Genomic DNA, 144,179 nt, shown 5'->3' on the forward strand with positions numbered 1-144,179 from the left:
TGAGATTTATGTTTAGCTATTAAGCTATTTAGGAATTTAGAATACAGTTCGGGTTAACGTCAAGGTGTAGGTTTATTGCTCTGGTCATCTAGCTCTAGGTTTATTTTGCCGTGAGATATTTTGAAAGCTAGGTTTCCATGTAGAGCCAAATAAGGGTTTGCCTTACGTAGTGCCGGAGAGTCCTTGGTGACAGAAAATAGTGAAAAGCCGTCCAAAGATTGTATCACTTATCGGCACTCGGCAGGCCTAACCCAACACACAAATGATTGGATGTACGGATTTATTTTTTGAGGGTAGGGTAACAGATTCGTAGGAAACGTCACCCTCTATAATTGATAGATGGACAGGCAGGCAAGCAGGAAGACATGAGTCAGACAGACAGAAGAACAGACATGCAGGCATTTCTTCCCAGGAGTTGTCACATGTGGACAAACCAGTCTATAAAACTTGGTTGAGACAACCTACTGAACAATTTAAAAACAATGAATAAAATAAATTGCCTGGACAGCTATTTTATAGACACTGTCATTATTTTTATTTAGAAAATAATGTTGACTTTGCTTTTCTTAACATGAAAAAAAAATTCTACAGAGTCGTTGAAAAAATGTTTAGGTTTAGGTTAATGGTAAGATATTTAGTATAATTTATGTAGTTGCGGGTTTAAGCTTAGGTTTGAGTTAGCCTTAAAAATTATGTTAGCTTTATGTTCGGGTTGAATATAATACTGTACGTATAAAATTACATTATCATGTTTAGGTTATAATGATCGTAAAAATTACGATTTCGTTTAAGTTAAGTTTTTTTAAAAGGTTTATAGAAAAAAAGTCTACTAATGTCTACTAAACAATACTCTAAACAACACACGTAACTACAGCCACAAGAACCGAAGTTTTATTTGCAGTCGGATTACAAGCTGCAATTATTATATCGACATTACAATCTAGTTTGTTATTTCTAGATCTGTACGCGTTTTTTTTTTTTGCTTTATTTTAATGAGATTTTTAATATTTTAATAACATCTATTGCATCTTCTTTGCTTATTTCAATTCAACATAACTTATTCCTTTTTTTTTGTAAAAATAAATTACTGTGCTTTGACAAATGTGTAGCTGCGCAATATGTAAGTAAGAGTACCAGCGTTTTTACATATAAGTTATTTCTGATAGTATGTGTAGTCTGTTCACCAGTATAAATAACATGTAACAATTAGGTCTATTACAACAATGACCCGCCTGTCAGACCTAAATAACTCACAATGATCGTATTCGTTGCATGTCACATCAATAATGTAGGCTTATCCAAGACAGAAGGGAATGATTTCTTTTTGCTTTTTATCATAAGTATAAAGCAAGAGACTAACACATAATTGTCATGTTTGTAATAGGAGTCCCTTTTAGCATTTAAACCAATATTATGTTGATAAAACTAAAAAAGAAGAAAAATGAATAGATACAATGTGTTTTTATGTTTCACATTGTGTAGTACATGCCATTTTTTCTCTCAGTTTTAAAAGTTTTTTGGTATTATAAGATTTTATTAAGGTAATTGATAGCTTATAGTTTAATCGACATCTTTGTGTTTTTTTAATAACAAAGCAAATTGGATTCTGATTTTGAACTGTTTTGATCGCTTTGTAGCAATTTTTAGTTCATTTAAAAGAGAATTTTTTCGATATCTTAGGATATTCCAATGCACATGTTATAGTGTTCCAAAACTTGTAGTGTTAAATATAATTGTTACTTTATTAATAGGTTTTCCCAGTAGTATAGTATTTTAATTTTGTTAATATTTACAAAAAAAATCACATCACATCAAATATCGTATGTTATATTTAATGAGAGTTGGAGTCGAATTACCGGCTACCACTCTTTAAAAAAGCATTGAAACGTTAAAATACGTTTAAGTTTAGTTATTTGTTTAATTTTAGATTTAGGATAACTTTTAGATTTAAGTTAAGGTTTTAGTTTATGTTAAAAAGGATTTAGTTTATTGAATTTATTTTAAGGAAATTATGTCAAGGAATTCAAAAATTAAGTAGTAAGAATAATGTTAAGTTATTAACCTTAAGGAATTTAAATTAAGATTAAGGTTCTAGTTAACGTCAATGTGTAGGAGTATTTGGCTTAGGTTTGAGTTGAGCATTAAAATTATGTTGTTTTATGTTCGGGTTTATGTAATGCTGAATGAAAAAATAAAGTTTAGGTTAACTTTTTTTTCAGGATTTTTTAAAAAGTAATTAACAAAATATTGCAGATTGTCCTTTTATTTTCTCTTTTAAGTGCTGGAAAAGAGTTGGACAAAAATCTAACATTATGAGTTATGCATGTTTACATTGTCTATGTCTCTTTACATTTTCATATACAGGTTAAGAACTTCAAGTTCTTAAAGATTTACATTACGGGATTTATTTTAAGGAATTTAGAATATAATATTTAGTTGGTAGATAGTAAAAAAAAATTAAAAATAGGTAGATTATATAAAGGGGTAGAAGATGTCCGAAATATATAAAAGTTGACGTCGGACATTAGGTTTTAGGTAGTGTTTCTATTCTTGCAACACTTACACGTGTAAGCATTATTCAGGTAACTTTATTTCTAATTATAGTAAGAGGTGTAACGCAAACCAAACGGCGCAGAGCTTGCTTCGATATTAAGACGTGGTCTTTAGTTTAAACCCCTCCCCCCTCACATTATATAGCAGGATGCTGTAGAAGCATTAGTACACTGTAAACATTCAGCAAGAAAGTGGATAAGTGATTACTTTTGTTAGACCATGGCTGCAGTTATTTTGACAACTGTCATTTCTTGTTAAAAAAGTAGTGTTTAATATATGTTTAATAGACGCATAGCCGTGGGGCGTCCCATTAAAACAATGATATTTGTGTTTGGCATTGAGCTTATAATGTTGACACTTAAAAAAAAAAAAAATCTCAAAAGATCAGAAATGAAATATTCAGTTCATGATATTTAGAATGTAGTTTTATTAAATGTGTGGCATTTAATGCTGTTTGATTATTTTTGCACATAGCGTAATATAGCGTAAGCCTACATGTTTAAATATTTGTAAAATGCATTTTCATTGAAAAATGCAAGTAAAATGCAAGCTAAAATCATGAAAATTGGAAATAGTTACCAGTATGTGCGTGCATATCATCCCATGTGATATTTTTGTGAAAGTAAGTTTTTATTGGTAAGGAGTTAATGAATTTATATTAAAGCATTTAAGTAAAACAGTTTCGGTTAAGTGATTTAGTATAAGGGATTTAGATTAAGGATATGCGTCAGGTTAAACTTAATGTGTAGTTGTAGTTGTAGTTTTAGGCGAAATTTGGTTTTATAGTTAGTGATAGGTTTAACCTTAGGTTTGAGTTTAACATTTTAATTATATAAGTTGTATGCTCCGGGTTTTGGTTATAACGCTCGTGAAAATTACGTTTAGTTTTAAGCTATTTTTTTTAACGTGGAATGCGATTTTAATTGGTAATTACTTCTTTTATAATGTATCTGGTTACTTACACAATGAAGCGAAATAAGTAATTATTCATGTTTTGTAAAAAAAAATGACTGCGCAATATCTAAGCAAGAGAACCAGCGTTTTTACAAAAAGGTTATTTATGATATTTTGTGTAGACTGTTAGGTCTATTTCAATAAAGATCCGACAGTCAAACACAAATAAGACAAAATGTTCGTATGCGTTGCATCTCACATACATTCATTTATAGGCCTATAGCCTACAATTTGGAGGCAAGTTATGTGTTTTTATATTTGCTTTTTGTCATGAGTGTAAAGTATGAGACAAACGCAGAACAATCTTCTCTGAAATAGGAGCATACAAGATAGCATTTTGTTTAATCTGCATCTCTGATTAAATATTACTATTGTTTTAATATAAGGGTTATTAAATGCAATATGGTAATTATGTGAATACTAATAAAAAGTAACAATATCAAAAAGTCAATGTTTGGAATATAATTTGTTATAGTTAATAAAATGTGGGGTTTATTTACCGAAAACCATTTTTTAAAAAAAGCATATTTGCGTAGAGATACGTCATAGTTTAGGTAAGGGTTTAAGATTAGATTTAGGATTACTTTTAGATTTAAGTTAAGTTAAAGGTTTTTGTTAAGGGATTCAGTTTAATGGATTTAGTTTAATGGATTTAAGGAATTTATGTTAAGTAATTAAATAATTTAGATATATAGATTTATGTTAAGGTATTTAGCTTAAGGAATATTTTTATTAAGGTTGCGTTTCAGGTTAACGTCAAGATATATGTGTAGTTGTAGGTTTTAGCTTAATTTTGAGTTAAGCGTTACAATTATGTTAGATTTATGTTCGAGTTAATGTAATACTGAACATAAAACAAAACGTTTAATTTTAGGTTAATGTTTTTCAAAAGGCAACAAGAAGACTAAATGAAACATAATTTAGTGAATGGAAATGGCCAAAGCTGTTTTTTAACCTAGTTATATTGGTTTTTTTATTTAAAAAAAAATGTAATAAATAATAATTGCTTAGAAAAATCAGGGAAAGCATTGGATGAAAGTTTAACATTTTGAGGTTTATATCGTGTTTGCATCGATAGGAAGGGGTGGTCATTTGTTTAGGGCCCTCATCTTTCCCATTATAACACATGCTGCTGTAGAAGTATGTGTCCATCAGATCATAGGACAAGAAAGCAGAAAACTGATTACTTTGTTGTGTTCTGATTTAGGTTAAAACGATCGTTTAGCATGTTGCCATTGTCTATGTCTCTTTATATTTTCATATTTAGGTTAAAGACATAAAGTTAAGGAATTAAGGTTGAGGAATTTATTTTAAGAGATTTATGTTAATATATGTACGGTAAGAAATTTACGTTCAGTGCTTTAGGTCAATGTATTGAGGTTATTGATGTAAGTTGAAGGCGGCGAATAACATTCTCATTTTACGATTTAGATCTATTTATGTTCGGATAGGTTACAAAAAGCAAAAAAAGAAAAAAAAACCTAAAGATCAGACCTATAGGCAACTAAACCCCAAGAATATAAATTAGTAGTATAATGTTATGTACAGTTGGATTACGAACAGGAATAATTATTTTAAGTTTGCTTTTACAATGTAAACATCGTGCATGGAGTTGTTTATTTAATTATTGTCTTTGATTTGTTGTACTTTTGATTTAAGTTTTTACATAAGATGCATTTTGTTTTCGCAGTTTTTCGGTTTACATTTGTTTGTGTATTCTAGTTGGGTGGTCTTTACCAGGAATACTTTTAAGTTAGGTCAAAGCTTATTTATGTTTTGACCGCAGTATTGCTATGTAATATCCTCCGAGAAGAACTATTTTTATTTCCTTCACGTATACACGTACAATGCCGCTTGTGGTCAATAAAGACATTTCTAAATTTTTCTATTGCCATTTAGGTTATATGTTATTTTAGTTTTCAATTTTCCTATTAAAAAAAAGAAGTTCACATTGTCACATAGTATATGAGTTTTGGTTAAGAAATTTAGGTTAAGCAATTTAAGTACGGGGTTTATGTTAAGGCGTCTATGTTAAAGAGTTAAGTTTAAGGGTTTTACCTCAAGGAATTCAGGTGTAGGGATTTATTTTTAGGAGTTTATGTTAAGAGATTTATGTTAACATATGTAGTATTATGTTCCTTTTATATAATTCTTTACATTCCTTTTGGTCTCCTCATTTTGTTCATAATATAATGTGTAGTCTGCTTAACAGATTTTGTTTATTAAAAGAAAGTTTTTTAACTATTAACATTCCTTATGCTTGGGTGGATTGTCTTATTTTAACCTGCTTGTTTTTTTTCCTTGGTTTTTCCTGTTTTGTGAAATCCTTCTTGTTTTATGACAGAATAATCGCCATGTATCGCCCTTTAAAAACCACAATTTATGATTCAATTTATATAGCATATGCTGTTTTGATGGTGGTTGGTGTAATCACTTTAGAAGTATCTGTCGTTTTAAACGTCAGTTTTTTTCGTGGAGAATTATCAGCTACCAATTTGAGTATTATCAACTTAAGCATGTACACAATAGTTCCATTTTTTTAAATTTTAATTCTTACAATAATTTTTACAATTAAACTTATTATTTACAAAAAAAACAAAACAAATCAATTACTTTATAACCCTTCTTTAGAACGCCCGGGGGAAAAAGTGGATAGGAGTTTAACTTTCTTTGTTTTATTTGTGGCTATCGCTTTTGTTGCTTTACACATCCTTTTGCTTATCTGCCTGTTAATTAAGCATTCCATGTCGTCTGTTTCTATAGATTTAGATACATTTTTTACATAGTCGTACATATGTATCAAAGTCATCTATGTTTTGAATATTTTTTTCCTTTATGTCTGTATAAAACAATTTCGAACAAAGCTTTGTAATTTGATGTTGTGTTGTTTAAAGTATATTTTTCAGCATTAAGTTTAATGAAAAACCATTGTTAATCCACTGAAGTTCTAAATATTTTTAAACTTCAATTGTTTAGAGATTAAAGAATTTATGTTAAGTAATTAAATAATTTAGGTATTTAGATGTACGTTAAGGTATTTAGCTTAAAGAAATTTTTATTAAGGTTGATTTTCAGGTTAACGTCAAGATATATGTGTAGTTGTAGGTTTTAGCTTAATTTTGAGTTAAGCATCACAATTATGTTAGATTTATGTTCGAGTAATACTGAACATAAAACATAAAGATTAGTTTTAGGTTAATGTTTTTCAAAAGGCAACAAGAAGACTAAATGAAACATAATTTAGTGAATGGAAATGGCCAAAGCTGTTTTTTAACCTAGTTATATAGGTTTTGTTATTTTAAAAAAAAGTTTTTTTAATAAATAATAATTCTACAGTTTTCCCCATTTTGCTTCGAAAAACCAGAGAAAGCATTGGATACAAGTTTAACATTTTGAGGTTTATATCGTGTTTGCATCGATAGGAAGGGGTGGTCATTTGTTTAGAACCCTCATCTTTCCCATTATATAAGATGCTGCTGTAGAATTATGTGTCCATCAGAACTTAGGACAAGAAAGCAGAAAACTAATTACTTTGTTATGTTCTGATATAGGTTATAACGATCGTTTAGCATGTTGCCATTGTCTATGTCTCTTTACATTTTAATATTTAGGTTAAAGAACATAAAGTTAAGGGATTAAGGTTAAGGAATTTATTATAAGAGATTTATGTTAAGATATTTAGGATAAGGAATTTACGTTCAGTTCTTTAGGTCAATGTATTAAGGTTATTGATGTGAGTCGAAGGCGGGGAATAACATTCGATACACCAATATAGCCGAGCAACTTTAAAGATTCATTCAACAATTAACAGTCTCAGTTTTTTTGGCTAGTAAAGTTTAGAGCATTATACAAATTAGGGTTATGACAAAATTGGATGTTAAGGTAATGTTAAGCGTGGTTTAGTTTGTTTCATTTCTCTAGTACCAGAAACAACATCCGGCGAGATGATTATTTTGCAAACTAAATATCGATGATAATATTTGGACATTTTAAGTTTAAATTCAATGAAAAGGTTATATTTCCAAAAGGAATTATTTCAATATATGTAGTCTTTGACTTGTGAATATTATTATACACCATCTGATTTTTAAAAGCTTTTAATACTACAATGATGCCTTGGACACCAGAAGGACCTAGTCAATGTAATATATTTATGGTAATTATTTCTATACCTGATACTTGTATTTCAGTATTTCAATTTTTTATACCATTTTGTTACCTGGCCGGAATTAGATAATTTAGATTGAGGAATTTATCTTAAGGGATTTAGATTAAGGTTAAGGTTGAGGTTAACGTTAATGTGTAGGTGTAGGTGTAGTTATTGGTTTGAGCTTAGGTTTGAGTTTAGAAAATGAATTTTTTTAAGCTTTAGGATCAGGTTCATAAACCTGAACCATACTGTCAAAATTTGTTATAGTTTATTTATGTTTTGATAGTTGCATAGCAATGTAATGTCCTTTTAGAAGTGATATTTTTATTTCCTTCACGTATACACGTTCACTGCAGCTTGTGGTCAATAAAGAGATTTTAAAAACATTTCTATTGCCATTCAGATAATATATTATTTCAGTTTATTTTCCAGATTTTCCAATTGAAAAAATAAAATTATACATTTTCATATGGTATATGAATTTTGGTTATGGAATTTAGGTTAAGTGATTTAGGTTGCGGGGTTTATGTTTTCGGCATATTTTTAGTATAATCGTTTTTGTTAAGGAGTTTAATTTAAAGGGTGTACGTCAAGGAATTCAGGTTAAGGAATTTATGTCATGGCATTTATGTTAAGGCATTAAATTTTAGGAGTTTAGGTTCATGGATATAATTCAAGGGATTTATGTTAACGAATTTAGGTTAAGGTATTTTGGTTTTAAGATCTGATTATGTATGTAATTATTTACTTTCCGTGTTGTCTTATTATTTTAACGTGATATTTCATTTTAACATAATTATTTTTTTAAATTCATATATCCTATTTGTTCATCACAACACTATCAGACTTTATAACATTTTCTTAAATTCTTTTTAAAAAAGAAAAAACTATTGTTATTACACTTTTTCAGTTTTTAAATCAAATTTTAATTGTTTATCCCATCTGTAATAACGGATCCGTTTTCTGATTTGAATTCATCATAATAACTAATTTCTCATCTTTTGTTAAAATAAATTACCTGTGCTTTGACTGGTGTGTAGCTGCGCAATATATAAGTAATAGAACCGACGTTTTAATATTAAAGTTATATCTGATATTATGTGTAGTCTGTTCACCAGTATAAATCAGCTACATATAACAGTCCGGTCTATAACAATAATGACCCGCGGGTCAGGCACAAATAACTCATAATGATCTTATTCGTTGCATGTCAAATCAATTATGTAGGCCTATCCAAGTTGGAGGGGAGTGATGTATTTTTTACTTTTATCATGAGTATAAAGCAAGAGACTAACACATAATCGCCATCTATAGAAAAGTAGTCCATTTTAACATTTTAACCAATATTATGTTCAGAAAACTAAAAAGGAAGAAAAATTATTTGAAACAATGTGTTATTTATTTTTCACATTGCGTAGTACATGCCAACTTTTCATCAGTTTTAAAAGTATTATGGCATTATACGATTTTACTAAGGATAGCATTTAGTTTAATCCACCTCTTTGTTTGGTTAATATCAAGAAAAATTGGATTATGATTTAGAATTGTTTTGATCGCTGTTTGGCAATATGCAGACCAATAAACAGAAGAATTTTCGATACCTTAAGGCATTTCAATGCACTTGTTATAGTGTTCCAACACTTGTAGTGTTAAATATAACTGTAACTAGTGCATTCGGCTTACCAAATGCAATATTGTAATTATGTTTATACCTACCAAAAAAAACAATAACAAAAAGCCAATGTCTAGAATATATTTTGTTATAAGTAATGAAACAAGGAGTCGAATTACAGGCTTCTCTTTACAAAAAAAGCATTGATGCGTTGGTATACGTTTTAGTTTATTAAGGGTTTAAATTTAGATTTAGGACAACTTTTAGATTTAAGATAAAGTTTTCATTTATGTTCAAGGATTTAGTTTATGGATTTATTTTAAAGGAATAATGTCAAAGAATTAAACAATTAATTAGTGAGATTTATGTTAATTATTTAGCTTAAGGAATTTTGATTACGGTTCGGGTTAACGTCAAGGTGTAGGTTTATCACTCTGGTCATCTAGTTCTAGGTTTATTTTGCCGTGAGATATTTTAAAAGCTCGGTTTCCATGCAGAACCAAATAAGGGTTTGCCTTACGTAGTGCCGGAGAGTCCTTGGTGATAGAAAATAGTGAAAAGCCGTCCAAAGATTGTATCACTTATCGGCACTCGGCAAGCCTAACCCAACACACAAATGATTGGATGTACGGATTTATTTTTTAGTGTAGGGTAACAGATTCGTAGGAAACGTCACCCTCTATATTTATAGATGGACAGGCAGGCAAGCAGGAAGTCATGAGACAGACAGACAGAAAAACAGACATGCAGGCATTTCTTCCCAGGAGTTGTCATATATGGACATACCAGTCTATAAAAATTGGTTGAGACAACCTACTGAACAATTTAAAAACAATGAATAAAATAAATTCCCAGGACAGCTATTTTATAGACAATGTCATTATTTTTATTTAGAAAATAATGTTGACTTTGCTTTTTTTTAACATAAAAAAAAATCCACAGAGTCGTTGAAAAAAAACAACAAAAAACATCTTTCTTGGGGTATTTCCTACTGCTGGATTGATACTCATTATCACGATAGTGTGGGCTATCTACCGTTGTAAAGGTATGTCAAGAAAAGAAATGTTGATAATTTAAATATAGTAGCATTCTTGTAAACTTTTCCGTAAAACACAATTCAATTTCATCTCTTTAATTAAAATTGATCTTTGCTTTTCTTAACATAAAAACAATTCCACAGAGTCGATGAAAAAAAAAATTCCACATAAATATAAAAAAAACAACTTATTCATATAAGGGTATTTCCTACGGCTGGATTGACACTCATCATTGGGGTAGTGTGGGCCATTTACCGTTGTAAAGGTTTATCAACAAAAGAAATGTTGATAACTTAAGTATATTAGCATTCCGTAAACGAGAATTCAATTTCATCTCTCTAATTAAAATTGGTATTTGGAAATTAAAATTAATAATATAACAACTTTCCTCGGTGCTTATTCTTGAAAGGTTACAAAATGAGGCAAGAAATAACGCCAGTTTTTCAAGTAAGATGCCGACATAGCCCTAGAGCACGAAGAAGAACGAGAAGGCAGCTCAAGAGGGAGGACCTGGAGGGTCCAACAAGATTTATGGCTCCAGAGCCATGTACTACGAAGTAAATAACCAAAAACAAACACCTTGATAAATAAACCCAAAAAACTTTTATCAAGGGAATGTTCATAAACTCGTGGAATTTAGTTTAATATTAGTTTTTGGTTAATGTTAAGATATTTAGTTTAATTGATTTATGTAGTAGCTGGTTAAAGCTTAGGTTTGAGTTAGCAGTAAAAATTGTTAGCTTAATGTTCGGGTTGAATATAATACTGAATGTATGAAATTACTTTTCTCCTGTTTAGGTTATGATGATCGTAAAAATTACGATTTCATTTTGTCAAAGTTTTTTTTTAAAGGTGTATAGAACAAAGTTTAATAATGTCTACTAAACAATACACCAAACAACACACGTAACATCAGCCACAAATTTTTATTTTGTATTGAGCATGTTTCTATTGTCTATGTTCTAAAAAAAAGTTTTTGGATTTAGGACTTAAGGTTAAGAGATTATTTTTAGGGATTTATGTTAAGATATTTATGTTATGTGTTTTATGCTAAGGAGTTGGATTCAAATATTAATGTTAAAGGATTCAAGCTTAGGATTTATGGTTAACAGATTTATGTTTAGGGATTTCGGTTATATGAATTTATGTTCATGTATTTGGTTAAATGATTTATGGGTATTTGTTTAAAGGATCTATGTTGCAGGATTTAGGTTGTATTGTTATTATTTCAACAAACATGTAGTGTTATCTAATGCAGAGAGTATTAAAAAAACATAAATCGAAGTTTGTGAGACACATCACAAAAGAAATAATTTAAGTCTTAAATTATTCCTTCTTTGTGTCCTTTTTTGTTATTTTATGTAATATTTAACTCGGTTTCCACAGCATTTTTCACATGCTCAGAAACGTCACATTATATGTTAGTTTAAGCCAGGAAATAACATTTGATACACCACATCAAAGGCGTAGCTAGGGAAGGGCGGGTGGAGCGGCCGCCTCGGGCGCCGACCTTGATGTTGCGTCAAACGCAGACAAAATATGATTAAAAAGCTAATTATGAGCAGCATTACTGAATTAAAGTTTAGTATAGTATCAAACGAAGATTTTTGTGTAGGTTAAGGCTCAGTTGTTTTGGCTATTAAAGTTTAGACTATTTTAAAAATTAAGGTAATGAAAAAACTGGATGTTAAGGTAATGTTAAGCGTGGTTTAGTTAGGTTTCATTTCTCAGTACCATGAACTAAATCAAGAAGGCTGATTATGCAAACCACATATCAGTTATAATATTTCTATATACTACTTCATAATAAGGTTGTATTTCCTAAAGGAATTATTACAATAGGTGTTGTCTACGAATGGTGAATAATATTATGTATCATATGATTTTTAATTGCCTTTAATACTACCATAATGCCGTTGACACCAGTCGAGGTAATGTATTAGTTGTAACCGTTTTAATGTTTAATAACTAATGACACATGTTTTGTAAAAATAAATTACTGTGTATTGACAATTTTGTAGCTGTGGAATATATAAGAAAGATTCTTTCTGATATTATGTGTAGTCTATTTACCAGTTAAAAGCTGCTACAAGTAACAGCCAGGCCTATTACATAAAGACTCGCCGGTCAGACACTAATAAGGCACATTGACCGTATACGTTGCATGTCACATCAATTGTGTATGCCTATCCAAGAAAGAGGGAAGTGGTGTTTATTTTTGTTTTTTTATCATGGGTAGGAGGCAACAGACTAACACAAAATCGCCATCTCTGGAAAGGGAGTCCTTTTTAGCTTTTTAACCAATATTATGTTCAGAAAACTAAAAAGGAAGAAAAATTATTTGAAACAATGTGTTATTTATTGTTCACATTGTGTAGCACATGCCATTGTTTCATCAGTTTTAAAAGTATTATGGCATTATAAGGTTTTACTAAGGATAGCATTTGGTTTAATCGACCTCTTTGTTTGGTTATAACAAGAAAAGTTGGATTATGATTTAGAATTGTTTTGATCGCTGTATCGCAATGTACCGTCCGTTGAAAAATACAATTTTTGATATCTTAAGATATTTCAACGCACTTGTTATATTGTTCCAACACTTGTAGTGTTAAATAAAATTGAAAGTAGTGCATTTGGCTTACCAAATGCCATATTGTAATTATGTTAATACTTACAACAACAACAAAAAAAAAATGGCGAAAAAGCGAACGGCAAAAAAATATTTTGTTATAGATAATGAAACGTGGTGTCGAATCACTGGCAAACATTCTTTAAAAAAGTAATGTAGCGTTGAAGCACGTGTTAGTTTAGTTAAGTGTTTAAGTTAAGATTTAGGAAAACGTTTTTGATTTGAGTTAAAGTTTTCGTTTATGTTAATAAGGATTTAGTTTAATGGATTTATTTTAAGGAATTTATGTCAAGGAATTAATAAATAAATCAGTGAGATTTATGTTAAGGTATATAGGTTAAGGATATTAGATTAAGATTAAGATTCAGGTTAACGTCAAGGTGTACGTGTAGTTGTAAGTTTAAGCTTAGGTCTCAATCTATATTTAACCCAGTAATTTAGGTTGTTTATTTTTAAATGTATAAAAAAATAATTAATCTGGCAGTTTGTCCTTCGATTTTCTCTTTTAAGACCTGGAAAAGAAATGGATAAGAGCCTAACTTTGTTTGTTATGCATGTTGACATTGTCTATGTCTCTTTACATTTTAATATTACGGTTAAGAACTTCAAGTTAAGAGAATTAGGTTATGGGATTTATTTTAAGGAGTTTAGGATAATATAGGATAATATATTTAGTTAAAGGATTTAAGTTAAGGAATTTAGTTTAATGTTTTTAGGTTCAGCAATTTAGAGTAAGGGATTTAGGCTTCATGATGTTATTATGTATATAATATTAAACTCTTTGTTATGGTTAACAGATTTATGTTAAGTGATTTCGATTAGATGAATTTATGTTAATGCATTTGGTTAAATAATGTATGGGTATTTGGTTAAGGGATCTATGTTGCAGGATTTAGGTTGTATTGTTATTATTTCAACAAACATGTAGTGTGATCTGATGTATAGATTATTTTAAATAAAAACATAAACCGAAGTCCGGGAGTAATTTCTATTCTAGATAATATCTTCTTAATCTCCTTATTTGTTATCTAAAATAATATAAAACTCAGTTTCCACAACATTCTTTTATCTGCTAAGCAACTGCACATTTGATGTTAGTTTAAGCCCGAAAATAACATTCGATACATCACAGAGGTGTAGCTAGGGGAGGGCTGGTGGAGCGGCCGACCGGGGCGCCGACCTTGATGGGGCGTCAAACGGAGAAAAAATATGATTAAAAAGCTTATTATAAGCAGCATTACTGAATGATAGAACGGATGCTTTAAGTAGCTTTTGGCTAAAAACGTTTCGAGTAATATTAAAATGTGTGTAATGATAAACGTATATGTTAAGGTGATATTAGGTGTGGTTAAGGATATATTTTATTTAGCTTTAATGAAACAACACCACAGAAGAAAAATATCAAGCGCGCTACATATCAATGATAATATTTGATACATACTATATCAAATTGCAGAATAGTTTGTATGTCCCAAAACTACACATACATAATATATCCATCGAATTAGTTTATGACTCGTGAATAATATTATGTGATGTCAGATTTTCAAAGGCTGTGAAGATTAAATTGTTGTTTGGACAACTGAACATCGTAGCCTAATGAATTTATTCTTCATAGAAAGGTCTGTTTGTGAATGTTTTATTTTTATATTTCAATTTTTAACATCAGATGCATATTTTTCAACATTGCTTTCGTATAGATGCATTTGTTGTACCAATTTACTTTTTTTTTTCATAGGTCTTTCTTGTTACGTAAAAGAGTCAATATGCTATTTGAAAAAATCAAATCGATTGTAACACATATGGTTACCAGCCAAGGGGCGATAAGTATTTAAGTTGTAATGTGGGACCGCAGCCCTGTCGATGTAGTTTTTTTGCATGCTCTGCTGTGAGCGATTTTACCTGTGTCTCATGTCATGTGACATGGGATTATGGGTAGTTCGTGCCTAGCCATGTCAGTCAACCCAAGGCTGCTGTCTGTGGACACGGAGGGTGACGGTACCTAGAGGCAGATTATGACAATGTAGACCTAATGAAGGTAATATTATGTTTTATATTACTGTACTACTCCTACTAGTGTTGCATGTTGCAGACTAGGGGTGAAGTATCTTCGTTAGAGTACTTTTCTGTATTATTCTTGCTAGTGCCGCATGTTGCGCACTAGTTAGGTGTGTAGTATTTATTTAAGTAGTTCTTATTGTGCTACTTATTGGAGTAACATATTTTATTGCACCCGTGTATCTTTGTAGCCTACACGTGGTATTATCATTGATGTAACTTTTTGTTTACATTTGTTTTAGGGCTACAGTTTCATTATTCATTATTCATCTCTAATCGTCGTTTACTACTGTTGTTCTACATCGCCGTTTATGGCTCGATGTAATGTGAATAAAGTCAATTAGTGGACAACACCGTCGCTTCAATTTGTCCTAAATCTCAGGGTCAGCCCGTTTAACCACAACACCTCAGTGGGTAACAAGCATCCCCTCTGAGTGAGTGTTACTTTGCCCACAGGGCCGGTAAATATCAAGTTCCCCCCCCCCCCCACCCCCACTCCAGCCCCTCGTACAGTCTGTAAGAAACACAATTGAGTAGAATTTGTTAATTTAAAAAATATTGTCGTCCATTAACGAGGTCACGGGGTTGGTTGTCTAACAAGAGTGGAATGTTGTGCAATAACTATCTGAATTATATCCAAATAGAAAGTGGAACAGTTAATTTTTGTTGAAACATACAGTGCACATTTATTATGTCCATTTTTCAGGAAAGAATGTTTCGCGAGTTAATGTTCATATATAAGTGTATAGCTATTTTAATTTATTATTAGTATAAATATAACTCAGCTTTTTGCTGAATACCGATTAACAAATATTAAATGCCTGAAAACTAATATTAAAACCGAATCTGTCAATAGAAGCATCTACAAATATCAAATCTAATGTTATCATAGGCGTAGCGACGGGAGGACGGGGGTATATATGTCCCCGTGCGCCGACCCTAGGGGCGCCAAAATGGGTTGGAAAAAAAATCAAAAGCTCATTTTAGCTGCAGTTTTGAATTATACATATAAAAAAAAATATATGGGGGGCGCCTAATTGAAAGTTTGTCCCAGGGCGCCGAGAGGGTTCGCTACGCCTCTGAATGGTATGTAGTTATACAAACATTTACCCTGCTAAATTAAAGTTAAAAAATATATTTTCCTTTTGTTAAAATGTTATGAGTGGGATTGAGTGATAGTCTTGTGATATTAAAAAACATATAGGAATTATTTCACGGTTTTTGGTGAAATACTTGATCAGAATATACATTAAAAAATAAAATTACTTACTATATATGGGTTAAAGCATGTTAAAACAAAAAAATCGAGCCATATATTGCTTGACTTGATAAGATGCTAGAAGAATGGGGTCTTGTGTCGATGCTATTCTGACATACATTACCTTCTCTTGATATACTGTCAAATTGTTCATTGATTTAATGAAATGCTGCCGTGTTCTTTGTCTTGATAATACGCTGCATTAATGTTCCTTTTCTTTATGATATGCTGCCATATTTTGTCTTCTCTTGATGCTATGCTGATATAATATTCTTTGGATGATATTCTGCCATAAAGATCCTTGTCTTAATGCTCTTGATGTCCTGGTTATAATGTTCTGACATGTTGTCATAATGTTATTTGTCTTAATGATATGCTGCCATAAAGTTTTTTTTGTCTTGAAGATATGCTGCAGTATTGTACTTTATTTTGACGATATGCTGCCATAATTTGTCTTCTCTTGATGCTATGCTGCTAAAATGTTCTTTGGTTGATATTCTGCCATGTAGATCCTTGTCTTGATGCTCTTCTTGATGTCCTCGTCATAATGTTCTGACATGTTGCCATAATATTCCGATTCACTGCAATAATGTTATACCATGCCGCCATGATGTTTATATCTTGCCTTGTCTTGTTATGCTACTGGCAAATTTTTGTTGACTTTTGTTTATATGCTGCTGGAAATATTCCTTTATTTACTGAGATGTTAGCATTGTTATCCTTGACTCACTGAGTTATTGTCGTAATATTCATTACCTTGATGAGTTCTAGTGGTGACCTGTTGTAGTGGTAATCAGTTCCAATGGTGACCTGTTGTAGTGGTGACCAGTTGTAGTGGTGACCTGTTGTAGTGGTGATCAATTCTAGTGGTGATCAGTTCTAGCGGTGATCAGTTCTAGTGGTGATCAGTTGTAGTGGTGATCAGTTCTAGTGGTGATCAGTTGTAGTGGTGATCAGTTCTAGTGGTGATCAGTTGTAGTGGTGATCAGTTGTAGTCGTGACCAGTTCTAGTGGTGATCAGTTCTAGTGGTGATCAGTTCTAGTGGTGATCAGTTCTAGTGGTGACCTGTTCTAGTGGTGATCAGTTCTAGTGGTGACCTGTTCTAGTGGTGATCAGTTGTAGTGGTGATCAGTTCTAGTGGTGATCAGTTCTAGTGGTGATCAGTTGTAGTGGTGATCAGTTCTAGTGGTGATCAGTTGTAGTGGTGATCAGTTCTAGTAGTGATCAGTTGTAGTGGTGACCAGTTCTAGTGGTGATCAGTTCTAGTGGTGATCAGTTCTAGTGGTGACCAGTTCTAGTGGTGACCAGTTCTATTAGTGATCAGTTCTAGTGCCGACCAGTTCTAGTGGTGATCAGTTCTAGTGGTGATCAGTTCTAGTGGTGATCAGTACTAAGAGTGATCAGTTTTTAGTGATGCCCCGTTGTAGTGGTGATAAATTGAAGTAGTGATCAGTTCAAAGGGCGGTCACTTCTAGCGATGCCCATTTGTATTGTTGACCAATTGAAGTGATTACATTTTCTAGTGGTATTCAGTTATGTTGATTCTCTACTCTAGCGTTGCCCAGTTGTAGTGGTGATCAGTACTAGTGATGATAATTCTAGTGGTGATCAGTTCAAATGATGATCAGGTCTAGTATTCCCAAGTGTGTGATCAGACAGCTTCTCCTGATGTAAGCTGTAAGTAGAAACATATGTAAGTATCAACTACTGTATCTAAGATTAGCTTACTTAAAACGTTTCTTTTATCGTTACACACACCTTGTATGTGTGTACCGATAAAAGAAACGTTTTGCACATATTTACACACGCACTCAAACACACACACACGCACGCACACACACACACACACACACACACATATATATATATATATATATATATATATATATATATATATATATATATATATATATATATATATATATATATATATATATATATACATATGTGTGTGTGAGAGGCGGTGTGTGATTGTGTGTGTGTGTGTGTGTATGTGTGTGTAAATATGTGTGTGTATACAAGTAAATATAGTATTAATATAGTATTGTATCTGACATGAAACATTGTTATTGAATAACAGTTAAAACAAAGCAGTAGAGTTCAAGTTATGTATCAGTCACGTTTCCTGATAAACTTAGTTCGGCAATTGGCGGCCATTAAAAGGTTTACAATTTCAGCTCCATCTTTTTAATGTGTCTGGTTAAGGTCAGCCTGACCCATCAAAGATCAGTTTACATTTCCATTATGTATTTTTTTTTAAGTGTAGGATACAATCAATCTCTTTCGTCTTTGACCGTCTGTCTCAGTTTCCGGTTTGGGTTTTTAATTAAAGAACATGTTTCTCAACACGTCATGAGTAAGCGAGTAAAGGAAGGGAGATAACTGGGGAAACCTTTAACAGGATACAGCCCCCTTCAAGTGCGATCTTTTTTACCTGGCGATCCTTACAACAAAGAAATGTTTCACAGACTTAAAAAAAATAATTAAAACCAGACTTTCGCGAACTGGATGAACTATCGTGGCCTAATTTGACGTCTCACTAGCTACAGTATCCTCAAAGTAGTAAAAACCCATAAAAAAAGCATTAATGTTGGTAATTGTACATATTGTCGCCTATAATTTATTCTACAGACCAAAACCCAGTATATAGTATCAGCTTTCTAGAAGTCTCCACCCCTCCCCACAAATCTTCATTATAGATATTACCATACTTCTTAAAATACATAAATTAAAAAAATACCCCTTAAGAAAAACATCAAAACACCATGTAACAATATTTATGTATATACATATATATATATATATATATATATATATATATATATATATATATATATATATATATATATATATATATATATATATATATATATATACATATATATATATATATATATATATATATATATATATATATATATGTGTGTGTGTGTGTGTGTGTGTGTGTTTGTACATTGTAAAAAAACATTTTACAGAAAACTAAATGATTTATAAATGTCTGAATATATTTCAAAATCTGTAAGTTTGGCTGAACAAATTTAGCCCTGTTTTCTTAACTGATGCACACGTCCGTATGTTATTGTAAACACCAAGGCCAAATAACACTAAAAAACAAACAAAGCAGTGTTCTATAGAATGGATCTTAACCTTCACCCTTCCCTAACCTATGGAACAGACTAATTAACCACCCCCTTTAACACTACGAGTTAAATTATACGCGCACGATCTATTACCGTAAGACAGGTTACAACTCCTTCTGTTATATAATACACGCACGATCCGATATCCCCAACACGTGATCTTCTCTACGCATGCGGCCATGAGAGCTAGGGAAGAGGAGGTAATTAGGTCGTTGTGACCCACAGAATGCGATAAACGATTCTGATGCCAAACAAAGAAGATAAAAGAATATTTACTAGATAAACATATGTTTTAAGTTTAAACAAGCCTTTTTAAATATCGAGTGAATTAAACAAATGTGTTACTTTACAAAGGGTTGATCGTGTATTTTAACGCGGATGATCATATTTACCAATAATATCAATTTAAGAAACCTTTACTGAAACACATTTTAACAAATATTTACTTTAAAATACATTACGTTTTAAATAGAATCAAGATTGTGAAGGGATTCAAAGAAAATAGGTGCGATAACTTTCTAGTTACATTTGTTGTAATATTAAAAATATATCAAAAGTCGATTTAGTTCAATTTTTTCGACTACTGTTGAATACACGATAGTTGTTTTTTTTTCTGGTGTGAACAAGAATAAAGAATTGCTTTCTGAATAAAATTACATTCTCCATTTAACGATATTCGAAGAAGTCGGCGATCGGGAAGTCGCAAGCATTGCACGGCTGTGAGGCTGGGTTTGGTGCTAATAGCGAAGCGAAGGGGGGGGGGGGTGGAGACATATGTCTCCGGGCGCCGACCTTAGGGGGAGCCAAAATAGGTTGGAAAAATAAATCGAAATCTTGAGGGGGGGGGGTGCAAATCGAAATCTTGATGGGGGTGCAAATCGAAATCTTGATGGGGGTGCAAATCGAAAAGTTTGTGCCCGGCGCCGGGAAGGGTCGCTACGCCTCTGCTTGGTGCCCAAGCAGCTGTCAGCTGTCCGAATAATCTATATCTATTCCCACCTATCCTCAGTGTTTTTATTATGTTTAAAGTTGTGTTTCTTTTCAGTATTTAATTTGTTATGGGTTTTGAAAAAAAAAATTATAATACGTGTGTATGGAACTCGAGAGCCGCCACTTCACATCAAAAGAGCCGCATGCGGCTCGCGAGCCGCAGGTTGCCGACCCCTGACCTAACTTTTACTGACTTAAAAATAGAGAATGTCCCTATTGTGTAGGGATCCAAAATTTGGACTTTACTTTTTTTTTTACTATGGCTAAGAAATAAGGTTATCCTACTTTAATAAATTAATTTTGTTGTATGTTTAATGCTTGAACTCTTTGTATAACAACAAAAGTTAAATTACTTTGAAAGAGATTTACGTCAATGTTGAAATTTTCTATTTGAAAAAAAATTATATGTTTAATGACTACTAATTTTATCCCTTTATAATAGTTTTTGTTTTTCAGTGAGTAATGTAATTTGTTGTGTGTTGGTATTTGTAATTTTATTAAAGTTATTTCCCTTGAATTCTATATGTATTAATATATATACAAAAAATTGTGAATAGACACAAATGTGTTAACATTTGGAAAGGTTAAAAATTGTATTTTAACTTATCCTTCCGTGCAATTAACTAGTGATTTCACGTTTCGTTGTTAAATATTCAGTTTTATTCTCACGTACCTTAAGGGGGTCGTCCATAAATGACGTCACACTCGTAGGGGGGTCCGTAATTTTGTGACAGTGTGTGATGAGGGGGAGAGGTGAGGGGGGATTCAGATGGTGAAACGTCACACTTTTGAGTTATAAAAAATAACAATGTTAGAAAACGAGTTTTAGCCGTTATTTCGCGTTTTAGAAAACGGTTTTAGTAAATCGTAATAGAAATTGTTTAAAATACTCTATTGTTGACAGTTGTTGGAAAAATATCGATGTTTTAAGAAAAATCCAAGTGCAATCTTGAGGGGGTTTGTAGGTTAAGGTGTGACGTCATTTTAATTTTTTTTTGGGGGGGGGGGATCTGGCTTTTTGTGACGATGTGTGATGAATGGGAGGGGGGTAAAAATCGTCAAAAAATAGCGTGACGTCATTTAACCTAAGGGTTCAGTTTTTTTTTTTTTGTAATTGATTATTTCAAATTAATCCTGGAAAAAAAAATGGATCTTACAACGATGTATACTAAGCACAGACATGTGTATGGTTAAACCAGGGAATTTTAAGAGCGTATTGTACTTTTTTTTTCAAAGACTCGCACCGTGTTTTGTTTTTAAAGATGGAGGAAAGGGAGGAAATAAAATCGACGAAACTGCCCGGGGCGTGTTGGAGTTACGTTCCCTGATATTTTAATTTTGTGGTTTCGTCATTGTGGGTCGCATGGGCATGCATCACGTGATGTGATGATGTGTTACATGGTGTGAAGTTAACTGACAGTGACATTGTCAATGACAAATACATGACTTTATCAGGCACTTATCACAAGACAATTAATCGACCAAGGTATAGGCCCTTATTGGCTGATTGTAAATTATTTAAGATAAATTGATAGATTATATATTGGCTAGATACTTTGATGATATTATTGTAAAATGGGTAGAAGCAGAGGCGTAGCGAGGGGGGGGACATATGTCCCCGGGCGCCGACCTTAGGGGCGCGAAAATGGGTTGGAAAAATAAATTGAAAGCTTGAGTGGGGGTGTGTAAATCAAAAGTTCGAGGAAGGGGGGGGGGTGCAAATAGAAAGTTTGTCCCCGGGCGCCGGGAAGGGTCGCTACGCCTCTGGGTAGAAGAGAAGCTACGGCCGTGATAGAGTGTTTTAAGATGCAACATGCGCAGTTTTGTAAGTATCAAAATTAAAACATTGAAAATAAGATAATTAATTTTATTTTTAGTTTAAGTTTTATTTTCGCCAAAGGATCTAGTTATAGTAACGGCTGGTGCTTAAATAGTAGGCTTTGACTCTTCAGCGTAACTATCGGACAACCATAACATAATATTTTTTAGACATATATGGGTTAGGATAGTATAAGACACTATTAGTCAGGTTTTTGTGTACATGCATACTATGGAGATTGTGGCAAACTTACATTAGGTAAGACTAACTTTAGCCTAACATAATATTTTATAGACATACACAGGTTAGGATACAATAAGTCAGCTGTTTATTTTTTACATCCATACTAGAAAGATTGCGGCATGCTATTAAGTTACATAAGGTAAGGCTTCATCATTATCTTTTCCTTTAAGTGCCCTAACTAATACGGCACATGAAGTAGAATTTATTTTTCCAATAAATTCAGCATAGAAAGAGATAATGCGGTGAATGCTATGCTCAGCCGGCTTAGTTTTACATAATGTAAATCTGGTACCCAATATAGCTGAGTTGACTCATGCCGAAAACGCAATCCGAACTCAAGAGTTTTCGGGTTAGTAATTGTGCGCTCTACCATTCAACCACACCGTTCCATGGTGACAATGAATAAACGCCTTTAACAATTGTTAGCTTTTAGAACTATTATATGGTTCAGTATGTTTGAAATATACTCCTTTAAAAAACTGTTTATATATATATATATATATATATATATATATATATATATATATATATATATATATATATATATATATATATATATATATATATATATATATATATATAAACATTGAAAGTGAAAACACTCACCTCCGACTGTTTAACATCAGGGGATCTTTGTATCTGATTTCTGATTCGGCGGTATGTTCTGCTTGCAGTCCAAGTTAAAGTGCTCAATCAGTAGACTTTTCTTCTCAAAGGATTGGCGAAAATATTTAACACATCTTTTTTTGGATTTGCTAGCCAGAAACTTTGTAATCAAAATATGTTTATACACGTTTGATGTAATGTTTGTTATTTGAAAACGTCTTATATTTTGATGTCTCCTGTTTGGTATCGCTAGCTTCACGAAAAGAAAGTACTAACATTACTTCAACAGAAATGTCTATACCGTCTTATATTTTTTCAAATAATATAGCAAACTTTCACGAAGACATTTTCGAAGTATATTTCATCTTTCTAGAACGAATTTGGAAGAAATATTTCCAATTCACCTCAATGGTTAAAGTCTGATAGATCTAGTATTCAACATAAAGATGAGCACTGTTCCGAGGTGTCTTGGAGATAAATGCACGTGCATCCAGCCTGCAAGCCAGACGTCATGTGACCACGCGCAGTGCAGACGAGCAGCCAACCACGCTCTGAGTTCTCATTGGTCAGGTTCGCTCACGTGGTACAAAGGCAGCTGCACATTGTTTTTCCCAACATTATTTGTTTTATTTTTTTTAAACTGCTTAGACTGATTGATACGTCGCTCTCACGTAATTGTGGTGCGATAATTATCTCGTGAGTCAGCTAAGTATGAATGTCTGGTGTGCGAATGCGCATGCGTACAAATGCACATGTGTGCATATTAATGTATTTGTGAGTCACATGCTAGAGATTCATATTATATAAACATAAAATGCTCTGAAGAACTTAATGATGGTGAAGTAGAGTTGACCTTTTTAACTGACCTGAAATTTTAACGTAACGTTATTTCTCCAGTCGATTTACTTGATTTCGTTCATGTAACAACAATATAAAGCTGGGTTGACTCAGGTAGAACACGAACCCGGAAGATGATTTAACCGTTGATTTAAAATTGCTCCTGCGTAAATTCTTGATTGCACGTAACAATAATATAATCCAATGATGGCTTGGGGTGGACGTTTTTTTCCCCCTCAGTTACCAGAACGAGACAGCCATGTAAATGATCAGAGCTGGTGTTAATAATTTGAACCGAGTTAATTTCCGGAGAAGGCGCAGCTGTTATAAAAATGCTGTGAGTGGGCTCTGATTGGGTGAACATGGGGAGGACTGCGGGGCGCTATTCTATTTCTCATTGGCAATATTTCCGTGTCGGTCACAGATCAAAGATCGATAAACAATCTTATGAGTATTTTTTGGGGCGGGGGTGGGGGTGGAAAGGGGGGGGGGCTAATACAGAGGCGTAGCGTCCACTCCCGGCGCCCAGGGACAAACTTTCGATTTGGCGCCCCCTCACATATGAATTTTTTATATTTATAATTTAAAATAGCAGCTAAAATGAGCTTATTTTAGCGCCCCTAGGCTAATATAAGGGATTGAGTTATCTCCATACTGTGTATTTATACTACTTGCTATAGTCTCTAGAAAATCTCAAGTTCTGATCCCGGGCCTCGGGCAGATGAGGCTCGTTAGCTGGGGACAGCCACTCTTCTAGGGGAGACAACTCCAAAATCAAACATCTGCTGCCTTGTAGTTTGTTCTAGGTTGGATAAAGGCTATGGAAGCAAATCCAAAAAAAGAAAAGCAGGCTGAAATCGGAGTCAGTGGCGCATAACCAGTTGACACGTATCCCTAATTGTGATGGAAGCGTGGTCGAGTCGGCAAAAAGCTCATTATTGATAAATTCGAAAAAGTCTCGAGTTCAAACCCTCTGGCAGATAAGGCTCGATCCCTTCTAACACTAAAAATTAAGAACGAAGTAGAAGAAGTCAGTAGACCATCCTTTTGTCCACCCAACTCTGATGGGTACCTAACTCACTTTAGGGAAAGTAAAGGCGACTGGGCATATTGCTAACCACCCTATCACTTCATATGCCGAGGTCGCAGAAACAAGTGAACTCTAATACACTTGCCCTATAGACCGTCGGGTTTGAATAGGGAACTGTACTTTTTAAAGCGGCTGGGCTGAACACAATATCGAGGTGACTGAAAAACAACGAATTTTCTATCATCTGCCGAATGTGCCTTGAGCACGGACTTGGTAAATTATGATAATGGTTGTAATGAAAGTGGCATAGGGGTCATCCATAAATGATGTCAAGCTTTTTTGATGATTTTTACCTCACCCCCTCCCCTCCGTCACACGTCGTCACTAAAACCCAGACCCCCCCCCCTAAAATGACGTCACACCTCAGCTTACAATCCCCCTCAAAATTGCAGTTGATTTTTTTTTTTTAAATCGATATTTTTTCAAAAACCTTTCGGAACTCTGTCAAAATAGAGTATTTTAATCAATTGTTATTACAATTTATTAAAACAGTTTTCTAAAACGCAAAATAACTTCTAAAATTCGTTTTCTAAGATTGCTTTTTTTAAAATACAAAAGTATGAAGTCGCACCATGTTAACCCCCCCCCCCTATCTCCCCCTCATCACACACCGTCACAAAATTACAGACCCCCCACTCCCCCCTACGAGTGTGACGTCATTTATGGTCGACCCCATAGACACATTTTTACTTTCTCGTATATACGAAGTAGGCCTATAGAGAAAGTCTTGTAATCGTGCAAAAAGAAATCAAGATTTTTGCAAATCTCGACGTTTTACACCTCACTGATACGGAAAAACAGAATTTTGCAATCTTGTCCGAATGTCTGTGTGTCTGTGTGTGTGTGTCTGTGTGTGTGTGTAAACACGATAACTTGAGTACCATTACAGCAAGGTTGATGAAATTTCATATATAAGTATTTTATTAAAATCATATATCCCTATAAAATTTTGAGCGATTTCCGATAACCGGAAGTGGTACTTTTTCTACTTTGAATTTTTCAAAAGCCTATAAGTTGCGTACTATTTCAGATAGATATATGAAATTTCACATGTAAGTAAAAGATCTAATTTTCTACCTTCTGTCCAATTTTGAGTAATTTCCGTTGACCGGAAGTACTAATTTACGCTATTTCTGATTTCTCAAAAAAACGCAAGTAAATTTATAAAGTACTAATAATATTGTGCACTATTATGAACATCTTTATTTGGCGTTCGCTTGGTGAGCAATTCTTTTTTCTATAAGATTCTATTCTATTTTAAAAAGTTTAAGTATTTAAAATGGATTAAAAATCATAACTATATCCCGAGTTCCCATCCCCTGTTGTTTTATTTAAGAATATTCGAGAAAGTTTAGGGAAGATCACTCCCGGTTTATTAAGATGGCACTTGAAATGTTAAGGGGAGACAATCGTGCAACGGGATCTATAAAAAATAAAGCTCCGGTGCTTTCCGTTATTTTTTTTTATAAGTTTTATTAGTGAAGTACTTCGATTAATTATTTTTAGGATAACATTAATTATCCTAACTTATGGAGAGTGAGTGTTTGCTATTGGTTTTGGGTGTTGGTACTCGGTTAAAATTAGAAAAACTAAAATACTAAAATGTTATTAATTTAGATCGTTATTTATATGTGGTACAGGTGGTTTTGTTTAAAGTTTTAATTACTAAAACAAATCAAAACGCTTTTTTCAAAAATCAAGGGACATAACTACAGAAAAACTCAGCTGATTTGTGGTTGGCTACAATTTGTTTATTACGTTTACATCACGTAAGCTTTTCCCACACTTTCTCCTTGACCCGGTAATTAATTAGTCACCCTAACCTGTGAACCTTGACCGATAAAACCGTTTCGGCTTAGGACATTAAGACATGGTAAAAATGTGTGAATTTTTTTTTTAAAATTCGGTTTCTAATAGATATTTCATTAAAACAGTTAGTATAGAGTATATATGCAATATATAGAGTATAATATATATAAATATATTTATATATATATATATATCTTTATATATATCTTTATATATATATATATATATATATATATATATATATATATATATATATATATATATATATATAAATATATATCACATTTTACAAAATGTATGAGGATGTTAAAATGTTAACATTAAAAGTTGAAACAACATACGCTAACCCGTAGGACATTTACCAAATAAATCATGCGTTTTTTGTATATAATTTTAAGCAGTCTGTCAATTTCTAACACCGCTGGGTTTTCCCCACACTTTATTTAAAATGCAAAATCCGTTATTTATAAGCAGTTGTCTCGTTTTCGAATTTTTAATAACTTGTTGGCATTGATAAAAATGTTAGAGCATGTTAAGATTTAAAGTTTTTCTTATATTTCCATATTTCTATTGTTTTACTTTCGACTTTTTTTCATGCTTATAACAACATAAAAAATTGCTTATTACACCTAGCCATCCATTGGTCAGATGAAATAAAGTTTAAGGTTTATTACCTCGGCTTATAAAAAAGGTAGTGTGGTCAGCACTATGACCAGCCGCCTTTAATTTCACCAACGTAAATCTGGTACCCATCGAAGTTGGGTGGACTCAGGAACGTTTTACAGACATAAGCCCAAACCGATATCCGAACTGAAACATACCTTCCACACCTTCCCATTACAATTACAACATTTATCCTCTATTCTTAATACGATAACGTACAAACTTGGAATAGACACTTTTTAAACACAAGTTACCGACAAATGTATCCACAAAGTAGCCTATATATTACAATTTACTTACATTACTTGTTATTGCGACTTTACAAGTAACTTTAATTCTACACAAACCATTAAAGTCTAACATTACAATTGTACTAAATTTTAAGATGCCAATAATAAGCGTAATCTACATTTAACTCATAACTTAGTTCTATAATATCATAAATTATAACACAGTCAGCATTTAGCAGTAACACCATTTTATTTCTAAGCCAAACCTCATTCTCATTTAAACACATCTTAACTATCAAAAGAAAAAGAAAAACAAATAAAAACTCGCGATAACTATCTTTTCATATGCCAAGGTCACAGAAACAGGAGAACTCTACTTCATTTGCCCCAAGGACTATCAGGTTTAAAAAGGGAACTTTAAAATTCAATTTCTATCCGAAATCGTATGTTTAAGAAAACGTCTAATTTATCGTTTTTAGCAAAACATCAATTTAAGAACAACACATACTACATGTGAATGATGAGTTGTACTTGTACAAAATGGTCATCAATCATTGCCTAAGACAGGAGTTATTGCATCGCGAAAACAAAAATAATAACTTGTTGTTTTGTATTTTTAAAACATTATTTGTCCTTATTTACCTCTATTTTTTTAAACCTAATTTGTCGTTACTTACCCCTATTTTTTTAAAACCTAATTTGTCCTTATTTACCTCTATTTTTTAAACCGAATTTGTCCTTATTTACCTCTATTTTTTTAAACCTATTTTGTCGTTACTTACCCCTATTTTTTTAAAACCTAATTTGTCCTTATTTACCTCTGTTTTTTAAACCGAATGCGTCCTTATTCACCTCTATTTTTTAAACCTAATTTGTCCTTATTTACCTCTATTTTTTAAACATTATTTGTCCTTATTTACCTCTGTTTTTTTTAAAGTTATCTGAGTGACCTCGGCTTAATGAGAAAAGACAAAAAACAGATCAAGACCAACCCCCAACACAGGCTACGCCCTTGTTGTAACTCGTCCAGCAGCTTGATTGTCTCCCTTCCCAGGGGACACAACCGCAACTTTACCTCCCTTTTACAAATCACACAGTTAATTGAGCGGGCTGTGATAGGGCGTTGACTTGAAAAGGATATTGTTTTTGTTTTTTTCCAAAGGTATAAAAATGAAATCTTCCTGAACAAAAGGAAAATCCAAGTTTCATTTTTATTTAAGCCAATAGTAAGCCCGTTCGAATTGTCTACCTTTTACTTCAAGGAATTCGTTTCAAATTTCTTTAAAGTTTTACTTCCTGGGAAAATATGCAAGTTAATATAAAACACAAAAAGGACACCTAAGTAAGTTCTACAGTATTACACAGTCAAACTTCGTCAGCTTTACAGGTAAGAATTACCCTTGAATCATATTAGCATTTAAATTGTATTCACTGAAATTATGCTATGTGACATAACAATATCAGATCAGGTAACTTAATTAGAAAACAAAATGCAATGTTGCCGTTGAGAATATGACGATCCATGGGGCAGAGGAAGTAGAGTTCACCTTATTCCACCACCTGAGCATATGGATGGATAAAGTAGTAAACATTATGCCCAACTGACTTTACTTTTATTAACAGGTGTTAGGTACTTAATATAGCTGGATAGACTCTAGCCTGGGTTCGAGTAGAACTCGAGAATGTCAGTTTAGCAGGTGTTTGCTCTACCGTCCTACCACGCCGTCCGATAACACAATTACAGAAAAAAATGTTTTGCTTTATGTTACAGTGCTTATTATTTTAATTTTTAATTTTTTTTTCCGTGCTATTTTTTTTCCGGAAAAGATTACGTTAAACTTTTTTTTTCCCAGTACACAAATTGTTTGTTATAGCTTTAACATAGACAAACGCCACATAGCTTCTTCCAGCACTAGTTGTAGGCTAATGTTTTGACATAATCTCGCTCATATACTCACTAACATACATACGGATAGGATTTCTTCGTACATTATCATAATAGACAAATATACATTCATGTAGGGGAAACTCTTTTTAACTAGACATAGCAGGTGAAGTAGAATTCCTCATTTTTTCTGCACAAGATTATGAATTAATTCTGTAGTCTAAGCTATAACGTTACTTTTCACCGCATGACTCTGATACACTCTTGAGATGTGTGGAAGATATACGGAATCGTAAGCCGGAACTAAACTTGACATGAGCTGGTAAATAATTACGGAACCGACGAATACGGAACTTGACTCGACATAAAAGTTAAAACAAATAATTCTAAAATAAGATTCTTCTTTCGTAATTAACAATCCATATGGTAGTTGAAGTAGAGTTCATGTGTTTATTATACTCGGCGTATAATATTTCCGTGTGGTCATCACTAAGCCCAGCCGCCTGTTCTCTCCCTAACGTGAGTCAGGCACCCAGCAGAGTTGTGTGGTCTCAGGGAAGTCCTGCTTTCTCGAATCTGGACCAACATTCTTGCCCGAGACCTTAGTCTATCACTCTATCACCCAACCACGCCACACCATAACCTTACAAAACATATAACCACAAACCCCCGTATCAATTTACACCAGATACCGTCGAATACTTGCATTGGCTTACTTTTGACTTATTCCTTTGTGCCCTTGAGGAGCAAAGGGCTGCAACCACACCTCTCCAGCGGTCTCTCTTTATTTGCGCCCATGTAAGCCCGGCAGCTCTTGCCACTTTTTCTACTGTTTTTCAATGATTTCCTTTGTCTGCCTTCTTTCCTCTTCCCCCTGGGGATTCCAGTGTAGCGCTTTTTTTTCGGGATATAATCGAATACTTACATTAATATATACATTTATTTCTTACACGGTTTTAAATATACATAGACAGACAAGTACACAGGCGTGGTCGAGTCGGTAAAGCTCATTGTTGCTGTACCGAAAAGTCCTGAGTTCGATCACCCTGGAAAATAAGGCTCAATAGCTAGGGACAACCATGCATCAAGGAGAGACAAATAAAAAATCAAAGACCTGCTGCATTGTAGTTTGTTCGTTACTAGACAAAAGCTATGGAAACAAATCTAGATAGTAAAGCAGGCTGTAATCTGAGTCAAAAGCATATATGGCGCATAAGAATTTGAAACGTATTAATCACTTTCAATACTAGAAAAAGAACGAAGAAGGAGAAAAAAAAGAACAACAATTGATTATGTATTTGCCTACATCTGTATATGTTCATTTAGATCTCCGATGTTTTTTTCACTATACATTTTTTCAGTTTTTATTTGGTGCTGATTTTTTAAAACTCATTTTTAACATGTTAATACTTGTTATGAATCATGTTTATGCAAACTATTTGCTCCATAGTAATCTCTGTATTATAAAACAAATTATATTTTCTGGTGGACAAGCTGACATTTTTAATAAAGGGGTTACCTATTTACCTTACGAATGACAACCACATTTATCTTAGTGCTGTTTCAATTGTTATTTCTTTTAAAATTTATAAAATTTATAAAATGGCCCCTCTATTCTAAATTGCATATAAATATATATATATATATATATATATATATATATATATATATATATCTATATCTATATATATATATATATATATATATATATATATATATATATATATATATATATATATATATAAATCAAATAATAACCTAGAAAAAAAAGTCGACAATAGTACAGCGATATATTGTTTAAAAAACGTCCATACTATTATTACAACTAAATGACGTCATCAGTTATTGCGTAGATCAAACGAAAGGGCCCAAGGGCCTGTGATGTCAATGACACGACTAATTAATGCAGCAAATTAAAGTGACACCGAGAAATTGATGTGGGTATAATATACCCCCGCATGACAATAATCTGTGAATGTTTTTTTTTCTATTGAGGAAGGGTGTGTGTGTGGGGGGAGGGGGAGGGTGGATATGAATTAACGCAAAGTACATAAGGTTTTTTGATACTAATGCAAGTATATTAGCAATAATGGGGGGAGGGGGGGGGGGCATGAAAACAATTTATTAATAATAAATGTAAAAAAAACATTAATCCATCGACCTAATTTACCGATAATTAAACATTGCCTGCTGTACGAGTTTGCTGTGAGCTGATATTATATAATTGATGTTTTTTAAAGTACTTTATGTTGCCGTTGTTGTAAGAAATAAAACAATGTTTTACTTTAAACAGTACTGAATTAGTGATTTTTTAGATGTACAATTATTGTACACGTATTTAAATTTTACCCCAATTCATCCCCTCCCCACCCATACACTTTTCATCTAAACATCCTCCCTTCCATTCAATGGATCTATGACAGAGCCTCCCTTTCCTCCCCCCCCCCCCCCAAATCAATGTTCCTTTCAGACGTGTTTTTATACTTCCAGGGCGAGGACTGGTTAAAACTATAAAAATTTGTATACAAATTCTCTTGCTTTTTAGTGAGGGGGAGGGGGGAGGTAAGATATTGACGTTTTCCGAAGAAATGACTATGAGAAACACCACCCCTGATCTGGAACCTTCCTCTCTCTTTCATTTTATTCTTGTAGTCTTTTAGATGCACACCTCAGCCGCCCACCCTGCACCCAGTGTTTCTTCCAGACTTTTTTCTCCGGGGGTGCACTTGAAATTTCCGAAGGGGGGGATGGTAGACTTTCTTCGGGGGGGGGGGGGGGGGCGGACACTGTTAAAAGTATATATGTTCAATATAAATTCTTTTTCGTTCTACGAGGGGGACAGTAAACTTTCTGGCTGGAAGAAACTCTGCTCTACTTCCCTCTCATCTGAACCTCCCCCTCCCTCCTAAGGTCTACGCCTCTGCCCCTCCCTCCCTCATCAGCACCCCAACCACGTTCAGATGTTCATCACCCCCAATGTATGTCAACAAATTTATTTACCTAATGTTCATCACGTGATATGCTAATGAGCTGTTTCACGCGGTACGCTGGGAACACACGGGAACAGGTTCATTAATCTCTGTAGTGAAATTAAAGGGAACTTGTTTACGGTAAAAAAAAAAAAAAAAAAAAAAAACATTTTTTTTTTCCTTTTTTCTGAAGAGCGTAGTTTGATGTTTATGAGTGACGTTAATGTATTCCATTACAAAAGACAGCAGACAGATACCGTGTTGTCAGTATTCGCGGGGACAGATACGGGCATAGGAAGACAGACAGGAGATGGCCCGGGAGGTGAAGTGGGGGGAGGGGGCTGTGACGTCGAAGGTCACCGGTGTCGCTCTCATGTGTCTAAGGTCTTGTCACAAGACTGCTAGGGACTGTCATGGAAATAACCCCCACCATTTTAAAGAAGTATAGAGTCTGTCAGTGTCGTTAAACGTTGGGTCGCATTTTCATAAAATATAAGAACCGCTTCTATTTTGGATTTTTTTTTTAAATTCCTTATTAAAATCCCTTGTTCCGATCTAAAAATAACTTCTTCATTCGGTCGTTTCTCACGCTTTTTAACTAATAATAAACATAGCAACACGCTATGACGTCAAGCGGCTTAGGAAAGTGTCGTGTGTGTAGCACATTCGCGATGGAGGTAACAACATCAACAACAGAGGAAACGCCTGTGTTGACGCGTGTTAGATCGGTGTGTAGTGTGTAGTTCAGCCTGGTTGGTGCGGTGTGTCAAATTATCTGGGAGTTCGTCTCAAAACTATAAAGTATGTAATTAACTTTTGTAACAAATTTAGAAATTACAGGCTGTATTTTAAATATTTTTCTCTTATTTATTTTTTATAGATCTACTTCTAATAGTAGTTTATTAAAACTTTAAATATTTACCTTTCAATTTAATATTTTTTCACTCCTTAAACACATTAGTACATTTTTACTGAAGGCTAATTTATTTAATCTTAATTACTATTAAAACTTCCTAGTTAATTAATTAAGCCTAAGCCTAAAGTATCAGAGAATATACCAAATGGAAGTTACTGAAAAATAAATAGCTCATCGTTTAATTATATTGTACATATAGTTGCTAATTTGAAGGACCTAAAACTAAACCTGACCACAACATTGTTTACAATGTGTTTTTCTCATTTCCGGAGTGAATGCTATAAATAACATTTCGGACTTTCCCTGTCTTTGTTTACTGTCCTGTCATTTCGTGTACTTTTCAATAGTAATGAAGAACAGTAGAAAAATGTCAAATACTATTTTTAATTAGTGGGTTTATTTTCTAGGGAAATGAAATACAACATTATTTTGGGTGAATGATCATCATCTTTTCCCGTTTGTGCCTAAGACACATGGGACAGTTGAAGTAGAGTTCACCTGTTTGAATTGCATACAATTGGATAAGGTGGTCAACATTATGCTCAGCGGCCTTTGTTTCGCTAACGCGAGTTAGGTACCCATCAGAGCTGTGTGGATGTAGGGACGTTCTATTGATTTGAACACGGATTAAAACTCGAGACTTTTGAATTATCAGTCTAGTTCTCTACCGCTAGGTCACGGTCAGTGGCGTAGCGAGGGGGGCGGGAGGGGTACATATGTCCCCAGGCGCCGACCCTAGGGGCGCCAAAATGGGTTGGAAAAAAATTAAAAGCTCATTTTAGCTGCAGTTTTGCATTATAAATACAAAAAAAAAAATATCTGGGGTTGGGGGGGGGGGGGGGGGAGGCGCCAAATTGAAAGTATGTCCCGGGGAGGGGGCGCCAAATTGAAAGTTTGTCACCGGCGGGCGCCGGGAAATCGCAACGCCTCTGGCCATGGTTGTGGGATGATAGTTTTATGAAATTATTCTTCAATGTTATTATACAGTACGCTCATAATCCATTACTATATATACCTTAATGCTCATATATAAAGCATTATCGTATCGAACATTTGCTCAAACATAATTTCGGTAAGGTCCACTCCACTGTTAATGTTAGAGTTATTGTTGCAGAGCAGATTAACGTTGAGGTGCATGCCATGTCTTTAACTGCTGGTATGACCCTGTCAGAGTTTCTTGAGTTTCTTTCAGGCATCTTTTCGGAAAGGAGGGGAGGTGGTGCCAACCCTCTTCCCAAAGAAAAAAGTCTGAATGAATGCCTTGTTAATTGTCTTCGGTTAGGTAACGGTAAGAGACTGCTAACTAAAATGGAATCGCACTATCATGATTAAAATTCTTATTTTCTATAATTTCAGGAATAAAAACATGAGTCTACTGAGGTGCGTCATTCTGGTTGCTATGGTAACAGAATTTGAAGTCAAAGTTGTTTCCTTTCCGTGGCGCATGAACAAAGGCCATCTGACCCACAGTGAGTTATACATGTCTTGAATTGTCTACCCTGTTTTCGTCTAAATGAACTCTAGTATTGGAAAAAAGCTGTTTTGTATTGTTTACTCTGTTTTCCTCTAAATGAATTTTTAGTATTGAAAAATAATCTGTTGTGTATAGTCTACTGTTTTTAGTCTAATCTGTTTTCGTCTAAATTTAATTTAGTATTGAAAAATAAGCTGTCGTGTATTGTCTACTCTGTTCCGTCTAAAAGAACTTTAGTATAGAAAAATAAGATGTTTATGATAAGGAAAGCATCTGAGGTTTTTTTTTTTTCCTACGATGTCACACTGTCAGTCAAAAAGAACAGCGTTTCTGGGTTATAAATTATGGTTTTTTTTTTAAATAAAGAGAGCTTATATTGCTTTGCATGCATACAATTTCAATTCTTAAAAATGTATTTTAAAATTCATTTTTTTTTTGTTATCTTATGTCTTATATTAACTTTCTTGTTCAATTACTGTAAAAATAATTTCAAAAGTTGATGGTAATGAAAAGAAAGATCGTACTCCATCTATACAGTGTTTTTTATTGATTATCCTGGCTTTTCAATCATATAAATAATTTAGTAATCATTGTAGCGTTGTTGGCTGACGCCGATTTTATTATGTTTGTGAATATAGTTTAGCCTGACTCTGAATCTGAATAGCTTTCTACTTTTCAAGCACAATTAAATTATATAGGTACGATTTAAATAACTACACAGCTTAACCGTATATTAAAGGTATATTAAACTACAAAATAAAATTTAAAACGCAAATGATATACCATAATTAACGGTGAATATTATAACCTTTACCTCGGTAAAAATCAACAAGGCTACTAGATCAGAATGGCATTCTAAAATATTCCATCTCAACCCAGTACACCATCCACCTTTATCAACTAGAATCACCAAGCATACACTTTTGTCAAAATTATTGAAAAAAAAAGCCCTATCAAAATAAAATATTTTTTCTTCAATACATCGCTTGCTTTCATCAGAATGCTTAGAGACGTAATTGCACGTCGGTCTATTTTTAACCGCACAATTTATTTAAAGTACCGCATTTCCTCAAGCGGTTAATTATTTCGGAAAGCTGAAAACAATCCGTTTGTCAGTATAGATGTGCCGTTGTCGCTACATGTCTAAGTCAAAACTGCGTATTTAATGTTGAAATTACTAGAAATTACTAGAACAGTTAAAAAATATTCTTAGTAACTCGATAGTTACATTTCAATTTACAGAATTTTGGAAGGTCGAACTAATTTAAAAAAAAAAAAAAAACTATTCCCCCCCCCCCCTCCTTATATCAACCACATAAACACACTTCCACACATCACTCCATATTGTTACACTTTAATTTATAGGCTCCGTAGATGCTGAGCTAATACAAAAGACCCCACCAAATTGACAGACACCCTCCTTCACACACATATACAGTTCTATTTATAGATTCCATAGTTGTTAGTTAATTGAAGAGACCTACGACCCCAACCATACAGATAGATAGACACCCCCACCCTCATACAAACATTGATACGATTCTATCGAGGTAATTGAAGAGACCCTCACCAAACCCACAGGCACACCCACACACCACGCCACACTGATACAGTTCTAATTATAGACTCCCGTTTTGTTGAGCTCATCGAATAGACCCAAGACCCCCATAGACACCCACACTCTACTCACACATACTCATACGCTTCTATTTATAGACTCCGTGGACATCGAGATAATCGAAGAGACCCACGACCCTTACGACCCCCACAACCCCCCCCCCCCCCCGCACACACACACTCTACCCACTCAAACTCATAAGCTTCTATATATAGACTTCGTGGACATCGAAGTAATCGAAGAAACCCACAACACCCGCGACCCCCACAAACCCCCCACACCGCAATCTACACACATATTCACACGCTTCTATTTATAGACTCCGTGGACATCGAGGTAATCGAAGAGACCCTCGACCCCCATAGACAAGCCCTCACTCTACACACTCACACACACACACACACACACATATATATATATATATATATATATATATATATATATATATATATATATATATATATATACACTTCTATTTATAGATTCTGTGGACATCGAGGTAATCGAAGAGACCCACGACCCCCACGACCCCCGCGACCCCCGCGACCCCCACAGAAACCGGCGCAGCACAGATCCCAGCCCCACCCTACCAGCACTACTGCATGTCCGGCTAAACCTCGGCGACCGGCACATCTCCCTGCGGGTGAGACGGAGCACCCCCAGCCGGTCGAGCCGGAGAGCCGTATCCGATTTCCCGGTGTTCGTCATTGTGGACGGGGAGATACGTCAGAAGGAGTTGACCCTTGACCCGGTGAGTATGGTAGAGTTTTTGTTTGTCGAGGGTTGTATTATCTGGTATAGTAGAGTTATCGTTTGTCGAGGGTTGTATCATCTGGTATGGTAGAGTTATCGTTTGTCGAGGGTTGTATTATCTGGTATGGTAGAGTTATCGTTTGTCGAGGGTTGTATTATCTGGTATGGTAGAGTTATCGTTTGTAGTAGGTTGTATGTACCTGGTATGGGACGGCGTGATAGAGAGCTAGACTGCTAACCCGAGAGTCTCAAGTTCGAATCCGGGTTCATATAAGTGGAACGTGCCTGAGTCCACCCAGCTCTGATGGGTACTTAACATACATTAGGGAAACAAAGGTGGCTGGGCATAGTGCTGACCACACTATCCCTTCATATGCCGAGATAATTGAATCAGATGAACTCTACTTCATCTGCCTCATCTGTCTCGGGAAGTATGTACCTGGTGGGATGATGTGGTCGAGTGGTATAGCTGAATAATGTGGTATAGTAATTTATTCCTAAGTGTCGGGTTGGCTCACATCTATTGGGTTTGCGTGGCCGGGTTGTAGCTTTAATGAGTACGAGCCGACCCGCGGCGTATCATACGCCGCTATTTAGTTGTTTTATTTTCTACTTTTCAGTAATTTATAATTTGTGAATTCGACAGTACCAATGCTGCCATTTGCTTTAAAACACTAACCGACCCTACACCCCCCCCCCACCCCGTGAAAGCAGCCTCCTCTTAGTTACCTCCTGTAAGTTTAAAATCGTTTCAAACTAAATTATCTGCCCCTAATAGCCGTCACTAAACCCGGCTCCACGATTTGTAAACATTTAACTTAGCGTGACCACAACTCACCAGACCTGGTGGGGGTGGGGTGGGGTGGTAGTGTTAGTGATAGAGAGAAAGAGAGGGGGCTGTAAGGAGGCGCTTGCAGCTTGTTTTCTAACGTCTCCCAGAAGAGAATTATATATATAGATGGTATACTTATCTAATGGTTTGGGACACGGGTTGGTTCAGATCTAGGTGGTCTGTGTGGTCGAATGGTAGAGCTAATAACAGCCAACTTAAATCCCCGTCTTCGACGCGATTCTTTATTACTATTCTTATCATACTCAAATCAATTGAACTAAAGCCTGTTGGGTATAAGAGTCATCACATAATAGCTATGGTAGATGAATTACAAAAGGACTTTTTTTTTCATTTTATTTTAGCTACATTAACCCAACTCTCTTCTGCTTAGTTTAGCATTTCCAGGTCTTAAATAATATGACATTTTTTGATATGACAAAAACTCATCTGTATTAGTCTGCTCTGTCATGCAAAAATATAGACTTCCTGTTTCTTACTGTATGTAATATATATATATATATATATATATATATATATATATATATATATATATATATATATATATATATATATGTATATATATATATATATATATATATATATATATATATATATATATATATATATATATGTATATATATATATATATACATATATATATATATATATATATATATATATATATATATATATATATATATATATATATATATATATATATATATATAAAGTATTTATGTATGTATGTATGTATTTCTTATTTGACATATTTTCCCAGCTAAGCCGTTTACAAACACTTATTTTTTAAGCGCAGTAAAAACAAGCTTCTATTTATATTTTATCCGATGCTTAAGGCGAAATAAAGGAAAACAACCTCTCGCGACAAATGCTAAATACAGGATTTAATTGTTTTTGTTTTAAATGGTGCACAAACAAAACCATAACTTTTTTTTTTTAAAGCTGACAAAATATTTTTGTCTTTAGCTACCTTTGCTTATAGCCTAGTCACTAGGGAAACCCTAAAAAGTAGGTCATTGCTAGTCGTGACGTCATTAATACATTTCTATTTTTATCTTTTAAAATGGTGGGAAAATTAGGGTTTTTCCTTATTAATTTTTTATACATGCATCCTCAACTGGACGTTAGTTAAAGCATGAGAGATTAGTTATGGTCCAGGAAATTAGCATTTGTTATTTAAAAGTGTAAGGTTGGCGAATGTACATTTTTAAATATAAATACAAATGTACTAGAATATATCTGTCAACATATCATTCGGTTTTTATAAGTCCAATGTTTCTTTCAGACTTTGTTCTCCCGGGGGGGGGGGGGGCACTTGATATTTTTTGGGAGGTGGATTACATTTTCCGGGGGTGGGGGGCACTGATAAAATTATATATTTTCTATTTAAATTCCATTTCGTTCGGCGAGGGGTGGGGATAGACTTTCTTCGGGGTGGGCTCAGTCCCACGTCCCCCCCCCCCTCACAAAAAAAGAGATACCTGGAAGAAACTCTGTATAAGACTTAAGAAGAAACCCGTATCTGTTAAGTATATTGTTCCCGTGTCTTAGAGCTTTGAACACATTTCATTAGACGAAAACGTTTGAAATCTACCCTTCAAACGACTCTACACCACTGTATTTTAATCTTGACCTAAACATCTACACATAGAACTAAGTAAATTCTCTAATATGTCAAACGTCATGTAAAAAGATAAATTTCTACTTAATATACTCTATCTACCATCACGTCTGTTTTTTTAAAGATTAATATTAATTTGAGTTCGAATCAGGGATCTAGTCAGTAGACCGTCCCTGAGTCCACCCAGTTCTGATGGCTACATAACTCACGTTAGGGAAAGTAAAGGCTGTTAGGCATAGTACTGAATACGCTATCTATCCCTTCATATGCCGAGGTCACAGAAACAGGTGAACTCTACTTCAATCGCCCCATAGATCGTCTGATTTGGAAGGGGAACTTTACGTTTAAGAAATATATTCATTTAAAAAAAAATACGATTACAGGTGTAGTATGAAATTATATTTTTATATTATTACAAATGTTTTACAAATGTACTATTTAAAAAAAATATAATAACAGGTGTATTATGAAAACACATCTATCGATTAACGCACTTAAAGTAAAGTAAAATAAAATCCTCATTCCGTAAATGGCGGACTCATGATGTAGGTGAAGCAGACTTCATCCGTTTCTGTAACCTCGCCATATGAGGGGGTAGTGTGATCAGTACTATGATGCCCAGCCATATTTACTTTCCCTAAGGTGAGGCAGGTACCGATTAGCGCTGGGTCGACTCAAAGAGGTACGTACGAGTTAGAAGACGTACACTCTACCATTCGACAACGCCCTTTACATACATATATATTTGTTTCAAATGTTACTAATGACCGTTTGATGTTTACAACTTTTAGAGGTCATTAAGGGCTCATTAATTAGTTCTTGAGTAGTTTACACTGAGTAGTTTCGCCTTCACCTTGAGTTTCAGTGACCTTCATTCCACATCATCAAGGTCAAGATTCACATTAAATTAGATAGTTTATTATATTTTTTTGTATATATTTTTTTTTTAATTTTTCACATTAATTACAGTAAGAGCAGGGCATTGCCCACATTAATTAAACATATTTATAAAGGTGAAGGTCAGCTCAGCGATGTTTTTTTAATGTTAGGTGTACAGTTAACTATGAGAAACTGTTTAAAGTTAGCTTCAAATAACTAAACACTCATTATATGATTTCAACAAAATTCAATAACCCAATACAGTCAACAGCCTATACTACGCATAACAAGTTGACAAGTGTACTTAAATGTGTTGGAAGGAATCCCTTCTAACAATATAATTAAGAACGCAGAAGAAGAAGAAGAACACAATTTTCACCTTGTTTAGCCCCATCACTTAATGGTCATTATTTGTTACGAGAAAAATGGCCCGTTGAGGAAGGATACACCGGGCGCTAGGTTGATAGTGCTGTCTCTTTTCTCTAAACAAAAACCACCCCCCCCACACACACCACCCCCACCCCCACCCACACCCCCACCCACACCACCCCAACCCCCCACCCCCCCCCCCACACACCACCCCCCCCACACACCACCCCCCCACCCCCACCCCTACACACACCACCCCACACACACACCACCCCCCACCCCCCACCCCCCCCCCCCAAAAAAAAACATGTCTACCGTCCCATTCAACGAAATATAATTATATACTTTTTCCAGTGTCCGCCCCCTCCCCGAAAATTCTACCCCCGCCCCCGAAAATTTCAAGTACCCCCACCCCTCTCCGGGGAGGAAAAAGTCTAAATTAAAACCACCCCCCCCCACTCAACCCCCCCCCCCCACCCCCACCCCCCTCAGACGTTCTTACGCGGGGGTGGGGCTTCGCCCCTACCCGAAGAATTGTATCCAAGAAACTCTTCACGCAAACCATTTAGATTAGACAACATTTCCTTTTTTTCAATGTTTCAATGACGTCATTACATTACTGTGTGCACTCTCTGGTTTGAGATTATGTTCTACTCTACGCTAAATGTGTCGACGTCATATTTCGTTTTTCGAATTACTGTGCAGGTTTTTAAATTCCTTGTGTTTTCTCTAGAGCGTTCTTGTCAGACAGATAGATAGATAGAGAGACAGCGAAACTATTATTATAGACGAGAAAAATGGCCCGTTGAGGAAGGATACACCGGGCGCTAGGTTGATAGTGATGTCTCTTTTCTCTAAACTAAAACCAACCCATCCCCCACACACACCTACCCCCAACCCCCAACCCCACCCCCCAGCCCCACCCACCCACCCCCACCCCCACCCCCCAAAAAAACATGTCTACCGTCCCATTCAACGAAATATAATTATATACTTTTTCCAGTGTCCGCCCCCTCCCCGAAAATTCTACCCCCGCCCCCGAAAATTTCAAGTACCCCCACCCCTCTCCGGGGAGGAAAAAGTCTAAAAGAAACACTGGTGTTGCGCTTAGCCACTACGCGAAGAATTGCATTAAAGAAATTGCGAGAAAACCACTTTTTAGATTAGACACATTAATTAGGCGGTAATTTTATTATAGAGTATCGATGAGGAAACCACCCCACCCCACCCCCCCCACACACACACCACCCCCACCCCCACCCCCACCCCCCCCACTCCCAAAAAAATCATGTCTACCGTCCCATTCAACGAAATATAATTATATACTTTTTCCAGTGTCCGCCCCCCTCCCCGAAAATTCTACCCCCGCCCCCGAAAATTTCAATTACCCCCACCCCTCTCCGGGGAGGAAAAAGTCTGAAAGAAACACTGGTGTCGCGCTTAGCCACTACCCGAAGAATTGCATTAAAGAAATTGCAAGAAAACCACTTTTTAGATTAGACACATTAATTAGGCGGAAATTTTTTATAGAGTATCGATGAGGAAACCACCCCACCCCACCCCCCCCCCACACACACACCACCCCCACCCCCCACCCCCACCCCCCACTCCCAAAAAAATCATGTCTACCGTCCCATTCAACGAAATATAATTATATACTTTTTCCAGTGTCCGCCCCCCTCCCCGAAAATTCTACCCCCGCCCCCGAAAATTTCAATTACCCCCACCCCTCTCCGGGGAGGAAAAAGTCTGCAAGAAACACTGGTGTCGCGCTTAGCCACTACCCGAAGAATTGCATTAAAGAAATTGCAAGAAAACCACTTTTTAGATTAGACACATTAATTAGGCGGTAATTTTATTATAGAGTATCGATGAGGAAACCACCCCACCCCACCCCCCCCCCACACACACACCACCCCCACCCCCACCCCCACCCCCCACTCCCAAAAAAATCATGTCTACCGTCCCATTCAACGAAATATAATTATATACTTTTTCCAGTGTCCGCCCCCCTCCCCGAAAATTCTACCCCCGCCCCCGAAAATTTCAATTACCCCCACCCCTCTCCGGGGAGGAAAAAGTCTGAAAGAAACACTGGTGTCGCGCTTAGCCACTACCCGAAGAATTGCATTAAAGAAATTGCAAGAAAACCACTTTTTAGATTAGACACATTAATTAGGCGGTAATTTTATTATAGAGTATCGATGAAGAAATTTCTTTTGAGTTGGGGGGGGGGGGGCTCAGACGTTCTTACGCGGGGGGTGGGGCTTCGCCCCTACCCGAAGAATTATATGCAAGAAACTCTTCACGCAAACCATTTAGATTAGACAAAATTTCCTTTTTTTCAATGTTTACGCGAGAATCAATGACGTCATATTACTGTGTGCACTCTCTGGTTTGAGATTATGTTCTACTCTATGCAAAATGTGTCGACGTCATATTTCGTTTTTCGAATTACTGTGCATGTTTTTATTTTGCTTGTGTTTTCTCTAGAGCGTTCTTGTCAGACAGAGCGTTCTTGTCAGACAGAGCGTTCTTGTCAGATAGACAGACAGCGAAACTATTATTATAGATAATAAGCCAAATATATCTTTACAATAAAACCAATAAGGCGTATCGCTCTACATACAATTACTACTTATAGCAAATCTTAACATTTTTTGAGTCCGTTTTGTTTTTGAAAAATATAAATAATCTGCTAGTTAGTATGTCTTGAGTTTCTTCTTGCATGGTCACTTATCTGTAGATTTTCTATATGCTTTGCTGACCCCTCCCCCCCCCCCCCCACTCCTCACGTGTAATTTAATATTTAATGATTCATGTTTTTAATGACAATATCAGATATTGTATCATTTTTAACTTCCATAATTATTTCTTTTTTGTTGTTTTTAACAATTTAAAATATAAATGTAATACTATTTTCTTTGCAGACAGTAGATTTTTACAGTAATGAGACGACAGGTAGCTCGTTTGTAGTTCGTAAATCAAGCAATCGATCACAGTTCATCATGGTACGTCTGATCTTGTTACTGTTTCTTGAAGTGTATTTACTTTATTCTGATGTAATCATAGCTTGTCAAGTATTCGCTCATTTATTCTCATTTCTTTTAATTGTGTCTGTTTTTAACACGTTTTTTAAAACGTTTTTCTTAACTCAGCTTCGCGTTTGTTTGTTTGGATGTTTGTTGTTAAAATTGACATCGAAAATTAGCCCACTTCTGATTGCTCTAGAGACCTGAAATTTGGCATGCATGCTACTTTCGCCTAACAATTTCAGATGCAATCATAAAAACTAGCAATTAGTGACCGTAATTAGCTTAATTTAATTACGCCCCAAGGACCATAAAATTGAGGACATGATTTCTAAAGATACCGACAAGACTGCAGTCCTATTGACAGAGTTACTTCGGCCCCAATCGATGTGAGCGCGCTGGCCGTGATCGTATAGTGGTTAGTACTTCGCGTTGTGGCCGCGACAACCCAGGTTCGAATCCTGGTCGCTCAAGATTTTTAGTCCGTGTATTTATAAACACTTTTTTAAAAACCACGTTTTTCATGTGTAGCAACGGACTAAAAAGGAGAAAATAAAATACTTAAAAAAAAACTTTTTAAAAAACCACGTTTTTCTTGTGGACTAAAAAGTAGAAAATAACTATTTACATACATTTGATGACAAAAAACGTGGGTCGGGCAGATGGGTCGGGAAATTTGATGGTGAACGTACCCACGTTTTTTGTCATCAAATGTATGTAAATAGTTATTTTCTACTTTTTAGTCCACAAGAAAAACGTGGTTTTTTAAAAAGTTTTTTTTTAAGTATTTTATATTAACTCAGCTTCGCGTGTGTTTGTTTGTTGTTAAAATTGACATCGAAAATTAGCCCACTTCTGATTGCTCTATAGATCTGAAATTTGGCATGCAGACTACTTTCGCCTAACAATTTCAGATGCAATCATAAAAACTAGCAATTAGAGACCGTAATTAGCTTAATTTAATTACGCCCTAAGGACCATAAAATTGAGGACATGATTTCTAAAGATACCGACAAGACTGAAGGCCTATTGACACAGTTACTTCGGCCCCAATCGATGTGAGCGCGCTGGCCGTGATCGCATAGTGGTTAGTACTTCGCGTTGTGGCCGCGACAACCCAGGTTCGAATCCTGGTCGCTCAAGATTTTTAGTCCGTGTATTTATAAACACTTAGTCAAGTCATACTTAATCAAGTCATTGGATAAAGTAGAAAATAAACTATATAAAAAACTTTTTTTTAAAAACCACGTTTTTCATGTGTAGCAACGGACTAAAAAGGAGAAAATATAATACTTAAAAAAAACTTTTTAAAAAACCACGTTTTTCTTGTGGACTAAAAAGTAGAAAATAACTATTTACATACATTTGATGACAAAAAACTTGGGTCGGGCAGATGGGTCGGGAAATTTGATGGTGAACGTACCCACGTTTTTTGTCATCAAATGTATGTAAATAGTTATTTTCTACTTTTTAGTCCACAAGAAAAACGTGGTTTTTTTAAAAGTTTTTTTTTAAGTATTTTATTACAATCGTATTGATTCGCAATGTATTGTAATAATAGTTCATTTGATTCATAAGAGGAAAACAAAATCTAGCTGAAAATGTTCATATTTATAAAACACTCAATCTTAATATACCTGATTAAGAAAAAAAATTATTGCTTCTATAAAGAAAAGACTAGGTTAAGAGCTATATATACAAATAGTGATGTGTAGGCATTTTACATGGTTTAGGTGAAGTCATATTCGAACCAGTAGTCAGGGCATAGGCTACATGTTATAGGGTAACCTTGTGCCCCTTGGGTTATATTAGCTGCACTCATCCTTCTTGACCACGCCTCTAGATGGGGGGGGGGGGGGTAATTTTATGAAATTCAAACACAGGTGACTATTTTCACTTACCCGTTATGGTTAGTTTTATGTTATGAGATTAAGGTTAGGATTAGACTGAATGTTATGCTTATTTTAATGCCTTTTATTATTACGAGGAACTACCCTAAGACAATCGTAAGCTATATACTCATATGATGTGCATTCATTTCTCAAGAAATTAAGTAAATAATTCGTCATTACATTGTAAGCCGTCACTGGTACATTGTCTACATACTGCATACCTATGTTCCATAGTAGAGTGCAGCAGCTGATTTATACGATGCAAAAACTAAAGGTCAACCCATTAACCTAAATCCGAAATTTATTTGCTTACTTAGTTGAATACCAACACTTTCACAAAACATTAAATGCTGCGTCTACTTATTCATCATCTTTTTTCCATCCCTAAGACAAATAAAGCAGATAAAGTAGTCTTCTTGCTACATGTTACAATTAGATTTTAGCCCAAATTCTGTAGTATATGACGTAAATAAGTCGCGGATTTAAATTTGGTCTAAGTTTCGCATTACCAGGCGACTTTAACTGCCTCATTAGCCATGTCCTTGTAACTTTTATGGTCGCATCCGCTAAACGTTTATGAGCCCGCAGATTAAGGGAACAATCTTTGTAGTGTATTTAACAATTCATGCGTCAACGCGGAGTCGTCATGCGTCAACGTGGAGTCATAGACGCGTCATCTTTACATTCAGAGAAGTTTATGAAGGGGATATGTTTTTATTGCTGGTGTAGAATTTTATAACGCTAGGCACGTTTGTACAGCACTAAGGTAGAAAGACATAATCATTGAAACGACCATAAACATGTGATATATTGTCTATATTCATAGTTAACATAATGTATACATACATGCATATTGCAATAGCGTTGTTAATTAGTAGAGCGCGATTATCAATCAGACCTGTTTGATTCTTCTTTAGTTCTTTTTTAACTTTCCGGGGTTTAAAAATCAATGATTATTAAAGCTTGAATGCCGTAATACAAACGCCTAATGGTTGTGTAAAGTTAATAACGTTCTCGATTGTATAAGTATATATCTTCAACACCTCACAATCCTGTTGCTTGGTACAAAATACTGGATAAGTTACTTAACTCGCCTTATACAACTTCTCCCTATAACTAAACAAAAAATAAATAATTGAAGAAGTCCCTAAACTGGCAATATAGAAAGGAAAACACGGTGCAACCTACTCAACTGGCCGCGCAGATAGCAAACCTGGACGAATCCCTAAACTGGTCTCATAGAGAGAAAAACTAGACAAACCCCTAAACTGGCCACATTGATACGAAAACTGGAAACATCCCAAAACTGGCCATATAGAGTGGAAAACTGGACATCCCTAAACTGGCCACAAAAGCAGGACCATTGGACACATCCCTAAATTGGCCATTGAATGAAAAACTGGACAAATCCCTAATTTATCCTATGGATTTGTCCAAATAGACTGGGACACTGGACATGTCCCTCAACTGACCACAATAGAGCACTAGGCTAGCTCACTAGGCTAGCTCACTAGGCTAGCTCGTAGGCTTGATCACTAGGATAACCACCTAGACTGGAGTACATACATGACATCTAGAGAATGAACGAGGTGCACTATAGATGCAGATGTCTCCTGTGTCGCATGATGTAAATGTTTGTCTTGAGAAAAAAAGACGTTTATTACTTCTTTCTGTAATAAAATTATAATAAATCTGCGCTTTCTTATATAATTTGTTCTCAATGAATAACACGCTCTTAAATGAATATTCAAATTCATAAACTGCTTATGTATTTTGTTACCTTTTCTTAAAAGAGCTAATTTGAATTGCAGGCTTCCGTAATAACTAAAAAAAGTACCTTTTGAATGTTACAGTCTATATGGCATTTGACGTAGATTTCACCTATTTTGAGTGAACTGGCATATGTAGGGAGAATGTGGTCAGCCCAATGCCCAGCCAGCTATACTTAGTTAGATACCCATCATAGATGAGTGGACTCAGTGACGTCCTACGGTCTAAAACCCGTGCCTTAAAAGTTAACTGTCATAATCAATGTGTTTCAGTTTTCATTTAGGTCGACACGCGTTGTGTGAATTCATAATATCCGTTACAGACTAGCATGCATATACGGCATTTGAAGTAGTGTTTAGTGTCTATGAGTTGGGCGTTTTGTAGGGATTGGGCGTTCAACGCTATGCTAGGCCACCTTTACTATCCTCCGCTTCAGTTAGTTACCTATATTGTTAGGTGGACTACTGCACGTATCTTACTTGTGAGCACATAAACCAACTCGAGTGTGTGTTCTCTTCGGAGCCTAGCATAAAATTGTCACTGTTTAAATTTAGTTCTCAGGTGGGGTGCCAGTTCGGTAGGGTAGACGCGGTCGGGTCGGTAATGCACATGATAGCTACACCGCAAAGTCCAAAGTTCGAACCCCTGGGCAGATGAGGCTCGATAGCTGTGGACAGCCACCTATCTAGGAGAGACAACCCACAAATCAAACAACTGCTTCCTTGTAGTTGGTTATTTGTTTGACAAAGGCTATGGAAGCAAAGTCAAGAAGAAAAACAGACTGAAATCGCAAGCAGTGTCCTATAAGCCGCATAACACATTGATATGTAATATTTAATTGTGTTGGAGGAAATCCCTTCCAACATTACAGTTAAGAACTAAGAACCAGAAAACAAGCCAGTTCGACAATTTGTGTGTGTGTGTGTGTTGACAAAGCGCACCAGCTCACCTTCGTTTTTCTAGAACTTTTTTTATTTCGTTTGGCGTCCTAGCCACAAGGCGCTTTACTGCGGTCATTAATTATAATTAGGTAGAAAGGCATCTACAGCACCGTGTGCCGTGGGTAAAGAGTTAAAAAGTTGTTAACATTTTTTCAGGATTAAGTGCGTTGGGAAACATAGGATTTAATGTTAGGAAATTGTTTCAGGGTTTTAAATTTGAATTTTGAAAAAATGTTATGCTTGGATATTTTAATTTTTAATTGTTTTTTTTTCTGAATTTAAAAAGTTAATGAACCTATTTTTATATTTGTTATTGTTTTTTAAATTTAAATTTTTCAAGTCACATTAATTAAGTCATAAATATGACGCAAGTAGTAATTCCATGTACAGTTTTTAAACAAAATGTTTTCAACCAGTTTTAAATGAGGTTAATCCAGTCCGTCTTTTTATATTTTATCATGTTTTATCTTGACTGTTTAAGGCAACATCTTCAACTTAATAAAATTGGGGACGGAGCAGTGGCGTAGCTACCGTAAAGCTAGCGTAATCAAGGCATAGGGGCCCAAGGCAAATAGGGGCCCTTTTTCGAAAGTTTTAGGGGGGGAGGGTGCAAATCGAAAGTCTGAGGGGGGGGGGGGGGTGGGTGCAAATCGAAAGTGTGAGGAGGGGTGCAAATCGAAAGTCTGAGGGGGTGGGGGTGCAAATCGAAAGTTTGAGGAGGGGTGCAAATCGAAAGTCTGAGGGTGTGTGGGGGGGGGGGTGCAAATCGAAAGTTTGTCCCCAGTCGCCGGAAGGGTCGCTAGGCCTCTGAGGGGCCCACTAACACTTTTTGCATAGGGGCCCTAAAATCCTGGGACGGAATGGTCTAGCGGTAAAGGGCTGGACTGCTAACCCGTAAGTCTCGAGTTCAAAACCGGGTTCAAGTCAGTAGACCGTCCCTGAGTACACCCAACTCGGAAGGGTACCTTACTCACGATAGGACAAGTAAAGGCGGCTGGGCATAGTGCTTACTTCATATGCCGAGGTTACAGAAACAAGTGAACTCTACTTCAATTGCCATAGACCGTCAGGTTTTGAAAAGGGAACTTTACTTTTTTACTTCCTCGTATATACGGAGTATAGAGAAAGTATTGTAATCGTGCACAAAAATCACTTGAAATTTTAACAATTTTCACCGTATTACACACCTCAGTCCTTCATCACATCCGAAGTATAGAGGATTTTTTTTAATCGGGCAAAAATTATCAATCCAGATTTATCAAAATTAAGAGAATTTATGCGTAATCCAGTCTGAAAAACTGGGCTTTGCGATTCTGTCCGTATGTCTGTGTGTCTGTGTGTCCGTGTGTAAACACGATAACTTGAGTACCGTTACAGCTAGGTTGATGAAATTTCATATATAAGTATTTTATCAAAATCGTAGATCCGTATCAACTTTTGAGCGATTTCCGATAACCGGAAGTGGTACTTTTTCTACTTTGAATTTTTCAAAAGCCTATAACTTGAATACTATTTCAGATAGATAAATGAAATTTCACATGTAAGTAAAAGATCTAATTCTCTACCTTCTGTTAAATTTTGAGTAATTTCCGTTGACCGGAAGTACTAATTTACGCTATTTCCGATTTCTCAAAAAACTAATGTAAATTTTTAAAGTACTAATAATATTGCGCACTATTATGCACTTTTTTATTTGGCGTTCACTTGGTGTGCAATTCTTTTGTCTACGAGATTTTATTCTATTTTTAAAACTTTAAGTATTTAAAAAGGAATACAAATCATGTCTGTAGCCCGAGTTCCCATCCCCTGCTATTCTATATAAGAATATTCTAGAAAGTTTAGGGGAGATCACTCTCGGTTTATTTATTTTGATTACGACTGATTAATTAACCTCTCCCAGGAAGGATTTTTCTACGACGGTCTGGATCAGCTCCACCTGACACGTGACCCACTGGGTGGCATCCACCAGATCCACAAGATCCCCCGGGAGCTCAACTTTCAGGACGATTACGTCAACGTTATCCCCGCTGAAGGTGACGTCATTTTGTTTCGTTAAGATGGGGAGTTGTTTGACTTTTTATATTGAGTTTACGCATAACAGAGTTCAAATTAGCGCTTGTTTCACTATACCACGTACAATTTAACCTGTGTATTATCTATTTTATGAAACGGCGTGGCCTAGCGGTAGAGTGCTAGACTGCTAACTCGGAAGTCTCGAGCTCGCAGCAATAGAACGTTCTTGAGCTCTTCCGTCTCTGATGTGTACCTAATTCATGTTAGGGAAATAAAAGGCGGCTCGGCATAGTACTGATCTCTCTATCATTCATATGTCGAGGACACATACATAGGTGAACTCTATTTCACTTGCCTCATGTAACGTCAAGAACTTTACTTTTTTTACTATTAACTATTTAGTCATACACGACTTAATGCAAAATATTAAAGCATTTTAAAAAGATCAATTCACTCTGTGTTAATACAATACATAATGTGAACACCGACAAACGCGTAATTTTAACGTTTTATAATAACACATTCGAAGACTTCTTGTTCTTCTTCGTTCTTAATTTTATTTTTAGGAAGGGATCCCCTCCAACACAATTAAGTATACGTGTCAACTGGTTATGCGGCATTAACTCCGATTTCAGCCTGCTTTTCTTTTTGGAACAAACTACAAGGCAGCAGTTGTTTGATTTTGAAGAGTGGCTGTCCCAAACTAACCTGCCCGAGGGTTCGAACTCGAGACTTTTCGGTTTAGCAGCCATGAGCTTTACCGACTCGACCACGTCGACGATTTTCCTCAATAATATTTGTTACAAAAATCACAAATGATAAACGTCTACCTTTTTTTGAGCTATGATGCCAATAGATTAATTTATAACCAACCTTAACGCTGAACCGATACTACATCTAACATATTTATATTGGCAAAAGATAATTAAACATTAAGTCAAATCACTAATCAGCAGGCAAGACTGATAAACGGTTTTAAAAATGTGTTTGTCCCAACAGGCATAACGTCACCGCCGTATACACACACGAAGAAGACGCTCACGCGTGCACGACGTCACATACAGGCTCGCCGTGAGCACGAAATACGGCTGTTTATGGTGTCAGACAGCAAGGATTATCTCAAGTAAGTCAGACACAAGTCGTACTCACGACAGCAAGGATTATCTCAAGTAAGTCAAACACAAGTCGTACTCACGACAGCAAGGATTATCTCAAGTAAGTCAGGCACAAGTCGTACTCACGACAGCAAGGATTATCTCAAGTAAGTCAAACACAAATCGTACTCACGACAGCAAGGATTATCTCAAGTAAGTCAAACACAAATCGTACTCACGACAGCAAGGATTATCTCAAGTAAGTCAGGCAAAAGTCGTACTCACGACAGCAAGGATTATCTCAAGTAAGTCAGACACAAGTCGTACTCACGACAGCAAGGATTATCTCAAGTAAGTCAGACACAAGTCGTACTCACGACAGCAAGGATTATCTCAAGTAAGTCAGACAGGACTATGTTAGGGAGAAAGGAATATTTTTTTTTTAATGCTGGTATTATAAAATGACTAAGTATGAATGGCATAGCGGCAGAGCGATAGACTGTTAATTCGCAAGTCTCGAGTTCGAATCCGGGTTCAAGTCAGTGGAGCGTCCCTGAGTCCACCCATCTCTTATGGGTACCTAACACACGTTAGGGACAGTAAAGATGGCCGGGCATAGAGCTAACCACATTATCCCATTATATGCCGATGTAAAGAAACATTTAAATTAATTCATCGGCTCAATGGATAACAAGATCTCAAGAGGAATCTTTACTTTTTAAAAAAAATATTAACGAGAAATATACAGTATGCACACAACTAAATAAAAACCAGTGTAATCTATATATTGAATGTTTGATCGCGTAATACGTTAATGCATTGGAGGAAACCCCTAACTACATTAAAAAGAACAAGAAAAGTTGGATTAATTTAAAAAAAATAATAATTTAGAAGTAATGTTTGATCACTTTTAGAAATAATTTAGACATAAATAAACCTAAACATAGAATAAACCGACCATTCAGGTTTAATGAAATAAAGGTTAGTTCTAAATATAGATGTTAGATAGAACTAACAAATACTCTGTTACAGCTGGCTACAGTACTACAAGAACAATTCGACACTAACAGAGATAGAGATGCACCTGTATTACGCATTCGTGGCTAACTCTGTGAGTCTAATCACCTTAACAATGACTATTCGAATACACATGTACATATTTTAAAAAAAATTAATATCAACAATACACCTATAATTTTTGTTTTAATGCCTATTTACACAACTAATGTAAATATGTTTTTAAATGTTTTGAAAATATTTTTAAAATTTTTTAACATCCACTATTTACCTGTTATTTATTTTTTTAAATCATATTTACAGAACGCATGTAAATATGTTTTTAAATATGTTTTACAATGTCTAATTTTAGATGAACATCCGCTACAGCAGTGTCAATCTTGTTGACCCAACCTTCAGTCTCTCTATCGTCATCACTGGCCTTCTGATTGTCAATGTAAGTTTTTAGTAGACACCGCATGTACCTGTCTAAATATACATATCGAAGTCATCTTTTTTTTCTTCTATTTTTGATTAGTGTGTTAACTTCCCCTTTGGAACCTAAAACTCCTTAGAGAAAAAGAAGTAGAGTTCGTATGTTTTTGTTTTGCTTAAACATATTAAAGTATTGTGTGTGTAGCACTTTGCCCAGCAGGGTTTACTTCCTTTACTGAAGTCATGTACACAAGCGAGCTGGGGTTGATTCAGGGTCGTATGCAGACTCCGGATCAAGATCCAAACTCGTGACTTTTGAGTTAGAAGTCGAACGCTTTAACACCCAACCATGCCAGTGATAATGCGTTTGAAAAATAGTTTAAAATCTAAATAAACCAAATAAAGTAAGCACAGTAAAGAATCATCTTAAGACCTATCGATCCATTGGGCTGATGAAGTAGAGATCATATATTTCTTGAAATCGGAATATGAAGGGAAGGTGTGGTCAGCAATTTGCTCAGCCGCCTTAACAATGTAGACTCAGGTACTTTCTACTCACTTGGACCCCGATTCGAACTCGAGAGTTTCGTGTTAGCGCCCTAGCGCTCTACCGCTTAGGCAACGCCGTCCTGTAAATTAATTTAATGAAGTTTAGACATTGTTTTCCTTACATAAATATACACTTATAAAATAAAATAAAAATAAAATTTAAAAATAATCTTAAAACAAACATACTTTGATCTCTTATCAGCCATCATCTAGCTACGTTAATGTTTTTAACCAACATCTGTTGACCTTATAGTCCCAGTCGGTCAGCTCCTGGACTGAGGTCAACACAAGATTCCCCGGGTCACATTTTGTTGACGGCAACATGGCGCTAGAGTCGTTTGGGATGTGGGTCAAGAAGGCCAACCCCACCCTGCCTCTTAGCGATCACTGGATGCTCTTTACAGGGTAGGTTCTAGGGGGGAGGTTGTCAGGGCAGGTTGTCAGGGGGAGGTTGTCAGGGGTAGGTTGTCAGGGTTGGTTGTCAGAGGAGGTTGTCAGGGAAGGTTGTCAGAGTAGGTTGTCAGGGTAGGTTGTCAGGGGTAGGTTGTCAGGATAGGTTGTCAGGGGTAGGTTTTCAGGGGTAGGCTGTTATTGGAGGTTGTCATTGTACATGGTCATGGAAGGTTGTCCGGAGAAGTTGTTTAGGGGAGGTTGTCATGGATACGTACATGATAGGTTAAAAAATAACTTATAAGGTGCGTTTACAGGCAGGTTTACATTGTTGTTCTACGGCGTATCACATATTAGATTTACTTTATTGAAAGTGTGTATTATAATACGATATATATATATATATATATATATATATATATATATATATATATATATATATATATATATATATATACATACATACATACATATACACACATATATATATATATATATATATATATATATATATATATATATATATATATATATATATATATATATATATATATATATATATATATATATATACTAAAAGTCAAGTTTGTTTACATGTTTGAATATTTATTTTTTTGTTTGTTTGTTTGTTTGGCTGATTGACTATTGCGCATGGTTGCACTCATCGTGGAGAGCTGTAAAATAGTATGTAGGTAGAGAACAATTTTTGTTTTCAGACAGACTGTTAATCACACATTTATTTAAAGACGTTAATTAATTTATTGATTTATTCATACGTAGAGTAACCCTATTTTTTTAAAAAGATTAGAACGACCACTACACTCGGCGGGACCGTGACATCACAGTTTTTTGTTTACTCTTTAGTACAATAAAATGGCGGCGTCTATCGAAGAAAATTGTGTTCCCATTCAAAAGTTTAACGCGTTCTAAATCTAATTTTCTGTCGGTCATAACTTTAACAATACGTCCGTTTGCTGTATTTATTACGTTCCAACACTTATATCAATTTTCAACTGTCTTTTTTCATTTAGTTTTACAATAAATTTCTCTAGATCTAAAGATCAGCTGTCGAAGGAAAGTTATGAATCTAGCCTAGATCTAGATCTAGCATAGATCTAGGTCACTAGACTCAATGTAAATTCTAGATCTAGACTTAATGTAAATTCTACATCTAGAATCTGTTTCAGGCCTTAATACATCTAGAATCTATTTCAGGCCTTAATTATTTTATATAAATCTTTGTTTGGCTAATTTAAGATAAAATTTAATTTGAAAGTTACTACTACTAGACTTAGATCTAGATCTATGCGCGTAAATCAAGTTGCATAAGGAGACTCAAAGTATAGAATAAAAATTCATTTGTGACGTCACGAGTAAATAGCTAAGTTGGTAGTGAAGTCGGCTCTCATGCGGGTGGCACAGGTTCTAGACCAATATGTCAATGATATTTTTTTTTCATTTTTTTTTTTTAGATGTGAATGATAAAGTTGCCTATCTGAACTTGGCAGGATACAGGGCAGGTGAAGGGGGGGGGGGGGGTTCAAATGGAAAAGTTTGTCCCCGGGCGCCGGGAAGGGTCGCTATGCCTCTGAGTGACAGACGTGATGTTTTTTGATGGATGACCCCCGAAACCCACAGTTATCCAACGGATGACGGGTATTCTAGTATATATATATATATATATATATATATATATATATATATATATACTTGGGAGGTTTCGATTTCGCTGGATGTAGGCTCATTTTAAAATAAAGGTTTACATAGCAGGTGTTTTTATTTGACTTGCGATGTATCATAACGATTTATAATTTAATTCAGGTATTTTTTATTGTTAAAAATTCCATTCTTTTTAGAGGGATTAAAATTAATCAACAAAAAAAACAACATTAAATGGTGAAAAATGTCACTCTTGTAGTCTAGTGTAGAACTAATTCACTTGAAAATATTTTTACAGTTATGACATCTTTAGCGGTACCAATTGGAAAGTGATGGGTAAATATTTTTATAATGTTGTTTACTCTGTTTATTTTTCTTATATGCTCAAATTATATTCTCTGGAAGGTTGGTCCAGCTTATAAATGGGCCTGAAAACACAGCTACCTTTAAATTCCAAAATATACAAAACAAAACTATTGATTTGATAAATTAAAAGCTAGTCAGATTTAGGTTATAGATTCTACTTTGAAAACTGTAATGTGTTACTTATTTTAAAACTGACGGTCAATTGAACAGAACAAATAGAGTTTATGTCACGTGTGTCATGGATCCATCAGAACTGGTTTAACGAGTGAACGTCATACGTACTTTAGCTTGCGATTCGAACTCGAGACTTTCTGATTAGCAGGCATGCGCTCTACCAGCCGACCACTCCGCCCCAAAATATCGTTACACGTGTTGCATGTTATCCCCCAGGTATAGCCAAGCTGGGCGGGATGTGTTCCACGTCATCCATCTCCATCATTGAACAGGACAATTCTGGAAGTGTTGGTGCCACAGCAGCCCACGAACTGGGTCACAGGTAACCATAGTAACTGTTACCACAAGTAACCACAGTAATTGTTACCACAGGTAACCATACTATTTGTGATGACATGTAACTATGGTAATTGCTACCACAGGAAATGGTAGTAACTGTTTACCACAACTAACCTTAGTAACTGCTACATGTATTCTTCTTCCTCGTTCAAAATTGAAATATTGGAGTCGATATCCTCCAACACAGTAAAGTGTTACATATCGAACTGCATTTTGCCATATTATAGGGCTGGTAAGTAGGTCACCAACCAGTTCTACGGCTCAATAAAACCTGCATGAGCCATAGAACTGGTTGTTGACCTACTTACCAGCCCTATACCGCCTTGAGATTTCAGTCTGCTTTTCTTTCTGTATCAACTCTCATAGCCTATGTCCAATTACAAACAAGACTGCTGTTGTTTATTATTAGTGATTTTTCTACTATATGGGTTGCTGTTTACAGCTGGTTTTAGAATTTTTGCCCGATTAAAATAAGTCCCTATAAACTGTCAAAATTTCATGTGATTTTTGTGCACGATTACGAAATTTTATACTCTGTATACGAGAAAGTAAAAATAAAGAAAAATTATAATGGATTAAAATCATGCAGATCTATATATCCCGAGTTGCGATCACCGAAATGCTATTTAAGAATATTCGATAAAGTTGATGGTACATCTCAGCTTTATTTTTCTTTTAGTAATTACCACTCATTTATTGATTTATTACCCTATGTAGGAATTGAAACATAGTCTTTTAGACTCATTATGCTCCTCTCCATGGAAATCTTTGGAATTTTTTTTTTTTTTAAATTTTTAAAAATTTTATTTTCAAATAGTTAGCAGACGTGAGGAAGTGGACATGAGTGAACAATTAAGAAATCGAACGAATAATTTTTAAAACTAAAATGCTTATAAAATCAAATATAGTTATCGTAATTTATAATTTCATGTGACACAAAAACAATATTTGCTTGTTTTAAATATTTATCACAACATTGTTTAAGCACATTATTACTGTATTAAATAAATGTAAAGTGCTTCAACCGTAATAGTTTTAAGGGAAAAAACGTATATTATAGAAAAACATATAACATTAAGCGTATTACTTCGCTTGGTTATTTTAAAACTTTTCTTTTTAATCTCTCTAAATTCCATAAGAACAATAGTAAAGCATAATAGTCCTTGCGAACCTTACACTTTTATTTTATCTCATAACTTTTATTAGAAACTTAAACAGGAATTCTGTACCAATGTACTATAATAGATCATAATTTATGAAATAAATGCGAGTATCTAAATATCTATTGAAATATCTTTCCATTCATTCCAACCCCCTCCCAGCCTAGGTGCGATCCACGACGGGGAAGAAAAAGACTGTCTGGACGAAGACAATTACGTCATGTCTAAGAAACTTACGCCCCCAGTCGACGAGAAAAGCGCGTCACGGCCTTGGTTGTTCTCAGTGTGTTCGGTGCGGGCTTTCAAGAGGTTTCTTTCCAAGTGAGTGTTTAGTGGTATGCTGTGGTGGTGGTGTGTTTAGTGGTGTGCTGCGGTGGTGGTGTGTTTAGTGGTATGCTGTGGCGGTGATGGGCGTCTAGATGGGTAGCCAGTGCCAAAGATTGTTGTAGGCATCTCATCGGAGTAGTGCCCTCCTCCTCCCCCCCCCCGAAGCACGTCCATCGTCACTCCCAGCCATGGCCGGTGCTACTAAGGCGTCGCCTAGGGCCCATCCCAAGGTGGGGGGGGGGGGGGGAGCGCAAAAAGGTTTAATCACTATTATAAAAAGTATGTAATAGTTAATAATTTTGATTATCTTTTATAAACTATAGATGGTAATATAGAAAGGAGTAGCGATCAATTTCGGCGCCCTGGACGAACTATCAATTTTGCGCCCCTACCCCCAAATTAGGCCCATATAGGCCCATATGTGTTCGCGTTGGTGAAAATGCACCCCCACCTCCTTAATTTGGAAACGTCAGTGCGCTTTTGACGAGTCACTATGCCTTTTTATTTTGGTGTCACATAATTGAAGTAGAAAACGATTAAATTAGTTCGAACATTTCAAACGGTTATCTTATTTTAATGTTGATTTACTGATCGCTCCAGCGCATGACGTTCCAAAACAAATGCAATTTTGGGTTTTAATAGGGCTTGTAAATCTCGTTTTCTCTGACTTTGAATTAGAAATATGTTCTGGTGTATAGAGTTTTGTAATGACGGGGTATTCAAAGTATTGTACTTGTTTGGTAAGTTTTGATGGATCGTTTAGATTTGGGAGTAACGATAGAATGCTATTGCTGTTATGGCTTCGTAGGTATGAAATATCGGTTCTTAAAGTGTTAAAGCATCGTATTTTTTATTTGGCTGTTGTTGTGTAGCTGAAGGTCTAGTAGAATCTGATTGATAGTAAAAAAATGCGAATGTAGATGTTGAAGTATCGTCGTTCTGGAGTTCGGGAGTATCGAGTCTTGTGGTATCGAGTGTATTAAATCGTAGCGTGTAGTAGTAGGTCCAGTGAAATCGTTGTTGATTTGGAGTATCGTTTGTAGAGCTTGGTGAAGTTAAGCGAGTTGGTGTCGTAGCTCGGGAGCATCGAGTCTAGTTATGTTTAAGTATCGAAGTTTTATATGTGTTGCGAATGTAGTAGAGTATATCGAGTAGTCGAGTTTATTGTAAGTTAGATGATTTCAATTCACGACGGAACACACTACAAAGAAAGGTAGGCGTCCTCTAGCTAAAAAAATTCATCAGTTTTTTAGAAATCTATATCACCACTCTTAAAGTATTAATATATAATATTAAATAGGGTGGAATATATAACTAACAGTAAACTTTGTTTTTTCAAATACTATTTTTGCAGTAGTTAATCAATAATTATTTCAGTATCCTAAAAAGTTACCCGTATTTGATTTTTTTGAAAAGCGTCCCTCAACTTAGGGGATCCAAAATTTTTGGTAAAATCAGTAATATACGCACACAATTAAATTTGTCATCAAAATTGACTACAACTATGTTATAATAAAGCTACCGTATTTAGACTTTCAAACACAACCTACAGTTAAGTAGTCAATGAGTAAAATATATTCTTTTTACATAGCTACATAGTTAATATAAAAGATTTCATGTAATTTTTACCTAATAAAACTTAGAATGTTTTATTGTGTTTTTCAAGAATGTCTTAGTTACACTTAGTTAATTTATTAGCTTTTATTGTGAAAGTTATTTCCCTTGTATAAGATTTTGGTATTTGAATTTACGAATGGGAGATAATTCGTTGCTTAACTTTACATTCATTTCAAATTCCTGCACCTAAGGTTGACCGCTTACTTATAAATACAACTTTAAGTTATTATTTGCTATTGTAAAAATTATATAGAGCAGAAGTTCTAAAGAAAATAGTTTGGTAGGTTTATTTTCATTATCACGTTGAAAAACAAATACACAAACTTTTGCGATTGAAGGATGCAAGTAAAATTTGATTTTTGATGTCTACTTATAACGTGTATGCAATTTATAATAAATTAATATGTCGTTTTTAATTAATTGTTTTCTAATACATATCTTTTAGTAATAAATTTGTGTGAAAGAGGGTGTTTTAATAAGTTTTGCCTAGGGCTCTAAATAGCTTTGCGAGCGGTAAAAGGTCTTAATTAGTGTCCAATATGACAAGTGTTGATTGTCTAAATAAGTACACTAGGAAGATCGCTACGTCTGATCATATTTTTAACTTTTGCATTAACATTTTTTGCTTCTTTCGTTGTTTTATGCATACTGTTACGCTTACTTTAAGTATTGTCTACATTTGATGATTACCTTGTATGGTATTTTAGCCTAGAATGCACGAGAAAAAATTCCCGGGGGTTGTCCGTGTTGTCCACCAGTCTACACCCAGGTCAGGTGTTTTCTGCAGACGTTCAGTGCCAACTGGCAATAGGAAACAGGTCATACTTCTCTAGGGTAAGATATTTTGGTCACACCATTTGGAATATTCGTATCTTAAAGAATGTTGCATTTACATTTTATTAAAGACCTAACATACATAGACAAACACTTATCTAGACGACGACCAACTAAAAGTACACTAATCTATGCTAATCTAGAGGTATGCTACATTTCGACTAATCTAGACATGCCTATTCCATACATGTACTAATCTAGACAATCGCTAATCTAAACATACACTAATCTATACCTACAATGATCTTAAGGTACACTAATATATACATATACTAATCTAGACCTACACTAATCCAGACCTACACTAATCCAGACCAAGACTAATCCAGACCTACATAATCCAGACCTACACTATACCAGACCTACACTATACCAGACCTACACTATACCAGACCTACACTATACCAGACCTACACTATACCAGACCTACACTATACCAGACCTACACTATACCAGACCTACACTATATCAGACCTACACTATACCAGACCTACACTATACCTGACCTACACTAATCCAGACCTACACTTATCCAGACCTACACTAATCCAGACCTACTCTAATCCAGACCTACACTAATCCAGACCTACACGAATCTAGACCTACACTAATCCAGACCTGCACTAATCCAGACCTACACTAATCCAGACCTACACTAATCCAGACCTACACTAATCCATACACTAATCCAGACCTACACTAATCCAGACCTACACTAATCCAGACCTACAGTAATCCAGACCTACACTAATCCAGACCTACACTAATCCAGACCTACACTAATCCAGACCTGCACTAATCCAGACCTACACTAATCCAGACCTACACTAATCCAGACCTACACTAATCCATACACTAATCCAGACCTACACTAATCCAGACCTACACTAATCCAGACCTACAGTAATCCAGACCTACAATAATCCAGACCTACACTAATCCAGACCTACACTAATCCAGACCTACACTAATCCATACACTAGTCCAGACCTACAATAATCCAGACCTACACTAATCCAGACCTACAGTAATCCAAACCTACACTAATCCAGACCTACACTATACCAGACCTACACTACTAGACCTACACTAATCCATACACTAGTCCAGACCTACACTAATCCAGACCTACACTAATCCAGACCTACAGTAATCCAAACCTACACTAATCCAGACCTACACTATACCAGACCTACACTAATCCAGACCTACACCACAAGACCTACACCACAAGACCTACAAAGACCTCATGTTTCTGTCCCCCACAGAGCATGCAGCTCCGGGACGGTGACTACTCCAGTCTATGTCGCCGGATGTTCTGTACGGTGCCAGATATGTTGGGCTACTTCCAGCCTACTTTTGCTATGGAGAGGACATCCTGTGGGGATAGAAAGGTGGGTTTGTTGTGTGGGGTGTGAATGTGAGTGTGTGTATGTGTGTATGTGTGGGGGAGGTTGTGTGTTGGTGGTGGGTGTGTATTTATGGCGTGGGGTGTCGACTTGTGTGTGAGGGGGAATGTGTGTGTATTTGTAGTTTAGGTTGTGTATTTATAGTATGGGTGTGTATTTGTGAAGTGTGCGTTTGTGTGTTTTCAATTCTACTTCTGCGTAAAAATAAAAAATTCTACACTTTAAAAAAAAATCCGTTAAAATAAAATCTAATTTAAAAAATCACTATGTTTGTTATTGAAGTAACTACAATAAAACCAAAATTATATGTGTAGTTATTTCTTTGCATACCCTTTCGAAACATTAATAATTACTTCGTGCGTAACGTAGTTGCGCTATTTGTAAGTTATATTTTACTGTACTTAACCCTACACTTCAATATTTCTCTACAGTGGTGCCAACGTGGGGTCTGTGAATACAATGCGGATGCCCCAGAGACAGAAGGTAGCTACTGTTTTCTTACCCACTACATGTGTAATACGTATATCGTTAAAAATATGGGACGGTGTGGTCTAGCGGTATAGAGCTAGACAGCAAACCTAAGAGTCTCGAGTTCGAATCCGGGTTCAAGTCCCCGAGTCCACTAAAGGCGGTTAGGCATTGTACTGACCACACTGTATCTCAACATACTCCGAGGTCTCTTCATCTGCACCAAATAAAGATATGCGAATTGTAAATTAAAACAAACGGCAATAATATCTGGTTGGATTGTTTGATCGTTTTGCATTGTCATGACTGCTATTGTGTTATCGGCTTTGTAAGAGGGAAAAGCGCATTTTTGCTAACCCAAAATGTCCCGAGTTGGAACCCCCGGGTAGATGAGGCTGATATCAACAGTGGATGAAAACTACAAAATCAGACAGCAGTTCCGTCTCTTTGTTGATGGTACTATCAACAAGGCTACGAACACAGTCACACCAAATACCTAATTGAATGCTATGTCCAAAAACAGCGAACTAACTTTTATGCCCTATCTCTCTATCTCTTGGTCTTTATCTCTCTCTCTCTCTCTCTCTCTCCATCTCTCTTCCTCCCTCCTTCTCTCTCTCACTCTCTTTTACACCAACGAGAATCTTAAGTTAAAATATTTAACTTCACAATAGGAATTTCCATTTATATCTGTTCGATAACATAATATTATTTTACTTCGGTTCGTATTATGTGTAAGCAAACTTGAACAGTGCGTAATTAACTATATCGAGCCGACCCGCGGCGTATCATACGCCGCTATTTAGTTGTTTTATTTTCTAGTTTTCAGTAATTCATAATTTGTGAATTCGACAGTACCAACGCTACCACTGAAAATATTTACTTTAACACACTATCAGTAGACAATACCCCCCAACCCCTCCTTTCCCCAACCCCTACCCCCCACGTCAAAGTAAACTCCTCTTAGTTACCTTCCCTAAGTTTAAAATCGTTTCAAACAAAATTATCTGCCCCTAATAGCCGTCACTAAACCCGGCTCTACGATTGTAAACATTTAACGTGAACCACAGCTCACAAGATCATGTAGGGGTGGGGGGTAGTAGGGAGCGCGCTTACAGCTTGGTTTTTTTCTAACGTCTCCAAGAAGAGCATTATATAATAGATAAGATAAGCCGCTTAAAATAAAACAATAGATGATCTATCGCAGTGGTTCTTAACCTGGGTTCAAAAGAAACCCAGGGGTTCGGTGTGTCAGTCTCAGGGGTTTGGCTGAGGTCAAGAAACTCACCCGACTTAAACTATTCTCGATCGGGTATTATCAGTACTGACGATAGATAATTTTAAAAAAAGAGGTTTGTATGTATGTTATATTTAGTTATACAAAAGTTTGAAGACAAGTCCGATAACCCTAGGCTTAACGTATAGATCGCCTATGACTAACCTACCTTCATAGACAAGGTAATGTCCGATGTATGTTATAGTTAGTCTTTTAAACTTTGAAGACACTTCCGATAACCCTAGTCTTTACGCGCATATATTTGTAAATAGATAGCTTTGACAAAACTATATTCATAGACAATGTAATATCTGATATTTGTTATATTTAGAAATAAAACCTTTGAAGACAAGTCCGAAAACCCTAGTCTTCACGCGTATATATTTGTAAAAAGATGACTTGTGAGTAAACAATTCATAGACAATGTAATGTCCGATATATGCTATAGTTAGTTATAAAACTTTGAAGACTAGTCCGATAACTCTAGTCTTTACGCGAAGATATTTGTTATATTTAGTTATAAACCTTTGTAGACAAGTCCGATAACTCTAGTCTTTACGTGCATTTGTTATATCTAGTTATAAACCTTTGTAGACAAGTCCGATAACTCTAGTCTTTACGCGCATATATTTGTAAATAGATGACTGCCCACAGGGTGACGACCCCACTGCCCCATGCCTGGAGAAGGACTGCCCCTACTACACGCCCCGCACCATCAGGATCTTCTGCTGCCACACATGTAGGAACACAGCCTCGATGTGGCTGACTAGCAAGGCGGCGGAGGTCCCTATCGTCAGGAAAGTATGTTCGTCGTTTATAATTGTTTTAATAACTTAATTAAATAGAATTTGTATTTTCGTGGGATGGCGTGGTAGGGTGGTAGATTATATGACTGCTAACCCGAAAGTCTCGAGTTCGAATATTGGGTTCGTGTCAGTAGAACATACCTGAGTCCATCCAGGTCTGACGTTTGGGAAAATAACACGGCTGAGTGTAGTGCTGACCACACTATCCCTTCATATGCCGATGCAACTAAAACAGGTGAATTTTATTTCACCTGTCAGATGGACCGTCAGGTTCGACAGGGTACTTAATTACTTTATTAATATTGTAATTTCAGGAACTTTTTTTGTAATTATTAGTGTTGTAACACTGATGTATGTGCCCTTAATGTATTGTTTCTGTGCACAGTATACATAAATATTTTTTTATAATTTTAATTTCGTGATATTTTTTTTTCAAATTTGTATTGTTTCATGCTGTTTTCTATATTTTTTTAAAAGCTCTCTTAATCAATTTAAGAAAATAAGATATAGGCCCTACTGACTCATTATTCAATTGACTATTGTTGCATATTTCACTATCACGCTCATTTATCTTATGAATGTTATACTTCACTTTGAGACTCATGTATCTAATAACAGTAAAAGCAGAGCTTTCTTCCAGGCATCTCTTCGGGGGGGGGGGGGGTTTGGGGAAACGGGTGGGGGTTTTACCCCCCCCCCCCCCCCGAACGAAATGGAATTTATATAGAAAATATATACTTTTAACAGTAATCGCCCCCCCCCCCCGGAAATTTTAGTCCGCCCCCTCGATAATTCCAAGTGCCCCCCCCCCCCTCGGAGAAAAAAGCATGGAAGAACACTGAGTAAAAGTTGTTATATGGTACACTTTCTGACTCAATTATCTAATATTGTTTATTTCACTACCAGATCCGTTTATCTAATGACTCTTGTATATTTCACTTTCTAATCAATTTATTAGTGACAGTAAGATGTTGTGTGTTTAACTTTCTGACTCATTTATCTAATGACAGTTGTATATTTTGTCAACTAGATTCAGGCAGATCCACGTCAGCCAACCAGGCAAGGATCCACAACATCCACCATCAGAGGTCTGACGTTACCTGGCGCAACAGTTACCGTGAAAACAGCCACCACAATACCCCCTTCATCACAGCAAGCAATGCAAGAAAACAACAGACAAAAACCAACTGATCCAATTACTACACAAACACCGTTGTCTACAGGCGGGATTGGTCTAGCTACCCCAACCACCGAGCCCTATACAAATCAGCCATCAACATCTGCAGCACTTACTCCGGTGCAGACAAACACGGCAGATAATGCCACGGTGGATCGGTCTACTGTGACCGCTGCCTCGAATACTGGTACCACTCCACAGTATGACGCCGCTCAGAATTTGAGAACCACTCCACAAGAACTAAATAATTCTAATACTAATTACATTCAACAAACGACATCAAATATACCCACATCAACCGGTATGTTGTTAATGTTCTAAACTGACTTTGTTTGTGCGTGGTCGAATGGTAGAGCATAGACTGATAAACCTGAAGTTTAAGTTCCAATACGGGATTAAAGTGCAAAAAAAAACGCTCCAAGTTCACCCAGTTTATATGGGTACCTGACTATGTTAGGGAAGTAAAGCCGGCTGATAGTATTGCTGATCACACTATTCCTTCATATGCCGATGTCACGTAACTCTTCTTCACTTGCCCCATGAACCGTCAGGTTCGTAAGGGAACTTTTTACTCTGGTTGTATATAGAAACACCATCAATGTATAGCATTGAGAGTATACTAACTTTTTCGCACTAAAATATAGGCTACGTACTTTAAACTATACTATCATCGTCATTTTGTGTTAGTTCTCAAGCCAAAGCAGATAAAGTTAATTGCATCTGTTTCAAATGTGTATGTGTACAAAGGGATTGTGTGGTCAGTACTTTGGCCCCGAATTAAATCATAACTTACTTTAATTTGTCTCAAAGATAAGAACGATTTAATTCAAAACATTACAGATAGAGATAGAGATGGGAATTTGAAACATTTAATTTTTTTTATTTTCAGATTCAAACTCCTCCAGTTTGGACATGGCTTCCAGCTTTAACATTGAGAATGTAACGTTACCGAACTCAATTTCAGAACACAATGTATCGGAGTCTAATCCTTCTTCAAACGGTGTTAAACTGGTATCGCAGCAATCTGTTGTATCTTCAGATAAACACAATCAGTCTGTACCTAATGCTAGTATCATTAGACCATTCGACACTGCTAGTAGTATCAATCAAATTTATGATGGTAGTTCTAACAGTATCACCAAGAGCTCAAATGATACAACGAACATATCTCAACAACAAGTGTTTAGATCAACTCGCCCAGCGGGTTATGATGTTGATTTAAAAAATATATCACTTGTTTCTCCCCAAGAAATTAATATTCGATCAGATAAAGATCAGTCTGGAGCTACATCGAATCAAACAAAACAATCAGATACTTTGCAACAAAACTCACAACCAAATACAGTTAGACCTGCAACAGTTGTATCGTACAGGGAGGTAACAAACAATGAACTAAAGCCTACGGTAGTCAAGAACATATCGGAGACTACTCTTGAAGTTCAGAATGCTGTACCCCGTCAAGGTGGTTCTGTTTTAACATCGATACTTCTAAAACAAGTACAGTTGAACACAACTACACTTCTATCAAAACAAATACATAACGAAAGAAAATTTCCGGATTCTTCCGTTGCTTCAAACGAGCAGAGAAACGCAAACCAGCCGTATACAGTCTTAACGTTAGAAGGCTTACAGACTAACTCCCAACTTCAGGAAAGTGATTTATTCATGCCCACCAAAAGCAGATACACTCTCGCTCAACTTGGCAATAGGATTCATGGCTTCGAGGCTGTAGAGAACAGTCACCAAGACAACAACAACAACAACATCAGCAGGCTAGACTTGAACCCTACATCATCGTCTCGACTCACCAACCCCACGCAACCGGATGTCGTCCTCAGCACAAAAGACAACTACTCACCACTAATATCCGGGCTAAAAGCATTTTTTCCTACCGATATGGAGATAAGGAATGCTTTAACTAATGACCAGTTCTACCGATCTACGAATGAACAAACGTATTCAGCAAATCGTGATCAAGCTTACGGACAAGCGTATCTTTCAACGAGTGACCAACTATACAATTCAGCCAGCGATGGGTTACAGCAAGTTAACGATAAATCAATGAACAGTGTTCAACGTTACCCGACTTCACAATTTCAAACGGAATCGGCTTGGTTTAGTTCATTACCTAATCAGAAACCAACAAGTCTTCAAGACTTCTTAGACAGCTTCAGTCTTCTTCAGAATCAACCACAAACAAGTCACCCAAAAAACTCTTCAAGCTCTAAGAGTATCAGCTTTAACCTAAGCATCAACTTACTCAATGACTCTAAACAAGAACCAAGTCTTCACCAAATTCTAACCCGCATACATCCCCAACCCAACGCCACATCACACCAACCGAACAACCACACCTCGAACATGCTCAGTAAACCAACCACCAGCCGACCCAGGTTCGACCCCCACCCAGCCTTACACCACTGCAACTTTCAGTGCGTCTACTACAGGGAACCCTCCACCCCTGACAACGCCTGGTTCGACCCCCTCAAGCTAAATTTACGAGAAGCTTCTAGAACTATTGATAAACAAGGCAGAGCTATCACCTCTGAAACAGCCAACCCTGCACCCATCGTCTCTGAGCCAACCCCACAGCAAATATCCTTGAGTACAACACCAAATATTTTAAACATTCAACCCGTGTGATCTATACAAAACATTGAATTATATACACTTTTATTTATTAGCGTTGAACATAATATGTACTGTAGGTAATAAATTATTGTTTAAATAACTAATAGTATTTTACCTTGAATGCTCCATAAATCATCTATACAGATTTCGAAAATTGATGGTTATAATTCCGTACTGGTTGTGCATATATAAGTATTTAGACGTCAGATGCCTTATATGAAAGCTCTGTTAAGCAGAAGTGGATTAACTTTGTCCAAGGGGCCCGAAAAATGTTATAATGGGCTCCCAACCTGAGATAAAAAAATGTATTGTGCATTAGTTCCCCATGAGCTTCTATAGTTATCTTTGGCTGAAGCAAACTCAAGAGATAAATCATTAAAATACAAAAGAAAAGCACAAATAAGAACTGTTCTCAAGGGTGCTACAGGATTTTTTCCCCTGGCCACCCACAGGGAATGTTTTCATGTAGGTCGGCGGGCCAGCCAGCCTCTGATGTTAAGACTCGCTCGGTAATGTGTGTCGGTTCCTCACTCACCAGAAATACACAATTTGAACTTTTAGAGTCAGAGTTTCTTCCAGGCATCTACCCTTGCTCATGAGTGGGGGGGGGGGGGGGGCAATACGGGCAGTGTTTCTTCCAGACTTTTTTCTCCGGGGGGGGGGGGGGGTGGCACTTGAAATTTTCAGGGGGCAGTAGACTTTCTTCGGGGGGCGGACACTGTTAAAAGTATATATTTTCTATATAAATGTCTTTTCGTTCGGGGGGGGGGGGGGCGGTAGACTTTTTTCGGGGGGAGGGGGGCAGAGCCTGGAAGAGATGCCTGGAAGAAACTATGAAGCAGGTCTAGGCGCTGGTAACGTGGGTGAAAGAAATGCTCGATTCTTAACCCCGTTGAAATCTTCTTGGCTAATAAGCATTAATTGAGTCAGTTATGACCGTATACCATAGAAAGGAAAATAAATCTACAACACTTAACGGAAGTAGGTGTGTCGTACCTGATTAGTAATTGGTGTGTTTCTAACTTACTGAAGTAACATGGAAAAACGGATCTGAAAATAGTTCGTGGCATCACGAGAATGAAAGATAAGATAAGAAAAGCAATCGGTGGTCAAGTCAAGTCAAGACATTTTTAAGAACAAAAGTTAGTTTTTGTTAACTTTGTACTGGGTTGGATAAGACACATCGGTGTCAGTGTATCCATCGAATAGATAAATTTGGGTCATGTGAGTATTATCTATCTTTTCTCAATACACATGGGACGGATGAAGTAGAGTTAATCAGCTTCAGAGATCTCGGTATATGAAGGTATAGTGTTGTCAGCACTATGTCCAGCAGTGTTTGTTTTCCTTAACGTGAGTTAGGTACCCATCAGAGCTGGATAGACGCTGGAATTTTCTACTGACTTTAACAGGATTTGAACTTGAGACTTTCGGGTTAGTAGTCTAGCGCGCTACCGCTAGGCCACATTTATAAGCAAAAGATACTATTTAAATCGAGTCCCAACGTTCTTGTTAACACATTGTTAACACATTACGTTTATTAAACAATTAATTATATATATATATATATATATATATATATATATATATATATATATATATATATATATATATATATATATATATATATATACATATATATATTATTAGCAAAAGTGTAAATTTGTATTCAATATCACACTAAAGACTAAAGAAGCCTGGCTGTATATGTAAGAAAACGTAATCTCGACTATTCGTGAGGGAAGTTCACCATCACATTGCGTTGTGCCCACTACATTATTGCCGAGGAACTATGTTGGTTATGAGATAATCACAACATATAAAAACTGTGCTAGAGGTGTACATTAAAACAGATGGACCTTAAGCAACATGCCCTTTATTAAAAACAGACTTGTATTATCGTATATACATTGTTACTGCTCTGATACAAAACACGTATACAACAACATACCGATAGATTAAACTACTACTGAACTGCCTCGCGTTCGAGCAGGTTTGAAGATCCATTACTCTAGTTTATGATTTCCGACACGATGGTTCCATCCGAGATGTAAGGTTCCGTTTCGGACCTACCCACCCACAGGGCAGGTGAAGAAGAGTTGAACAGTTTCTGAGACATCGTATATACAGGGAATAGAGCGGTCAGTACTATGTCAGCTACTTTCCCTAACGGAAGTCAGGTACCAATAACAGTTGGATGAACGCAGGGCCTCCTGCGACTCTAGCCAGGGATCCGAATTCAAAACGTTCTTGTTGAAAGACGAACGCTCTACCATTCAACCACGCCGTCCCATCCAACTGAAACGTAATTCTAATAATTTGAGAAATGGAATCACTGTTTATGCATAAATCTAATTTATTTAATAGCCAATCAATTGGCAGAGAGACTAAACATAAAGCTAAGGCCGCTAGTCTTAATTTAAAAATATCAAAATATTATTCAGAACATAGTATAACTATATCAAGACTGATCACTATTGCTAGAAGATACAGTTTAGACATCAACATATCTAAATTGTGAACAATTTGCTTGTTTCCACAGAATTAAAATAACAATGCAGTCGTTCGCTTTGGTGCCATTAGTCCTTTGCACCGTTTTTGCCCATATTGGTTGTTATGAAGCAAAACCAATAACTGAACCTGAAGGGCATGTGCGAGCGAAATGGAATATTCCGATTCAAGACAAAAGGAGTCTTTTTGAAACAGCTACAGCTTTGCAGCATACGATAGACGCTATGATAGTAGCTCTTTCTGGGAGTGACACAAAAAGAGGTCTTTTTGAAACAGCTACAGCATTGCAGCATACGGTAGATGCTATTGTAGCTGCTCTTTCTGGGAGTGACACAAAAAGAGGTCTTTTTGAAACAGCTACAGCATTGCAGCATACGGTAGATGCTATTGTAGTAGCTCTTTCTGGGAGTGGAACAAAAAGAGGTCTTTTTGAAACAGCTACAGCATTGCAGCATACGATAGACGCTATGATAGTAGCTCTTTCTGGGAGTGACACAAAAAGAGGTCTTTTTGAAACAGCTACAGCATTGCAGCATACGGTAGATGCTATTGTAGCTGCTCTTTCTGAGAGTGGCACAAAAAGAGGTCTTTTTGAAACAGCTACAGCATTGCAGCATACGGTAGATGCTATTGTAGTAGCTCTTTCTGGGAGTGACACAAAAAGAGGTCTTTTTGAAACAGCTACAGCATTGCAGCATACGGTAGATGCTATTGTAGTAGCTCTTTCTGGGAGTGACACAAAAAGAGGTCTTTTTGAAACAGCTACAGCATTGCAGCATACGGTAGATGCTATTGTAGCTGCTCTTTCTGAGAGTGGCACAAAAAGAGGTCTTTTTGAAACAGCTACAGCATTGCAGCATACGGTAGATGCTATTGTAGTAGCTCTTTCTGGGAGTGACACAAAAAGAGGTCTTTTTGAAACAGCTACAGCATTGCAGCATACGATAGATGCTATTTTAGCTACTCTTTCTGAAAGTGATACTAATGTATAAATACAATTGTTCACAAAACTACGTAACATTATTTTCAAGTTGGTTTAACTGTTTTGAAAAAAAAAAGTATCCAGAGTTATAAAATAAAAATACGTTGATATAATAATTAATTAATAACAACAATTCAAATTACACAAAATATTAACATTAATAATAAAAATTATACTTTTATCTCAGAAATGTTTTTGTTTATTTAATAGTTCATGTACAAAGCAAATAGAATAACAGAGATTGCATTTCATATTACATTTCATGTCAATAATGAGTTTGTTATACATTTCATCATTGCTTTTTCATATGTATATTCATGTTTTATTTGTATTACATATCTTGGGGCGCCCACTGTAACGTTTTATTAACATTTCGCCAAAACTAACTATTTACACGATTTTAATTTTAAAGATATGACAAAATCACTGTCATCTAAAATACATTTGTATTTATGGAGGACTGAGATATATGCTATATTATACAATTTTTGGGGATTGCGTGGCCTAGCGGTAGGGAGCGTGGCTGCTAACCCGAAAGTGTCGAGTTCGATTCCAGGTTTAAGTCAGTACACCATCTCTGATATAGCTCTGATGGCTCTGATATATACCTAACTCACGGTAGGGAAACGGCTGAGCATGGTGCTGACAACATTATCCCCTTGTATGCCGAGGTCATTGAAACAGATGAACTATACTTCATCTGCCGCATGTGTCTTGGGCGCGAACGGGAAAAGATGATATATAACTTTAAATTAAAGTCTAGTGGTTGAGTCAGTGGCGTAGCCAGGATCGTCTCAAGGGGGGGGGGGGTCCAATTTTTACCCGGGAACAAACTTTCGATTTGCACCCCTCCCCTCAAACTTAGGTTTTGCACCCCCCTTCAAGCTTTCAATTTGCACCCCCCCCCCCTCAAACTTTCGATTTTCACCCCCCCCCCCCCCTCAAACTTTCGATTTGCACTCCCCCCCATACTTTTTATATATATACCGAGGGGTCTATGGGGGGGGGGAGTTATAACCACCCCTGCCTAAGGCAAATGGGTTGAGTGATAATAAACACCCGTCACATTACCCGCAGTGATAACATTCTAATCGACTGAAACGAACCGCCGCATTGCTTCATAGTTTTATATTTTAATTTAAACCGTTTGAATAATTTAGCGACTACATTTTACACATTATGCTGTGTGACCGTTGTGTTTTTCTAGGACAATGTAAACATTTGACACACCGAAATATTTCTTATGTATCAGCCTGTACTAACTTGCTGTGTGACCGTAGTTTTCGAAAAACAAGTTGTGTTTTTCTAGAACAATGTAAACATTTGACACACCGAAATATTTCTTATGTATCAGCCTGTACTAACTTTTGACATGCCAGTAAAGCTATCGTAAACAGAACTTATCTGGGAATTAGCTCGGAGCTTAGAATTAGCTCTGAGATAACTATCAGCCCTAAACTGAGAATCATATATGAACTGAATATTTTATCTGAGCTAAGTACTGGCTTTGTGCTGAGTATTGGCTGATAATCTAACCTGAGCTGAATATTAGCTTTGAGCTTAGGCTAAGCTCTGGGTTAAAACTAAGGTATGAGCTGAATACTAGCTCTGAGCTGAGAATCATAAATGAGCTGAGTATAAGCTCAGAGTTTTGAATTAGCCCTGAGCTGAGAACTGCCTCACAAGTATTCCGTCTGGAAGTGAACCCTTTCGTAGGTCTGCTCATCACGTGACTCGTCGTCGATGACGTCATAGTGAGACACGGGTATCACGTACCCGTCCAGATCCAGGGAAACTCTACTCTCCTGCACCGTCGACCCCGATCCGGCGGCCGGAGCTGTTTCATCGTGTCTATGTTTATTATCCTCTTCCTTTTCCTCGCAGCTGTTGCTGTTTTCAGTTGTTTCTGCTGTTTTGATGCTGTTTGTATTAAACGTAATGCTGCTAGTTTCTTGTATCGACGTACCTTCGCTGTCTAATACACTAACCACATCAATATTACTCTCGTCCTCCGCGGTTAAACAATCCACATATCCACCATCCACGTATCCACTATCCAAACACGCACTATTTGCATACCCTCTATCCACGTATGGATACACGCTGGATAACGTATCATAATGCCCCGAACACGTATCACTGTTTTGAGAAATACTTCTCATGATAGGCAACTCCTGGTACTCGTTAGTCAAAGAATCGAGAATTGCGTCCCTTGAAATAAATGGGAAGATAACACCAGTACCGTAAGCGGATATCCCGTTACTATGAACTTGAGGAAGTTCTAGCCCTGAGTGTGTTTGCCAGGTAGTCTGAGCAGGAAGGAATTGGTTAGGTCGACGTGAGGTTTTGAAGAGGGAGGCGAGAAGAGTGGTGAGGGAGCTGCTGCGTTTAGCTGTTGTCGTGCGGTACGGTGCGGAGTAGGGAGGGGGTGGGTCGGAGAGCGACCGCTCCCGCATTGACCGTCGGAGATTTTCTTCGCACTGTCGCATCAGCACTTTTCTGCGTGCTGGCAGTACCAAAAACCTGAGAAAATAACAAAAGAAAAAGGTTAATCCACATATTTGTTTATTTATTGTATGCATAGTAATATATGTAGCTTTCTTAGAACCAGACTGTTCTAATTGTATTGTGTTTTTTCGAGATGTACACCCCCTTTGTGTTCTATATCCACCCAGGTATAATGTAAAAAATGCTGTGGCCATATTTTTCGCCATTGTTTTACAACGATTATTTTGTTGTAAACATTGTTTAAATGTGCAGTTCTAGTCTAGCTCAATGAAAGTTATGAGCATAGCTTAAGTCTGGTGTTAATGAATGAGCTACCTTATAATCATCATGATGATGGTGAAAATGACAATGACCATCAGAATTCCAATCAATGTAAACAAAAGTCTTGTGTCAACTTCTGACGGCTCGTCATCTACAACAAGAAAACAACGTCACGAATTTCTAACAAATATAGTGTTGTTAAACTTATAGAATCAATAAGGTATAGTCAAATTTATTTAGGGTAAAACAGTTTAATGAAAATAACAAGCATACAGTTTATAATCATCTGCATTAAAGATCAAAATGTATGTTTTATTAATAAATTGATATCTTATTTCTAAAAGTATGTAAGTCGTTAGAAAAATGTTTTTATTGCGTTCACGTGTTGAAATTGTCAATGAAACACAAAGTTTGTATTTTATAGGTCGTTCGAAAGATGGAATAGCATTACTACTTCAGCATTAAGATGTGTTTATCCGATAAAGTTTGATTTTTATAAAAATGTGACTCAAGCATTTTTTTAGTACTGGGCTATAAAATGACATTCATGCTTTAACATGTTTATGACATTTATATTGTTCTAATTTTTTTGTTTTCTATTATTGTTCTATTTTGTAAAGAAAAAAAAGGAATTTATGAAAAATAGTATAGTGTCAATTCAGTTTCAGGCTTTATTAGTGCCGGCTGTACTACAGTTTCATGTACAACAACACGCCACACCAAGGCAGGTCATACTACTGCAGACTATACTACATCAACCTGTATACTAACAGGCTGTACAGAAGCAGGTTATACAACAACAACCTGTGAAGTAACAGGCGGTAACGAAGCAGGCTATTTTTTTTTTTTAGTTATTCATCTTTTTTTTCAGTTATCAGTTAAATTTAAAGCTTAATAAACCGGATAACAATACAGTTATATCTTTACCTGCTGGGGAGGATTTGAACCCTAGCCTGACGCCACCACCAGACAAGAGCACGTGGGAACCAGACGAGAAGACGACCAGCAGGTAGTTGGAGGAGCTCTCAAAAGATTTGTTGGTGTCGTCATCACTACACACCTGGCCTAGCATCTCGTCGTCATAGGTCGTCTTACCTGACAGGGAAAACACGTGTCGTTATTGGGTGGGCAGATTAGGTCTTACCTGATAGGTAAAACATGATTGATTATTCGATATGCAGATTAGGTATTCAGAGGCCTGGCGACCCTTCCCGGCGCCCGGGGACAAACTTTCGATTCGCACCGCCCTCAAGATTTCGATTTGCACCCCCCCCCCTTCAAGCTTTAAATTTATTTTTCCAACCTATTTTGGCCCCCCTTAAGGTCGGCGCCCGGTGACATGTCGCCCCCCCCCCCCCTCGCTACGCCTCTCTGGGTATTACTTTATAAATAAATTGATTAATCGATATGTAGATTAGGTATTAGTTGATAGATAAAACATAATTGGTTATTCGATATGCAGATTAGGTATTACTTGATAGATAAAACACAATTGGTTATTCGATGTGCAGATTAGGTATTACTTGACAGATAAAACTTGATTGGATATTAGATATGTAGATTAGGTATTACTTGACAGGTAAAACAGGATTGGATATTAGATATGTAGATTAGGTATTACTTGACAGGTAAAACAGGATTGGTTATTTGATATGCAAATTAGTCAATATTTATATTTCTTGAATTTACACCTGGCTACAAGGTAAATAATCGTAGTGTAAATTACAGACTATGGTAATTTCTTGAATTTACGCGTTTAACGCTAGGAAAAATGTAAGGCACCTACGACTATACAAAGTAATGATTAATTAACAAAATAACACTTTCTTATAAAGGAAAATTGATATTGACATTTAAAATATAAGTAATGACTACACTGTTGAGGCGAATTAGTGTATTATTTCAGGTTGTAGTAAGTAAGACAGCGAACATATTTTACAGTAACTTATAACTATGGTTACCGAATGCCAGATTTAACGGACCAGATTTTTGATGACTTTAAATACTTTCTAAAGGAGAATATATTTGAAAAATGCAAAATGGTCAAAAAAATGTTTTAAACTGCTCAGAATTAAACTAAAGATTTAAGTGTTAGTAAAAAGTTTAAAGCGGTCTTTATTTTTTTCTATTGCTCGAACAATAAAACATCATTCAAATGGTAAATATTAAACATGAAGAAATAGTTTGTCGTTTTCTCGTATGAAGGAATTTGCGGATACCCGAGTCTGGTATTCGAACCCTAGACGACAGTATTTGTAGCCGAGTGAGTTACCCCTCGACCAAGTCGCCTTTCAGTTATCTTGTGCTCTGGTCAGCTTAGTATAAAAAACGTCGAGCCCAATTTAGTATTAAGTGTGAGACTTCTCGACCAAGTCGCCACGATAGTGATCTAGTGTTAAAGTCAGCATACCGTCAAAAGTAGACATGATAAGTATCTAGTGCTATAGTAAACCTACCGTCAAAAGTTTATCTAGTGCTATAGTAAACCTACCGTCAAAAGTTTATCTAGTGCTATAGTAAACCAACCATAAAAAGTCGTCATGTTAGTTATCTAATTCTATAGTAAACCTACCATCAAAAGTTTATCTAATGCAATACTAAACCTTCCATCTAAAGACGTCATGTTAGTTATTTAGTGCAATAGCAAACCTACCGTCAAAAATGTAGTGCTCAAAGATGACACAGTCACTATACTAAACCTACCACCAAAAGTGTATCTAATTCTATACCAAACCTACCGTCAAAAATGTAGAGGCCAAAGTTAACACAGTCGCTATACTAAACCTACCATCAAAAATGTAGAGCCCAAAGTTGACACAGTCGCTATAGTAAACCTACCATCAAAAATGTAGAGCCCAAAGTTGACACAGTCGCTATACTAAACCTACCATCAAAAATGTAGAGCCCAAAGTTGACACAATCGCTGGAACCTTTCATGTTGGCATCAAACACCTGTAGAGTTATCTTCTGGTCAGCTGGTGCCTTCAGTAGCCATCTGCAGTGGACGTTACTGGTCAAGAGATAAGTAGATGACTGTTATGATTTTAACATTAAAATAATTGCATGTTTGGAGTGGTCATTACTAGACAAGAGATAATTAGATGACCGTTATAATTTTAATTTTAAAATAATTGCCAGTTTAGATGTTGTTTTTTTTCTAAAATAGTGTAATGAAGAATGTAGATACTACATATGTAACTGCTCAAGTCACTAGAACGCATTGAGTCAACTTAGTTCCAGTAGGAAATTAAATGCGGCTGGACATCGTGATGGCCACACTATCCATTAACTCAGGGGTTCCCAACCCTGTGCCCGCGGGCGCCATGGCGTCCGACGAACGATTCGTATGTGCCCGCCTCCCACTATTCGACAGAGACAGATTTTTTTTCATAAACGTTATTGAAATGTTGAAAAGGATGGAAATCGAAAGTTTGGGGGTGGGGGGGAGGGTGCAAATCGAAAATATTTGAGGGGGGGGGGGGTTGCAAATCGAAAGTTTGTTTGAGGGGGGGGTGCAAATCGAAAGTTTTGTCCCCGGGTGACGGGAAGGGTCGCTACGCCTCTGGAAGGAGTTTGTCGATTTAAAATAGGTGGTGCCCGCTACCCTACCGATATTTTAGAACAGTAGCGTACGCAGGGGGGGAGCAGGGGGAGCGGCCGCTCCCCCTCTGGCCATTTTCAGCAAAGTGGCGCCTTTTTGGAAACTTTTTAAACAATATTTGTTAAAAAAATATTTTTGGTTGGCACATCTATGTAAACCACAAGATTTCTTTTCATGCAGCAATTAAGCATTATTGCAATAGTCTAGTAGTGTCTACGTTTACAACACGTGTTAACAGCTGCATCAGTTTGCCATTCTAAAAATAACCATTACGATGCTTTCCAATGTTTAAAAAACCTCCGAAGTGTCTACTCGGAATAAGATTTTTCGGCAAAAGATAGTTCTGCGCATGCGCAGTGACCTATGGCTAGGGTTAGGGCTAGAATGAGGGTTAGGGGTAGGATTAGGGATAGGGTTAGGGCTAGGGTTAGGGTTAGGGATAGGATTAGGGCTAGGGTTAGGATTAGGGCTAGGGTTAGGGATAGGATTAGGGATAGGGTTAAGGATAGGATTAGGGTTGGTATTAGGGTTCTGCGGTTGTAAACACACGCATGCGCAGTACCATCGAAAATATCGCCGCTAAGTCGTAGTTTCTCTCCATTGCGCATGCGTATCGCATGCGTATCTTATTCCGACTAGAATCGGCCTGTATAATGTATTTGCTCACGAATAATTGAATTACAAAATGTTATACATAAAACTTCACACATAATTACTTTATATATACAGTTTGAATCGTGTGATTAATTTTTTAAAAGACTACAATACAGAAACAAATACAACTGATGTGGCACCTCTATTTAAATTTACTTATGGGCGAACTGCGTAGCGGTGGGGAAATTTTGACAAGTTCAACACGTCATCACGATGAAGTAGTAGTATTCTTACAGTTTGGGCGATAGTGATTACGATTACAAATTATATGAAACAGTTACAACCCCCCTTCCCCATGGACCCCTCTGTAAAAAAATATTTAAATCTATTTCTGAAATAAATATTTGTGTAATATATATTTGTGTAATATATATGTATGTTTAGAACAGTCATCTAAAAACTGACTCTATTTTCACTCTGAGTTGGTTATCTCCCCCCCCCCCCCCCCACACACACACACCTCACCACCACAATTGTGTAGAGCGACATTAATGTCACGCCTGGATTGGATACGCTGGATTGGATAATTGACCTAAAGTGAACGGACAGTGGTGAATGAAGTTGAACACCCCCCCCCCCCAACCCAACCCACCCCGTACTGATCTGTTAAGTACATGTAGAAAAACGCTCAATGATGTACCAAAGTACCATGTCGCAAGGAAATTAGCTTTTTAAACGTAAAACTCTTTGAATATTGTTTTTGCAATTACCAGTAAAGAGGTGTGTGATCAATACAGTGATCTAACCCATACCTATCACTATGTTAAAAACTGATCTTTAAAGAACACAAAGAAGCAGTAGTTAATTAAAAATATATGATCTGAACTAAAAGACCGATCTTTAGTTAACTGTAGGCTGATATTCCGAATGTTGTCTATTAAATCAAAAAGCGTGGTTTTATACCAACTCTGATTTTAAAAAATTTCATTATGGTGTAATACTTTAGCATTTATGATGACGTTATATTCAATTATGACTATAGACAAAAACATTTTGTAAACACGAATAATGTTAAACAATTTCATTTCATTATATTCTAAAATAATTATTTATTTGTTTTGACATTATTAATTAGATGTGTAGATATATACTTATTTATATTAAGAGAGTTATTATTTCCCCTATTTCACTTGTCTCAAATATTTTCCCAGGAATTATTATGTAAGAAATTTTTTGTACAAGAATTACAAAACATATTGTGTTAGGTTCATTGTTTTTGGTTGTAGTGTGTGTATATTTGTTTTTTTTTTTGTTTAGATTGATACCACTTTTGTTTTGTCGGCCTACATTGTATGTTTTTTCTTATTTCTTCAGAGTGCTACTTTCAATTTATTTTACATCATAGCGCAGTAATGACATACAGTTACTAATTATATATATATATATATATATATATATATATATATATATATATATATATATATATATATATATATATATATATATGTAATACACGTATATAGTACGTGTTAAAAATTCGGCGCCTTTTTTGGCTCTTTTCGCTCCCCCTACAACGAAAACCTGGATACGCCTCTGGCTCTAGAGTAAAAAAAGGTTGGGAACCCCTGCATTAACTTATCGAGGTCACAGAAACAGGTGAACTCTAATTCACTGGCCGCATGGACCAGGAGGTTCAAAAAGGAAATAATACTTTTATGTAACTGTTTATGATTACTAATGTAGGCAAAATCAAATGGTCATTTTGTATTATGACTTTACATGATTAAATGACATAGTCGATGACTATGCATATTGATAACATATTTCACATTTACCATTTTAAATCATGCTTAAATAGCATAATTAAATCAACGGTAGTTACAAAACGCAACTGCAATGTCTAGCCTGTAAAAAAAACCTGTCAATTGTATCACTAAAAGTAGTAGCCTACTGCATGTAAAATTACTTTAATTTTCTTTCAAATTGAGTAAAAAATAAATGAATATAATAATATAAATTGTTTTCAAATCCGGTACAATGACTAATGCTATTAAGTTTCACGTAATAAATTAGTGTAATTAAATAAACTTTAATCAAGTCACGGTACTTACGGCGCCACCTCCTGTGGGTAGTAAGGGGACACAATCTGTTGTTGTGAGCTGTACACTTGAATCACTTTTGCCCTCTCCTTGTAGCAGTGTCGAAAATCTGGCCAGACATAAAGTAAATATATTTGGTTATTTTATTTTGCTTGTGCTTGAAGTAGCATAAATGTAGTTAATACAACCACTGACGTAAATACATAAAAAAAGTATAAAAAGCCCATACACGTGTACATACACGTATATATATAAATATATATATATATATATATATATATATATATATATATATATATATATATATATATACATATATATATATATGTGTGTGTGTGTGTGTGTCGGCCTACATAGGCCTATAATTTAACTATATGCCGCATACACTTACATGTATGTGTATAAGCTTTAATTAGTACAGACTTACTAGTAACAATGTTTATCTATAGTCTGTTAATTATACAGTTAGAGTTAGATGTAGCATTGTTTTCTCTATAGTTTTCACGTTATGTCATGGTGTCACCCCCAAACTCTTGTAATGGTTATCGATTTGTACTTAAAAGACTATTTAACTTTAATTAATCATTACTGGAACTCGCAAAAAAAACATTTTTCTTCTGTACATTTTGCACCCTAAATAGTGTCACCCGGTGTGGTCCGCATCCCCGCCCCGCCCTCGCTACGCCTCGGCGTCCATTGTATTAATTTTTACTAATTAACGAGATTGGACTAGAGGCATTCGTTCAAACATGTCAAATGGGTCGCCCCATTACCATTTAGGACAGTCAGTTTAATCAGAATAATCTGAATGTGTATTGCCGGAACAATGTTGAAAAGTCTTCGTGGCAACGTAAACTTATAATCAGAAAAATGTTACAATTGTAATCTTTGTTTGAGATTTTTATTTTAATTTAATTACCTACTTTTTAAAATTTCGAGATCATAAAGTAAACACAAATACTTGTAATAACTTTTATCTTGGTTTTAGAATTTTGCTATTTTAATTACCTACTTTTTAAAGTAAGATCATACATTTTAAAAAGCGGAAAAATGTACTGACCACAAAATTTTATATCTAGTTAAATTGTTAAAATATGTATGTGTGTGTATGTGTGTGTGCGCATGTGCGTGTGTGTTGGAGGGTGTTATATACCTAAACGCTGTTCTGTTGTTTAATGGGACGGGGGTTTGATTTGATGCCTTGTATTAAAGCACCATATAGCAACCATAAAAGTATCGCCTCTGCCTTCTATTAACAAAACTACACATAATACAATTTATTCAATTTTCATATTAACACAATGCATTTAGTTTGTTTAAGACAGTTTTTTTAAATAGTTTTTTTAAATATGTTTTAAAATGCTAAACAACGTCGTACCTGAGGGTGTCATAACTTACACGGATAAGAAAATCTACTTCCGTCGTGCATCCATTACAGACGTCAAGTCACATGACGCTGGTATATCCTCAACACCAGCGGTTCTAAAACTAAATCTAAGGACACCTTATCCCTTTACAATAATGGGGCTATGTGAGAGAATGTGAAAATATACGATTGATACTAAAATAAATATGGTGTTTAATTAAGTGTTTAAAATATACATTTTCTTTGATCATTTCAATAGTTTCTTTTAGATGCATATATTCGACAATAAAAAAAAAGCTTTAAGAAAATGTTAATTGCAAGATCATTGTGTGTGCAGAAAAAATTTCTCTGGTTAATCCCCAAATGCATTGTCTATCAATACAAATTCATATAACTGAACTAACGAGGTCCCAAACTCTAACGTATCTGCCCTGGGAATATGCAATGATTACATTGATTAATTTTTAATACAAAGTAAGTCATATACACGTACATAATTAAAATATATGGCTAATACCCGAACTGATTTCAGCACACACACGCACACATTCATACATATATACATGCACACACATACATATATATATATATATATATATATATATATATATATATATATATATATATATATATATATATATATATAATTGCTTTTTCTATCCTAAATGTTTATATTTCTGCTAGAAAAGAATTAAATAAATACGTTTTATTTATCTAAAAATAGACTTGACATCTTAGGGTACCTTGGCTAAACAGATTTAGAACCACTCCTCTGTAAGGCCTGACTCAGCCATGATTAAAAAAAAAACTACTACCTGGTAATTTATTCCTCTCTCGTCCAAACTAGACGGTCAAAAAAAATGTGACCCATAAATGTTAACACATTTGTCTAGCTTGTAAGACAAAGTTGCCTTCTAATTTTAGCCTTTTCATTTTTCCTAACTCATTTTTTAGGGAATTATTTTCTTTAAGCCGGATGCTCTTATTCAAGCAGAGGGTCATTTATTATATAATTTCCTGTTTTCTAGCTTAAGCCGGATCCTTCCTGCTAGGTTGGAAAGTTAGGGACCTTGGTGTCAACAGAATAAATAAGTTAACGTAGAAATTAACTTTAAAGTATGTTATAAATAATATATTAAATTAATTGTAAACATATTTTCACTTTTGTTTAAATATAATTGAAAAAAAACCAGCAGCCTAGTTTCCAATATCTCCGATAGTTTATATTTTTATGGAGAACAAGAGCTAAGATACATGTTTTAAGTTAGGATTAAATTGTATGTTGTGTGGTGATAACGTATGGGCATTCGTTAATGATTGCTCATACTGATACATTCATTAAAAATTCTAGATATATTTCTGCGGAAAGATTTGAATCGAGATCCACCGAACCAAGAGCTGAATCTATTCTATTGTTATATCATGTTAGTGATAACACGCAGGCATATATAATAATAATGATATATACGTATATATATATGTATATATATATATATATATATATATATATATATATATATATATATATATATATATATATACATATATATGTTTGTGTGTGTGCCTGTGTCTGTGTGTGTTTGTGGCTGTGTGTGTGAGTGTGTGTGTGTGTCTATGAGTGAGGGTGTGGGTGTGTGTGGGTGTGTGTGTATGTTTCTATGGCTGTGTGTGAGTGTATGTCTATGTGTGAATGTGTGGGTGTGTGTGAGTGTGTCTGTGTATGTGCGTATGAGGTGTGTGTGTGTGAGGTGTGTGTGTGTGTGTGTGTCTTTGTGTTAGTGTGTGGATTTGGTAGTGTGTGCATGTGAATATGGCTGTGTGTGACTATGTGTATCTATGGGTGAGTGGGTGCGTGTGTGGGGGTGTGCCTGTGTGTGTGTGTGTGAGGTGTGTGTGTGTATGTCTGGGTTTGGGTGTGTGTGTGTCTTTGATCCTGCACCCCTGATTTGAACCCCGGATTCTCGTAGCTACTCACCAGGCACACCTTCCGCTTTGAGCTTAAACCTGTAGTTAGATGACCTTGACCCCGATTTGAAAACGAGGTACAATCTCTCCTTAGGGCTGATGAACACCGACCTGCTACCTGAGCAGATCCGACCAAGGTGTCTGGGACTTAGGTTAAAAGCTGGCAAAATGATGAAAAATAACGTGTCAGACCCTGTTTGTGCTTAACTTCTAAAAGTCAAGAGAGATCCGTGATCTATTTCTTTTAACAAAAAACTAGCACGTTGTTGAGTCAAAAGTGAATTATATTTTGCTAGTGAATTATATTTTGCTATTTTGTTAGTGTTATGATCTTGTCAATTATGTTTCGCTTTCTTCTATTGATTAGTTCAAAACTATCGTGAGTTTCATATAAATTAAAATCACTGACATCTGTAAAAATAATTTATTCTATTTCTATATTAATTTTTTTTGCATGTATTCAGCAGCTGAAAGGGATCAAAATACATATATAATAAATGTTATATATATATATATATATATATATATATATATATATATATATATATATATATATATATATATAATTTTATCAATTTAAAATGCCAAAAAAATATATAATATTAAATTATTAAACTAGACGTAAATTGAGGTAGCTTCCCCTATCACCGTATTATTCCAAAAGTATTGTGTTTGCCCTAAACGGTCCATCTAATAAAATCACGCTCTTCTCCAGCTGCCAGTTAAATTTTCATGTTTGACGATGTGGTCAAATTATATTTCTCTACCCCCCCCCCCCCTTCCCTCCACACCCTACCAACACATTGTTTGTATTCAAATATTTACAGAAGCTGTTGCGACCGTTACCAAAAAGCTATTTTAGGCTAGAAAAACAAATCGATAGGCACTTTTTTTTTAATACTATGACATACTAAATCGGCTAAAGAATAAATAGAACTTCAATCGTAGCACAGTTCGACCTAGTATTTCTAAAACATTGTTTACTACTGCAGACCTTTAAACACTCAAGTATGGCCCATATAGTTAAGAGTCAGATATTGATTTCGGTAAAAGCCCCTATTGTAGACTTAACCCAGTTTTGTTCGATTATTATTAGTTTTGGTTTATATTATCTTTTGATGTTAATCCCCGCTTCAATCTAATATAGTGGATTGTGCTTTAATTATTTTATGTCATTTAATCTTTTTAACATTTGTTATAGCTTTTTTTTTAATCTGTTATGATACTAAGTACCTATAGAATACCGTAGGTATTGCTTTAATAACTACACAAATGGCGATACCAGTTTAACTATAATTGTACATAATATGGTACCCAATATAGTCTGACTATGTGACTCTGACTAAATAAAGTTTGCGATAAATTAAAAAAAAAAAACAATAGACCAAGAAAACTGTCAAGGTTTAAAATAGGCGCTAAGTTCGGCGCGGAACCAAAAAAAAATAAATTCTGGCGATGATTAAAATCTCGCCATCCAAACATGTACTCACCATCATACACGTCCAGCGTCGTGTTCTGGTCATTGCAGTCCAAGGTCACGTCTTCCACGTGTAGGTGAATGACGTCACCAGAGTGAAATTGTGTGCTCATGTCGTAGAAACAGTGTGAGTTTCTGAAAAAAATAAAAATAAAATGAACATTAACTTCTTTGAGAAATTCTTCTTCGTTCTTAATTGTATTATTGGAAGGAATGTCCTCAAATAGGGGTCGGCGTGGTCGAGTCGGTAAAGCTCATGGTTGCTAAGCCGAAAAGTCTCGAACCTTCGGGCAGATGAGGCTGGGGACAGACAACTCCAAAATCAAACAACTATTGCCTTGTAGTTTGTTCTTGGTTGGACAAAGGTTATGGTAGCAAATCCAAAAATGAAAAGCAGGCTGAAATCGGAGTCAATGGCCTTAATGGCGCATAACCAGTTGACACGTAATCCTTAATTGTGATGGAGGCGTGGTCGAGTCGGCAAAAAGCTCATGGTTGATAAATTCGAAAAAAAAGTCTCGAGTTCAAACCCTCTGGCAGGTAAGACTCGATCCCTTTCAAAGCTAAAACTTAAGAACGAAGAAGAAGAAATCCTCAAATAAAATTAAGTTTTAACATGTTATGCGCCTTATAGACCGTTGACTCTGATTTCAGCCTGTTTTTCTTTCTGGATTTGCTTCCATAGCTTTTTTTCCAGCCAAGACCAAACTGCAAGATAGCCGAGTTTTTTTTTTTTTAATTTTTCTCCTAGATGGTTTTCTGTCCCCAGATAACGAGTCTTATGCGTCCGAGTTCAAACTCGGCACTTCCAGTTTAACATCCACAAGCTTAACTGACCCGACCCCACCGTTCCCAAAACTTGCTTCTGGTAACACCCACAATTCTAGACATCATAACAACGGTTTTCCGATGACGTTAAATATACAGTAAAAGAATAATTTTTAAATCAAAACTCATACCAAAACATAGCATTAGCACTTATATTGACGGTTACTGAACTTAGCATGAAAGACCCTACCGCTTTACCGGTAGAAGAGATATTTATATAACTTATTGTTTAACTCTCAGTTTAACTGGCTGTGGAATTTTTAAATAAGGATGTTAGTAACTAATGAATAAGTAATTAATTAAATAGTAGAAATCACAAATGAACCACGGAAGTTGTTAGGTTGACAAGTTGACTAATGTTGTTATGTTGAGAAGGTTTTTAATTAGCCTGTTGACAACTTAACAGTTTCATGAAACATATTTTGGAAATTATTTTCCTTCGATGTTTAGATATGCGTCATGTTTTTGAATGGTCAAAACACTCAAGATGCAACATGAAAAACGTTAGACTTAGTAAAACTCGCAGCTAGATCCAAATTAAACAGATGAAAAAATAACATTAAGATAAGATGTAGCAAAATGACTGGGAATGGTAACAAAATTGTAAAAGTTCATTATGAATGTTTTATAACTAAATTACTTACTCCGGGAGATGATTAGGGTAATTTTGTGACGTCACTTCAATTACCTCGCCCGACTTAATAAGATACTTCTCATTGCAGGCCCCAACTAAGGATATGAAAGCAATATTAGAAATTAGGAAATGTATTTATTATACGTGACTTACAAATGTATATTACATATATATATACATATATATATATATATATATATATATATATATATATATATATATATATATATATATATGATAAATATGTCTGTAAATAAAATGTGTATGCCTATTTTTATAAATAATGTCAGTACTTTGATTTAACTAGATATATATATGGCCTATATTCTATGATTTACATTGCTTAACAAACTAATAGTTTCTGAATGTCAAAAGTAAAATATAGGCCCTACGTCGGATTTGTTTTTAAATTTTACTATAATGTGTTGTATTGGATTTTTGTTTTTTGTTTTTTAAAAACTATGTCTTCGTCTTTAATAGTTTTGTAAAAGTACTTACAGGCATAGCGAATGAGGAACATCAACGCAAAACACACATCTACCGTCATTGTTGTCCCTATGTCAACTCGCTGAACACACGCACTATAGCAAATTGTGTCAATGTTATTCCGGGGCCCTAACTGAGTTGACGCGAGCAGGTAGGCTTGTCCGTCACTCGGTGATCTGTCATGGCCCTTGTCCTGGTGTAGGTGCTTGACATCAAGGGCCGACAACTCAGGTACAGGGAGATAACTTACAAGTGTATCCGCTCTGTTTAATGTATATATATATACATACATATATATATATATATATATATATATATATATATATATATATATATATATATATATATATATATATATATATATGTATATATATATATATATATATGTATATATATATGTATATATATATATATATATATATATATATATATATATATGTATATAAGTATAAATACTTATATATATAAATAAATATATATATATATATATATATATATATATATATATATATATATATATATATATATATATATATATATATATATAATATTTATATTGTTACCTTTGTTTTTATTTAAACTTTCAAACCAATACATATTATCATTCATTCAAAAGCACAAAGAAATAAAGTATTACATGTAATTATGCTTCCTTTTATAAGCGTATATTGTTTAACATTATTAAGAGTCTCATTTGTAATTAAAAATAAAACTGACAATACATGACGGTACATATTTTTTTTCTGTATGGTTTAGCACTTTTATATTTCTCTCATTATGCGTTGTACTTGGCCTATTGCCCTGACAAGTACCTGAAGTTGTTTATATTTTCACGGGTGATTTTTAGAGAATAGTCCGAATCTAGTGTTTAATAGATCCATCTGCAAGCGACCCGTACATGATAATGGTATATTTCTGAGTGTTCTAATTGATGTTCGAATCTCTGGCAGTTCGCTTGACAGTAGCTTACCAGGGGTCGGCAACCTTTTGAAGCGGAAGAGCCAAAAGTTACAATATTCAAAATTTCCCTAGTTTTAAAGAGTCACTAACACTTTTTTTATTTCAAATATTTAATTTTTTTATTAAGATTATTAGTATGATTCAAGGAGCTGGAGAGCCGCATCTTGATATCAAAAGAGCCGCATGCGGCTCGCGAGCCGCAGGTTGCCGACCCCTGGCTTACCCACTTTCGTAGCACGTGATGTCCGTATATGTTGTCTACATCGTAAAAATATTCACAACTGAGAAATGAGAAAATCGAAATAACATGAGGAAGGTTTTTTAATATATAAATTAGTAATACATAAATGCTATTAGTTGAGTTTTTACATTACATTGCTATAATTTTTTTTAAAAACCAAATGTTTTATTAAGATGTGACTAAAGTTTTAACAAAAGTGTTAAAAGAAAAATGTTCAATAAACAATGTTGTTAAATTTTAGTTTTAAACTATTTATAATATTTTTAATCACTTTTTGCATTATATTTATAGCGTAGTTTCCCTTATATTGTAGTATTATCAAAATGGGAATTAACTCAGTTTGAAGATTTTGATTGTTATTACATTATTATTTCAGTACGAGTTTAAAAAATACAAACATTATATTTTTTATTTTAAACTATAAATTACGTTGCTGCAACTGATTTATATTTACGTAAGATATGCATTATTAATAATCTTACTGATTTTTATGCATGCTAAGAAATATGTTTCGCCGATTAAATTTTCCTAGGTTGTCTGCTATTTGGGGTTCTAAATTTTATAATCAAAATTTTAATCTCTTATTGTTTTATAAAAATAATTAATAATTAATTATAAATATATTAAATACTTTTCATATGAAACAGGCATTTCAAGCCAATGTGTAGCCCCGCCGCCGTTACTTTATTTGCCTCAGATACCTATCTGAGCTGGTTGGATTAAAGGCCGAGCTATATAACTAGAGGACATGAATCAGTATCTGACACCTTTCGATTTAGTTATGTAATGATTCCGGTGTAACCCGATGAGTTAAAAAAAACAACAACTGAAAATAACCAGCTGGACAGAAAATATTTTTAAAAATGTCCATCCTTAGATAAGGACTAACTCAATTAGTAATAGTGAACAGCACATTATCCCCTTCAATTACACCCCATTCCCACTTCACCCACCCTCTTTTAACATTAACCCCCCCCCCCCATGAGCAATTCTCCCCCCCCCCCCCATGTCTTTTACTCCCGCCCAACTAGGGATAGAGATAGGGATAGGGATAGGGATAGGGATAGGGATAGGGTTAGGGTTAGGGTTAGGGTTAGGGTTAGGGTTAGGGTTAGGGTTAGGGTTAGGGTTAGGGTTAGGGTTAGGGTTAGGGTTAGGTTTAGGGTTAGGGTTAGGGTTAGGGCTAGGGCTAGGGCTAGGGCTAGGGTTAGGGTTCGGGTTAGGGTTAGGGTTAGGGTTAAGGTTAGGGTTAGGGTTAGGTTTATGTTATTGTTAGGGTTATGTTAGGGTTATGTTAGGGTTATGATAGGGTTAGTGTCAGGTTTCTCCAGGATGTGGGGTGGGTTAATTGACAGGGGTTAGTTCACAAGGTGTAATGACTACGTGGGGGTGTATGTTAGGCGCTTGGGTGGGGGAATCTCCGTGGGGGTAATTGACGGTGGGGTGGGGGGGGGGGGTGAATCATGTCTTTGACCCGAATATCTCATGTTCATTAAATTGTTATTGTGGTGCTCTAGACTCAATTCTCGTTTTTAGTAAACCTGTTTATGATAATGTATTATTTCTATTAATAGCCCAAAGGGCCAACATAACTAAGGTGAAATGTAACAGACGAAGAAAGGGAAGTCATCCATTTCCTTTTCTCTTTTCAGAAGGGGAGATTACTTTGATTAATTGCTGACACGTGCGGGGAAGGTTTTTACACTGAATATTATGTAATCGTAGAATACACTTTACACGTAGCCTGTGTCACATGATTTTACTCAGCATTTTATTAATTTGAAACAGTTGAAAGTAGTAATCATATTAAAACAATTAAAATCTTTAGTCAGTAAAACAAAAATTAAATATACTTGTACATAATTATAAAGCCAACAAATGAAATGGAACTTTGAATAAAAAGAATGCATTAAAATAGCTAACACTTTATTATTTTGTTAGAATAAGTAATATAAATAAAGCCTTTTGCTTATAAAAGAAGAAAATGACATTCATCTTTAAGTGCAGGTACTTGATGTTTTTGTAGTGTAATAAACAACCCAGTCCTTAAATATGTAAATATTTGCTGCTGTAATTTTATAGCATGGAAAGATAAACACCAATTCTATTATAAAAAACTAGTTTTAATACTTTTTATAATTCTAATTATTGAGGAAACATGTTTTGAAAATAGACTATGGCTTTCTTCAAGGAGGACAGACAACCAGATTTTTTTCAATGATGTAATAAATATCAAAATAAAAAAAAAAAAAAAAAAAAAAAAAAGAAAATTATTATGTTAGATTACTATGGTTATCAGTTTCTTCCAGGCATCTCTTGCGGGGGGGGGGGGGGGGGGGTGATTTATATAGTATACATATACTTTTACTAGTGTCCGCCCCCCTCCCCCCCACGGAAAATGTAGACCGCCACCCTCGAGTTAGCAGTCTAGTTCTCTACCGCTAGGCCATGCCCTTAAATGAAATGTATGGCAGAAGCTATTGATTCCTTTTTATGTACGCAACATTATCTATAACCACTAGTTTTTTCACCATGCCCTACTCGCACCATATAAATGTATCAAAATGGACAGAACTCACAGATAATTTTCAAACCATGAATTTGAACTAAACGGATAGCTATCTCTCTGTCCAACCCCCCCCCCCCCCCCCACCCAACCCCTCTTTTTTTCACAAGCCACTTTATTAACAAATGTCGTTCAATGGCCCGTGCTTCTCTAAAGTCGTATGCTGCTTTTTGTTCAATATATTACAGGACAAAACATACAATCGCTCAAACCCACTCCACATTTCATCCACCCCCCACCTATTCCCCCCCCCCCCCCCGCCTCAATGCTCAACCAATCAAGTTCGACCTGTTCCATTACATGTTTCTGTTTACCCTCCTCACATAATTCTACTCCACCTACAGTGCCACAACCGATTCCCGCACCCACAAAACTATACGAGGCAATAACCGTTGTGATTCAGATCTAAATTGGGTAACGCCTTAACCGTGTAGAATATTTACAGTAATTTACATTAATATCTTACCAACTAAAGACAACACGAGTAGTTATTTTGTAATTAATCACGCAATAATACAACGGGTTATATCCAAGGCCAAAGAGTTAAAACGTTTTTACGTGTACGTTTCGAGATTAAATATAGGCTTTATTGTTCTATTTTTAGGTTTTCTCGAGATGTTAATTTCGCGAGACGACCATTCTCCTCTCCCGTTACTAATGGCACAATTAAGTCGAACAGATTTAGGAAAATAGAACTACACACCAAAACACAGTTCTACCTTTACTGTTGCAAAATCTTTTGACCCGTTGCTTTAAGCTTGGGCTGAAAATCAATCAGGTGGTTAACGGTTTGTCGATAAATCGATCACCAAACCTCCAGGGAGGAGGGCCAGTCGATGGCGGTCGTTTGACCTACTTGAGAATCACGTGATACCTTTGTTCTAACTACATAGTCTTGTTAAAGTAAAAGCCTGCGGTGCCGTCTTTTGAAAACTGAAGCACCATTGGAGTGGTTGGGTGGTTGTGTTTGTGTGAAGATTGCATTGTGCTAGAAGAAAATCAAACTACGATTGTAATGAATTTATTCACATACCAGTGATTGTTAAGGATCCGGTTTAGTTTCAAAACTGAAGCAGTATTCAAGTGGTTGTGTGTGTGTGTGGGAGTGTGAGTGTGTGTTTGGGTGTGTGTCTGTATATGTGTGTGTGTGTATGTTTGTCAAGATAGCATTGTAATTGACGAAAGTCAAATTCCAATTGCAATGAATTTATTCAAATACCAATGATGGTTAAGGATTTGGTTTCGCTTCAAAACTTAAGCAGTATTTAAGTGGTTGTGTGTACGTGTGTGTGTGTGTGTGTTTGGGTGTGTGTGTTAGTGTGTTTTTGTGAAGATTACATTGTGCTTGAAGAAAATCAAACTCCGATTGCAATGAATTTATTCACATACCAGTGATTGTTAGGGATTAGGTTTAGAGAAATTATTTTAAAGCATAATATTTTGAGCACTTGGTAGGTAAGATGAATTGTTTATGAGGACGGCGGTGTGGTCGGCAGAGGCGAAGCGACCCTTCCAGGCGCCCGGGGACATACTTTCAATTTGGCGCCCCCCTCGGGAGCAAATTTTCGATTTGCACCCCCCCCCCCTCAAACTTTCGATTTGCAACCCCCCCTCAAACTTTCGATTTGCACCCCCCCCCCTCGAACTTTTCATTTGCACCCCCCCCCCTCGAACTTTTCATTTGCACCCCCCCCCTCAAACTTTCAATTTGGCGCCCCCCCTAAGGTCGGCGCCCGGGGACATATGTCCCCCCCCCCGCCCCCCCCCCTCGCTACGCCTCTGGTGGTCGGATAGGTTGTTGAACAAAAAAAAGCCCCGAGTTCAAACCCCCGGCAGACGAGGCTCGATAGCTGGAGACAGCAAAGCAACTCTTCTAGAGAAGAGTTTAAAAAACTGCTGCCTTGTAGTTTGTTCTTGGTTGGACAAAGGCTATGGAAGCAAATCCAAAAAGAAAAGCATGCTGAAGTCAACTATCTATATCGCACGTAATACTTAATTGTAGAGAATCCCTTCGAACACTAGAATTAAGAACGAAGAATATTGTTATGGGTCGGTGCACGACTGTTAACCCGAAAGTCTCTAAAGATCCGGAGCTAAAGACCTTAAGAAGTCCTTGAGCAAAACTAGCTGTAAAGAATAGGCCGATCCCACACTCGATAAGGAATGTAAAGGGGGTTAGGAATTGAAATGAACACACTATCATTTCATATGCCGAGCTCACAGAACAGGTAATCTCCACTTTATCAGCCAAGTCAAAAAGGAAATATGTACTTTACTCGAATTATAATAAATATATGATTTTTTTAAAAATCTAAAGTCTTGAGTGTGGTTTATCAATTTGGTACATTTACATGGCCTTGATACTTACTACTTAGTAATTAGTAAGTTCCCTTTAAAACATGACGATCTACGGGGCAAGTGAAGTAGAGTTCACTTGTTTCTGCAACCTCGGCATATGAATAGATATTGTGGTCAGCACTAAACCCAACCGATTTTAATTTCCCTAACGTGAGTTAGGTACCCATCAGAGTTGGGTGGACTCAGGGACGGTCTACTGACTTGAACCCGGATGCGAACTCGAAGCAGTCCAGAGATTGAAATGTAAAGATACTAGTTTCAAGTGGGATGATAAAGACGGGAAGTAGTGGCCTAAGCGGTAGAGCGCTAGGCTGCTAACCAAGTATGTAGAACGTCCCTGAGTCCACCCAGCTCTGATGGGTACCCAACTCATGTTTGGGAAAGGCGGCTTAATATACCAAATGTCAAGAAACATATCTTCTTCTTCTTCTTCGTTCTTAAGTATATGATGGAGGATTTAAAAGAAACATATGAACTCTAATTCATCTGCCCAATGGATCGGAATGTTTAGATAGTTATTTACTTATGGGGGCGGTAGCTTATTAGAAATGCGAATCAGAAGTGGGTTTGTAAATAGTATGGATAGTGAGATGTGTGATCATAAATTTGATAATAAGAGGTGTGATTATAAATATGATAGTAAGAGGTGGGATTATGCAGATGATAATTAAAATTGGTATTACAACGATGATAATAAAAGAAGTGAGATTTAAAATAATGGTATATCATATGTCAGAAAAGATAGTAGGGAAAATTTGATTGTAGTAATGATGATCGATTAAGAAGTGGGATTGCAAAGATATAACTAAGAGGTGGGATTATAGTTATGATGACTAGTCGATGCACCAACACAGAAACAACTTTGATGTTTTGTGAGAATGATTTCCCTTTCTTTTGCCCCTCATTCAGACACTTTGACTACACCCGTCATTCAAGGAAGTAAAAACATAAAATGATTGGGGAATGAATGACGTACTCAATGATGTTCACAGCAATATCACATGACACGCACGTGAATGAGATCCATTGGGGATTGCTGGGTAAGCAATAATACTACGTCCTTGAAAATATTTTTTGAGTAGGAGTGAGAAAGGTGTGGGAGTGGGGGGGGGGGGAGGGGGGTGGGGGTGTGGGGGGTGTGGTAGAGTCTTGACTAAAATGGTGGGAGGTGTAGAAAATAATCTACCAATCGAGATTGTGGTTGCCGTCTTTAGTCTCAAGGGAGTCAAAGGGGAAAATAGGAAAGAAAACAGATAATTATATTAGTAATAATTATAACAATAGCAACAGTAATAGTAGTAGTTGTAGTAGTAGTAGTAATAATAATAATAATACAATAATAATAATAATATCAATATCAATACAATACAACAATTATTTTTATTAATATGATTATAATAATAATAATAATAATAATAATAATAATAATAATAATAATAATAATAATAATAATAATTATTATTATTATTATTATTATTATTATTATTATTATTATTATTATTATTATTATTATTATTACTATTATTATTATTATTATTATTATTATTATTATTATTATGATCATTATTATTATCTAAAATAACAAAGTCAATCGTAATAGTATCAATAAAACTAATAATAAAAATAACAGTAATAGTAAAAAACAATGACAATGTCATCAATGGCAACGTAGGAATGAGATACAATTTCGCAAACGAGGCGTTATAATATTTTCAGGAAAAAAATAATTTCATAATCTTTCACCATAATTTTATTTTTCACCTAACCTTATCAAGGAGAAACAATAAGTGCCAAATGGTTTCGCACACCACCCAATACCTGCTAATTGCTTAAAACTGGGATTTACACTTCCTCCTAGCAGAGCCCATTAGCCGTCTCAGAATTAGCTTAAAAATAACCATAATAGAGAAGGGAAAAAAAGGGGAGGTTATAATACCGACTCGCGTGCTGGATTGTTTCCCTTCAAGTTGAGGCAGCGATCGGCATCCCTCGCCATATTATATTTCCATCTTTAGTGCCAGCACCCAAGCACGCGAGGGGACCTTCTCACAAGACCCGCGGCAGCACAGTTGAAGGACGTAATTTGATGACCTGTTTTGTAAGTTGGCTCGTTGGGATAATTCGATTTTAGAACTTTTTTTTTTGTTTTTGTTAGGTATTTTTTTGTGTTTTGTGTCAAATACGTTTAACTTTAGAAGGAATCGATTAGTTAAGTTGTGTTCACTTTTCTATTACGTGTATTTTTTTAATTTTTAATTAATTAATTTTTTTTGACATTTCGTTTTTCAAAATATAGGCCAACATGTGTATTTTAGAATTTGTAGGATAGAAAATACTAGGTGTTATATATTTTTATGGGTCGACGTGGCCTAGTGATAGAGAGCTAGACTGCTAAGCCAAAAGTCTCGAGTTCGAATCCGGGTTCGAGTCAGTAAAACGTCTCTGAGTCCACCCAGCTCTAATGGGAACCTGACTTACGTTAGTGAAAAGAATTGCGGCTGGGCAAAGTGCTGACCACACTATCTGTTCATATGCCAAGGTCACAGAAGCAGGTGAACTCCACTTCACTTACCCCATATACCATTAGGTTTGAAAGAGAACTTTACTATATATCAGTGGCGTAGCGAGGTCGGGTGTTACCCGGTGCGGCGCTTAATGGTGTCACCCCTTAGAGGTGTAGCGACCCTTCCTGGTGACAAACTTTCAAATTTTCGATTTGCACCCACCCCTCAAACTTTTGATTTTCACCCCCCTCAAACTTACGATTCGCACCCTCACCCCCCTCAAGTTTTCTCTATTTATTTTGCTATTTTTTGCCATGGTGTCACCCACCCTAAATGGTGTCACCCGGTGCGGTCCGTACCCGCCCCACCCCCCTTTTGTATATATCATACGATTAAGGGCAGACTTTTGATTTTAGCGCATTTCCTTATACATACCACCATTTCTGTTACGCCATTGCATACATAAAGTAGCGTGCATCTATTCATTTTTAACATGCATCACTTGTAGCCATAAAATAGCGTTATCTCATTTATTGTTCTTGATTAGATACATAAACTTAAGGTCGGCTAATATTTAATGGAGGTCCATGAGCCTGCCCAGCTCTAATAAGTACCTAGCATCTCCATGATAAGTAGCTAATGGGTTCATGAATGTATTCAGCTCTAAATACCAAGAGTGTGCAAGAGTGTACATTAGTCTACTCACTCAGCCTTTATAAGTACCCTGCTTGTTCATTAGTCTATTCAGAAAGAATACCATTGCGTGTCCTTGAGTCCATCTAGATTAAACACTAACTACAATGGTCACTGTAGTTAGTGTTTAACAGCTTGGGCATGAGTAAAGTGTGTTTATGTTCGTACCCATCATAGTTTGGAGCGAGTAAAGAACAATTTATGTCACAAACATTTTTAACATGTAAACATTCTTGACGAGTTATTAGTCATTTCAATTTTTACTCAAAGATACTTCAAAGCTAAACATAAATTGCAAACAATTAAAACGCGTAGTTGGAATATACCGATCAATCCTTCCTAAAGGGGAGCAATTCATCTTATTAAAGGGAATTATACTCTCCCTTTTTTTTTTTTTTTTTAAGCTAGGCCAAAAACAGCAAATAGGCTTTTGCAAGAAGAAAGTGTAAATCACATCTTTTTAATGAAGAAATGTGCATGTTTTTTTTTAATTTTTTTTTTTTTAACGGTGTAAATGTTCGATAGCTTTTTAAACACGTTTTTGCTATGTTTTTTTTTTTTTGTTGTTTTAAAATATTCACATGCGGAATGTGTCTTGTCATGGGCTAACATCCAAGTAATCGAAGCGTTGCTTGCTTGTCGCGTCTTCCAGGAGTTAAATAATTGACTGGAATTCGTTGAAAGGTCAAAGGTTATGTGTTTCTCCAGGGGAGAGTGAAAATGTCCTTCCATTTTGTTTTAAAATAAGCACTTTCAATGAAAACATTTTATCGAAACAAACTGTGTTTTTTTAAATTTGTTTTTTTTTTTCTTTCTTTATTCTTTAGCGATGGTCAATATTTCCAAACATAAATGCTGGTCTTTTCATTGTTATTATTATTTTACTGCTTCCTTTCATCCCACCCTCAAAATCATAAACAAAATATTGTGTTTTTCAAAAATAGTTTTAATCAATCAATTTCTGTAATGATTTCAAATAAATATTCTTTTAAAAGGCGAAATAACATCAACAAAATTTTAATATAACCTTTAAAAAAGTAAAGTTTGTGTCGCCACACTGTTTGTAAACCCCCACTCCCTCCTGCTCGTTGCATATTCTCTCAAAACTACTAAACCCCTCTCCCCCCCCCTCCCCAAACACAAACATCACTGGATTTTAATTAACAATGTACCCAGGTCAAAGCAATTAGAATAAAATTGTCACAGACTTCAGTCTATTTTTGTTATTCTAGAACCCGCTTCACAACTACCAACTTCTCCATCATCAACAGCACAACTACCTGCATCATCAACATCAACACTATCACCACTAACAACAACATCAACACTAACACCACCACCATCATCACCACGACTACCATCAAAATTACCGCCTCCATCATCAACATCCCCCATAACACCACCAACAACACTACTACCAGAAACACGCCCTCCAAATCCACCAACGCCACGACCAACACAATCCAACAAAGCCACTACCAAAACCACCCTCCAACCCTATCATCACGTTCATCTCCACCACCATCACCACTAACAATATCACCACCAATACTAATCACAACCCCACCACCACTAACAATATCACCACCAATACTAATCCCAACCCCACCACCACTAACAATATCACCACCAATACTAATCCCAACCCCACCACCACTAACAATATCACCACCAATACTAATCCCCACCCCACCACCTCTAACAATATCAACACCAATACTAATCCCAACCCCACCACCACTAATAATATCACCACCAACACTAATCACAACCCCACCACCACTAACAATATCACCACCAACACTAATCACAACCCCACCACCACTAACAATATCACCACCAATACTAATCCCAACCCCACCACCACTAACAATATCACCACCAATACTAATCACAACCCCACCACCACTAAACATATCAACACCAATACTAATCCCCACCCCACCACCACTAACAATATCACCACCAACACTAATCACAACCCCACCACCACTAACAATATCACCACCAATACTAATCCCAACCCCACCACCACTAACAACATCAACACCAATACTAATCACAACCCCACCACCACTAACAATATCACGACCAATACTAATCCCAACCCCACCACCACTAATAATATCACCACCAACACTAATCACAACCCCACAACCACTAACAATATCACCAACAATACTAATTCCAACCCCATCACCACTAACAATATCACCACCAATACTAATCCCAACCCCACCACCACTAACAATATCACCACCAATACTAATCCCAACCCCACCACCACTAACAACATCAACACCAATACTAATCACAACCCCACCACCACTAACAATATCACGACCAATACTAATCCCAACCCCATCACCACTAATAATATCACCAACAATACTTATTCCAACCCCACCACCACTAACAATATCACCACCAATACTAATCCCAACCCCACCACCTCTAACAATATCAACACCAATACTAATCACAACCCCACCACCACTAACAATATCACCACCAATACTAATCCCAACCCCACCACCTCTAACAATATCAACACCAATACTAATCCCAACCCCACCACCACTAACAATATCACCACCAATACTAATCACAACTCCACCACCACTAACAATATCACCACCAACACCACAACTATCTCAACCATCACGACAAACACCACCACCACTGCCAAAACACAAAGTAGAAGACTAGCTACAAGAACGTTAACATTATTATAACAACATATTTACCTCTTACAATGATATAAAACAATATAACAATAATAAACCACACCCTACAACGCAACCTTATTAACTAAATTATCAGCCCTTCTCGTTTTACACAAAAACGTCTTTGCAGAAACGAATATACATATGAATACATAGATCTATAGACATACAAATATGCATATGAAAATATTTTGAAATAAACGCAGCAATTCTTGCCAACCCAGTTTTATTGATTGGATTTATGGACTCTTTCAGGAATGAAAAATAAGCAGTTATGTTGTAATGTTTGAATGTGTTTTAACAATGTATGAATCTACTGCTATATTAGTTTAGGGTATGTTCTTTGACATCTATTGAGAATCCCCAAACTGTTCGTAACGATCTAGTATTTCATAGTTACGACAAACAATGTTTGCAGTATGGTTGTTGTTAGTCTTTCTTTCAGACGTTTTTTTTTTCGTAAATTTCCGGTTGGTGTTAGCCCCCCTCCCCCTCCCCCACCCCATCCGCAAGACGAGATGTCGTGATAAAACTATGGTAGTTGTTTTTGAGTGTCCAGGCAGTAATAATCGCATACCACAATTTGAGGCATAAAATTACGGCATAGTCAGACAAAGATTGAGAATTATAGTTAGTTAGTCTCAGATGGGTCACATAAATAGCATGCTGTTAACGAGAAAGACTACCAGGTAGTATTTTGTTGTTTTAAACAGGAAGATTTTAGCCAAACTGCTACAGGTTTTTTCCCCGTGTTTTTTGTGTCTTGTTTAGTCACGGTTTTGTCAGGTTTTTGTCGTTTTGTCATACTTTTGTCAATTTTTGTCATAATTTTTACAAATTTTGTCATGTTTTTCTCAAGTTTTGACATGTTTTCACAAGCCATTTTCTTTAATTTCCTATCCTTTTGTCTGTATACCTATCGCTCAGTTCATTTGTTTATATATTATTCTAAACATACCATGAAAAATTAATTAGCCCGTCCTTTGACCATACACGCATGAAGCTGTATACTGTTTAAACACTGAAGCGATCGAGTCTTACTTATTGTTATTATTGATTAGTTTTTGGTCGGTAATTTCAACAGGTATTGATTATTGGAGGTGCATTGTTCAGCTGTTAAGAGAAAGAAGTAACTGGTAGGGCGATTGATTTTTGTAATGAAATTTCTAAATAACATACAATGTACATATAAACTAGCCGTGTTTCAGTTTATAAGGTTGTGTAGGCTTATATAAAAAATACATACATACACACAAAGATGTGTGTGAAGTGTGAGTGTGTACGTTGCGTATGTGGAAGCGTGTGTGGGGGAGGCGTGTAAGTTTATAATATATATATATATATATATATATATATATATATATATATATATATATATATATATATATATATATATATATATATATTGCTTATTTTTCTAGATTTTATCACTATTTCGTTCTAAATCATCCAAAGTATCATAGTAACGAAATGTATGGCAATACAACATACCATTATTAAACAACTATTATGTTTAATTAAGTGTTCAGTATAGACATGTTAAGGAGAACAAGGCATTTAAGTAGTGTTGTAAAAGTATTACAAAAGTGCATATATATATATATATATATATATATATATATATATATATATATATATATATATATATATATATATATATATATATATATATACCCATATTCACACACCCTCAAAGTTTAAGCGTACATATGCTAAAAGACCGTGCATCCTTCTGTTATGCAGTTTTTAGCGAGCAGATTATATTCAGAGCAAAATATTCCACGACAGTTCCCACAATTTACTGACCAAACATTATAAAAAAGGAACAAAAAACTGAAAGTCGATATCCCATTGCAAGTGGCACGAATGTGTTTAAAGAGAAGTAGGACTATAATTGTTCAAATAATCAGCAGGTTAAATTGATTTTTTTTTCGAATGGGTAGCCTACTTTTCATTCGTTCTGAGAAAACATATCAAAGAAAATTACTTCACTTTGACTATGAAATTGTAACTTTAAGTTTTGAGTATTTTTATAACAATTACAGTTAAAATTTCTTTTTTTTTACTAAATGTTGTAAGAAAAATAAATTAACATCGATTTCAGGTGTCTATTATTCATACTTATTAATAGCTTTTTTCCGATATCTATTTCTGCCTCTCTGTATATTTATGGCTAACCATGTCAATCAATTTTGACCCACTTCTAAAGCATCGATTTCGTTATATATATCCAGATATATTTCTTTTTAATGACAACGCAACAATCTATAATTTGTATCACAAAGTAAATTAGTCATTACAAATAAATAATAAGATTACTATATTAAATAACAAAAAGGAGTTAAAGAAAATTTAGCGATCGCTCAGTTAGCAAGGTAAGCTGCTATTCACTAGGGATCCGAACCGGCGACTACTAGAGTTAGCAACCACAATCTTCCGCCTGACCATGCCGCACGCACTCAGATAACAATTGACACAGTTCACTGCGTCAAATAAAAAAACACAACACGATAAAACCAGCGGCCCACGAAACACTTCTACTTTCATAATTTAAACTTTTGTTACTGAAGACTGATGACAACCTATCGATTGTGTTTATAAACAGAAGAGAACGCGGTCATTCATATCCCTTTAACTGGTAAACGAACTGTAAAAAGATACCACGACACTGACAAACTGAGTACATTGTAGGTTTTTAAAAAAATAAATGTGTATACAAAATGTATTGATTCTCACAGGGGTTTACATTTTTTTATTTATTTATTTTTATTTTGGAGGTATCTATAAACAATGAAATATACTATTAGGCAATTAGAAGAGTAAAATAAAAAAAAATGTTTTACACATACCCATACACATTAATGTCCATACAAGTTGAACAATGTGGAATATTGGCGTGTCATGCACACCTATTACCATTTTTTATCAGATGTGCATATCCAGTGTTTATACTCTACATAACTTACTCTTCTTTCGGAGGGGGGGGGGTGTCCTTGTCGAACTCACCCTTTGACATTGGACCATGGCAAACTCACCCTTGGTTAATCGATCTTGGCCAACTCACCCTTGGTAAATCGACCTTGGCCAACTCACCCTTGGTCAATGGATCTTGGCCAACTCACCCTTGGTCAATTGACCTTGGCCATCTAACACTTGGTCAGTGGACATTGGCCAACTCACCCTTTATCAATGGATCTTAGCAAACTCATCTTTGATCAATGGACCTTGGCCAACTCTTCCTTGATCAATGGACATTGGCCAACTCATCTTTGGTCAATGGATCTTGGCCAACTCATCCTTGGTCAATGGATCTTGGCCAACTCACCATTGGCAATGGACCTTGGCCATCTCATCCTTGTCCAATGATCCAAGGCCAACTCATACGTGGTCAATGATCCAAGGCCAACTCATACATGGTCAATGATCCAAGGCCAACTCATCCTTGGCCAATGATCCAAGGCCAACTCACACTTGGCCAATGATCCAAGGCCAACTCACACTTGGCCAATGATCCAAGGCCAACTCACACTTGGCCAATGATCCAAGGCCAACTCACGCTTGGCCAATGATCCGAGGCCAACTCATCCTTGGCCAATGATCCAAGGCCAACTCACACTTGGCCAATGATCCAAGGCCAACTCACACTTGGCCAATGATCCAAGGCCAACTCACAATTGGCCAATGATCCAAGGCCAACTCACACTTGGCCAATGATCCAAGGCTAACTCACACTTGGCCAATGATCCAAGGCCAACTCACGCTTGGCCAATGACCCAAGGCCAACTCATACTTGGTCAATGGACCTTGACGGACTTCCTTGTCAAACCGACAGTATTCACCGGAACCTTCTACATATCTACACAAATCTACTTATGTACGTTCTCAAAGGTCTTTCATAATTTACCTCACGCTTAGAAGGGTGGGTGGAGGGGGGGGGGACGTACCAGACTAGTCAGAAAGTGCAATGAATCGTGTGGGGGTGGGGGATGGATATCAACTAAAGTAAAGTAAGTTTTGTGTCGCTTCAAACTCATTAAAAAATCGTGCTTATATTTCTATAGTAGTTTTTTTCAGCTTCAGGAGGTGGGGGGGGGGGGGGGGGGGTCGAGCTTTTTTTTAAAACACTTGATAGACGAAGGTAAAGAGGTGTTTAAGCAATGCGTGGTGTTAATGATCAACAACTTTCCAGCGATATATTTAAAAAACAATGCTGAGCACACATTTATTTTAATACAATATTTAAACATTGTACAATAGAATGAATCGTGTTTAACAGCAGTAGCGTGGCGAGAAGGGGGGGGGTGGCGAGGGGGGCGCCGACCTTAGGGGGCGCCAAAAATGGGTGGGAAAAATAAATCGAAGGGTTGAGTGTGGTGCAAATCGAAAGTAAGATGGGGGGGATGCAAATTGAAATCTTGAGGGGGGGGGGGGTGCAAATCGAAATCTTGAGAGGGGGGTGCAAATCGAAAAGTTTGTACCCGAGCGCCGGGTAGGGTCGCTACGCCTCTAGTTTGACATTGCGTGCCTTTCATCTTACGACAATATTTCAATGTTCCCCCAACACACTATTGAAAAAGTTAAGTATACATTTATTTTAATACAACATATAAACATTGTACAACATAAAGACTTGTGTATGACACGTATATCCTTCATCCTACCCTACATCCCAAAACAACACAATTTTCCCCAACACACCAATAATAATGCTCAGTATACATTTATTTTACTACAACATATAAACAATGTACAACAGAACGACACTTATTTGACAGTATGTATCTTTCATCCTAAACAACAGAATGTCCCCTCAACACCCTATTAATAATGCTAAGTACACATTTATTTTACTACAACATATAAACATTGTACAACAGAACGACACTTATTTGACAGTGTGTATCTTTCACGCCAAACCAAACACAATGTCCCCCAACACACCATTAATAATGATGAGCACACATTTATTTAATACAACACATAACATTGTACAATAGAACGACACTTATTTGACAGTGTGTATCTTTCATCCTACGCTACCTTACACGGCAACACAAATTTACATTTATTTTAATGCAACATTTAAACATTGTACAACAGAACGACACTTATTTGACAGTGTGTATCTTTCACCCTACACAGCACAATGTCCCCCATACACAGCATTAATCCCGTAAATCGATTTCCCCCTCTCTTTTCAAACTTAACAGTTGGATAGCCGCTCCGCTAGAGATAATATCTATTCTTTAATCAAACATACAATACATAATGCAGATAATGGATTGTCTTGTCCAGCTTCCTGTTGCTGACGTCACTGTCAGCCGCGTGAATGTGTAACAATGACGCAATGTGGGGGATTTTTTTATTTCCCTTTTTTTTTTTACTTGCGTTGGATGGACCCTGGAGACTAAGGGGAGAAAATGATTGGAGAGTTGTCTCGCTTGTGGCTTGACAGTTTCACGGTGTGTGGCGTGGACGTGTAGATTGACTGACAAGCTTTTGTGGGCAGAGGTTAGGTTTTAAAGGGGTAACTTGGTCAAACGAAAATAGGTTAATTGTGGGCAAAAATTAGGTTTTATAAGGGTAACTTGGTCAATAGGTTAGTTGTGGGCAGAGGTTAGGTTTTACAAGGGTAACTTGGTCAATAGGTTAATTGTGGGCACAAATTAGGTTTTATAAGGGTAACTTGGTCAGTAGGTTAGTTGTGGGCAGAGGTTAGGTTTTACAAGGGTAACTTGGTCAAAAGGTTAATTGTGGGCAGATGTTAGGTTTTACAAGGGTAACTTGGTCAGTAGGAAATAGGTTAATTGTGGGCAGAGGTTAGGTTTTACAAGGGTAACTTGGCCAATAGGAAATAGGTTAGTTGTGGGCAAAGGTTAGATTTTATAAGGGTAACTTGGTCAGTAGGTTAGTAGTGGGCAGAGGTTAAGTTTTATAAGGGTAACTTGGTCAGTAGGTTAGTTGTGGGCAGAGGTTAAGTTTTATAAGGGTAACTTGGTCAGTAGGTTAGTTGTGGGCAGAGGTTAGGTTTTATAAGGGTAACTTGGTCAGTAGGTTAGTTGTGGGCAGAGGTTAGGTTTTATAAGGGTAACTTGGTCAGTAGGTTAGTTGTGGGCAGAGGTTAGGTTTCTTAAAGGTAACTTGGTCAGTAGGAAATAGGTCAATAGTGGGCAGAGGTTAGGTTTTACAAGGGTAACTTGGTCAATAGAAAATAGGTTAGTTGTTGGCAGAGGTTAGGTTTTATAAGGGTAACATGGTCAATAGGTTAATTGTGTGCAGGGTTAGGTTTTACAAGGGTAACTAGGTCAATAGAAAATTTGTTAATTGCGGGCAGAGGTTAGGTTTTATAAGGGTATCTTGGTCAATAGGTTAATTGTGGGCAAAGGTTAGGTTTTATAAGGGTAACTTGGTCAATAGGAAATAGGTCAATAGTGGGGAGAGGTTAGGTTTTACAAGGGTAACTTTGTCAGTAGGAAATAGGTTAGTTGTGGGCAGAGGTTAGGTTGAGGTTAGGTTTTATAATGGTAACTTGGTCAATAGGTTAATTGTGGGCAGAGGTTAGGTTTTACAAGGGTAACCTGGTCAATGGGAAATAGGTTAGTTGTGGGCAGAGGTTAGGTTTTATAAGGGTAACTTGGTCAATAGGAAATAGGTTAATTGTGGGCAGAGGTTAGGTTTACAAGGGTAGTTCGGTCAATAGGTAATAGGTTCATTGTGGGTAGAGGTTATTTTATAAGGGTAACTTGGTAATTAGGAAATATATTCGTTGTGGGCAGAGGTTAGATTTTACAAGGGTAACTTGGTCAGTAAGAAATATGTTAAGTTTAGCTTGAAGCATTTGACATTGGGGTAGATTTCAAGCTTCTCTTAGCAATTGAGGGGGGTTGCGCCCCTGAACACGTCCATACCCCCCCCCCCCCCCCAATTAAATTTGCAATATGTATACTTTAACCGATATTCATCCTCCTCCACCACGCTAATGTTTCAAGCCACCCCCCCCCCCCATAAATTAAAAAAAATAATACCTGAAAGGCAAGCAGAGTTTCTTCCAGGCGTCTCCTCGGGGACAGAGAAAGTCTACCCCACCCCCCAACGAAATGTATTTTTTATCGAAAGTATATTTTACCAGTGTCCGCCCCCCCCCCCCCCTCTCCGCAGAAAAATATGTACTGTTATTTAGAAATGTTTTTTTTAAAGATCTGTTAACCTTATCACTAACCATAACCCCAAATCTTCAAACCTTAATCATAATGCCTAACCCTATGCCTAACCCTAATGCCTAACCCTGACCTTAACCCAAGTTTTCAGATGTGTCTTGTTTTATTTCTCAGGCGACAAGGTAGCATATCTCGGCCTTTGCTGTTTCGCATCGGGTCTTTAGGAAGGACATCAGAGCAGAGACTCGTATCCACGTCAGTTACAGTGTGTGAAACCTGCGCCAAAAACAACAACAGCAACACAAAGACACACGCTGCGAAATTCCATTATCAAGACGTTTGTCAAAGAAAACACTATCTTCAAAGACTAGTACACAACGAAATTTATTTAAACAAATCCAGACAATACATTTTTTACAAGACACATAAGTAAGATTATATCTGAAGGTATCTACTTAAGCGCCTTTGACAAAAAACAACAACGAAAGCACTTGCTTCAAAGGACTTTTCATTAGTTAGTTTACCAAAGTCACACTTCTGTTACGAGATTTGCCCATCAACACATTGAAGAAAACTCTCCAAGACACATCAAACAAGACACTTTCCTCAAGATACATCAAACAAGACACTTGCCCAAAGACACATCAAACAAGACACTTGCCCCAAGACAAATAAACAAGACACTTGCAATAAGACACATCCAACAAGACACTTGCCCAAAGACAAATTAACAAGACACTTGCAATAAGACACATCCAACAAGACACTTGCCCCTAGACACCTCAACAAACACTTCCGGAAAACACAACACCACTCGCACGCCAAAAAAAACAACAAAACAACGATCGATTGCGTTGAACTGTGGCTAAGACCACCCACGTAGACCTTGCATATCCCCGTACGGGACGGGACATTCGTCAACGGAGCAATGAGTTCAAACACTGTGAAGAAATTAATGGAGAAGAACAAAAAATATTTAAAGAAGGCCAAAGAACTCGGCCTTAACCAAAAGGAATTTGATGGTGAGTTATAAAGCTTTGCTTTACACGTTATGTTATGTTTATTGCTATAACAATATATATTTAATCGACACAAAGGTTATATTTAAATTGGTGAATATAGGCACTATGTTTTTTTTTTTAAATATTACAGTAGAATACATTACACTAAAAGTATTTGAGAATTTGACATTGGCTAAGCGGTAGAGTGCTGGATGCTGACCTGTAAGTCTCGAGTTCGAATTAAAGTCAGTAGATCGTCACTGAGTCCATATAGCGGTAATGGGTACCTAACTCACGTTTGGGAAAGTAAAACCGGCTGGGCGTAATGCTAGACACACTATCCCTCAGTGGCGTAGGCAGGGGGGGGAGTTAGGGGGGTCATAACCCCCCCCCCATAGACCCCTCGGTATATATATGAGGGGGGGTGCAAATCGAATGTTTGAGGGGGGTGGGGTGCAAATCAAAAGTCTGAGGGGGGGGGGGGGGGGTCGGTGCAAATCGAAAGTTTGTCCCCGGGTAAAAATTGGAACCCCCCCCCCCTTGAGACGATCCTGGCTACGCCACTGCTATCCCTTCATATTCCGAGTTCACAGAAACAGGTGAACTCTACTGCACTTGCCCCATAGATCGTCAGGTTTGGATAGCGAACTATTTGAGAACTTATAAAGATTACCGTATGTTTACTGTTGTCATTTTTTTAAAATAAATTAACCTACAATTGTATTTTCAAATACGAAATGCAAGTTAAAACACAATGATTAACGTAGAAAAAAATGAAAATTCTTAAAATTATTTGGGAATTACCGAGGCCGAATAAAATGATTATCAAAAAAAAAATGTGGGGGCGGGGCGGCCAACCCCCAGGGGAGCTACAGTTGAAATAGCCACAAATGGAGAAATCAAGGATCGTTCATGGCTTTCATTAAAGTAGATTTATTTTGTTATTCTAATACACACTTATAGACTTACTTTACGTTGCATTAGTGCTGGTTTACTAACCTTAATGTCAGAAGTTCGAAACACGGCTAGAGACATTTTGTCTCCCCTAACCGATCCAATCAAACCAGGTGGTGCTATGTACCTGGGGAGGGAGCAAGAGCCCTGATGGAAACCCAAGGGTATAGGGGCCTGTAACATGGGTGAGAGAAATGTGGTAACCCACGGATCTAGCTGGTAACATGGGTGAGAGAAATGTGGTACCCCACGGGTCTAGCTGGTAACATGGGTGAGAGAAATGTGGTACCCCACGGGTCTAGCTGGTAACATGGGTGAGAGAAATGTGGTAACCCACAGGTCTAGCTGGTAACATGGGTGAGAGAAATGTGGTACCCCACGGGTCTAGCTGGTAACATGGGTGAGAGAAATGTGGTAACCCACGGGTCTAGCTGGTAACATGGGTGAGAGAAATGTGGTAACCCACGGGTCTAGCTGGTAACATGGGTGAGAGAAATGTGGTAACCCACAGGTCTAGCTGGTAACATAGGTGAGAGAAATGTGGTAACCCACGGGTCTAACATGGGTGAGAGAAATATGGTAACCCACGGGTCTAGCTGGTAACATGGGTGAGAGAAATGTGGCAACCCACGGGTCTGGTAACATGGGTGAGAGAAATGTGGTAACCCACGAGTCTAGCTGGTAACATGGGTGAGAGAAATGTGGTAACCCACGGGTCTGGTAACATGGGTGAGAGAAATGTGGTAACCCACGGGTCTGGTAACATGGGTGAGAGAAATGTGGTAACCCACGGGTCTGGTAACATGGGTGAGAGAAATGTGGTAACCCACGGGTCTAGCTGGTAACATGGGTGAGAGAAATGTGGCAACCCACGGGTCTAGCTGGTAACATGAGTGAGAGAAATGTGGTACCCCACGGGTCTAGCTGGTAACATGGGTGAGAGAAATGTGGTAACCCACGGGGTCTAGCTGGTAACATGGGTGAGAGAAATGTGGTAACCCACGGGGTCTAGCTGGTAAAATGGGTGAGAGAAATGTGGTAACCCACGGGTCTAGCTGGTAACATGAGTGAGAGAAATGTGGTAACCCACGAGTCTAGCTGGTAACATGGGTGAGAGAAATGTGGTAACCCACGAGTCTAGCTGGTAACATGGGTGAGAGAAATGTGGTACCCCACGGGTCTAGCTGGTAACATAGGTGAGAGAAATGTGGTAACCCACGGGTCTAACATGGGTGAGAGAAATGTGGTAACCCACGGGTCTATCTGGTAACATGGGTGAGAGAAATGTGGTAATCCACGGGTCTAACATGGGTGTGAGAAATGTGGTACCCCACGGGTCTAGCTGGTAACATGGGTGAGAGAAATGTGGTACCCCACGGGTCTAGCTGGTAATATGGGTGAGAGAAATGTGGTAACCCACGGGTCTGGTAACATGGGTGAGAGAAATGTGGTACCCCACGGGTCTAGCTGGTAACATAGGTGAGAGAAATGTGGTAACCCACGGGTCTAGTTGGTAACATGGGTGAGAGAAATGTGGTAACCCACGGGTCTAGCTGGTAACATGGGTGAGAGGAATGTGGTAACCCACGGGTCTAGCTGGTAACATGAGTGAGAGAAATGTGGTAACCCACGGGTCTAGCTGGTAACATGGGTGAGAGAAATGTGGTACCCCACGGGTCTAGCTGGTAACATAGGTGAGAGAAATGTGGTAACCCACGGGTCTAACATGGGTGAGAGAAATGTGGTAACCCACGGGTCTAGCTGGTAACATGAGTGAGAGAAATGTGGTAACCCACGAGTCTAGCTGGTAACATGGGTGAGAGAAATGTGGTAACCCACGAGTCTAGCTGGTAACACGGGTGAAAGAAATGTGGTAACCCACGGGTCTAGCTGGTAACATGGGTGAGAGAAATGTGGTAATCCACGGGTCTAACATGGGTGTGAGAAATGTGGTACCCCACGGGTCTAGCTGGTAACATGGGTGAGAGAAATGTGGTAATCCACGGGTCTAACATGGGTGTGAGAAATGTGGTACCCCACGGGTCTAGCTGGTAACATGGGTGAGAGAAATGTGGTACCCAACGGGTCTAGCTGGTAACATGGGTGAGAGAAATGTGGTAACCCACGGGTCTGGTAACATGGGTGAGAGAAATGTGGTACCCCACGGGTCTAGCTGGTAACATAGGTGAGAGAAATGTGGTAACCCACGGGTCTAGTTGGTAACATGGGTGAGAGAAATGTGGTAATCCACGGGTCTAGCTGGTAACATGGGTGAGAGAAATGTGGTAACCCACGGGTCTAGCTGGTAACATGAGTGAGAGAAATGTGGTAACCCACGGGTCTAGCTGGTAACTTGGGTGAGAGAAATGTGGTAACCCACGGGTCTAGCTGGTAACATGGGTGAGAGAAATGTGGTAATCCACGGGTCTAACATGGGTGTGAGAAATGTGGTACCCCACGGGTCTAGCTGGTAACATGGGTGAGAGAAATGTGGTACCCCACGGGTCTAGCTGGTAACATGGGTGAGAGAAATGTGGTAACCCACGGGTCTAGCTGGTAACATGGGTGAGAGAAATGTGGTAACCCAAGTTAACATGAGTGAGAGAAATGTGGTAACCCACGGGTCTAGCTGGTAACATGGGTGAGAGAAATGTGGTACCCGTAAATGACAGTGTACGAAATAGCGAGTAAAATACTTGGTGGGGCCCAAGAAATAATCTCGGTGGGCCCATAGGAATGGTGCTGTAATAGTTGCTCAAGCACACATACACACACACACACACGTACTTTCTGGATTATGTCAAGCATTATGTCACATATACCTTCATAACGGTCTACGCGATGTACAAAAAATGACAAAAAAGTTTAATAAATCTTATACATCATGTGACTTAATACGTACACCATGCGTTATACAGTGTCAACTATTATACATAACATTAAAAAGTGTGCATAGGTCCAACACCTAGTGTCTAACCCATGCAACTCAAACGCCCGTGGGTACCTTATTGAAAATGCTGAATGTATATCTATATCATCATCATTCCTTTGTGGCCCCTGGGGAGCAAAGGGCTGCAACCACACATCTCCATCAGACTCGTTTTTGGGCCGCCCCCTTTATCTGTGCCTATGTGTACCCAGCTGTTTTCGCCTCTTCTTCAACCGTTCTTCTCCATGTCTTCCTTGGCCGGCCCACCCTCCTTTTTCCCAGGGGATTCCATTCCAAAGAAGTATATCTATATACCACACGGTTAAATACTAACAAAGCAAACGTATACAGTATTGATTTATTTCTTTATAATGATTTGGTTTGATGTAATTCTCTTGGGTCTTCAAAGGGAATATATTAAACAGACAATTGGTTTTTCAAAACATACAATAGAATAAGCATATATGATGTTTAGAATTTTTTTTTTAAATTAGGGTAACTGCTTGTTTTACTAAATAAACAAAGCGTTACTATGTGTATTTTTTGGCATTGATTACTCTGTTAGATGGTTGTTGGGGCAGATGAAGTAGAGTTTTTTTGTTTCAATAACCTCGGTATACTGGGAGTTGTGTTTAGTCACTATGCCCAGCAGTCTTTGTTTCCCTAACATGTGTTAGGTACCCATTAGAGCTTGCTGGAATCAGACACGTTCTACTTCCTTAAACCCGGATTCGAATTCGTCACTTTTAGGTTAGCAGCCTATAGCACTACCGCTAGGCCACGCCGTTCCCGGTTCTTTTCTATGCTGATTCTTAAACATTTATGGTGCTTAACCTCAGTCTTCGTACACTAAGTTTAACTGTACTTATTCAGAATGCGAATAAAAAATTAATTGCAAGACAATAAAAAATGTATCATTATTTTCTGATGATAGTTCATCAAAAAATGTATATGTCATGTATATGAGTAAATATATTAAAATTCGATTCGGAATCTGTGTGTGAAAGCAAATGTGCCCAAAAGTGTGAGTGTGTCTTTGTGTGTGTGTAAATATGTGTGAGTGTGTGAATGTGAATGTGAACGTGAATGTGAATGTAATTGTGATTATGAATTCATGTGAAGGCGAATGATAAGTGGAATCCAAATGCGAATGAATATGAATGTCGATTTCACTGTGTTTGTGTATCTGAATGTGACTTTGTACATGAATGCCTGTGTATTAAATTATGCGTATTTGCACCTGTACTCACACCTACGTACGATGTGTCGTGTATGTTCACTACCGGTGCCCCTTCCTCCCACCCCTTCCTCCCGTGTTCTTCAACAATCGCAATAGAAAAATGTAAAAAAAAAAAAATACACAGAAAAAAAAAGTAACCTAAACAACCGTAACATTTATGGCAACACCTAAAAGACATCTACGGGTCGTGTTGACACTGACATAGTACTCACCTCGGGGTGCGTGCCCGACGGGCTTTCCCCAAACTTCTGTAGGGGGACGGGGAAGCTTGCGTGGAGCCACTGATTCTGTCCCGCCATCAATAATTCAGCCAAGGAAAACCACTAGCGAGCCGAGCGCTGAGATCACGACACAGACAACCATCAAATATTTACAAGCAAAGCGGAGATAACCCTTCCGTCAATGTACACGTTCTCTCAAGTCTGTGTAAGAAAAAGTCGCAATTCAAGAAAGTATATATATATATATATATATATATATATATATATATATATATATATATATATATATATATATATATATATATATATATATATATATATATATATAATGTATATGTATGTATATGAAGTAAACCTGCTAACTATAGAGATAACGAGGAAAGGTTGCTTAGATCCACTTTAATTAAAATACTGTGTTATGTGTTCACAAACTTAAGCGATTTTGCAAAATGGGAGGGGGGGGGGGTGACACCAATTGTAAATCAAAATATATAGAGAGCCTATACTTCATTTTTTTTGGTGTGTGGTGGGTGGGGTGTGACACCATGAGGTACCGCACCCGAACTGAAGAGAAAATTAAATGCAATACACATTTGATATTTTTAAATGCGATAAATGATTTTTTTTTGCATGAGAAGATGTGTGAACAATTTATAAGAATAATTTTTTGACTAAAGAGAATGTAAAGAGAACGGAGTTTGATTTTTTTTTAATTTCATTTCGGGCTAAACTTATCTATTTTTATAGTTTTTTAAATTATTCGTTCATAATTATCATATTTCTAAAAATCATACGCCGCTACCTAGTTGTTTTATTTTCTATTTATAAACAATGCATAATTTGTGAATACGACACTACCCCACCCCCTTGCCTCCCCCCCCCCACACCCCACACCGCTTAGTGAAAGCAGCCGTTTACAGACGACAATGAAAATATCAAGCAGAACTTAGTTTCAAATCGTTTAAAAACTAAATTAGCTGCCCCTAATAGCCGTCACGTATTCAAACCGGCTCTACTATTGTCAACATTCGGGGTGAATCATAGCTCAATTGACAGGTGTAGATGAGGGTGGTGGTCATATGCCTAGGAAAGGCTAAGCTACGTCGTGTCTCATATGGTCCCCATGAAGAGAATTATATATATAGATACAAGTAATCTGTTTAAGTGAATGCGCAACTATTTTTGTTTTGCTTATACATAGCACTCCACACCATCCCACCACACATGCTTAATTTGGGACAAATGAGTAAGTAGACTTGTATTTTTTATTTGTTGTAATAATTTACTGCTTCGACAACTCATCAGCCCTTTAAAAGATCAAATAGCTGTTTTGTAAAGCAAATTTTCCAGAATTATCAAATTCTTAGAAGTTTGGAAATTGGCCTACATTTTTGTTAGATTAGCTTATCCTGCAAAAAAAAATCATCTTAACTTTCTGCACTAGGACCAGCATCTGAATAAAGCCAAGTAGCTATTTATATCCAGCAGCTTTTCCAATGTCAACTAATTAGTTCAAACTGCAACACACATATAAGGTCAACTCATTATTCAAGCCTGAATCAACATATGTCTTACATCTACAAATCATCCCTAGCACATAAACATTTATTTATTTCATTATATTTTCCAACATCCCATATTTCATTCCCTTTTTGTCTTGCTCCCTGAAGGGCGATAACTATCGTCTCTCAAAGAAAACATCCACTCAATATTGTCTCCCCTGTAGGTACCCAATCAACTAAAAGCGTTTTGGGAGTTTTGTAATGCTCCATTGTATGCTTAGCGTGGTTACATTTTTGGGACAATATTTGACTCTTGTAGATAAACGCAAGCCGTAATGTACATGCTGGGCTATACAGGGATATTCTGTGAGGTTAGATTAGGTTCATAAAGGTTATAATAATCTGGACTAGTTCACGTGATAGATAGGATTAGGGATTTGTATCAGTGCAAAAGGAGATTAGTATTGCTTCAATAACGGATTTGTGAAGGTTTTTTTGTTGTTTTTATTTGGGGGGGGGGGGGTAATTCGTACAGCATATATAATAGATTTTGATGGCTTCAATTAAATTGGTAGATCTTTAATTAGAGATGTCTATAGCTTCAATTAAGGATGTGTACTTCCATTGGGCGATTGGTATAGCTTGAAGCACTGATTTGTATTGATCCTAAAGAGTCAGGGTTAGAGTTAAGCAGTCAGATATATAGCCTATGTTTTTTACTATGGTTAAATTACAATGGAAATACGACTTACGTTTAAGACTTATAACGATTTCAAGAGCCAACACTAAGCCCATCAGCTTTTACTTTTTGTAACAAGTCTGATACTCTGTGTGGGTGTGGTGGTGGGTGGGGGGGGGGGGAAGGGGAACTCGTGCACGTTTTTACTCACTTGAGCGCGGGATCCGAACTCGGCACTTTCGGGTTAGCAGTTGCGTGCTCTACAAACCAACCACGCCATTCACCTTTCTTAATAAATAACGTGTGTTCCTCTTCGAATTACACTATTGCTGCGTGGTTGGGTAAAATAAAAATTAGACTGAAAAAAGTGGTTAATGCATGAGTGAAACTTATAAAAAGTTGCTTGAACTATCTACACCAAGGGGCGTAGGGTTTAAACCTACAATGATAATAGCGCTAGATGCATAAAACATAACGTCCAGCGATCATGAAATGTTCCAAAAGTTCATCAAATTATCCAAGCTTTAGATGTTAAAATAATTGAACAGCTCATAACTTTAGCTACATTATTCTCTCCTCCTCCACCCACCCGAACTTATTGATTTAAAATATAGAAACAATTGTTTTGTTTCCAACCCAGCTTAGATTATTGCTGTGGCTTTGTTGTTGGTTTTTTTTTTACAAAGAAAATATAAATGCTGACGCAAGCGGTTTTAACGAAACAGCTGGTTTAGTCTGTACGTGTTTTAAACAGGCCTGAAACTGCCAATTCTATATTTCACTGTTACTATTTTATATAGCTAGATCATAAACGATTAATGCATTAATGTATCTGTACCAGTGGTTCTTAACTTGGGTTCAACCGAACTTCAGGAGTAAGTTTCAGGGGTTTGACGGATGTCAAGACTTACTCCTGACTCATATGATCTAATTTTGTCAGTGCAGACGATAAAAGTACAGGTTCGGTGAAACTAATTAAGTTCCGGAACAACAAGAAGGTTTAGGGTCTAGAACCACTGCTCTGCATAGATAAAAAATGATATGCACCGTTATGTAATTGAATCTAAGCCAAAATATAGCGTCTTGTTAAGGCAATGTTCGATAAATTGTTCTATACTAACAAGTTTTAAATCGTGGAATTAATGTAGAATTTATTAGAGAAGCAAGATTAAAAAGGCAACTGTGTGCAGTTGTATTTAAGAGCGTATTTGAAGTATTGTTTTTTTTACTTATGTGTTTAAGTATCGTATGGTTTTAAAGTATTGTTATGATGTTAAAGTACTGCGCAGGTTTTAAAGTATTGTAGGTGGTTTATATGCGTTGTGTACGTTTGTGTTAGAGTGCCGATATATTAATGTTTTTGAACTTCATATCGAGTGCTCGTATGTGTATAATTTTAGTAAAATTTTCAAAAAAGTTCAGAGTAAGAATTTAAGTTTAATGTGTTTCATTGTGTTTCAGAGTGCGCATACTTGTGTTTTTATAGTTTGTGTATGTTGTAAAAACATGCATGTGTGCTTTAAGACTGTGTACGTGCGTTTGAGAGTGCAACTCTATGTTTAAATAATGTATATGAGTTTACAATTGTTATGTATCAAAGCTTGTAGCTAGCTTACATAAGTTCTTAATCAAATGAGCTAATTAATTCGGGGACGGCCTGTTTATTTTGTTAAGGAAAATGTTGCTAAACTAAATTCCCGACTTCAATCTTACGGGCAGATAGGCTCGTTGACTGGAAAGAGCAACGTATCTAAGCGAGACAACTCCGAAATCAGACCGTGTGGTAGACCCTTAGACGATAGGATTATTAACTCGGGTTTTCATGTCAGCAGTTTCTGCAACTTAAGTTGTTACTGCACGTATACTGGAAAAGGTGGAGAGACCATGAAGCATTGGCAACTCGTGCCCTTTGTAACACTTACCCCGGTACGCTTTCCTCCTAGTATTCAAATTCCAAGGGTACTTCCGTTGTTTCTCTCCACCCCCCCCCCCTGAGGCAAAATAGAGTCATTTTAATTATTTATTTATTTTGTTAATTACACAGACCGTTATATAATATCAAACAAAGAATACTTAACGTAATAGGGTATGTAAATCATAAATCATCGATATCACCAGTAAACAGCGAATTGTTTTAACTCACTATCATGTATTTAATGTGATCACTTTAACTCCACAGATATCAACAAAGCGTTTTGTTTGTTGAATCACACTGTGTTTGACGTAATATTATGTATAAACTTAATAGCATGTATAGACTCAATATCATATATAAACTAAATATCATGTATAAACTTAATATCATGTATAAACGTAATATCATGCATAAACTTAATATCATGTATAAACTTAATATCATGTATAAACTTAATATCATGTATAAACTTAATATCATGTATAAACTTAATATCATGTATAAACTTAATATCATGTATAAACTTAATATCATGTATAAACTTGATAGCATGTATAAACTTTTAATATCATGTATAAACTTAATATCATGTACAAACTTAACATGGTGTATAGAATGTGATTACTTTAACTCCACAGATATCAACAAAGCCTTCTGTTTGTTTGACCAAGACGGGAATGGGAAGATAAGCAGGACTGAAATAAGGGAGGTAATCAAGGCGATAGGACGGCCAATGTCGGACAGAGAGATTGCTGAGATGATGGGCAACGCTGACTCTGATGGTGAGTATGGATGGGTGGATGGATGGATGGATGGATGGTGAGAGGATGTATTGCATGGGTTTCGTTATAAGTAGACAGAAAGAGTTAGATGAATCAAATGATTCATGACGGCTGAATAGATGGATGGGTGAGTAGATGGATGAGATAATGAATAGATGAATGGGTGGATAGATGGATCGATGGATGGGTAGTTAAGTGAATGGTTGGATGGATAGATGATGTGTGGATACATGGATGAATGGCTGTATTAGATGTATGGATGTGTTTGTTGATGGATGAGATGGTGGAGGGCTGGATGGATTAATGGGTGGATGGATGGATAAGAGGGTGGATGGATTAATGGGTGGATGGATGGATAAGAGGGTGGATGGATGGATAAGACGATTGTTCGACAGATGAATGGATCTGGTGATGAATGAATGGTGGATTTCAAGAAATGGTGGATGTATGGATGGATGAACAATCGATAAGTTTACTGGTGGATATTTTAATCAATCATGTATTAAGTAATTGCATTCTTTAATGCATGGTAATATAATATATCGATTTTTAATCGATCAAAAAATCGATCAATTAAAAACAGATTATAACTAACGAGAAAAAAACAAAGTTAACATTAAAAGGAGCCTACACGATTGATGGATGGCTAGGTTTTGTCATTAAAATTTTAATAGTTCCAAAAGTTTACGTAAAAATAAATCTCCATAAAATGACATTTTTTGAAGTGCAAAATAATCGATTCTGTCTTCTATATCTAATGACCATAATATTGTCAAACCGTCATCCATATAATGTGTGTTATTGGCAATGTGACAAATCACAATATTTTATAGAATGTATGTTGTTGTTAGGCTAACTATGAAATAGTGAGAATAATTTATTTTCCTAGGCAATTTATAGAACGTCTATTTGGTCTTTAGAATAATTTGTACTCTTGTATATATTGTATAACATATGATAGTTCGGAAACTGTTTAAAGTATAAAATCCTAAAAGGAAAAAAAAATATACAAATATGTCTTAACCACAACCTTAAGATAATATCTAACCCGTTAATGATATGGACTAGTGCAGTCAGATAGTAGGTCGCACAACTGTTAAGCCAAAAAGTCTTGATTTTGAATTCCAGGTTAAAGTTGTATATTGTCTCTGAGTCCACCCAGCTCTGATGAGTACCTGACTAACGTTAGGGAAAATGAAGACAGTCGGGGCATTGTCCTAACAATACTATCCATTTATGCCGCGGTCACAGAAACAGATGAACTCTACTTCGTCTGCACCATTGATTGCCAACCCTAAAGTTTATCTTTAATTACTTAACCCTATAAATTGGAGTTAGGATTAGCTTAAGCTATATTTTGTAAGGAACCGACAGACATTTTAAACAGGCTATACAAGTTTTGCGTCATTGTCTATTTAAAAACATTGGTGTACTTGTATTTACACAAATAATCATTTTAAAAGTCGAACTTCACACTTTTGTTTTTTTAAAGTACCGATTGTTAAAGCTTTACATAATTATCAAAAAAAAAATACAAGGATAATTGCATTTCGTTTTACGCGTCTAATCAATAAAATGTATTATGCAATATGAATAATGAATAGAATAATTTTAATTCTATAGGAATGTTTATTTATTAATGTTATAATTTCCTTTCTCTATATTATTCATCGACTGTGCGCTTTGTAATTGTATCGGCTGTGTTGTTTTAACGGGCGTTTTTTTTAGAGTAGAAAAACTATGTTGGCATGCACTGTAATATTCTATAAATAGTGTTAAATCAATTCTAACCGAATGCTTTGCACTAAACCCTTAAAGCTACGCGTACAATGTTGCGGGCTGTGTTGACGCAAACCGCGATATAAACATGCAGAATTATTACATCGGCACTAATTGATTGGATTGGTTAGCCCGACGTCGACTGACCTATATTAGCATAACCATAACAAACATATGATATACACATGCGTCATGTATGTCAAATATGCTAGCGTTTGTTTGGCTGCAACCCCCCCCCCCCCCCAACACAACCCCGAATATTTATATAACGGGTTATATTTATATAACGGGGTCAGGCAGTGCAGATATTATAGATATATGTTAATTAGTTTATATAGCAGGTGAAGCAGAGTTTGCTTGTCTTAAGCATCGGCATTTAATAAAATTATAAGATCAATATCTCTTCTGGATCATGTAATTGCTAATTAAAACGTATAGTCTAATTGGTGTCTATATCACATAACATGGAACTGAGCTAAATATTTTTTGTTTAGCTCTTTGTCTGGAAGTGCTTAGTGCTAATGAACTGTTACACCATATATTGACTTACAAGACAGTGTGCAACGTATAAAAATATATTTGTACCGACCATAATTGGGTTTGACATTTCCTATCCTGTAACTTGCTTCTGTTTAGAACTAGACTCTACTACTTAATTTGTCTTTGGGTTTGCCGTGCCAGCATATAGAATGTTGAACCAGCAAGTTAGAGTTTGCCGTGTCAGCATATAGAATGTTGAACCAGCAAGTTAGAGTTTGCCGTGCCAGCATATAGAATGTTGAACCAGCAAGTTAGAGTTTGCCGTGTCAGCATATAGAATGTTGAACCAGCAAGTTTTCTTCCAACCGCTCCATCAACCCCCCCCCCCCCTCTAAACACACGCAACCCCTGGGGATACGTTGTCTAATCGGTTTCCAACACACTAACCTTACATTTGGAGGTCTTGGCCTTTAGCAGAAAGGTTTATACTAGTTGAAATGGGTGCAAATTTTGTCTTTTTACTTTCTCGTATTTACGAAGTATAGAGAAAGTATTGTAAACGTGCACACAAATCACTTGAAATTTTAACAATTTTCACCGTATTAAACCTCAGTCCTTCATCACATCCGAAGTATAGAGGACTTATTTTAATCGGGCAAAAATTATCAATCCAGATTTATCAAAATTAAGAGGTTTTATGCGTAATCCAGTCTGAAAAACTGGGCTTTGTAATTCTGTCCGTATGTCTGTGTGTCTGTCAGTGTGTGTGTCTGTGTGTAAACACGATTACTTGAGTACCGTTACAGCTAGGTTGATGAAATTTCATATATAAGTATTTTATCAAACTCGTAGATCCGTATCAACTTTTGAGCGATTTCCGATAACCGGAAGTGGTACTTTTTCTACTTTGAATTTTTCAAAAGCCTATAACTTGAGTACTATTTCAGATAGATAAATGAAATTTCACATGTAAGTATAAGATCTAATTCTCTACCTTCTGTTAAATTTTGAGTAATTTCCGTTGACCGGAAGTACTAATTTACGCTACTTTTTACGTAGATTTTTAAAGTACTAATAATATTGCGCACTATTATGCACTTTTTTTATTTGGCGTTCACTTGGTGTGCAGTTCTTTTGTCTACGAGATTTTATTTTATTTTTAAAACTTTAAGTATTTAAAATGGATTAAAAATCATGTCTATAGCCCGAGTTACCATCCCCTGTTGTTTTATACAAGAATAGTCGAGAAAGTTTAGGGGAAATCACTCCCGGTTTATTTTATTTGTATGTCTGTGTTGATATCTGGTATGTTAAAGATTTTTGACGAGGCTTTTAGTCAGTGTTTCTTTCAGACCTTTTTCTGCGGGTGTGGGGCACTTGACATTTTCGGAGGGGGGGGGGGGAGGGGGAGAAGGGGGACACTGTTAAAAGTATAAATTTTTATATAAATTCTATTTCGTTCGGGGGGAGGGGGTGGAGTAGACTTTCTTCGAAAGTATGCCTTGAAAAAACTGCTTTTAATGTAACTATGTTTTTATATGCGACAATGGGTGTTTTATCAGTCAACCAATAGTCGGTCAGCTAATCACATGTAGCCCCATTTTACGAACTTCCCGTGCTAAGAATGTCTCGATTTACGTATATTAATTGAACTTTGAAAAAGTAGCTGCTTTAATGTTAGTGATTCGAATTACGAACTGAAGTGTCTTTGATTGCCACCAAATTATCGATCTTAAACACGTTTCTTTACCACACTCGGTGAAATAAGAGTTATACTATTTACTTAAATAGCTGTTTTCTTTTTCTTTCTTTTTTTCTTTCTTTCTTTCTTTTGCATTGTCGTTTAACCAGTGGCTAAGGAATACATTCTTAAGCTTTGATGTCATAAAAAATAGTCAAATAGCCTTATGAGACCAGTTAACTTCAATATTACAGCAATACATATCAAGAGGGTGTGGTAACGCATGTATGTGAGGAAAAACAAAAAGCATTATGGGCACTTTAAGAAACAAAGGACGAGCTCAGCTCTCTGTTTATTAGACCACCAGGACCCCAAATGGCAAGCTTTACATTTTTTACCACCCACACAGAAATCCTTTGTCCAGGTTTATCTTGTAGGCGGACAGTTATCGTCTAATACTGCTAACATTGTTAGTTTTTTTTCCGATAGCTGATGATAAATAAAACACATGCCAGGATTAAAAAATGTATGAGCGTGGACACACACACAAACACACACACACATACACACACAAAAACACACACACAAACACACACACAAACACACACACACACACAAGAGCCGAGTGTCCTATCGCTTTCTCATTCTCGCCGACGGTTATTTATATTTTTTTGCATTTCTGGTTTGAAAACTTTTTTTATTGTTGGTTTAAAGAACATTCTCCGAATTCCCTACTGCTTGTTATATTTTTAAATCATCTGCTGATTTTAAAACTACTATTCTACTAGTTCTACTAGTTTGAAAGTGTCATTTCTATTTTGAGTTAATAGGTTACTCTTCTACTTTTGATATGGACACTCATTCTCCTCCTCTGGTTTGAAAACTGTTTTTCTATTGCTGGTTATAAAACTTATTTTTGTACTGCTGGTATGAAAACTATTTTTGTACTGCTGGTATGAAAACTATTTTTCTACTGCTGTTTTTTTAAAACTATTTTTCTACTGCTGGCTTAAAAACTATTTTTGTTTCAAAACAACTGTTCATCTTTATGACTGCAATTAATGTGTTTTCATATTTCTAATCTTTCGATTGGAACAGTGTTTCTAAATGCTTATCAGGGGCAGTGTAGTCTTTATACATTAAGCTGCTACTGTTGTAGCATTTCTGCTGCACAATGGGTAACGCGCAGAGTTTCTTCCAGAGATCTCTTCGTGGTGGGGGAGGGGGGTCCTCCGCTCGCCCGAAGTAAGTCTACAGCTCCCCCCCCCCCCCCAAACGCAATGAAAGTTATATAGAAAATATATACTTTTACAAGTGTCTGCCCCCCACTCCCATGGAATATTTAGTCCAGCCCCCACCCCCTTCCCTCGAAATATCAAGTCCCTCCCACCCACCTTCCCTCGAAGAAACAATTCTGGAAGAAACACTGGTAACACGATATTTAATATTTTACCTTTCTCACAATGCTCTCGTGAATTGTATATAATAATTATCGCAATTACAATCAAGCGCATAATTACTTCCTAAATAATGTATTTATATCCTTCAACACAAAGCACGGGAGTTTTAAAAAAAATAATCTAGCAGACGACACGAGGAATTTACCAGACGTTCGCAGTCCCAAGGTGTGGGATGGTTCAGCGCAATAATTGTTTCTCTGGTAACAGCCAAGTTCGTGTTTGTTTCCCTTTTATTATTCGTGTGTTCATATCTCCTTAAAGTGGAGAGCGGCCTAGCCGGGGCCAAATTTGATTTCCTTGGCGAGCATCGCTGAAATATTTAGCCCGTTTGTCAGCTGTTGGCCATTATCTTCCGGAACTTTACATCATTTACACATAGGGTGATGTCAAGGTCGTTGGATGGAAAGGTCGAGATGAGTGAAGCGGGGAGGTTGCAAGTTTTATGGGGAGAGTCAGAAGTTTCAGTGCAGAAATGGCTTGTTGATGTCTTTTGATAATAAAATACTGTTTATGTCATGACGGCGTAGTCGAATGGTAAAGCGTTCGGGTGCTATCCCGGAGGTATCGAGTTTGGATCTCTGTTCAGACTAGTGACTGCAGGATGCCCCGGAGTCAACCCAGCCTTACCTGCCTTACAGTGGGGATAGTAAAGGCGGCTGGGCATAGCACTCCGCTCAACATAACTTCATTGTCGAGGTCAATAAACATATGGAACCTAATTCATCTGCCGAATAGATTTCTAGATCTAAGGAGGATGTTTTACTTTTAACTTATGTCATTGAGGTGTAATATTAATTTCATATTTAGGTCACGTTGATCTCATGTTGATATAAGGATATTATTCTAATGTATCCTTCATGTTTGTTGATACCCAACTGAAACCAAGTTGATATCATGTTGATACTATATTGATGTTGTACTTAAGCCACATTTTAAGAAATATTGAGGATCATAATTATGGAGTTGCAAAGCCGCATATAGCCACAAAATCTTTCATTAAATTTAACATGAATAAAAGTACCATTTTAAACCTTATAGTCCACGTGTGCAGATGAAATAGAGTTCACCTATTTCAGTGAACTCGGCATATGAAGGTATTGTGTTGTCAGCAATATGCCCAGCCGCTTTTACTTTCTGTAACATGAGCTATGCACCAATCAGAACTGGGTACCTAACTTTCGACTGGCAGTCGAACGCTAATTTAATATTCAAATCATTCTTTCAAAAATATTTTTTTCTAAGTTTAGCTTTTATCCTTCATCCAACGTGTTCCATTTGACATGCATTATTTTTATCTCTAAAATATTCATACTAGACTTTGCCGTTTAGCTATTTTACAGTTAATTTGAAATAGAACAGGTGGATAACTAATAATTAATATCTGGTTGTAAACGGCGGGTTAAATAGTTTTGTTTGTAGAACTGATATTCATTGCTGATTCGGTTTGTGCTTTGTTAGATTAGACGATTTGAATAACAGATGGTTAGTCTAAAACTGTCAACCAATTTCATCTGGTTTTACATCTACAACCCTTATCGTCATAATATACACAAACATCTATAATTATAAGGACAATTAATTTTAATAGCTTTATTTGTTAAACAAGTACCTTGAAAGCAGTAGCGTAGCGAAAGGGGGGGGGGGGGGGGGGGGGGGGGGGGGTACATATGTCCCCGGGCGCCGACCTTAGGGGGCGCCAAAATGGGTTGGAAAAATAAATTGTAAGGTTGAGGGGGTGCAAATTGAAAGTTTTAGGGGGGAGGGTGCAAATCGAAATCTTGAGGGGGGAGGGGGTTCAAATCGAAAGTTTGAGGGGGGGGGGGGGTGCAAATCGAAATCTTGATGGGGGTGCAAATCGAAAGTTTGAGGAGGGTGCAAATCAAAATCTTGAGGGGGGTGCAACTCGAAAAGTTTGTCTCCGGGCGACGGGAAGGGTCGCTACGCCTCTGCTTGAAAGAAACGTAAAAACATAGTTTTAAAATTCGCATACAAGTAAAAGAGTTACTTGTTTAAAACAATCTGGATTTCGTCAATGTTTTGTATATATCTTGCTAACGTTTCTAACACCGTTGTTTTTTGCATAATTTGATTGATGATCGTGATTATCTCCCCTCACAGGCAGCGGTTACATCGAATTTCCCGAGTTCCTTCCCCTGATTGCCAACGAATACAACGCCAAACAAGGCATTGACAAAGAGGTCAGGGAAACCTTCAGGTCGTTTGATCAAAATGGCGACGGTGTTATTTCCGGTAGGTAATTTTGTATACATCTGTTTTGCGGTAAAACGCGAATCTGCATGACAATTCAATTGTATCCGACCTAGGACACACTTATCGTTGAAAACGTGTTCAATATTACGTTAATCCGCAAAATACATTCAAATATAACTAGTCTAATAATACCATAATCCGAAAAACTAGTGCAAGAATACCATAATCCGCACAACTAGTGCAACAATACTTAAAGCCATACTAATTTTCCAAGAATACTTGAATCTACAAAAAAATCCGAAAATACCATATTTCACAAAACTAGCCCAAGAATATCCTAATCCACAAATCTCCACAAAAATTCCCTAATCCTCATACCTCGACCAAGATAACCATAATCAAGAAAACTAGTCCAATAATACCCTATTCTACAAAACTAGTCCAAGGAAACTGGAGAAGTATCAGAAGTAAGGCATACAAGAGCGGCTCCAGAAATCTGTTATTGGACTACTCCCCCTCCCCATATTTTTATTTCTTACCCTACGCCTCACAGCAAGGTCTTTAAAAAAATTCTTCCTTTTTCGATATCAAAACTAGTAATAATTTTCTTACTGACAAATACCCGGACAGCATTTTAAGTTGTCTAACATATTAATAGAACTTATTGTTCCAAAAAAATATTTAAACGTTGTAATTAATTCGTAAGTGTCCGTTATTTAAACACTAAAAACGCGAAACAATTTTTGTACTCGCTGTTTATTTTTTTCTCTGAAAACCCTACCTCTCGTCTCAGCTGAGAAAAATGTAGCATTAGATCTGAAGCATTTTAGGCGAGCCGGCGATTGTGTGACGCTTTTGTTATCAAATGTTGATGAACATAAGGAAGATGGGGCGTTGCTGTCATGAATTGTTAATACACATTTCCTGTCGATCCTTGCCGGAGTATTGGCACATACACATTTTCTTAATGCTTTTTGCAAAAGGATTGTTAATATTCATTTTCTTTTAGAATTGTTGGTATTTATTAAAAACTATATATATTTAGCCACGTAAAGTTAATGCTTATAATTATGTCCTTCATTCCAGGGAATTGTTAATTATACAGTTATGTTTTTCCCCTTGAATTGTTAATACACATTTTCTCCTTTACAACCAATAGAACCTTTAATACACGATTTTATTGCTTCAGACTAAAATTGTGAATACATATTTTTGACTCTTCAAGGAATGAATTGTTAATGCACATTTGCATCGCTTCCAGCCATAAACTATTAATACACATTTTGGTCTCCAGCTATGAATTGTAAATACACATTTTTGTTAAAAGCCATGAAATGTTAATACATATTTTGATGTCTAAAGCCATGAAATATGAGCACCCATTTCGTTGTTTAAAGTCATCAGTGTCAATACACATTTTTGTCGCATCCAACCATCAATTATACACATTTTTATCGCTTCTGCCATGAAATGTACACATTTTTTTCAGCCATTAAATTTCAATACACATTTTTGTTGCTTCCATGAAATGTTACTACACATTTTTGTTGAATCCATCTATGAAATGTTAATACACATTTTTGTCCGTTTCCAGCCAGAGAATTCCGGCTAGCCGTGGCTAAGATGGGACAGAACTTGACCGACGCTGAGGTGGCGGACTTCATGAGGGGCGTGGACAAAGATGGCGACGGTGTCATCAGTTACGAAGGTACAACCGGAAGTTTCTACTTTTGTTGTTGATTGTTAGACGTATGGTTGCTAGTGTGTTGGACGTGCTTATTTCGGTCAACAATAGAAGAAATACGCTAGGTGTTTACATCCTCTCAGCAGTGAGAGAATTTAAGCCCAGTATTAATGTCATTGACAAGGTGTGGGGATATAATCACGTTGCGTATTTCCTCTATTGTTGGTCGAAATAAGCTTGTTAGTCGTGTTGATAGCTTCATGGTGTAGTTACCTTTGCAGATTATCTTATTAACTAATCATAGTGCTTACCTCCAGCCAAATTTATTCTAGATTTTACTTAGTAAAAATTTTACTTTGTTCCTTTACCGAACCAGACGGCACATGGGGCAAGTGAAGTAGAGTTCACCTGTTTCTGTGAACTCGGCATATAAAAGAATAGAGTTGTGAGCACTACGCCCATTGTCGGGTTTAGCAGTAACGCTCTGTTGCTAATTTTACCTGGGCTAACTTAAAATGCATATTATTGCTTTTTAAAATATGTATGATACAAATTGCAACACTTAAAAAAAACCCAGATATATTTAGAGCAGTGGTTCTTAAACTGGGTTCGATCGAACCCTATGGGTTCAGTGAGTCAGTCTTAGGGGTTCGGCGGAGGTCAAGACAGGAGGAGTGTTGTTTACACCATTTATGGAATATTTATTGGTTAGCATTGTTAAAAAAAATTACCTTGTTCTTTAGCCTTTCATTTTTTTATAATTATTTATATGGGTTCGCTGATAATTTTATTCAAAGGCGATCACTACACAACTTCTTACCACTATATCAAGTGATAACTTTACTGATATCTTCTTTAAAAAAACAGGTCAAGTTAGAGATAAGCCTGTCAGCAGGGTGGACTTAGTGACGTCATAAATACTTCTAAGTTAATTCCAATGTTGTTTAGGCTTACGGCTACACAAGAGTCTAAGATCTGAACTCGAGACATTCGTGTTAGACGTCAAGCGCTTTACAAACCCGACCGCGTAATTTAATATGTAGGCCCTATATGATTATTTGCAAATTCTAGACACCTTAATTCAAAACCTTTTTTTTCAGAATTCGCCAAATACGTCGTGTCCAACATGTGATGTTGTCATGGCAACGACGACAACCCACCATTCCTTCATCTTTTCTTCCTACGTTTACCTCCCCTAGCGGAGTTGTGGTTCCTTGACTCTTACACACTTTAAAAACTTTTTTTTTTTAAATCACTCAATCTTAAATCACTATTTATTCAATAAACTGGGCAATATTTAATTATTATTTTTTAATTACCTTTATCCACACGAAATTTTGGAGTTAGATTTTTCAAAATCTAACTCGTAATGAATGACAGTGAGTTTCGAGTGGGTCATGTATATGCATGTGTTGTAATACAAGTTTCTTTTATAATATTTTTTGAATATATATTATAACTGGGACATTTTCCCTTTCCCTTCAATTTTACGGCGTTTCTTTTTTTTTTTTATTTATAATAATTTTGATTAGAATATTTTTTTTCTTGTCCATACATGCACTGAAAATATTAAACATTATTTTTTATTCAATACAAGAGTACATTGGTTTTAATTTTTGGCTATCTGTATATTTAAGAGAAGAGTGTCTCGTCTTATGTTTTTATAGCTAATTTTGCTCTATTAAAACTAAAAATACCGTTTTAAAAAAATGCACATTACGAAGGGGCCCCGCAGGTATCTGAAAGTTAGGGCCCACGACAACACGGCCACCAACAATTATAAATATACGTTATGAGTTGACAGTTAAGTGCCCATGCATTTATATTATTTTACTAATATGTTCATATGATTAGCCTTATATAGAGGGCGAGATAACATGGAATTTCCCATGCACTTATGTGACTGTATCCGCACTTTAAATTAACTATATTTAAAAGTTGTATATGTACAGAGCTATAAAGCATTTATAAGAGGCTATTTATAAAATACGAGCCGACCCGCGCGGCGTATTATACGCCGCTATTTAGTTGTTTTATTTTCAACTTTTCAGTAATTCATAATGTGTGAATTCGACAGTACCAACGCTTCCACTGAAAATATTTGCTTTAAAACGCAATCAGTAGCTCGTTAAGGACGATAACCCCGCTCCTTTCCCCAACCCCCCACCGTGAAAGTAAACTCGTCTTAGTTACCTCCCCTAGTTTAAAATCGTTTCAAACTAATTATCTGCCCCTAATAGTCGTCACTAAACCCGGCTCTACGATTGTTATGTAAATATTTAGCGTGAACTAAAGCTCACCAGACCATGTAGGGGTGGTAAGGAGCGAGCTTACAGCTTGTTTTCTATCATCTCCAAGAAGAGAATTTTATATATAGATACATGCACCATATACATCTATGGTTATATATATGTATGTATTATATATACGATATATGTATTATATATATATATATAATAACATATTTTATATATATATACACACATATATATATATATATATATATATATATATATATATATATATATATATATATATATATATACAGAGAGAGAGATACAGAAAAAGACAAGACTAAATAGTTAAGAACAATTATTTCTCAAAGTCAGTTCCCACCATTGTTCTAAATATACACTAAGAAAAACAACGAACGGGCAATGCATCCGCAGTTTATTGTATAAGATGATTGTTATCAACTCAGCTCTAAAAGGCAAATGTGATCCCTGCATACAATCAACAAGCCACCGGGAAGTCCCGTTGCTTTATAAGTAGACCTTCAACTCAGAACCGACCACCATGTACGTTTATAAAAGAAATTAAGTGACGAAAGTGTAGGGTGGCCTCCCTTATCTTCGTCACTCACTAAAAATAACCCACATACATAAGTTGGTTTAAAAAAAAATTAAAAATAAACCGGGAGTGTTCTCCCCAAAACTTTCTCGAATATTCGTATATAACTTGGAATATAGACATGATTTTTAATTACTTAAACTTTTAAAAATAGAATAGAATCTCATAGAAAAAAGAATTGCGCACCAAGCGAACGCCAAAACAAAATGTGCATAATAGTGCGCAATATTATTAGTACTTCATAAATTTACATGCGTTTTTTGAGAAATCGGAAATAGCGTAAATTAGTACTTCCGATCAACGGAAATTACTCAAAATTTGAGAGAAGGTAGAGAATTAGATCTTTTACTTACATGTGAAATTTCATTTATCTATCTGAAATAGTACTCAAATTATAGGCTTTTGAAAAATTCAAAGTAGAAAAAGTACCACTTCCGGTTATCGGAAATCGCTCAAAAGTTGATAAGGATCTACGATTTTGATAAAATACTTATAAATGAAATTTCATCAACCTAGCTGTAACGGTACTCAAGTTACCGATTTTACACACAGACATACGGACAAGATTGCAAAATTATGTTTTTCCGTATCAGTGAGGTGTAAAACGTCGAGACTTTTACAAATCTCGATTTTTTTTTTGCACGATTACAAGACTTTCTCTATACTTCGTATATACGAGAAAGTAAAAAGGCACTGAAATCTTCAGGAAAGGTGGGGGTGGTCGACACTGGTTAAAGTTTATATTTTCAATATAAATTATAATAACATCCTATTTTGTCTGGGGGGGGGGGGGGTGTCTTTGGACGTCAGTGAACAACCACCACCACATATACATGCCTAAAAATGATTGGTGAAACAAACTGAGTTGAGGCTGTTTTTTATATGCAATGATGATAAAAACGTATTAAGAGAAAGTTCTGGAATTGCAATAGTTTTTTTCTACCTGCCCCCTATACCAAAATTAATAGAAAAAATATGCTTTGTTGTTGGGTTTAGGACTAGGTTTAGGGCTTTGGATGGACAGGAGGGTTATGGAACAGTAGCAGTAATAAAGTACAGGTTTAAAATAAACCAAGTTTAAAGCCGGGTTGTTTTTCTTTGTCAATCCTAACAGGAAAATACCAAGCTTATTAAAATTTGCAATCCATTGACAGTTTTAATTAAGGCCATAAAATGTTGATTATTCTGTCAATTTTTACAAAGTTAAAAATAACAATACATGAGACAACATGTTGGGTACTTGAAAAAGCTGAGTTGCCAAATTAGAGCTCAAGTAAACCAACTGTGTCCTAATATCATAGAAACATCACAATAAAATTATCTGATTAAATAAAGCACTTTTTTTAAAAGAAATTAAAAGTACAATCACAAAGTAAGATATATGAAGGTATTCCCAAACTTGAAGATTATGAAAGATTAAGTATTTTGAACAAGATCCAGGTATGATATTACAACATTTGACAATTTTCATGTATCATTTACAGTTAAAGAAAATCAACTCAACCGTTTTATATTTGAGAATAATGAAACAATGTTAACCAAAAAAAAGTGAATACTTTGAACTTTAAAAATTTAGCATTAAAATTAACAACCTATGCACCAGGTTTATTCCACAACAAATGCAGCATTTTAAACAGACAACCGCAACAAAATACTTGCCAATTAAGTAATGAAATGCATGTAAATTAAAACTTATAAGCTCTCAGACAACAGAGGTCTGCCAGTACGCTATATTTCATTAACACGTCATAGTTAAAAAAAATGTAATAAACTTTTTAAACATTGATTTATACATTTTGAAAGAAACAGCATTGTAGAAGTATATGCCTACAATTAGGAGAAGGATGATCAGGCTTAATTTTTTGTTGGTGGGGAAGACATCTGGAAAATTGTAGGATTGTTGCACTAGTACTAGAAAAGAAAATATTGGTTCAGCTGCAGAGGTCATAAGGTTAAGGGTCAACATATTGGTTCAGTTGCTATAAAGGTCACAAGGAAAGGGGTCAAACTATTGATTCAGCTTCTATGAAGGTCACAAGGTATGTGGTCAACATATTGGTTCAGCTGCTATAAAGGTCACAAGGTGAGGGGTCCAAATATTGGCTGAAGACTAAAGAAACTGAATATAGTTTAAGTAATCTAAAAGCTAACAGACTAGATATTGCTTTATATGTAAACAAAATAATAAATCTAGCTTGACAAATACATCTAAAAAATGTTTTTAGCATTATGGCTAAAATGATGAACCCATACATCAGACATTATTCATGAAAACTAACAACTTATTTCATTCAAATACACCAAGCTCATAATTCTAAACAATGTCTATACAATAGACCTAAATCTTTATTGCAAGAAGACTCCTACATTCAGGCACATTGATACAAACTGCTGCATCAGATAGGTCCATACACCATTTGTGTTATGAAATGGGTGTGACTTAGTGCTGCAACTGAAATTATCAACCTCACCCCCCCACTCCCCCAATTCCCTCCTCTAAACTTCTGGAGCCAACATGACAATGCCATGTGATGCTTAGTTCTTTGCTTAAAAAAAGTAGCCATTTTTAATTCTGTGAGCAATTAATAGTGAACTGAATCATTTTTTAATTATACTTTTATAATATCTCTGAGTTTCTTTCAGTCATTTTTACTCCGGGGTGGGGGGGGGGGGGGAGAAATCTTTATATATATATATATATATATATATATATATGTGTATATATATTGTCCATTTGAATTCAATACTCTTTTTCCACTTCATCCAGGTGGGACACAGAGTTTCTTCCAGGCATCTCTGCCCCCCCAAAAAATTTTTACCGCCCCCCCCCGAACGAAATAAAATTTATATAATTTATATAGAAAATATATACTTTTAACAGTGTCCGCCCCCCCCCCCCCCCGAAAATTTCAAGTGCCCCCCCCCCCGGAGAAAAAAGTCTGGAAGAAACACTGGTGGGACACTAGAAAAGACCCATGGGGGGGGGTCCGTTAACCCCACCCCCTCACCTCCCCAGACATGCCTGAGATTAACTCTGACAGTTACATACCATACCTCACCATATAACACTACTAATACACATAACATAAAACGATGACAATGTTTCCATATAATGCATCTTCATGGCAAGAATACTGACAGCTTGCATCACAAATGCTAATAAAATCTAAAATATCATCTTGTAAAACAAAGACATACGACTGAAAACAAGCATTAGAATTTAGAAAACATTGGGCATAAATCACTAACATCACTAAATGTCTTCAAATGCTGTGTATAATAATTCATCTGAAGGAAAAAGTAAATTTAATGTAAATTCAATAAAATACACATCAATCTCTTCTGACTCAAAAAAAAATATTTGAAAAAATTATTGTGGAGTAATAAGAACATGTTCAACTTCAGACAGTCTTACAATTGATTGACATAAGTAACTGCAGTTCAAATTGTACAAAATATTTTTTGACTAGGTTAAGTAAATACTTACAACAGAATAAAATAAAATTGAAATTGATAACATCAACTATATTGTATCAATTCATATTCTTAACACCGTGCTTTGAATAGACAATACCTTGTGTGTTAAAGGGGAATAAATGAGAAGGAATGTTTTTTATTTCGTATAAACTGACTTTAATAAACTTTTTGTAAGTAATATTTTAAGCTGAAATTAAATTGCAGAAAGTACATTAGCTTTAATTCAATAACTTTCTACACTTTCTTATTAACATATTATGATATTTCTACAGTAATTAAGGGGATATGCGCGGAAAAAAATCACAAAATTTCTTGTTTTCCGTCATGATGGGTTTCTTGCACTTTTGGATACTTTGTCCATTTTTGTATAAAGAAAATAATAACTTAAAAGAGAAAAAAATATTTTATGTGTTTGAATTACGATTTGTATGACCCTATTAATTAAAAAATAATCATTTTTTCCCAATCTTACAAGCTCTCTATGAAAAGTTTTATATCCGTCATTATATTGTTTTTGACATCATTGGAAAGCTGGATTTCTCATGTATTTAATAAACTTAATTTCCTACATCTCGGAAACACCCAACGCTTACAATCGGCTATGCAGTTTACACAGATATGGTACTTTCCTGACCTAGTTTTCGTTACTTTTGGCGGTTTTTCTCAGTTCGCAGGTTTTTAACACTAAAAAGCCTACTACTTTTTTATTTATTAAACAATGCCAACCATATTTTCAGTAAATGTTCTTGATGCAAAAATACAACTTCTGTCACGAGGGAATTGTGATTGCTTTCATAGAAAAAAATTATTTGGTAATTAATATGCACATTTTGAAACTTTTGAATACTAAAAAGGGTAAGATTTTTTTAGACATTGTAAAATTTTTACTAGTAATTATTTCAAATAGTTGTCGTGACAAAAGTTTTAATATATACTGAAATATAAGCAGTTTAAATTTGATTGCTATAGGTGCATAAATAAAAAAGCCTTAGTATTTTTAAAAGTACCGAAAAATTCAAAATGGCGGAGGTTTTTTGGGTTTCCATGACAACCAAAATTGTTTTCGACCCGTTTTTTTGCTGTTTAATACTTACTTTTATATGCCAAATATGATAAAAGTATTCAAAAGGCTCTAAATCTTAAACTGAAAAAAATAGAAAAAAACATAGCATATCCCCTTAAATTATAGAGACACCTTTCTTATCTTTTGATGTCTCAAACAAAGCAGAGTTTTTCAACAACTTATATTAAATATTTCAGAGTTGATTTTCTTTAAAATAATGTGGTAAAATTTAATAATATATGTGGAGTTATTTAAATAGGTTGTAGAAAGCTTTGAGATTTAATGTATATAAAGTGAGTTCTTTAAATTCATTTTATTAAGCTTGAGATATAATGTATATCTTTAAATAATAAATTATAAAGTTTGAGATTGAATGTAGAGCTTATTAAATAACTTTCAGTAAACTTTGAGTAATGTAGATTAAAGTGAGTTAATTATAAATTTTAATAAAGGTTGAGATTTAATTAGCTGTTTAAACAACTTTCAGTAAACTTTGAGACATTATACAGATAAAGTAAGTTAAGACATTATATAGATAAAGTAAGTTAATTGTAAATTTTACTAAAGTTTGAGATTTAATTAGTTGTGTAAAAAAACTTACAGTAATCTTTGAGATATTTTATAGATAAAGTTAATTAAATAAATAACTTTTACCACAGTTAGAGATTTAATTCATGGTTTATATAACTTTCAGTAAACTTTGAGATATTATATTGATACAGTAAGTTAATTATAAATTTTACTAAAGTTAGAGATTTAATTAGTTGTTTATATAACTTTCAGTGAACTTTGAGATATAATATAGATAAAGTTAGTAAATTAAAAAAATTTTAACTTAAGTTTGAGATTTAGTTAGTTATTTTAATAACTGTCATTAAAGTTTGATATATTATATAGATAAAGTGAATTAAATCAATAAATGTTGCTAAAGTTTGAGATTTAATTAGTAGTTTAAATAACTTTCAATAAACTATGAGATATAATTTAGACAAATACAACTGATATCTATGTCTACTTGGAACAATGATAACAGAGTTCTGACAGTCCAGACAGCTGGCGTTAGACTGTGGTCTGGTCAACGTGGGACAGGGATCCCTTGGCTGCCAGGAGGGCATCTTTGAGTAGGGCCATAAAGCGGTGGACGTCTTCGAAGCTGCAGTACATGGGGACTGGGGTGATGCGGATGACACGTGGAAGACGCTTGTCGCACTAGAAGAAAAAATGTTAATTCATTATAAAATAGGAATAACATTAACGAGATTAAGAATAATTATTATTTGATCTTATGACTACTTAATTACAAATAAAAAATTGTTTAGAAAGATTTTTTAGATAAACTGTGTATATGGATGTATATATTTAGATTTAACTGAAATGAATATTTAATGAAAATGATTAAAGAGAGAATTGTCAAGAAGAGAAACTATTGCTAATAGAGGAAACTAGTTAAATTATCTTAACTGTTAATTTATGGATTTTTATACTGCACTGAGAGTAATTTATAAAAGATACTTTGCACAAGTTACTTATTAGCAAACTTAGGTATCTGGCAAAAAATACATAGCAACCAGACTCACATCATCAACCTAACACACATCAGCAACACATTGAAAACAAAAACAACATGAACATATCTTCAGCTAAAATCAAGATCACATCACTAGTCAACACATCATGAACAATTACTTACACAATAAAAAAAACCACACGTCTTCTATATGCTTAGAATCAACTACACATCACAACAACAACACCAACTAATAACAAATAAATACATCATAAACCAATTAAACATGAAGGTACAAATAGGTATTCAAAATGAAATTTTTATAATGAAGTTTAATAAAATTTAACACTTCCACCTGATAGAGACTGTTTTCATCAGAACAGAAACACCAAATTTATTGATGTATGTCCATTTTTAAAAAAGTTATGAATTTTTTAAAACTCAAAAAATGCGTTCGCTTTTTGAATAGTAAAGGGTCTATTTGAGACCCCTACTAACTTCTACAATAACTAAGTTAGAACTCTCAAATTTCTTGCACACACAGCCAGTAATACAAATAGCAAACCCAATTTTTTTTTAAGGTAGTCAGACAGATATAAATAGAAAATTTATTCACATAAAAATGAGCCAAAGCACAATTTTACCGAAGTACGACAAGGGAGACAAAAAGTTAATTTACAGTCATTTTTAAAAAATCATAGAAAATCAACTAATTAAGCCACATTAATAATATAAATGTTCTAAGAAAGGAAATTCAAACCATGTTAATATAAAATAAGCAGGTAAAGAATTAATAAAGAAAATAATTAGCGAGACCAGATTCAGCAAGGTCAGTTTATAAAAATTAGAAATTTCATCCTTTTTCAAAAAATTATTTAAAAATATTTAAGTAAGGTATCTTAATAAATTTTACACCAACTTAAAGCACATGATGTTCTTAATATATAATAAACACAGAGACATAAAATAATCATTCTGCAAAACAATACAAGGCATCCTTCCTTAACGCCCAAAATCAAGAATTTTCATTACCTAACATCTTGCAAAAAGTGTCCTTACTTTTAAGAAAGTAATATAAATTGTGTATGAAACATGTTAGCATTACTTTGTTATAAAAAATTAAATAACTATACTATTACTTTACTTATATACTTACTAAGAAGAAATGTCATGCCTTTTAAACACTGATGAAGTAAGATAACTAATTAAACTAAAATTCTTTATAAATGATCCTAACTGTTAGCTTTGTGATGTTCATCTAGTTTTGTTACTCTGCTCCCTAATCATGACATGCTTAGCCTAAATTTACTTGTTATCAGTAAATGTATTTCTTCTAGTTAGTTATTGATCAATGTCAACTTCTGGAAATGTCTAGGTCCTAACTTATACAATTATCAGAAATCTTAGAGCAGGTTCAAAAAGACAGGTCAATATCCTGATTGGGAAAGTTCTCTATGAGTTTGGGTAGCATTGTAATTAATAGTCAATATCTTGGTTGAGTTTGTCTTCTTCTTCAAGTTCAAGGTTTGGAGTGGCATTGTAATAAATGATTGTGAACTGGCAGCACACATCAAATTATGGAATCTAGTAAGGGATCTTTCCATTGGTCCAGAGTATAGATAATGTCTGTGAATAAAAACAATTAATTAGCATTTCCAATATACTGACTTATATAGTAGGTCTGTATATCTTTATACCTACTTAGATATCAATCATGTAACATTACATCATTATAACTAATAAGCAAAGTGAAGAAAATACTAACATCTGACATATGGTTTCCTTCAAAAGTATTCAGTAGTCCTGTTGGTGCTTACACAAACAATACACATTTTTGACAGGCCTTTCAGTTTCCCCTTTCTTTTGCTAATATCTTGCTCTGTAAATAGAATAATTTTAAAAGTAAGGCTGCTCAATGCTTTTTTAGATATTAAATGTAAACACTTTAGATAGTTCTACTACTAAATATTAACATGAAAGCAATAGTGAATCTAAGTAGATCTAGAATCTAGAAACAATTTTGGGTTAAACTATTATGGAAGGGGGGGCTACATTTTATTTTAATGTTGTCAGTTCAATAAACCTAGAGATAAGAAACATTAACGATCGTAGTATTCTAAAATTTAATGTAATTACTGCAATTATATAGAATAGTTAACTATTAAACTAGGAAAAACAAAATAAACAATGCTACAATAAATTGAAAGTATGCTGTTAACCCTGCGTAATATAATAGTTGAATCCAACATTACGAGAAGGCAAAAAAAAAAAATGGCCGACAAGCGGCTTGAAATATCGACAATATATTGATAGTTTAATCGGTCGATGTTAGTAATTAATAAAATTCATGAATACAAATTAAATTCTATCACTCTTTTAAACATCTTTTTGATTTAATTGTGCATTCCTTTTTTATTTTGGCAATCGTAAATTAAATACAAAGAACTTTTAAAAAGGTCTAGATAATTTTTTGGTAAATGTTTTTTTAAGCGTGTAGCAATTACCGATAAGTGGACACTAAAATGCAAATGGTTTAAAGCAGCAGTTTATTATAAATAAAATGAATATAGCTAATAATTTATAAAGCACTTAACTTACCTAGACATTGTTTAAAATCCATGGTAATCCGCGAATATACACAAAATCCTGCTTTGAACTTGAGCCGGGTGTTCCGTGACATTACGCAAAACTAGATTTAAGCCGGCAAAAGTTAGCGCGGGTCATCACGATACGTATGCGTTCGTTTTTATTTCTGCGATCCGATACCATACATTAAGTGTTAATTAAATTATAACATTTTTATAGTAAATTGGACGCCCGATCTGAATATATAATTTTGCCGGCTGTAAAATATTTTTTTCGTGTAAAAAAATCATTTGAAACTTTTAAATCTATTATTTTTAGCATTAAATTATATTTTACAGCGGGCAAAGTCATATCATCTTAAAGGGCGTCCATTCTACTTTCTATATTAGTTTTTAGTGTAATCGTATGTATTATGGTATCGGATCTCCGAGCTTTGGCGCAACCCGACCAAATTTTTTTGCGCGCAGTACGTTTTTTTCGGCTCATTTAGAATACCTAGTACAAACCACTAGCCACATTTCACCAACACATCAAAAACCATTACCAATCACTAGCCAACATGTCATGTAACATTATAAAAAAAAATATCAAAGAAAAACAACTCGACATCACCCACTTGTCTCCTCATCTCACAAACACATCACCAACCAATACCAATGATCAACCATCATTTAATGTGACATTGTCAACAAACGACCAAAAAAATAAAAAAATAAAAACTCACCACCACCCCTCTTATCTCCACATCTCACCAAAACATCACAAACTAATACCAATTCCCAACAAATACCTCATGTGACCTTTTTAAAAAATGAACACACTCCCCTCCCCCTTTCTGACATCTCACAACATCACCAACCAACATCATATGTGACATTATCACCACACAAAAAAAAACAATTAAGTACATATCTTCTCCACATACCACAACACATCACTAAGCATCACATCATGAGCCATCAACACCAAAAAAAAGAGAAAAAACAACTGACCACCCCCGCCCCCTTTCTCCACATCTCACCAACACATCACCAACGAACATCACATGTGACATCAACCATAAACAAAAAAAAAACAACTGACCACCACCCCCCTCCTCTCCAGCTCCTTAAACAACTGCTCTATGCAGACATTAAACGCCAGTGAGAGTTGTGCCCCCCTCTGCTGGGGGTCGGCAGGTGTGAAGATATCAATGTAAATGTTGTCCCCATCAGGTGTGTCCCCCGCAGGCCGCCTGTAGTAGTGGAGGACCAAAAACTCCAGGTAGCTGGTCAGTAGGAGGGACTTTTTTCTAAGGTCCTCTACACTTGTTTTCTTAAAAACCTGGGGGAAAAGTCACTCAGCTTTAGCATAGATGCAGGACGTTTATTAGAATCTAATGACAATTTTTAAAAAAAAGCTGTTCATTAAAAAACATTATTTTGTGAAGCTAGTTTAAGCATAGCTGTAGAATGTTGATTAGAATCTATTCTCAGGTCAATTCAATAGCTGTTCCAATTTAGTTGTGGCTTTAGGTTAAATTAAATTATAAAACATTATTTTGTGAAGCTAGCTTTAGCATAGCTATAGAATGTTCATTAGAATGTAATCACAATTTAATAAAATAGCTTATCTAATTTAGTTATGCCTTCAGGTTAAATGAAATTATGAAACATTTTTTTGTGAAGCTAGCTTTAGCATAGTTGTAGAATGTTGATTAGAATCTATTCTCCAATTAATTCAATAGCTGTTCTAATTTAGATGTGGCTTTAGGTTAAATTAAATTATAAAACATTTTTTGTGAAACTAGCTTAACAATTGATGAAGAATGGTTATTTTAATCTATTCAAATTTAATTCAATAGCTGTTCTAATTTAGTTATGGCTTCAGGTTAAATTAAATTACTAAACATTATTTTGTGAAGCTAGCTTTAGCATAGCTATAGAATGTTCATTAGAATGTAATCACAATTTAATAAAATAGCTGTTCTAATATAGTTTTAGCTTCAGGTTAAATTAAATTACTAAACATTTTTTTCGTGAAGCTAGCTTTAACATAGCTGTAGAATGTTGATTAAAATCCATTCTCAATTTAATTCAAAAGCTGTTCTAAATTACGAAATATTGTTTTGTGAAGCTAGTTTTAGCATAGCTGTAGAATGTTGATTAAAATCCATTCTCAATTTAATTCAAAAGCTGTTCTAAATTACGAAATATTGTTTTGTGAAGCTAGTTTTAGCATAGCTGTAGAATGTTGATTAGAATCTATTCTCCAATTAACTCGCCAGCTGTTCCAATTTAGTTGTGGCTTGAGGTTAATTTAAATTATGAAACATTTTTTTGTGAAGCTAGTTTATGCATAGATGAATAATAGTTATTTGAACCTACTCAAATTCAATTCAATAGCTGTTCTAATTTAGTTATGGCTTCAGGTTAAATTAAATTACGAAACATTTTTTTTATGTGAAGCTAGCTTAGGAATTGATAAAGAATAGTTAATTGAATTTATTCTCAATTTAATTCAATAGCTGTTCTAATTTTGTTATGGCTTTAGGCTAAAATAAATTATGAAACTTCATTTTCTGTGAAAATAGGCTTAGCACTAATTCAGAATGTTTATTGGAATCTAGTCACAATTTAATGAAATTAATACTTTTTCCTGATCATGCCCGAGAAACAAGGGGCAGATGAAGTAGAGTTAATCTGTTTCAGAGACCTTGGTATATGAAAGGATAGTGTGATCATCATTATGCCCAGCTGCCTTTGTTTTCCCTAACATAAGTTAGGTACTGATCAAAAACTGTACAAGCAAAACTGTACAAGATCATGGGTTTATTCTTTAACTTAGTTGTATTTTATTTTTTTTCAAAACAATTGAATGCTTATTATTATAATGGTTTTTGCATTTATTTATTTTAAAAGTACTAATAGTTTCCACATAAAATTATTCACCTCAAAACTGGCTTTCAAAGGCGCACACAAAAACCCTGGTGTGTTGCTGATCCTATAGCCTCTGGCACCTGGTATAAGCTCCATTTCTGTAGACAAACAAGGGAATACATCAACCTGACAAAACTAAATTTTGTGAGGAACTGATTGTAAAAAAAAACAACAAAAAAACAATACACACTCTACTAGAAATATCTGTTCTTAAAGTGTGAGAGAAATGAAGATTAGGATGTCCCAGAAAGTTGTATGGAACCCAGAAATAGGATGGGTTAGCTGCATTTATCTGGCAAGTGCTACGCTTTATTACAACCTTGATTAAGAAACAAGCCTGTGATGAATTTCTTTTTCCAATGCATGAAAGTAATAAATAAGGAAGGACTCCAAGTCAATACAACATAACCCCCCACCCCCCCCCCCCCCCCCCCACAACAGTTTTAATTAATTAAAAGGTATATATTTGATATTCAACTTAATATTCAATTAAACTTATTTAAATTAAAAAATCTGCAAAAAAAGTTTCTACCTAAAAGTAAAGAATGCTATCTGGCAGTCAAGGGGTAACCTAAGTTGTATTTGATCATAGAGCAGATACAGACAATACCTAAGTTCAAACTTTTAATGAGCACACTATATTTGAGTATTTTCTCATAATCACTTTTAAAAAATTTCAATTAATTATAACTATTAATTCATAATTTTTGTTTTTAACTATGACTTTAGATTCTCTTCACTATTAGTACTTCCCAATATTAAAATATAAACCTCACAGCAATTTATTGTCCAGGGGGGTTTATGTTAGGGGGTTTATGACTAGATATCACAAGTAAGACCTCTACTGAGAGCAGAGAAAACCCTATAAAGACCATTTATAAGAACTCTCACAACATACCTAATTTGATAACAAGGATCAGTCCTAATATAAACTAAACCCAACCTACACAGTTCTTCACATTATCACTTCATCCTATTATTGCTGTATGGCTACCATACATATAATAAATAAATATTCACTTTCAAATTTTTTAAATCTATATCATGTCATATATAAAAAAAAAATTAAGCTGATTTTTTTACAAATAGAAAACTAACCATGCTTGTAAATAAAAATCTAGCTGGTGTCACTAAAAAAAAGTTGATGTCCCATGAATGAAAAATTCTACATGATCCCCTATCAATAAAATTCATAGCCGATGTCATATAGATAAACTACTTACTGTTGTCCATTTTAAATCTTGTGGACATGTCGTGCCCCCACCAGCCCAGCAGCTTAGGGAAGTTGTTGGAGCGGAACTTTTCATGGATGAACAAACCTGCCAGGCCTCCAGCACTGGCGTTAAGGTACTGTTGGATTAGACGTGTAAAAACGTGAGGTCATTGCTCAGGTCAAGGTCAATGCTTTTTATGTTTGGATAAGGTATGTTGGGCCTACATTGGCGAGGTTTAGGTTCTGTTAGTATGGTCATGTTTTCATTAGTTGATTAGTGAGGTAAACTTTTTCATTCGTGAGGTCAACTTTTTAATCAGGTCAATTATGTATGCTGGTGAGCAGTGTTTCTTCCAGACTTTTTTCTCCAGGGGGGCACTTGAAATTTTCGGGGGGGCGGTAGACTTTCTTCGGGGGGGCGGACACTGTTAAAAGTATATATTCTCTATATAAATTATATAAATTTCATTTCGTTCGGGGGGGGGGGGCGAAGAGATGCCTGGAAGAAACTCTGCTGGTGAGGTTAAGTTTTTGTCAATGAGGTCAAATACACTGAATAGATCATTTTATCAATCAGTTCTGATAGATATAATAAAAAGTCAGCTTTCTTAATCAGATAAACTGTTTATCGGTTGATAAAATGTTGATGTTGCATTAGTGAAAGACAATTTTTTTTTATCGCTGAGAGCAAATTTTTAAAACAATAAGATCAATATTTTTAGAAAAGTGAGAACAACATTTTTTGGTAGGCAGGTATTTGTCAACTCAAATGTATTTGTAAAGAGTCATGTCACCTTTCTAAAACAGTGGAGTCAACTTTTTTTTTTTACCAGATCAGAAAGTTATATGCGGGATGTGAATCAATATGCCCCAGTGATATTAAAGCTGTTTATTGACATGTATATTAGTAGTCAAACTTTAATAACACTGAGATTAAATTTGATTTAGAGCAAGCTCAAGCTGGTAGATTATGGTTTGACTACATAAAGTTACATGTTCATGCAAGACATTTTTCCTTTGAAAACATTCATACATCATTTGCCTATTTTTTTAACCCATATATCGTTTTGTTATAAATAAAGTGTACAAAGTACATTTTTTAGCGCAATTTCCATTCTGGAGAATTGCGTTTATTAACTCGTCATTTCTGGGAATGGATGGA

The 144,179-nt window shown here is 35.8% G+C and overlaps 5 protein-coding genes across 9 annotated transcripts in view; 3 read left to right on the top strand and 2 right to left on the bottom strand.

Annotated features, from left to right (window-relative positions):
* The first annotated feature begins 28,788 nt into the window (after nt 1-28,788).
* On the top strand, nt 28,789-68,454 carry LOC131950905 (uncharacterized). Of its 2 annotated transcripts, none has more exons than XM_059313111.1 (18): nt 28,789-29,066; nt 34,806-34,918; nt 37,024-37,292; nt 43,944-44,024; nt 50,549-50,681; nt 51,661-51,784; nt 52,788-52,866; nt 53,125-53,208; nt 53,989-54,140; nt 56,083-56,120; nt 56,541-56,646; nt 57,986-58,144; nt 60,475-60,601; nt 61,870-61,995; nt 62,442-62,493; nt 64,395-64,555; nt 65,591-66,038; nt 66,627-68,454. In XM_059313111.1, the coding sequence occupies exons 2-18, from the start codon at nt 34,816-34,818 to the stop codon at nt 68,378-68,380; spliced, it is 3,996 nt and encodes a 1,331-aa protein (XP_059169094.1). In that variant the 5' UTR covers nt 28,789-29,066; nt 34,806-34,815; the 3' UTR covers nt 68,381-68,454. The 2 variants fall into 2 exon arrangements, with proteins under 2 accessions (XP_059169094.1, XP_059169095.1); XM_059313112.1 differs by lacking the exon at nt 28,789-29,066 and adding an exon at nt 33,067-33,334.
* A 1,023-nt stretch (nt 68,455-69,477) lies between these two features.
* LOC131950900 (uncharacterized) lies at nt 69,478-72,110 on the top strand. Its single transcript, XM_059313102.1, has 2 exons — nt 69,478-69,592; nt 70,911-72,110. The coding sequence occupies exon 2, from the start codon at nt 70,924-70,926 to the stop codon at nt 71,869-71,871; it is 948 nt and encodes a 315-aa protein (XP_059169085.1). The 5' UTR covers nt 69,478-69,592; nt 70,911-70,923; the 3' UTR covers nt 71,872-72,110.
* A 747-nt stretch (nt 72,111-72,857) lies between these two features.
* Nucleotides 72,858-87,763, bottom strand: LOC131950904 (uncharacterized). Its single transcript, XM_059313110.1, has 9 exons — nt 87,693-87,763; nt 87,205-87,289; nt 85,746-85,867; nt 84,266-84,415; nt 80,937-81,033; nt 77,519-77,640; nt 75,558-75,725; nt 74,685-74,781; nt 72,858-74,384 (listed from the first exon to the last, which is right to left on the bottom strand). Exons 1-9 carry the CDS (start codon nt 87,739-87,741, stop codon nt 73,541-73,543), a joined length of 1,734 nt encoding a protein of 577 aa, XP_059169093.1. The 5' UTR covers nt 87,742-87,763; the 3' UTR covers nt 72,858-73,540.
* Nucleotides 87,764-95,805: 8,042 nt separating this feature from the next.
* Nucleotides 95,806-128,959, top strand: LOC131950903 (neo-calmodulin-like). The gene is made up of 6 exons (XM_059313109.1): nt 95,806-95,903; nt 107,060-107,907; nt 117,965-118,108; nt 125,627-125,758; nt 127,314-127,427; nt 128,504-128,959. Exons 2-6 carry the CDS (start codon nt 107,814-107,816, stop codon nt 128,533-128,535), a joined length of 516 nt encoding a protein of 171 aa, XP_059169092.1. The 5' UTR covers nt 95,806-95,903; nt 107,060-107,813; the 3' UTR covers nt 128,536-128,959.
* A 4,239-nt stretch (nt 128,960-133,198) lies between these two features.
* The window catches only part of LOC131950902 (kynureninase), a 26,076-nt gene continuing 15,095 nt past the window's right edge, over nt 133,199-144,179 (bottom strand). For all 4 annotated transcript variants that reach the window (XM_059313107.1, XM_059313105.1, XM_059313104.1 and 1 more), the window contains exons 10-13: nt 143,028-143,154; nt 141,817-141,902; nt 139,970-140,209; nt 133,199-136,002 (exon numbers count right to left, since the gene is read on the bottom strand). In XM_059313107.1, the coding sequence (XP_059169090.1) occupies nt 135,853-136,002; nt 139,970-140,209; nt 141,817-141,902; nt 143,028-143,154 (603 nt within the window). In that variant the 3' untranslated portion in view covers nt 133,199-135,852. The remainder of the gene's footprint in view (nt 136,003-139,969; nt 140,210-141,816; nt 141,903-143,027; nt 143,155-144,179) is intronic.

The sequence above is a fragment of the Physella acuta genome, unplaced genomic scaffold (genome assembly GCF_028476545.2).
Source record: "Physella acuta isolate Inbredline_101_S28 unplaced genomic scaffold, ASM2847654v3 ptg000786l, whole genome shotgun sequence".
Taxonomy (NCBI): domain Eukaryota; kingdom Metazoa; phylum Mollusca; class Gastropoda; family Physidae; genus Physella; species Physella acuta.

Excerpts from the sequence above, each read along its gene's own strand:
- LOC131950905 (XM_059313111.1), top strand. The coding sequence starts at position 34,816 with ATGAGTCTACTGAGGTGCGTCATTCTGGTTGCTATGGTAACAGAATTT. Across the intron at positions 34,919-37,023 it reads CAAAGGCCATCTGACCCACA|ATTCTGTGGACATCGAGGTA; the intron begins GTGAGTTATACA and ends TTCTATTTATAG. Across the intron at positions 37,293-43,943 it reads AGGAGTTGACCCTTGACCCG|ACAGTAGATTTTTACAGTAA; the intron begins GTGAGTATGGTA and ends TTTTCTTTGCAG.
- LOC131950900 (XM_059313102.1), top strand. The coding sequence starts at position 70,924 with ATGCAGTCGTTCGCTTTGGTGCCATTAGTCCTTTGCACCGTTTTTGCC.
- LOC131950904 (XM_059313110.1), bottom strand. The coding sequence starts at position 87,741 with ATGACGGTAGATGTGTGTTTTGCGTTGATGTTCCTCATTCGCTATGCC. Across the intron at positions 87,290-87,692 it reads GTTCCTCATTCGCTATGCCT|TTGGGGCCTGCAATGAGAAG; the intron begins GTAAGTACTTTT and ends TCATATCCTTAG. Across the intron at positions 77,641-80,936 it reads TACCCACAGGAGGTGGCGCC|TAACGTCCACTGCAGATGGC; the intron begins GTAAGTACCGTG and ends TCTCTTGACCAG.
- LOC131950903 (XM_059313109.1), top strand. The coding sequence starts at position 107,814 with ATGAGTTCAAACACTGTGAAGAAATTAATGGAGAAGAACAAAAAATAT. Across the intron at positions 125,759-127,313 it reads TGGCGACGGTGTTATTTCCG|CCAGAGAATTCCGGCTAGCC; the intron begins GTAGGTAATTTT and ends GTCCGTTTCCAG. Across the intron at positions 127,428-128,503 it reads CGGTGTCATCAGTTACGAAG|AATTCGCCAAATACGTCGTG; the intron begins GTACAACCGGAA and ends CTTTTTTTTCAG.